The 119,121-nt window shown below is 41.2% G+C and overlaps 2 protein-coding genes and 3 long non-coding RNA genes across 8 annotated transcripts; 2 read left to right on the forward strand and 3 right to left on the reverse strand.

Moving 5' to 3' along the window:
* Positions 1–2,046: 2,046 nt before the first annotated feature.
* Positions 2,047–54,891, reverse strand: GARS1 (glycyl-tRNA synthetase 1). The gene is made up of 17 exons (XM_055590480.1): positions 54,618–54,891; positions 38,781–38,882; positions 37,806–37,908; positions 36,638–36,779; positions 35,104–35,192; positions 34,617–34,693; positions 28,940–29,085; positions 26,385–26,534; positions 22,156–22,318; positions 20,556–20,720; positions 14,667–14,775; positions 13,737–13,881; positions 9,410–9,495; positions 7,412–7,521; positions 4,684–4,777; positions 3,936–4,126; positions 2,047–2,359 (listed from the first exon to the last, which is right to left on the reverse strand). The coding sequence occupies exons 1-17, from the start codon at positions 54,837–54,839 to the stop codon at positions 2,234–2,236; spliced, it is 2,220 nt and encodes a 739-aa protein (XP_055446455.1). The 5' UTR covers positions 54,840–54,891; the 3' UTR covers positions 2,047–2,233.
* Positions 54,892–71,100: 16,209 nt separating this feature from the next.
* LOC129659257 (uncharacterized) lies at positions 71,101–73,303 on the reverse strand. Its single transcript, XR_008717914.1, has 2 exons — positions 73,192–73,303; positions 71,101–72,516 (listed from the first exon to the last, which is right to left on the reverse strand). It is a non-coding gene; the product is annotated as an uncharacterized LOC129659257 (long non-coding RNA).
* An 843-nt stretch (positions 73,304–74,146) lies between these two features.
* LOC129659256 (uncharacterized) lies at positions 74,147–75,568 on the forward strand. The gene is made up of 2 exons (XR_008717913.1): positions 74,147–74,275; positions 74,851–75,568. It is a non-coding gene; the product is annotated as an uncharacterized LOC129659256 (long non-coding RNA).
* Positions 74,265–79,284, reverse strand: LOC129659255 (uncharacterized). 2 transcript variants are annotated; one of them, XR_008717912.1, is made up of 3 exons: positions 78,674–79,238; positions 76,265–76,399; positions 74,265–74,747 (listed from the first exon to the last, which is right to left on the reverse strand). It is a non-coding gene; the product is annotated as an uncharacterized LOC129659255 (long non-coding RNA). The 2 variants fall into 2 exon arrangements; XR_008717911.1 differs by lacking the exons at positions 74,265–74,747; positions 76,265–76,399 and adding an exon at positions 76,840–77,827 and having other exon boundaries at positions 78,674–79,284.
* A 462-nt stretch (positions 79,285–79,746) lies between these two features.
* On the forward strand, positions 79,747–114,522 carry GGCT (gamma-glutamylcyclotransferase). 3 transcript variants are annotated; one of them, XM_055590482.1, is made up of 7 exons: positions 79,784–79,956; positions 103,058–103,159; positions 104,120–104,430; positions 105,178–105,342; positions 111,609–111,754; positions 112,640–112,775; positions 113,871–114,522. In XM_055590482.1, the coding sequence occupies exons 4-7, from the start codon at positions 105,202–105,204 to the stop codon at positions 114,012–114,014; spliced, it is 567 nt and encodes a 188-aa protein (XP_055446457.1). In that variant the 5' UTR covers positions 79,784–79,956; positions 103,058–103,159; positions 104,120–104,430; positions 105,178–105,201; the 3' UTR covers positions 114,015–114,522. The 3 variants fall into 3 exon arrangements, with proteins under 3 accessions (XP_055446456.1, XP_055446457.1, XP_055446458.1); XM_055590483.1 differs by lacking the exons at positions 104,120–104,430; positions 105,178–105,342 and having other exon boundaries at positions 79,794–79,956; positions 103,058–103,154; XM_055590481.1 differs by lacking the exons at positions 103,058–103,159; positions 104,120–104,430; positions 105,178–105,342 and having other exon boundaries at positions 79,747–79,956.
* Positions 114,523–119,121: the final 4,599 nt, after the last annotated feature.

The raw sequence follows: 119,121 nt of genomic DNA on the forward strand, positions 1-119,121 counted from the left end.
TTTGAACATCTGACATCTCTAGTACCATCTCATCTGACTAGTAGGATCATTTATTTATATGACTTCACAATGAATTCTGGAGCACTCTATATTCAGTATTTTACTATTATGAGCCATTAAGCAGTATTAAGGTTCTGGACTCCTGCAGAACTCAGGCACCAACCACCTCTCTAGACACAACTCCTACTTGTCTGAACGTCCTGAATTCAACCTAAGTTTTCAAGAAACAACTGTTTTCTTAATGTACATTCCATGGGAATCAGTTAAGACTCTTCCTATTTTTGAGAAGAATGGAGAACGCGTGTGACTTCTGGGACAGTGCTACTTAGCCAGCTCCCAAGATAGCCCACAGTTTGATACAAATGCATAAATAATAATGGGCTGCATAGCACATCAAGCCAGAAAGTCCCTGGCTTACACACTGGACTTGAACAGAAGAGAGGAGTTGTGCACACTCAACTCTTTGGTGTGTAGAGCCTCTTTATAAAACAGCTCTTCCCCTGCTTGCTTAGAAGCAAGCATGACAGACAGAACCATTGGCTATTGACCCAGCTTCCCCACGCAGTTAATCAATCACTTTACAGGCAGTAGGGGCTCTTTGGGGAGAAATCATGCATTGCACGTAGAGGAAAGACCAGAGAAAGCAGGGCTTGTGGAATTCATATCCACCATCTAACATGACAAATGTGTTTGCCAATGAAAAGTGAAGAGAGCTTTGGTTCCAATCCTTTTATGATCCAAAGTAGATAAATCTACATGTTTAATATATTTTTCCTATTAAGGAGCTCTTAACAACTCCTGAGGTTGTGGTGATTGACTAGGGAGGTGCTCACTGTGAAAAGTTAGATAATGTTAAGTAGTAAAGACAACTGCCCCCTTATACCTCTGTCCCAGCCCCAATGTGAGAATGCTAGAATATACACCAAGTTAAGAGCTATATTATAAGGGGTGAAAAAAATCCTTAAAAAATAAAAACTCAAGTTTATTTAAAAGCTAGTTTCTTCTAATAATGAACACTTTAAAAAGCATAGGTCAGAGGAGAAATAAGCATCAGTGAAATGATTTCTTCCCCAGAGGTTTGTTCAAAATCAAGACTCATGCAAAGTCTATTTACTGACTACCTACTGTGTATAGCACTGTGGTAGGCACCACTGGAGAAGAGATAAAGATGACAGAATCCCAGTGGGATTCTTCAATTTCTCTTCATTCTCATGACAAGGAAAACATTCTGGATACGGCACCTCCCCTTCCCCTTTACTGTCTGAGAGGACGATGGGATGCTAGACAGTCTTAACACAGCAAATAAAGAGCTGGTCAAACTCACACATCCTTGAATTTTTTCCTAACAAATGAACACATGTGTTCTGACTCTATACAAAAACATCATAGCAGTGAAGTCCCTCAAAAGCTGAGCCAAAAACTACTAGGCTAAAATCAAAGACACTGTGACAGTTGAGAAGTGCTAAGTCAAGACACAGCAGATGGGGTTCCTCTAGCATCAGGAGTTCAGCAATTTCCAGGGCTATCTGGGAAGCCAAGTACAAGCATGCCTCAGAATTAAAAGACAGCTGTGTTGTTGCACCCCACCTGGACACTCGAGAGAGCAGTGTCATCAGGATACTGGGGTTAGCAGCCCTGACCCCCACCCCAGCAAGCGTCTTCCTTCTCCTCCACTGCTTCTGCAGCCTCCTCCACACCGCAGCACCTCCCAGAAGTCAGTCCCCCTACTCAGACTGCTGCCTCTTCAGCACAATGCATCACCTCAGAAAAGGAGAACAGAAAAGGCAAATCCATAGAGACAGAAAACAGGTAAGTGGGTGCTTGGGGCTGGAATGCACATGAGATTTCTTTTAGGAGCGATGGAAATCTTCTAAAATCGGATGGTGGTGGCAGTTGACAACTCTATAAATACACTAAACGTCATCAGTTTGTTCAGGTGAGTTTTACAGTTTTATGACCAAAGTTAAGTTTAAGGTATATTCACTGTTTCACATTAAGTCAGGAGTGTCTACCCAAGTTAGGAAAAATTGCAGAAACATGAGCATGTAGGTTACAAGTCTGTTCAGAATTCCTTCAACTTTAATTGTGGGAGTAAGATCAGGCAGCCACTGAGGATAAAATGTAGTCCTGGGAAGGAACTGAGATGCCTTTTTTTTTTTTTTTTTTGTAAAGTGGACATGTTAAGAGTTATTCTTTTATTAGAGCAAATGGTTAAAAGTTGCCAAAACTGTTCTCATTCTTCGATTGCCTCTTTTTTCCCAGTTTCTTGACCTTCGAAGACAGGATATCTGGCCTCCACATCCGCCCACATGATGCTGCCATTGGCCAGATCACGGACAACACTGGGCAGTTCAGAGACCTGGGGTAAAAGAAAAGAGAAGTTCCAGAATCAACCAACTGGATTAGGCTGTCAAAAAAAAGAGGATTCACCCTGAACTCAGGAAACGACAGTCGAGTCCGTCAGTGATAGGATCCCTCCAAAAACTGGTCCCTACAGTGTTTCTAACTGACTCCCATCGAAGCCTCTTTACCTAGTTATGCTTACCTCCCTCCCAGGCTGGGGTCCTGCTCTTCCTCCAGCCCAGAAGCCCTGCCAGCTCCCTTGGGTACCCCAATTCCCCACAGAGCCTTTTCTAGTCATTCCAAGCCTTCAGGCTACCTGAAGTTACTTCATTTGTATTAAATTCAACTCTTAGAACCACGGTCAGTCAAGTAACAGGAGTGAAGGGAGTCAGGAAACTGGAGAGGCCCTAAGGAAGGGGCCAGCTGTTCAACAGCCAGAACCAACGGTGGCCACCACACAGCAGGGGTCCTCAAACCTGAGTGACCAACCATAGGAATCATCTGGGAGACTTGCTTCTTTTTTTAAAGATTTTTTTTTTTTTTTTTTTTTTGATGTGGACCATTTTTGATGTTTTTATTGAATTTGTTATAATGTCATTTCTGTTTTCTGTTTTTGGCATTTTGGCCGTGACATATGTGGGATCTTGGCTTTCTAACCAGGGATCAAACCTGCACCCCTGCATTGGAAGCACAGGGTCTTCACCACTGGGCTGCCAGGCAAGTCCCTGGGGGGCTTGTTAAAACAGTTCTGCCCGCCCTCTCTCCTTCTCCAAACCCCAGCTCCATCCCAGTTTCTGACTTAGCAGGTCTGAGGTGGAGATTTCCCTTCTCTAAGTTCCCACGTGACGCAGATGCTGCTGGTCCAGGGGCCACACTCTGAGAACCCCTGCCTGACAGGAATACAGGTTCAGAGTACTCAGATCTGGTATTGTAAAAAGATGAGCCAGAAATCTGTGACCTCTAAGGTAGACTGAAAATTCCCTTGGGAAAAAAGCAGCCTTTCACTCCTGTTTTCCCTATTACAAACTCTTAGTAACAAGCGGAGCAAATGAAAGGCACTCTAAATACAAACTTGTTCAACATAAACTGGTTAGGCAGCTGTCAAAGTGGTCACTCTTCTTTCCCTCCTGAAATTTTCCCATCTCCATGGTTCCCTTCCCATCAAGTAAAATTACTGAAATATTATTCACCGTTTTGCATTGATTAGCATGAAGAAGTTTATACATACTCGTGTGTACACTTATATGGAAATATGAAAATAAAACTGTCTAAGCCCCCAAAGCCTGCCAATAAAACTATGGCAACAACCACTTGCGATCATATTTCTCGCTCAAATAAACAATCATAAATGCAAACTGTCAGAGAATGAGCCCAGAGTAATACAAATGGCTGTAAAATATTAGAGCAGTGTTAATGAATATTTTCATAATTAAGCCTAGGGGATTTGGGAAATCTATGCTCTGTCTGATACAAATTTACGACTAAAATGAAAAAGACAAAAACAAGAAAGGAAGCATAAACACAACAAAATCCATCTCAAGTCGGAAGGAACCGGTTTTTAAGACTACAAATGCCAAAGTGAAGGCAACCACCTCTGCTCTGATCTGCCGCATGGAGTCTCGGTCCCGCAAAGTGGCCGTGTGAGGGGTCTTGTTCACTGTATCAAAGTCAATGGTTATGCCGAAAGCCACACCAATCTCATCAGTCCTGGCGTAGCGTCTTCCGATGGATCCTGAGGAATCGTCTACTTTGTGAGAGATGCCGTGCCTGGTCAAGGCCTCCGCTATCCAAAATAAATTCAATAAATTAAAAATGTCATATGTGCTCAGGAAACTTATAACAGGAGGGAACATAAAAGAGCAAGAAGTTGCAGCTGCAAGAGACAGAAACATTCCCAAAGTTTAAACCCTTGCTGGAGCCCAAACCCTTACCCATCCCTGCATCTCATTCGGCTGTAGGGTCACGAGCAGCCAAGGTGAGGAGACTGGTGTGGCCCCAAGCAGCTCAGTGGATGCCTCCCATCTCTCAACTCTGAAATGTGTGGGCCACACCAGACAGCCACAAAGATCCCTTTCAGTGCTGTGAGTCCAGTGGCTGCAGATCCGCAGGGTTGTCACCCTCCACTGGGTGTCCCCTGATGAACTGACCGGCAGGGTCAGCAGGAGAAGCAATGTGCAATCTGACTCTTGGGTTCTATCCCAACTCATTCAAATGCTAGGAGAAAACATCCCGAGCAAGCATACTCTTTATTCAATACTTGTTTTTTTTTAAGAGACATTTCCTAAAATTCAGTCTGCTTGATAGTATTCCCATGGAGATTAACCAACTGGATTTACTTACATAATTCCTTGACAAATGGCATGAACTCCTGGTTCTGGCTCAATGGAAGGACGGAACATTTGAATGGAGCTACTACGGCAGGGAAACTGAAGAACTAGATGATTTAAAAAGACATCCAAATGCATTAGTGTATAAAGATCTAAACATTAGCGTCCGAATTTCACTATCAAAATACCGGAAAACGGGATGTGAAAAAGCAGTGTGATAAAACAGACAGCGGGATAACCAGAACTAGAATCACAAAGATCTGGTTTTCAGCTCAGAATCTGGACCAACTCAGTGAACTCTACCTCTCTGGACCGTCGCTTCTCCATCTAAAGTAGGTCTCTGCTGTCTGCTCTGCCTACTTTGCAGGTCAATCATAAAAATATTAAATGATGTAAAGCATTTTGAAAACTGCCATCTAAGATGGTAATTATTTGGTACTACTTAAAAGCCTTACTTCTTTCTGTGGAGATCCCTATGAACCTCCCCCGACATCATCAAAAAAGTAGTGTCAACAGACAAAATTCCATTCTGTCCTTTCAGAGATTCAGCGTAGTTGAAGGATGTCTGAGTCTTAGTGACTAAGTAAAACATAACAGTTTAATTAGCTTACAAATGCATGTCCCAAATAAATAGTAGGAAGAAAACAAACAAAAAACCCAAAATTAGGTTCTGTACACCCAGAGAAAAATAGAGCCCTCCTAACCTGCTCCTGAAACAGATTTCAGAGTTACTGAGAAATAAAAGAAAGCAAAAATATTTGGCAGAAGGCAAACAATTCTACCATTTTGGATTGGAAATGAGAGCTGAAGATAGTTCTTAAATAGGATCTGTACAAAAGTTTCACTTGAAAGCAAGAAGATGGGACTCAGAATGAATAAGTCCCATAAAAATAATGAATGACACGAGGTCCAGTTTGGCCCCCCAAAATCCTAATTAATCTTAAAATGTCAAGCAAGGATGAATATTCCACTGTAAGTAAACCCTGGACTGCACCAATATGGCACATGAATTGTGGAACACTCCTAACTCCACTCCTCTCCTCCTCTTGTGATAATTCCATTTAATGTGAGAGAGAAGTGGGGAACTGACTTTATAGAAAAATGGGGTTTTTTTTTGTTATCTAACCAGCAATGCTTTTATACCAAATTTATACGAAAATGGATTGAGGGACTATGTGCTAATAATTTAGAAACATTTTTGGCTTCTTACAGCCTAATCAAATTCCTCTTCATGATGAAATCTTTATGTAATTCATAAAACACTATAACTTATTCTTGCCTAGCCTTTAAGGAATTTCTATTACAACTTTAGTTTTATCACTATAGAGTCAAAAGAATAGCTGAAAGCTTTTTTTAAAAAAGTTTTCATTAGAAAAATAACCAGGACAAACTTGGCCTCTAAAAAAGGGCACATTCAATAAAGTATGATGTCATTCCTCAGGAAGAACCATCCCTTATGTCGGTATCTCTGGGGTCCAGGCTTAGGTTCCTGCTATCTGTTAATGAATGAAAAGCCACTCCTTAAATGTCAGGAAATGAAGATGTGACTTTAGGGCACAGAAGAAAAGAGTAGCTTTATTAGCTGTACATTATCAACAGTTATGTCAAACTTTTAAAAATACTGGTGCCAAGAACTCATCAGTTCAGTTCAATTCAGTTGCTTAGTTGTGTCTGACTCTTTGCAACCCCACGGACTGCAGCACACCAGGCTTCCCTGTCCATCACCAATGCCCGGAGCTTGCTCAAAAGTCATGTCCATCAAGTCAGTGATGCCATCCAACCAAGAACTAGTAGTTCATCTTTAAGGCTAAATGCCCTAGGATAAACTACACAGTTGATGTCCAGCATTGTGTACACACTCAACTTTAGCTAGTCACACAGGTAAGAATGCTTCTTTCAGTTAATTCGACCTGTACAACCTTTCCTCTCTATTCTTGTTCTGAGTGATCTTCCTGGAAACCTGTAGTTATACATCAAAGGAGTATAATTTCCACAACCAGAGGTTAGGTGAGAAAGGTGAAATAAGCCATAATGAAGAGCTATGTAGAAGACATGGAGCAGTAATTTAAAAGCACTGGAACCAAAAGAAAACTTGAGGGATGAAGACTTCTTAAAAACATGCAGCGTTAGCTAGGTTTGAATGCTGGAAAAGCCTACATGTCACATACTTCTGCTCAATTTATCACCTGTCAATCTCCCACAATGGAATCATCTGGGTTTCTTATAAACACACATACACACACAAAACTAGATCCTGGGGTCTCAGACCTAGTGAATCTGTATCTCTGGACTAAAACCTAGGAATTTACATCTTTATCCTCAAAATACCTCAGACAATTTCATGCAGTTTGAGAAGGTTCCTTTTAATGCTTTACCAAAGTATAAATACAGTTTTTAAGTTTGTCCAAATTCTATAAATCATCGCCTCCTTCCCAATTTTCTAAAAACACAAGTATATCCAGAAAGGAGCACTCCTTCCACTGATGCAATACAGACAGCTCTCCCAAAGTAATATGTTGTCTCAGAACTCAGAAGCAACTAAAACAATGGCATCTGGAATAACCTACACATTCTAAAGCACAAATGAGATAAGGAAGTGCTTTGCTTTGTAAACAGTTAAGCAAAGGTGTTAATATTCCAGCAAATAATAACTGATTGTTTCAGAGCTGTCTTAACAGCACTCAGGAACTGTCATTCTCTGACACTGTAAGACAACAAACAGTACACTGTACACAACTCACCGTTCTCTGCTCATCTCCCTCGCGGACTTGGAATGTGTGTTCAAATACCGTATACATGATCCTGCCCAGGCCAAAAGACGGTTCAATTACACTTGGAATAACTTCTTCCACTGCAAGAGAAACAGAAATTCAGTAAGACTCTCTGAAACCCCACATGATACACTGTGGGTCCTCTCTAACAAATTCTAACTGGCCCTAAAAATATCTCTATTCTAGATGGATTGTGATTGACCCTGTACAGCAGGACAAAAAAATCAGAACACTCCTGAAAACTATTTCCTAGTAGAAAACATGATGCCTTTAAAGAGAAAACTGGAGAGGAAAACTTCTTTTTTTTTTTTTTTTTACCAAATTTAATTGTTTATATACTATAAAAAATAAAACAAGATACCAGTGTATTCCTTCACCAAGTTGGTAAGCTATGAGCAATGCCTTCTCCCTCACCTATGCAGAAAGCATTGAAACTCTAGAGCTTCTGTAAGACTTTGCTAGAATTAAAAATCCACCACCACAGCTGGCAAATTTAATGAAAACAACTCCTGCGTACAAGTATCATGTGATTTGTGCTTTACTTTTTCTCTTACTATCTGGATGAGAACTCCCTAAGAGTCAGGTTACTGCTATTGTATTTCCAAGATTCTGGGGTCAGGAGTCCGTTAGAGAAGAGTTTGCTCAGGTACCAGCAGTCAAAGACCAGGGAATCCACAGCTCTTCCTATGGGTGCAGTTATACTTGTGGTATACATAGGAATTGTCTTCATTTTTATTTATTATTCAGAAAGGAACCACGGCTAAGCACTATCCACATCTAACTAAACTGATCCTCACCTTGAGAGCTTGTTTCAAGACAAATGAGAGATAACTGAATCTTTAAAGATAACTGGAACCAAAAACTCACACACGAGAGTAACATTTGAGAAATGACCAAGGCATTTTCTGCCCATCCTTTGGTGGCATCTGAGCAATGGTGAGTTCAGTTCAGTTGCTCAGTCATGTCCAACTCTTTGCGACCCCATGAAGTGCAGCACGTCAGGCCTCCCTGTCCATCACCAACTCCCGGAGTTCACCCAAACTCATGTCCATCGAGTCCGTGATGCTATCCAGCCATCGCATCCTCTGTCGTCCCCTTCTCCTCCTGCCCCCAATCCCTCCCAGCATCAGAGTCTTTTCCAATGAGTCAACTATTCTCATGAGGTGGCCAAAGTACTGATGTTTCAGCTTTAGCATCATTCCTTCCAAGCAATGGTGAAGGACAGCTCTAAGCCAGCTGCCAGGATGTGGCTAAAAGGCCTCAGAGCATGAAGAAGGGCTCCCCTGCTCTCTCCTATCACTGCTCTGGCTGCTTTTACAGATCCATGCAGCCTAGCAACGATGAGGCAGGCCAAAAACAAATGGAAAAGGAGGCCCGCTCACTCCACAGGCAGTAGTGTCTCAAATACCCACTACCCTCAGTTTCCAGGAGCGTCAATTCAACCAAGAATCCTTCATACCTTCTCCAAAATACTCACTTACCAACTCACAGAATTTGTCCTACCAAAAAATAATCTCATTGGCTTTTAAAAAGCATGAACGACCACTAACCTAAATGACTTTTAATAAGTTAATCTGCCAGAAAAGACAGTGTAGATAAGTTCTCTCTTTTGCTTAAAAAATAAAAGAATTTTTCCTTAAAGTGAGAGAAAAAAAAAAAAAAGATGCTTTTAATCAAAGAGATACTCTTCATATGTGCCTCGGTCACAGAACATATAAAGATGGCATTATAAGTTATTTTTAAGTATGAATACAATTATGCTTTTTTTTCTTTTTTAAAAAACAAGATAATGTCTTGTTATATGAATATAATGTCATATTCATCAAATTTAGGGCTGTAACATCAAGGATTCATTTTCTTCTTCAAATTTTCCATAAAATAGTTATGCTATGAAACTTAAAAAAAAAAATGCCATTAAGGAGTAATGATTTTTGTCTGCTTGTTCCTTAATTATTTTTACAAATTTACCATGTAGTGTTTTCTGGAATCTCTTCACATTGACCATATCTTTTGTCAACTGAAATGTCTTTCCTTCAGTTTCAACAGTAAATTCCCTACAATGAAACAAAGCACATATTAGTGAAAACACATATGCCCATGCCTTAATTTAAAGGAGTTTTACAGATTGCTAAACCTCTTTTCATTTTAAGTGTAATACAACTTGGTCAACAATCCAGATATAACAACTGAAGTCAAATTTAAATTTTTCATAAGGAATACCAAATTAAGTATTATTCTAACAGCACCAAACAGTATTTTGGGAGGCACCCAAATATGTGGCTAGTCTTATAAAATTCCACAAGTGACTTAGTGACCAACTCCTTGATTTTGAGATCAAGATAAAATCAAAGAAAATTTCTTTAAAAACTCAGTTATAGAATAATTACATTTGTCAGAAACGGGTCTGCTGGCAAAAAGACCACTGTTCTCATTACTGTCCTAACAAATGTAAAAATGACCAACTTGTCATCTTACAGAAAGAATTTTTAAAACTCCTACACTTTTTCCAAACTAAATTTTTATACTTATGCTGATGAAGATCAGCTTAAAAGAAGTTTAAAGATTCTGCTTGATATGTCAGATATGTCAATATAAAATACTGCTGCTGCTGCTGCTAAGTCGCTTCAGTCGTGTCCGACTCTGTGCGACCCCATAGACGGCAGCCCACCAGGCTCCCCCGTCCCTGGGATTCTCCACGCAAGAACACTGGAGTGGGTATACTATCCCGCCCAAATCACTGAGTGCTTCATGTTTATATCCTGAGATATGCCCATTCCATTTCAGGTTATAATAATTCACCTTTATAAAGCACTTCATGTAATATAATACCTGTATTTTAGCTTATGAGGTATTTCATTGCATTATGATCAATTCAGATGTGTCTGGTCTCACGAGCAGCTTGGTGCTGAGAAAAGAGAGCCCTCATGTGGTTGTCCTTGGAGCTGTATGGCTGGTACATGGTACACTGCATTCTGCTCGTTTCTAGCACTGATAATCTCATGCATCATAAGAATGATTTTCATTGATTTCTTCCATTTTTACTATTCTGGAGTTTGTGCATGCATGCATTAAAAGACTCCACATAGACAGTATCATGTACATGTTCTCTGTGAGCACAGTCTAAGTGCAGGGTATGTAACAGTTATAAAAAAGCTTATGGACTTTGTGGGAGAGGGAGAGGGTGGGAAGATTTGGGAGAATGGCATTGAAACATGTAAAATATCATGTATGAAATGAGTTGCCAGTCCAAAAAAAAAAAAAGCTGAATAATTTTCCATTGTATGAATATATCACATCCCCTGTATCCATTCATATGCTGATAAACATTTAGGTTGGTTCCAAAAAAAAAAAAAAAAAAAAGCTGAAATTAGCAAGGAGATAGTTATTATTTGAGAATAATTTTTAAAAGCTGTCTTGTTGGTATATAAATCTGTTAGTAACCTATGTTAACTTTAATGGGATATGACGTTATTCTAGCATAAACAGACATTAATTCTAGGAGACCAGAAATGTTTTAAAATTTTCCTATTGAAATAGATAATTTTATCTTCCACTTCTAAGTGTTCGTCTTGCAATAGCTGACAAATACACACACACATGCACCCACTGTGGCCCCAGAAGTTCCCCTGGGTGCCTTCTCTTTCGATCCCCTCCATTCTCACTCAACCATTGAAGTGCTCTCTACTACTCTAAACCAGGTTTGTCTTTCCTAGAGTCTGGCATATAATCTTTTGTGTAAAGCTTCTTTCACTTAGCCTAATGTCTATGACAAGGTCTGGCAAACTTTCTGTATAGGGCTTTCTGTATATTATGAAATATTCAGTTACAAAATGTTCAAGGTTTGCAGACCATAAGCAGACTCCCATACTACATTTTTTTTTAAAACAACCCTTTGAAAATGCCAAGTCGTTCTTTGCATTGTGATATAAAAAATACGAAAGATGCTCCAAATGTACTCAAAAGTATATACTCCAGTTATTAGGTATTCTACAAACAAGTGGGTTGATAAATAGTGTTTATACCTTCAAATTCCTACCAATTCCTTTTTGTCTACCAATCACCGAGAGGGGTATAAAAATCTCTAACTGTAACTGTGAATTTGTCTAATTTTCTTTTCAGTTCTGTCAAGTTTGCTTTACATATCTTGAGGTGATTTTTAGTGGCATACATGGCTACAAGTGACGTATGTTCTTGATGAATTGATGATCCCTTTATCATTATGAAATACAACCTGATAATTTTTCTTGTTCTTAAGTTTCCTTTGATGTAAATAAGGCACTTCACCTTCTTGATTAATGTTTGTATGGGAAATATTTTTAAAATTCTTTTCCCTTTAAACTTAAATTTGAGGCATACCTTGCTTTCTTGTGCTTCACAAGAAGCACAAGCTTTGCATTTTTTGGCAAATTGAAGGTTTGTGGCCACCCAGCGTTTGCACGTCTATCAGCGCTACTTCTCCAACAGCATTTGCTCACTTCATGTCTCTGAGTCACATTTTGGTGACTTTCGCAATATTTCAAACTTTTTCATTATTATTATACTTGTTATAGTGATCTATAGTCAGTAAAAGACTTTGATGTTACTAAAGATTTCCACTTGCTGAAGGCTCAGATAGTGGTTAGCATTTTTCTGCAATGAAATATTTCTAAACTAAAGTACATACACTGTTGTTAAAAATATAATGCTATTGCACACTTAACAGAGTACATTATAGTGTAAACATAACTTTTACATGCACTGCGAAACCAAAAAAATTTGTGTCACTCACTTTATTGTGACAAATTTATTGCAGTGGTCTGGAACCAAACCCACAATACCTCTGAAGTATGTCTGTATTAAAATTACAGTTGATTTCCTGTAAACAATATTTAACTGGGTCTCGAATTTTTTAACCAGTCTGACATGGCTATTAATTTGAGTGTTTCGATCATTATATTTAAAATAACTATCAGTACTGTTGAGTTGAAATCTACCATTTCCTGAGTTGTTTTCTATTCGTCTCATCTGTTCTTTGTTCATTTTCCTTCTCCTATCTTTTTCTAGAGCAGTTTTTATTATTCTATTTTAGCGCCCTTATTGGTTTCTTAGTTACATCCCTTTGGTTTCTCTGTGTCTTATCCAGGCAATTGGTCTAAAGTTGACTACATGTCCCTTTTTATTAAACTTAGTATATGTAACATGTGCACCTTACAGAAGTATACATATTCTTACATATTCCCAACTCTTGGCTCCCATCCTTTGGGTTACTGATGATACAAATGCTATTTCTACACATCACAAATTTCACAGTACACTTAATATTTTTCTCTAAACAACCCATTATCTTTTAAAGAAATTCAGAGATGTCATTTTAAATCAATGAAAGAAAATGTCACTCATATCACCCACATAGCCATCATTTCTAGAGCTCTTAGTTTCTTTGGGTAGATCTAAATTTCCACACTTCTGCCTGAAGAACTCCTTTAACATTTCTTGTAGTGTAACTCTGGCTTACAATGTATCCTCTAAGTTTTCTGTCTGAAAATATTATCTCTTCTTTTTCCTCAAGTATTTTTTCTGAAAAGACATTTTCGGTGGGTATAGGCTCTTGTCTGTAAGAACCTGAGAAGATTTCATTCTACTGTATCATGGCTATGTACACACAATTACATTTGTGATATCACCTCTATCTAGATGTTCCATTTGGTTTTTTAAAATATGTACATTTCCATTTCCCACCTCATATGTTCATGTTTTCTCTCATGACCTTGAGCACATAAATACTGTTTTAACATCCTTCTGTATTATTTCCATGATGCTCGCCACTTCTGGGTATTTCTTTTGATTGATTTTTCTCCTTATTTTGGGTCTTTTCATGGTTTTTCATATGGCTACAGATTTTTTTATTGTTTGCCAGACATAGTAAATTCTACACTGTTTAGTGCTGAATTTTGTTGAATTCCTTTAAAGATTCTTTTCTATGGTTTTTCATTTATACTTAAAACAATTATGCTGAGGACTCCAAAACTCAAAAAATGGGTACTGATTTGAGAGAGAGATGTAGTTTCTAATCACCATGGATAAGTCTCCTCCTTTAAGAAAGTTACTGGGAGGAAAAAAGATCTCTGTAGTCCATTTCAAGTCTGTTTCCAGGTCACAACACCAAAACTCAACGAACAGTCCCTTAAAAGTAGCCAAGAGATGGTACTCACTTGCAAAAGTTTCTAAAGAAACTAATGTCCTCCTAATTTTCAAAACATGGCAAAGGGAACAGAGCTGAGTGGAGCCCACGTTGGAGCACACACCTTACACTTACCCTTTTTCATTCAGTAGTTTCTCCATTTCTGTGATATAACACTCATCACAAATGGCAAGGTACTCCATCACCAGCTTTGCATCCTTCTTGTACGCCTTACCAATTGCTCCCTTATTAGGTTCAAACTGAACAACATTGACTGTTTTGTATGAAGGGGTTAAGGAATACAAAGCTACAGAACTGCCCCAGCACTTCAAGAAATGATCCTGAGGACAAGCCTTCATTGACTTAAAACAACTACCAGTTCCCTACTGGTATCCAAGATCCTCTTTATGCTGATTTCAAGTGCAAGACGAAACAACTACTCAGAAAATCATTCAGATAAACCCCACTCAAGATAAGTAAACATCATCAAAAAAGACTTTTTCAAAGTTACAATGAGATAAAGGGACATTATCTAATCAGCAATATAACCCAATACATAGCATAATTAACTCTGATAACAACTCATTCATTTCTTTATGTCTCAGCACAATAGGATCTACTTCTTGTCACCACTCTGGCCCTTAGATGAACTCACAATGTCATTGTCTGGTGAAGGAAGGAAATTTCTCCTTTGCTGATCTACAGATCAAATGAGATAAATTATTTCATCATAAAAGGGCATTCATCTTTTAATAGAGAAAACATTCACTGAGCACCCTTTATCTAAAGAGCATGTATGCAGATGCACGTGTTGGAAATGGCTGAGAAAAACTGGTCAACATCCTGAAAGATGCAGAGCATTTTTCTCTCAAGGACCAAACACTGAGTGGACACATGTTAGACTACAGGTAAAGAGAACAAGAAAGGAACGGTGAGACGCATAAAATGATTGGCTTAAATAAAGTGCCAAAACATCTCAGTTTATCCACAGAACAAGGTACAGTCTTGAACTTATCCATTTTCAAGATGTTTACTCCTGAGTTGCAGAAATGATCAGAAAGGATATAGGCTCTTTCAAAGGTTTCTCGGCTACGAGTGGGACTTTGGTGGCCCTCGCATGACAAGACAGGTCATAACAGGAACGGTCAGCACATCCAACAATCTCGATCCAGCCCTGAGAAGACATAATAAACATCTGCAACTCACACAAGGTTCATTCACAAATGCATGCAGATTATACATACTCATGAATAATTCAATTACAGAATCTCTACTCAACTTTTACAAATGCTTGAAATGGGTACAGTTTTATACATCAAGTAGTAGCAATCTTATAAATATAATCCACACATGTACACAAAGTAGTCTTTTTATTTTCTGGACAGAATTATTTTGCCATATTGTGAATGTGGGGTAAACTAGTATTTGCTGGGATTTAGCTATGGAAATAAAATGTGAACCTAGACAAAACTTGTAGATCTCTATCAAATTTTTGACCAGAAGTCAAAATGAATCTGGTAGAAACCACCAGCACAGCACTCTGTTCCATAAAATGCTTTAGCACTGATGGAATTTGGCATCCACAAGGGGTCACCGATGCAATGGACATGAACTTGGGCAAACTTTGGGAGATGGTGAGGGACAAGGAGGCCTGGTGTGCTACAGTCCACGGGATCACAAAGAGCTGGACACGACTGGGAGACCAAACAACAAGAGCAACAACAAGGGGTCTTAGAACCAATGCCCCATGGATTCCAAAGGATGACTGTAATGGTTCCCTCCTGCCCATACAACTGTATTCTTAAAACTTGGGCTCAAATCAAAGAATTTACACGTACAAAGTCATTACTCTCTGTGCACTTTTAAGAACTGCCAAAGAGAAGGGCATGGCTAGTTCAGAAGAGCTCTACACTAGCAAGTAAATCAGTCCTGGCCAGAAGCGGACCTCCCGAATTCCACAGGACACACAACAGCACACTCCCAGATTCTTCCTGTTGCTGCTCACGTGGAGGACCCAGGGGTCAACCAAGCTCCCTTTTGTGAGTCAGCACAGAACATATGCACACACAAATCTAAACGCGGTGCTCACCTCAAAAAAAGTTTGTGGAGAAGGAAAACAATTTTCATAACCTTTTAAAAGCACCGAAGACAGTCAAGAGGAGGAAGAGTTTTACCAGTCTTTACCACGGAAAACAACAGTCAAGGGTGAGAGACCCAATTAGCCCCTTGAAAATCTCTTGTGGGTTCAGAGACCAACACAGGTGACAAAAAATAAGGTCAATAATAGCTCCAGGCAGGAAGGTGAGGATTCACCAAAGGGACTGGTAGTCTGGGAGGAGGAGACACTACAGCAGACATCATGGCATTACAGTAGAAGAGCAGCAGAAACAAGAACATGCTATTAGGGTGCTGTGGTGATGGTCACTCTGAACATAAGTGACAAAGATACGAAAGTAACACATGGGGGGAAATCCATTGGGAGTTAAGTTACATCACAGCATGCCCTGCACCTGCAGTCTAGCTTATAACTCTTCACTGGAAGATATTTATGAGAAATTATAAGGAAAATAATACATCATGTATACATTTATCTGAATCATTAAAAAGGAAAGAAAAAGAAATATAACGAGACTACACTGGAGGAGGAAATGAACAGAGTGCTAATGCATCACATCAGCCTTGAAGGATAAACAGAATGGACACATGCCAAAATCAGGACTCAGAGATCAAGAAAAAACCTAAGAACTAAGAGGAATGTCAGCATGCCGGCCTAACAATGATGGTGATACCAAAGTCACACTTGATTTTTGTATATTAGAAAGGCATTATTAAACTGGAACACAAATACATTAAATGTCATCTGTTTCCTCTTCTTTTTAATCTGTTAATTTAAGTAGGTAAACTCTGTGTAAGTACTGACCATATGGAAAGATCAAAGAAGAAATCATACAAATGTAAACTTAGCTCAGAGAGGACAGACAGACAAAGAGGACAGAGGAACTTTATCTATTTTGTTACTTTATTGTTTTATTGGCCTTTTCCCTCTAAAAAGTTTTTGAAAAACTGTAATAGACTCAACAATACAGCCAGTCCTCTGTATCTGTGGTTTCTACATCTGCAGATTCAACTGTGAATCAAAAGTATTTAGAAAAAAATTTTCAGAAAGTTCCAAAAACTTAAACTTTGCTGCAAACCTGGCAACTATTTGCAAAGCATTTATAATATGTTTGGTATCATAAGTAACCTAGCTAATTTAAAGTGTATGGGAGGATGTGCATAGGGTCTACGTAGATACTAAGCCTTTTTATGTAAGAGACTTGAGCATCCCAGGATTTTGGTGTCGGTGGGGCTTCTGGAACAAAACCCCAGCAGCCACTGAGGGATGACTGCATTCTCTTTGTACGAATTATCTACTGCTCTCAAATCTTGGCATCAGATGATTGTACTAAACACACATCTCAGCTGGCCACAAATGTGGGCATTTGTGCTCAATCCAGTTTCCTACCCAACAAAAGAAAACTCAATAAAGAACAGGTACTGTTTAGATCACAGAATAAAACTTAATAACAGCATTACTATCACAGCAGTGGAAGGTTCCATTTCTTGTTAATTCTCAAGTCACTTTTCAAAAGCACAATCTAAAGTGTTTTCAAAGACTCTTAAGAACCTGTTATTTGAGTAAGAACCAAAGAGGTAAAAGGCTTATTAGTTCAACAGATGTCTAGTTAGTCCTTCTCATAAATACTTATTTTTGCCTTTGATCCAGAGTTTGGGAAAATTCAACCATCACACCTAATAAGCTTTCCAAGCACATGTTACTGCATGGGGTGTTTCAAACAAAGAGGCAAAAATAAAACTCATATAAGCTCAGAAACCCCAGCACATAAAAACAACAAAACAGGAATTAAGGGGAAAAAAAAAAGCTAAAAACATGTAACTTGATCATCTGAGTCACTAAAGATGCCAACTAGTATATCTATGTTCTTAAACATATACTTACTCATTATCATTTACTAAAGATACTGATGAAGATATTTATGTACTAAATGGTGAAACTACAAAAATATGCCTGAGAATGGTAGACAACAATTTTGAGATCATGGTGACCCCTTAGGAGGGAGAAGAAAAGGTTAGAGCATTAACTGTATCAGTAACTTTTTTATTTAAAAAAATACAATATGAAGCACACAAAAAGAAAATATTCAAGTCTCTAAAGGAGTTTCCCCCTCTCCTTTAAAGTTTATTACTTCAGAGCTTTTGGTCTTGTTTAGTCCAGTCTTCTTATGATCTTACACAAAATGTGAGGCCTAAGCTCAAAGCTAGGTCCACATTTTCTTTTTAATTTTTTCTTTAATTCTTTTAAATTTAGGTATAATTGACATATACAATGATATTAGTTTCAGGTATATAATGTAACAATTTGATATTTGTATATATTGCTAAATGATCACCGCAATAAGTCTAGGTAACACCCACCACCTCACACAGTTATAATCGTGTGTGTGTGTGTGTGATGAGACCTTTTACAATCTACTCTCTAAGCAATCTTCAAATACACAATACAGTATTATTAACTGTAGTCACCATGCGGTACATTCCATCCTCAGGACTTCTCAGACCCACATTTTCTGACTTCCCTTCCTTGAGGGTTTGGCCACAGCTCACAGTGACACTCAGAAAGGATGAGCAGGAGTGCAGTAGGGTTTATGAAAGCAGTGTAGCAGGGGTTAAGGGCAGGGGCGGGAAGTCAGACAGCCCTGCCTCACATCCCCGCTCCACCACTCCCTTGCTGAGACTTGGGCAAATCAACTAACGTCTCAGCACTTCAGTCTCCTAAGAAATAGAACCAATGAATGGAATTATTGTGAGGATTACATACGCTGGTACACTTAGAATGGTATATAGCCCTTAACAATTACAAATACCGAATGAACAAACAAATGAAATGCCATTCAGGCAGGATTCAGAATCTAAATTGAAAACAGCAAGAATTTGGGTCTGGTTTAGCTTGAAATCTTCTCACACAAAACACTTTATTGGTTTAACTTGAAAATAAAAAGAGATTTCAGAATATCTAGTACATATAAAGAAACTAATGATCACCTATAATCCAAAACTAATTACCACTATCATTTAAGCAAACATATGTCAAGTAAGTTTGTGAAGAAAGTTAACATAACAAGAAAAACCTAACAGATTCTTTCCTAATTCAATAAAGTTAAAAGTATACGTTAAAAACAATATCAATAATAGTCACTACAGATATATGCATATATCATTATGCATATACACACATGTATTTTTAGAACATTTTATTTATTTTTTAATTAGTGAGAAATTGCTTTATAATTTTGTGTTGGTTTCTACCGTACCTCATAGTTTTGATTTGCATTTCTCTAATAGTGAGCGATGCTGAGCATCTTTTCAAGTGTTTATTGGCTATCTGTCACTTGTGTATATGTTTTTAAAGCATATAAAATTAATTTGAATGGAGGTTGACAAATCAAGGTTCATGGAACTAAGAATAGTTTTTATGTTTTTAAAGCGTTGTTAAAAGAAGAAAAAACAAAAAACAGAAGAGAGCCACAGAGATCCACAAAGCCTAAATGTTTACTGTGGAAAATGTTTATTGAGCCCTGATTGAGAAAACAGACATGGAACGCTCTTGGGGAGCACACAGTTGGAAGTTTCACATTTTATATAACACACTTAAAGAATTATTTTTCACTTTCCGTTTTACAAAAAAAGGTTGTCATTTTTTAAATGACTTTTTTTTAACTGGAGGATAACTACTTTACAATGCTGTGTTAGTTCCTGCTGTACAACAATGTGAATCAGCCGTAAATATATATATATATCCCCTCCCTCGTGAGCCTCCCTCCCACTGCCCTCGCCCCACCCCTCTAGGACATCACAGAGCATCCAGCTGAGCTCCTTGTGCTATACAGCAGCTTCCCACTAGCTGTCTATTTTACACACGGCAGTGTAGATACGTTAATGCTACTCTCTCTCTGTTTGTTCCGCCTGCTCCTTCCTACCCTGTGCCCACATGTCTGTTCTCTACATCTGCAGCTCTATTCCTGCTCTGCAAATAGATGCATCAGTACCATTAAAAAATTTTTTTTACTTAAAAAAAAAAAAAAAGAATCTATTTTTTCAAAGAAAGGCACTTTTAAAAGTTTTACTTTTTAAGAGAAACCAAGGGCATGTGAGAATCAAGGACCCTGAGTTAAGTCTCTGTTGGATGAGAAGTCTCTCCAATATCAAATAAAGGAAATGCAGAAGACTCTGGGGCCCGCTTCTCGTGGCTGCTGCCCTGTTCCCACTGCTACCAATGCTAAAGCACCTCCTATATCCAAATGCCTTTCAATCCTAAACTTCAGTACTAATGTTCATGTCTGGGGGTGTGGGGGTGGGAAGGAACAGTGAAGAGGTAACCTGGAGGTCTTCTCTGAATTATTATTAAATACACAGAATTTGAGAAAAGGTAGTTCCTAAACAAGAGATCAGAATCTCCTAGTCTATCCCCCAAATCTACCAAACAGCTCTCCAAATGAAGAGCACTATGGGCTTCTTTACTCAGCCTGGCCACCACTTCCAGTATCTGCTGGGGTCCCTGTCAGGAAGGTGGCCACTCCATCTTAGCTGCGTTCAGGCATGTTACCAATCACACTGCCTACACCAGCAAAGGACACGCCAGGAACACACTGTCACCAGCCTTCTCTCTCTCTCTGTAAAAGCCATCCATATCTACAAAGGGATCCTGGGACATAAGGGTAGCCCCCTCTTATGACACCAGAGTGGGGCAACTACTTTTTCCATTTTGCTTAGGAAGAGATCTCTTTCCTTTTTGTTCCACTCTGACAAGAAGCACACAAAAGGCAACTTTGATATCCATGCTTCTAAGTTAACAATGTGAAAATCACATGGTTAGAGCCACTGCATTCTACTTACATAGGATGTTTTGGATTCAGCATCCCAACAGTCACAGGCATAATGGGCCATCTCATTCTCCATGTGCTGTCGGAAGCGGAGCTTCTCTGGAGAGACTCCAACCTTCACGAGGTAGAGGTAGATGCGGCCAATGAAATAGCCCAACACTGAGTTGTTAATCACACCCTAAAATAAATGAATAAACAAACTCATAGGTAAGTAGGCAAGCAACATGCAAACAAGCACAGAAGAATAAAAAAACCTACAAACATTAAGGCTTTTGAAGGCCAAGATACCATTTTCCATTGAGTTATTTATCATCTACTGAAAAATCTTTGAAACACAAAGCAAGCTAATTTATACAGCTTTCATAATGATCTGAAATACCCAAAAATGTGATTAAGGCTATTTTCAAAAGTTTAACTGTCAAGCTAACAAGCAGATAATAATGAATGATGTCATTCAAAATCTTTCCACCATACTCATTGGGTCAGCAAAAATTCAGCCTATTACCTCATACCTTCTAAATCTACAGTACTGAAAATGACATTCACAACAATGACCCTAAGGAATGGCATATATTCCTTCTGAATTAACAAAAGTCGTAAGACATGCTGAGGGGACTTTAATGTATTCTTATCCACTGAAATTTGCAAACCCCATATAGTATAAATCCCCTTACAACTTTAGTACAGAAGGGTTTTAGAAACTGTCTAGCCCCATCTCCTACCACCTGCAGGGCCCTTCTCTGCAAAAGGGCTGACAAATTATCACTCAGCCTCCACCTGAATATTTTCAGACAGGAAGCTCATCGTTCCCAGGGCAATTCATTCCATTATTAGGCAGCAACTACTGTTACCAAGTTTTTACTCACTCATTTCTCTAGGCAAATAATCATAGGGAAATTCTATTATATGCAAGCCCTTATCCCAATTGTTATGGGTAATACAGAAGAGTTTAAAATAGAAAGGGCTTGCTTCCTGTGAGTCAAAATGTCTCCCCAAAAGCAGTCCATATTGTTAAAAGTCAGATTGATGGGGGACTTCCCTGGTAGTCCAGTGGTTAAGAATCTGCCTGCCAATGCAGGGGACACGCGTTTGATCCTTAGGCTGGGAAGACTCCAGCTATCGTGGGGCAACTAAGCTGGTGCGCCACAACTACTGAGTCCGAGCTGTACGGCCTACAAGCTGCAACTACCGAGCCCTCACACCCCAACTACGCAAGCCTAAGACCCTAGAGCCGTGCTCCACAGCTAGAGAAGCCACCACAGTGAGAAGCCCACACCGCAACTAGAGAAAGTCTGCATGCAGCAATGAAGACGAGTATGGCCAAAAAAAAAAAAACTGATGCAGTACAATTCAAACCAACAAATTTTTTCCACATGCCCTGCTAAATCTTTTTCCATGTTAGTCCCAGTGGCCCACACATTGGCACGTTCAGGTAATTCCCTCCCACTATAATAATAGTGTGTAATAAATACAGGAAAAAAAAAAAACAACCCACATACTGTATCAAAATAAAGTGACTGTCAAAATATTTTATCATCCAGTACACAGAATCTGCTGAGTGCTGAACTCCAGGAAGAAGTATGCTCTAAATTAAGTTATCTATGAAATCTTACCTGTTCAACAGCATCTCCCAGGCGCATTTTCCGAGCAGACTGTCCGCTGACCTGGGCTTTCGCTGAATACAAATAAAGGTAGAGGTCTGCCACATTCTGGAACTTGGGATGGTCTTTCTCACTGGGATCTACAAAATGCTCAATTTCTGCCATTGTGAATTCTCTGAAAGCAAAAGTATAAAGGATAAAAGTGGCACACTTAAAAAAAAAATAAACAAAGCCTTTATTTAAACTTCATTTTACACTAACACAGAATGATATGGAAAATAGTTGTTAAAGAACAGATTGATAGTTTTTTTTTAATTAGGAAAACCTGGGAACTTCCCTGGTGATCCAGTGGTTAAGACTTTGCTTTTCAATGCAGGGATGTGGGTTCACTCCCTGGTTGGGAGTGATCTTGATCCCACACGCCTCCTGGCCGAAAAACCAGAACATAAAACAGAAACAATAACGTAACAAATGCAATAAAGGCTTTAAAAATAGTCCACATCAAAAAACAATCTTTAAAAAATAAAATTAAGAGAATCTGAGCAAATGTCAGACACACACAAAAAATGAGATACTGAATAGTGCCTTCCAAATAAAATGATTTTCTTTAAAGCACTGGTAAGTCTTTACTAATGCACACTAAATGAAGTGCCTGATATTTACTTTTCAAAGAATGGGAATTAAAAGTGAATTTAGCTTTTATAATAGTCTGATTTCTTCCTTTTTATTGCTCTGAACAAGTAAATGACTGATAATGGCACCATACAGCTGGTGTCTTTAGAGTAACAGCTTCCTAAATGATGTGTTATTCAAGGCAGAGGACACGGCATGAATTGAACAAGCTAACATCAAGCGAACTGCATAATGATGAGATAAATATGCACATAGTAATGGTTTCCGAAAAAGATTTCCCTGAATGGCAATTTAGTAGCTATTGGGGGGGAATGTTTTAAGTTAATTTTATGAGTCAAAATCAAATCTCTCTTCTTTAAAACACACACACACAATTTACTAGGGCACTTCCATGATTATCTCAGATGTTTTACAAGTAATGAAAAATTGCTTAAATGGGTCCTAAAAATACATGAAATGCATTGCAGAAGAGCTTTGATTTTTTTTTTTTACTTTTACTTTTTAATGTCATCTCTTATTCAGTCCAGCAGCACCTATATCTTAATTGCCTTTCTAAAGCTATCAAATATCTTCTGCGAGCACAGAAATGAGAGACAGACAGAGAAGCTTGATGTCTGTCCTCACAAAGCTTCCAACCAGGACAGCAGCAAGAGAACACTTAAAATGAAGGGCAGATCAAAATAAGGACCCTGCCCAGAATCCCCAAATAATCAGCTGCCAGTCTTTCCATCTGTTCTGTCAATTAATCCAAGCTCACAGACAGGAGATGGAAATCAACACAAACACTGACTGTATCAGCTGTCTCTTGTCTTTGAGTTCAGAGACTCTACCTGTAACTGTGGAGACAAAATAGTCATCAGACTAGAAGACAGAGCCAGACAATCAAAATGAAATTTAATTAAAAAAAATTTCATATGAACAACTGATACTCCCCACCTAAACCAAAGGATCATAGCTATACAAAGACTTACCACCTGCCATCTCTAGGTTAAGAAGAAGCTGTAACATTAAACAAGCCGTAGCCCTGCTGCTGCTGCTGCCGCCAAGTCACTTCAGTCATGTCAGACTCTGTGCGACCCCAGAGACGGCAGCCCACCAGGCTCCCCCGTCCCTGGGATTCTCCAGGCAAGAACACTGGAGTGGGTTGCCATTTCCTTCTCCAATGCAGGAATGTGAAAAGTGAAAGTCAAGTCGCTCAGTCGTGTCCGACTCTTAGCGACCCCATGGACTGCAGCCTACCAGGCTCCTCCGTCCATGGGATTTTCCAGGCAAGAGTACTGGAGTGGGTTGCCATTGCCTTCTCTGGTCCTAGCCCTGCTAAGTCGCTTCAGTTGTGTCTGACTCTGTGCGACCCCATAGACGGAAGCCCACCAGGCTCCCCCGTCCTTGGGATTCTCCAGGCAAGAACACTGGAGTGGGTTGCCATTTCCTTCTCCAATGCATGAAAGTGAAAAGTGAAAGTGAAGTCACTCAGTCGTGTCCGACTCTTAGCGACCCCATGGACTGCAGCCTACCGGCTCCTCCATCCATGGGATTTTCCAGGCAAGAGTACTGGAGTGGGGTGCCATTGCCTTCTCTGGGTCCTAGCCCTACCATGGAATAAAAACCATGGAGATACTGACTTGTGAAGGATGAATGGATTTCCACCCAGGATCCTGCAGAGGCACATGACAAAATCAACCAAAATCCAGAAAACCAGGGAATAAAATGGCAGGAAGCCCCATTGGACTTTCCTCCATTAACTCCTGGGACCGTTTCTCTACTCTAAACTGCTTTGCCTGTTTATCACTTTTTATTCCACAGGTTCCAAGTTTTGCCTTACTTCATGGTCCTTAATAATCATCCAACGGTTACTCTCTTTGATGTAAATCCTCTCCAAAACACTGGCTTTAGACAAGCTCAGTCTCAGACAGCTTACTCAGTATTCTGAAAGCATGCTTGCAGACACTTCCTTTTCCAAAAGCAAAAGGAAAAAAGACATGAAGAAACCCAGAGATTGAGAAATAAGACAAATTCAAGTCTGACAAGTTTTTCAATGTTACAATACCCAGTTAAAATTTAGGACTACTTTTCATTTTGCAGCAAGGCTCAGCGGGTCCTCCCCATTCTACCTAAGTTGTACAAGCTCCTTCCTCATGAACTCTCCCTTTTCTAGACCATTCAGCTGAAGGGACTACAGGCCTGAAGATAAAGTCTGGTGAGAACATAGGAGCGTCTCCTCAGAGGGTGTCACCAGGACTCACAAGATTAGGCAGGGGCTTTGCACGCTCTGATAGTTATAGGCAGGATATGCTATGCCTGATGCTTGTAATTCCAGCAAGTTAAGAACTGTAGTTCAGTTGGTAAAGAATCAGCCTGCAATGCAGGAGATCCCAGTTCGATTCCTGGGTTAGGAAGATCCCTTAGAGGAGGGCATGGCAACCCACTCCAGTATTCTTGCCTGGAGTATCCCCACAGAGGAGCCTGGCGGGCTACACTCCATGGGATCACAAAGAGTCGGACACGACTGAGAGACTAAGCACAGCATGACAAGAAAAGAACAGCTGCTGGGGCTGTGGAAAATACTTCGGAGTCTAAGACAGTGAAGTTTACCAATATAGCCCATTTTTATATGAAATTTATTACCTTAAAATATCAGTAAGAAAATGTATAGAAATTGCAAAAAACCTAAGTCATAAATAGCTAACTCATAATGAGAAAAACATAACTCAGCAGTGCCAAGATGCCTTCCTGCACATTCCTGGATACATCTGACAAAAGGAGGTTATTAGAATAGAGACAAGAGACTGTCTGAACTAGAGTAGACAGAAGCAAGCTTGCTAGCTGGACTTTCTGTCATAAAGTTGCCCCAAATACATGGAGGGATACCAACTGGCTACTGAAACACCCTCACCCCAACACCAGTAACACTGTCTGTCCTGGATGCCTAGGATGGCCCTCCTGCCATAACCCTCACCTCCTTCTTCCTCACCCTACTCTCATCTCCACCACCACTTCCAGGAAATGCCTGCGTCAACAATCAAGATCTTACCATCCTCAAAACAGAACATGAACAAGGGGAAAAGATCATTTTGCAGCAGATGTGAAACGTCAGCTATTCACCCTTTCCGTTCAAACCACACAGTCACTCAAAGCTGCCCATCATCCCAGAGACTACAACTGAAGGTAACAAACATAAAACAAACTTTTTTGGAGGATAAAAATAAAGATATAATCATGTAAGAAAGGACTTCCCTGGTGGTACAGTGGATAAAAATCTGCCTGCCAATGCAGGGGACACGGGTTTGATCCCTGGTCCGGGAAGATTCCAAGCGGCGGGGAACAACTAAGCCTGGGCGCTACGGCGACTAAGCATGCACCGTAGAGCCGGTGCTCTGCCACAGGAGAAGCCGCCCCAGTGAGAAGTCCCTGCACCGCAACAAAGAGCAGCCCCTGCTTGCTGCAACTCGAGAAAGCCCGTGAGCAGCAACGAAGACCCAGTGCAACCAAAAATAAATTAAACAATGATGTAAGAAAAAAGAAAGCTGTTTCAAATCAGCAAGCCTTTGTTTCCATTTCAATGCAAAAGTCACTCACTAATTTCACCAGCAGAACACCATGGGTGGTACCTGACTCTGATCAGTCCAGATCGAGGGGAGATCTCATTTCTGAAAGAATTTCCAATCTGGGCAGCAGCAAAAGGCAACTTTCCTTGGTTGAATTCCAAAAGCCGTTTGAAATTCAGGAAAATCCCCTGTGCAGTTTCTGGTCTCAAATATCTATAAATTTAAACAAATCAGTCTGTTACAAAGGAAGAAATCATGTTTCCCAATAAATCTGAAATTCTAGATACAATTCCTAAAAGTCCTAAATATACTATTTCACACAAAGCTGTATGGGCCCTAAAAATGTTTTAGAAATAGATATTTTCTATTCTCACACAGGTAACAGAGAAGGGATCAGGTGACCGGTATGGAAACACCACTGTTAGAAATGTCATATTATTTCATCACTCCAGTGAATCAAAGATGACTTCTCTCATGACGTCTCTAAAACTTCAGATAGTCTTCGGATATTCTCCTGATTCTCACTTACTTTGGAGGCAGATGACAATTTTAGATCCTTTTAAAAATAAAGTTAAGCATCCCTCTGCTGTTAACCCACATCAAAGCATAACTGTGGAACTATTAATAAAAAAAAAGCCAGTACAGGCTGACAATTAACATCAGAACTCACTCAACAAAACCCTTACACCACGGCAGGCAATTTTCAAGGCTTTTCATATCATTTCCTTCTTTGTACCCAGAGACACAAAGAAACAGGGAAATCCAGAATGATCAAATCTTTGTAGTATTTTGTACTTTCAGCCCAAGGCTGCTTCTGATTTTCTCCACATTTTAAAAAGACACAGTCACTCAAATATACCATTATAGCCATTGCTTTCTTTTCAATTTCACAGAAAATATTCTGTGCAAAATATCACATAAGAGAGCAGTCTCAAGAAGCTACTTCAAAAGAAACGTTTTGTGGAAAAAAATTTTAAAACAAAAAATAAAATTTTACCTTCTTCTCATTCTAATATACCAATTCTTTTTATTTTTTGGTTTTTATCCAAATATAAGCATAGTTACAGTTACTCTGCATATTTATTAAGTAGAATGTACTAAATTATGAATTCTTTCTTTTATGCTTTTCCATTTTATAAAAAACAGTAAAATTTTCTTATTAACAGTTGTATTCTACTAAAATAAACTACTGTAATTTATTAAGCAGTCCTCAAATTACTGGATGAAAAGGTTATTTTTACTTTCAATTTATATACTCTTTTTTGGGGGGGGGCAAAGTAGTCACATTTATTTTCACATCCATAATAAAATCCCACTATGTTATTGCTTAAAGACACAGAGCAAGAATTAGATGTTACAAATCACTTTCAGAGCACAGGTTATCTTGAATTATCTTTTAAAATCCTCTTTTAAAGCAGGAATAGTTAAGGACATATTAAAACTAGCTGTTTTTTATTTTTTCACCAAGAACTTTACTGAACAGCATTTTCGCTGTTTTGTTCCACTATCTTCTATCATTAATTAATACACTCTTGATAAGTATACCTTCCTTTCCTTTTGAATTCTTTCCTTAGATAAATTCATAGCAGTGGGAAAGCAGGTCAGAGGTCATGGCCCATTTTATGACTCTGTATTAACAAAATGAAAGGCTCATCCTTTGCCTCTTTCCACAAAATATCCTGAATCAGCCCACTGTCTTACTCCAATAATACACTGTTACAGTTCATTTTTGTTATTCTTTACTCTCTACTCCAGGAAACATGACCTAGCTTTATCTAGCAAAACCTATCCTGTCTTACCCTACAATGAGACCATGAGAAAAATATCCGAGGCTACGAAATGGAATACTTTGACTAAGTTTGCTAACAATGAACAAAGACTCTGGACATATAAATTCTGGATCATACTGCAAACTGTTACAGGTTTTCTACTCTTATCTGCAAAAACCACCTTTTAATGAATCAACAAGCTAAACGTATCCTGTCCAACAGGGTAGGCCACTAGTCACATGTCTAGTGATTAAGACTCTTTTTCCGCCACAGGAGCCACAGGTTCCATTGCTGGTCGGGGAACTAAGATCCCACATGCCATGTGGCATGGCCAAAAAATAAATAAATAAGTTTAGAAGTTCAGTTCCCCAGAAGCACTAGCCCCATTTCAAATGCTCAACGGCCACATGGTAGTGGTTAGTGGCTACCATATTGGACAGGAACAGCTTATAGACTATTTCCACCACTGCAGAAAGCCCCATTGGGCAGTGTGACCTACACTAAATGGTTTCTAAAGTCTCCCTCAACAAGTTCAATAGGCTTCAAAATCATTCTTCAACTCTCTCTCCTGCCCTATGCAGTAATAACTGTAAGAAGTGATGATTACAGACTTCTGTATTTATGCCCTCCCCCAAATGACAATATACACTAAAAAAAAGAAAAAAATTATACTCAGAAAGAATTAGAAGAAATAAAATTTTAGAATATATCTATCATTACTTCTTCTTAATATATTTGTTTGTACTTCCTACTCATTTTTCAAACATTTTCCTTCATGGTTGATATTAATATTTACCTTTTATTACAAGTAGTTATAATAATATTACATAAACAATAAGTGATACATACCCAGGCATGTTTCCTCCAGGTCCAATGAAGGTCTTAAACATTAAGTTAAAAGGCACTGGAGGGGAAAGATCATTTCCAGTAGTGGGAGATTTTACATTATAGTTTACAAAAAGATCTGCAAGTTCTTGCTGTCCATAGTTATCAAGCTAAAGAATACATCAAGAAAATGATTAGTGTAAGAGACTGAGAAAAAATAAGGCATAACAATAAAATATTATATATAAAACCCCACCCACCATTAAAATTCACCCAAAATAAAAATATCAGATTAACCTAATCTTCAAGATATCTATATTAAAACCATACCCAATTTACATAGCTTACATTCACCAACAGAGAAATAGAGTGTCTTTGTAGGACTGACCTAAAAACGTGTACCATTTCACAATGAAAGATAAGGCAAAATATCTCTTGTTCAATTATAATAGTTATCATGCAAAAAACTTTACACAATGAATTTTACTACTCTGTATACTTAAGAGTCAGGTGCACTTCCCTGTCTATTAATTAAATATCCATGTAACTTTCCTCTCCCATTAGACATTATGCTGCTAAGCTGCTAAGTCACTTCAGTCGTGTCTGACTCTGTGCAACCCCATAGACGGCAGCCCACCAGGCTCCCCCGTCACTGGGATTCTCCAGGCAAGAACACTGGGGTGGGTTGCCATTTCCTTCTCCAATGTATGAAAGTGAAAAGGGAAAGTGAAGTCGCTCAGTCGTGTCCGATCCTCAGCAACCCCATGGACTGCAGCCTTCCAGGCTCCTCCATCCATGGGATTTTCCAGGCAAGAGTACTGGAGTGGGGTGTCATTGCCTTCTCCGTTAGACATTATGGGAGAAGCTTGAACGCAGAAGCTGTGTCTTATTCACTTCTGCATTTCCCAGTGCACTGCACATCCTATACATTGATGATCAATGCCAAACCCTCTAAAATGATATACGATCTCCAATTCAAAAACCTCGAATGACTATGACAAACCATCTAATAGTAAAGAATATTTAAAACTTAAAAAACATCTAATAAAAATAATTAGATAAATCAACTAATGATTTATGGCCATTCAGGATCAGAAAATACTGGGTAAATTGCCCAACTCCACCATGGATGGGTTGTGTGATTCAGGATCAAGTTCCTCCCTAACCTCTCTGAGCCTGTTTGCTTATCTGTAAAATGGGGAGAACAGACTCTACCTCGTTTCTTAGCCACAGAGAGTGAATCAATACCTTTTAGATAAACTATTAATATCATGCTTCATAAAGCTGAGAAGGAATCACAAGCATTAACAGATGCAGAAAATGCTATTATATGCTGAAGCAACAGATGGGCCTCTGCCCAGGAAATCCTTTGGGGCCATTTCAGTATCAGGCCACTTCCATGGGTTTCTAACACTTCACTGAAGATTAAATTGACAAGAACACAGAACTGACCCTTGAACAACACGTGTAACTTACAGCCAGCCCTGTCTATCCACAGTTATTCTGTATCTGCATATTCAACCACCTAAAAACTGTGTAGTACTGTAGAATTTACTACTGAAACACATCACAGTGTACATGGACTCGCAAAGTTCAAACCATGCTGTTCAAGGGTTGACTGTGTGTGTGTATGAGATATCACACATATATGATATGGCAATCAAAATCAAAATCCAAACTGTTTTTCTGGAACATGTACCTGATGAAACAGAAAGTCAGTGCTCAAACTATAAATTCTGACTTAACAAAACAACTACTTCCTGTTTCAGACAATTTATTTGGAAATGAACGAAGCTGTTAAGATCAAAGACACATACACACAAAATCCCTAATAAATCTAAAATCCTGAATGTGAAAGAGAATAATTTAGGTGTAATCTGAGGTGCTTTTCATGTCTTCTTTCTAGTAAGGGTCATGTCTTTGGAAAAGGAAGGAAATGAGAAATGAGGGTGTGGCTGTTAACAGTATCAAAGTACAAGAATTCATTTTCTAAGCCATAAGCAACAACGTGGAAGAAATGAGTTTCAAAAAAGGAATAAAAATACTTCATATGGCCCAAAATAAATTGGCAGATGAATCAATAGCCAGATTAAGAAGTTTTTCAATTTAAATGACGAAGGAGAAAATTTCTCAGCTAATGCTGGGAAAGCCAGATGCTGCAGAGGAAAATCAGTAGGTTTAAAAAACTCAAGGCAACAGTGGAGAAGTGTCCAGCAATTTCCATCAGGAAAGCAGTGTTAGGGAGTCCTCAGTTTAGTCGCTCAGTCATGTCCGACTCTTTGCGATCCCATGGACTACAGCACGCCAGGCTTCCCTGTAAATCACCAACTCCCGGACCTTACTCAAACTTATGTCCATCAAGTCACTGATGCCATCCAGCCATCTCATCTTCTGTCATCCTCTTCTCTTCCCGCCTTCAGTCCTTCCCAGCATCAGGGTCTTTTCTAGTGAGTCAGTTCTTTGCATCAGGTGGCCAAAGTATCCGGAGTTTCAGCTTCACCATCAGTCCTTCCAATGAATATTCACGACTGGATTCCAACATTCCAATATTCCAATGAATATTCACGACTACGATTGACTGGTTGGATTTCCTTGCAGTCCAAGGGACTCTGAAGAGTCTACTCCAACACCACAGTTCAAAAGCATCAATTCTTTGGCGCTCAGCTTTCTTTACAGTCCAGCTCTCAAATCCATACATGCCTACTGGAAAAACCATAGTTTTGACTAGATGGACCTTTGTTGGCAACATAATGTCTCTGCCTTTTAATATGCTGTCTAGGTTGCTCATAGCTTTTCTTCCAAGGAACAAGCATCTTTTAATTTCAAGGTTGCAGTCACCATCTTCAGTGATTTTGGAGCTCAAGAAAACAAAGTCTGTCACTGTTTTCACTGTTTGCCCATCTATTTGCCATGAAGTGATTTCACCAGATGCCATGATCATAGTTTTCTGAATGTTGAGCTTTAAGCCAACTTTTTCACTCTCCTCTTTCACTTTCATCAAGAGGCTCTTTAGTTCTTCTTCACTTTCTGCCATAAAGGTGGTGTCATCTGCATGTCTGAGGTTATTGATTATTTCTCTCGGCAATCCTGATTCCAGTTTGTGCCTCATCCACCCCAGCATTTGGCATGATGTACTCTGCATATAAGTTAAATAAGCAGGGTGACAATATACAGCCTTCATTCATGTATTCCTTTTCTGATTTGCAACCAGTCTGTTGTTCCATGTCCAGTTCTAACTGTGCTTCTTGATCTGCATACAGGTTTCTCAGGAGGCAGGTCAGGTGGTCTGGTATTCCCACCCCTTATAATTTTCCAGAGTTTGTTGTGGTCCACACAGTCAAAGACTTTGGCATAGTCAATAAAGCAGAAGTAGATGTTTTTCTAGAACTCTCTTGCTTTTTTGATGATCCAGTGGATGTTGGCAATTTGATCTCTGGTTCCTCTGCCTTTTCGAAAACCAGCTTGAACATCTGGAAGTTCATGGTTCACATACTGTTGAGGCCTGGCTTGAAGAATTTTGAGCATTACTTTACTAGCGTGTGAGATGAGTGCAATTGTGTGGTAGTTTGAACATTCTTTGGCATTGCCTTTCTTTGGGATTGGAATGAAAACTGACCTTTTCCAGTCCTGTGGCCACTGCTGAGTTTTCCAAACTTGCTGGCATACTGAGGGCAGCACTCTCAGAGCATCATCTTTTAGGATATGAAATAGTTCAACTGGAATTCCAACACCTCCACTAGCTTTGTTCGTAGTGATGCTTCCTAAGGCCCACTTGACTTCGCATTCCAGGTTGTCTGGCTCTAGGTGAGTGGTCACGCCACTGTGGTTATCTGGGTCATGAAGATCTTTTTTGTACAGTTCTTCTGTGTATTCTTGCCACCTCTTCTTAATATCTTCTGCTTCTGTTAGGTCCATACCATTTCTGTCCTTTATTGTGCCCATCTTTGCATGAAATGTTCCCTTGGTATCTGATTTTCTTGAAGAGATCTCTGCTGCTGCTGCTAAGTCACTTCAGTCGTGTCTGACTCTGTGCAACGCTATGGACAGCAGCCCACCAGGCTCCTCTGTCCATGGGATTCTCTAGGCAAGAATACTGGAGTGGGTTGCCATTTTCTTCTCTAGAAGAGATCTGTAGTCTTTTCCATTCTATTATTTTCCTCTATTTCTTTGCACTGATCACTGAGGAAGGTTTTCTTATCTTTCCTTGCTATTCTTTGGAATTCTGCATTCAAATGGGTATATCTTTCCTTTTCTCCTTTGCCTTTTGCTTCTCTTCTTTTCTCAGCTATTTGTCAGGCCTCCTCAGGCAACCATTTTCCCTTTTTGCATTTCATTTTCTTGGGTATGGTCTTGATCCCTGTCTCCTGTAGTGTCACGAATCTCCGTCATCAGGCACTCTGTCTATCAGATCTAATCCCTTGAATCTATTTGTCACTTCCACTGTATAATCATAATGGATTTGATTTAGGTCATACCTGAATGGTCTAGTGGTTTTCCCTACTTTCTTCAATTTAAGTTTGAATTTGGCAATAAGGAGTTCATGATCTGAGCCACAGTCAGCTCCCAATCTTGTTTTTGCTGACTGTAAAGAGCTCCTCCATCTTTGGCTGCAAAGAATATATCAATCTGATTTCAGTATTGGCCATCTGGTGATGTCCATGTGTAGTCTTCTCTATGTTGCAAGAGGGTGTTTGCTATGAGCAGTGCGTTCTCTTGGCAAAACTCTGTTAGCCTTTGCTCTGCTTCATTTTGTACTCCAAGGCCAAATTTGCGTATTACTCCAGGTATCTCTTGACTTCCTACTTTTGCATTTCAGTCCCCTATAATGAAAAGGACATCTTTTTCGGGTGCTGCTTCTACACTCAGCCTTACTTATTCATACACAAGGTAAAGAAAATCTTATTTCTTGGATGAAAAAAAAAAAAAAGCATTGGTTGTTTTTTTTTTCCTCATCCAAGGAAGTAAATAAAATTTAAGAGATGAGCTGTGGTGGATTTCATGATCAAACACGGTGCTGGAGAAATACTTTGCTTAAAAGGATAAATGACGTGAGAAATCAGCAACATTCACATACAGGCATGTGATCCTCCTGGGGCAAAGGTGTGCAGTATTCATCAATTTTTAAAGCAGTTTGTGGCCCCCCAAAAAGGGTAAGAACTACTTCTGATATAGAAAGTATTTCTGCATTTGGCTAAAAGTCAGAATAGATGATCTCAACGCCTTCCCTAAAACTTGTCAACTTAAATACAAAACTAAAGGTCTACAGGAAAAGCAGGGGCCTGCTCCATCAGGTTCTAAGAACAGCACATAGTCATGGACAGTCCAATCAGAAGTAGATCAAGTGGCTGATGAGACAGCCTCACACAGATGTCTGCCCCAAATCTCCACACTGAACACTACCCATCCTAGACATTGTCCTGATTTTTGCTATTAAATCCAGAAAACTGGTTCCTGAGGAGAGAAAACTAATTTCATTTCTATTTACACTGACTTGCTAGTTTGGCAGAAATAAAGGGTTAACTATAAAACACTAACAGAGAAAATAAAAATGCAAAAACAGATGATATGAAGGACAGAAGGTAAGCTCTCCTTCTTTACTATTGTGACCAGGTCAGCACAACATGGAATTCAAGTCATCAAATGCTGAAAAGAAAGATAGCACCTACCTGAGTTATCATGATAACGTCTCTCAAGTACTTACCTGGGCCAAGACACTTTCCATCTCTGATTTCTTCTCAGCAGAACACTTCTTATCAGACATCAATTTCTGTAAATGAGCTGCAAGAATAGTGTTGTACATGTCAATTGTAATCAATGAGAAAAAAGGACAATGTACTTTTGAGTTCAACATTGGGCAAGTGAAAAAATGAACCCAAGGATAATGTTCTTAATTTATATGAATCCTACGGCTGATTTTACAGAGACAGTCATGATACTCTCTTGATTCTTTCGGTGACTTAGAATTTCTAATTATCTGTATATATGTGTGTGTGTGTGTGTGTGTGTATATATATTTCTTTTTTTTCAATAAGGGACTTGTTCTATATACTAAGATCTGTGCACTTTATTCTTTGTATATTATGTCCCAAGAAAAAAAATGTAAAAACTTAAGAGAAATGTTTAATCCAAACCCTTTGCTTTGATCAATCCTACTTGAAAAGATGTTTACCTGAGATGAAAAGCCATACCTTTCAATAGATGGTCAGCACGGAAACACTCTCCATTTTTTAAATCTTTCACCATGAAGTCAGCAAATTTGTCTACATGGCCAGAAGTCCTAAGTTAATACCAAGTCAATTAGTCATTTCCATACAGCTTAACTCATAAATTTTACCTTTTAAGACAATCTGCCATCTATATATTTATCCATAGCTTACATCTGTGTCTGACAGATTAAAGCTCCCTTATCTATTATGGAATATCCCATGGTAGATAAAAATGTATGCCAAAGAAAATTCTTCCTTAATCTATTTCTACCTGCTCCCCAAGTTCTCCCTTCCCTTATGAAAAAAAATATTAACTAGATTATACTTTTTCACAAATTGTCAAGGTCTGTGCTACTTTTCAGTATCAGTTACTCCATGCCTATCCCATTATTATTAGTGATCCAAGCAAAAGCCAAAGCCATGGGGAATTTGACTAGCCAAGAATTTGCGAGAACTCAAATAGACACTGAACCTTAAAGAAAGAGTTTTCTGCCACTGAAACCTGTAGGGACACTGGTATTATCACTATGTGGCTCCTATTAGTGGAGCAAGTAGCTAAGAATAGGTTGTCTTGATCTTTTAGATCTATCATTAAGAACTCAACTTATTTTAATTGCCTGCATTATTGAGAGAGAGCCTGAAGTATAGAAAAGGCTCCGCTGGTGACTCAGATGGTAAAGAGTCTGCCTGCAATGCTAGAGACCTGAGTTCAATCACTGGGCTGGGAAGATCCCATGAAGAAGGGAATGGCTACTCACTCCAGTATTCTTACCTGGAGAATTCCATGGATAGAGGAGCCTGGCAGGCTACAGTCCATAGGGTTGCAAAGAGTCAGACATGACTGAGAGACTAACACTTTCACTTTAAAGTTTATAAATAGCAAAAATTAGCTCTTTAACAGGCAATATTAAATGAAATGATGAAAAATAGTAACAATTCCTCTTTCAGTTTCATATCCTGAAATGAAATCCTGACCTGCTTTCAACAATGTTGGTAGGAAGAATCTAAATTTCTGCATTGAAATGTCAATACAAATAGCAGTATTTAATTTAAAATATGTACATAGCTTTGCCTAGAACTTCTATGAATTTATACTAAAGAAATCACCAGGATATACAAAAAATTAATCTATTAGGATGTTCAGTGCCATCAAAACTCAGAAACTAAAACTTAAGCGCCTATACTAATGCACCAGCTAAGTAAATTATGCCACATCTGTAACAGAGAATACTATTCTGTCATTAAAAATACTCTTGAAGCTTATTGACATAATGTTCACCTATATTAGGTGAAAGAAAGCACTGTGCTACTACTAAACGCCACACTATGCTACTCCTAAACTTAAAAAAAAAAAAGGATAAATACCACATTTTAAATTGGCTATCTGTTGGCAATGAGTATATATTTTGTTTTTATTTTTCAGATTTTCACAATGAACATGGGCAATTTTTTTTAATCAAAAAGTTACTTAAGTATATAAATTAAAGAATTTCAGCCTCCAAAGTAGAAATCTTACTTTAAAACTGGCTCAGGGGTAAGCATGGTACAATCAATCTCCAGGATCTGTTCCTCTTGGATAAAATGCTGCCTCCAGGTCTGAATAATATTGTTTTTTAAAGCACATCCAACTGGGCCAAAATCATAAAGACCACTAACACCTGCAAAATGAGAGGAAAATGTACTCTACCTTATCCCTCTGAACAAATCAAAGTAAGAAGATATCAGAAACCTGAAAGGCTCACATATTCCAAAAAAATGTATTCAAGCCAACACTTCAAATCTCCCAATACTAAAGAGTCTTATTTCCAACTAGCTGACAGATGTTTAAACTGAAAACCTCTTATTCCATTTACTATTTCTGCATGTGAAGGTTGAAATTTCAAGAAGGATTAGAAAAACCTAAAAACAAAAAGAAGTTCCTCCTTATGGAAGAAACAAAATGAAAAAGCAGATTATAGTTTTCTGCCATAGAAATGAGAAAATAACTGGCTGCTTCAGTGGAATAACAATGATGCCCAAGACCCCGTTCTCCAATTTATTCTTGGTATTTGGGCTACTATTTAAACCTCAAGAAATAAAACATTTAGAGATCTGCTCAGACTAAAAATCAAATCAAGTTTCAGTGGCAAAGTATTGAAAGTTTAATACTGTTGCAATAATCTCCGTTACTTATGAAAAAATATCAGTGAATTCTATTTGTCTATATAAATTCATGTAGTGTTCAAAGGGATGTAGAAATTTATCTGCATAGCTAAGAAGAATGTTTTCACCTGGCAGTTGCCATAATGAATACTATTGGAACTAGGGTTTATCACTGCCCTGTGGGGAACGGCACAGTGCAGCTGGCCAGTGCTACAAAGGGCCCTCTACTATTCCCAAGTCTCCACTGGGGTTTTAAGAAGAGTCTGATATGTACATGGATACATCAAACACTTAGTATCTGCCTACCCCTCCAATTCCCTAAGTCCTAATGGAAAAAAAGCCATCTTCAAGAATAAGGAGGGTAGAAGGAAATAAGAACTGGTATCATACCAAATGAGTGACTAAATAAATAAATGCAAGATATCTATCCTCTGGTTTGCATGACCTGATACAACGAGATATCAGTTGGCAGGTTGTACTTTTCATTTAAGAACCATATTAAGGCCACTAACAACACATTTTTTCTTTCATTAATCCCCTACCTCCATAAATAGCAAAAGCTTGATCATAGAAAAACCTCCTCTTCAGGGTATCTTCCATTTTTGCTCTGTCTACAACATCATCTTTGGGCTGTAATGCTAGCTCCTGTAAGAGATTTTTAAAGAGAAAATATGTGATTGAAGGAGTGAGTGGGAATTTCAGTTTACACACCTAAATTTACTTTATTCCTCAGAATTCAATATAAAATTTATCAGACAAGATTTTCATACCCTTAAAACAATAGAAACCTTAGGGGTTTTTCCCTCTGAGTTACACAAAAAATACCTTTACTTAATTATTTAGGAAAATGTATGCCTATTCCCAAGATTATAAAACTAAGCTTACTTAGATGTAGATACTGATAAGCAGTATCTAAATTTTAGAGGATCACTGTAGTGAAATAGTGACTTAAAACTCCAAATGAGGAATTCTCTGGCTTCCCAGTGGTTAGGACTGGACGCTTTCACTGCTGGGGCTGAATTCAACCCCTGGCTGGGGAACTAAGATGTCACAAGCTGCGCAGCTTGGCCAAAAAAAGAAAAAACTCCAAACGATTTCAGTTTAGTGATATGAGATAATTTGAAAGGTTTGCGATCAGGTATCAGATGAATAAAACTTTTCCTTAAAAGAAAAGATTTTAAAACAGCATAACCATTATTTGTAAATATAAAAGAATTCATCAAGAAGAACACAATTGCCTTCCAGGGAAATTAATGGAACACAACCAGTTTAGGGTTTTTGTCTGGTGGGAGAAGGAGTAGGTTAGGGGAGGAATGTGTTGTAGAAAAGCTGACATTTTGAATTACACATTGAAAGGAAGGAGTCTACCAAGTAGAGAAGGAGGAGAGGGCATTCTGGATAATCAGAGATAGAGCAACTTTTAGATTTTTTTCTAGGTCTCTCCCCCTCACAGAGACTAAGTAAAGATGAGCAATTCTATAGCTACTTACGTTCCTTTCCGAGGATCCAAGACTCACCTTTGCTTCCAGAATCCTCTTCCGGGCTTTGAGCTCAGCTACTGCCTTATCTACATCTACTTGGGGTGCTTTATCTTCTTTGAGTTTTCGTACAAGATCTCCCTAGCCAACAAAGAGAATCGGTAGTCATGATTGGTTTCAGAAGTAAAGTTAGAAATGTGCTTTTCAGCACGTCTTTTAAACAGTATCTGTGTGAGAATGAGGAAATTCAAAGGTTTATTATGTGAAAGGTCATTATGAATACTGTAGGTCTCTGCCCTCAGCATGTATAATCTAAATATATAGACAGGTACATAAATAACTACACTTGCAGAGCGATTATTACTGGTTTGTTTTCTTTGTGGGAAGGAGATGCACAGAGGGGAGAAAAGCACTGATCAAAAAGTAAAAACCCTGGTGGTGTCTACTGGGTAAGAATCTGCCTTGCAATTCAGGGGGATGGGGGTTTGATCCCTGGTCGGAGAACTAAGATCCCATATGCCGCAGGAGAACTAAGATCCCATATGCCGCAGGGCAACTAAGACCACGGGCTACAATTAGGCAGCATGCACTCTGCAACTAGAGAAAGCCTGCTCCCTGCAACAGAGATCCAGCACAGCCACACATACACACACAAAAAAGTAAAGAGCAAGATAAGCACTGAGAACTCAGAAGAACCAATGAATAGACTGTTTTAGTTTTCTGCTTACTTCTCTGCCCATTTGTTCTCAGTCACTTACCTTCCTCTGCCCTTTACTATTGCATTTTTTTCCTTGCTAACTTCTTTAGACTACTTTATTCACTTCCAACAACCTACCACCTGTACATTGATTTTCTTACAGTAATGTGGTAGAATAAGTAATCTGAGAGAACAAACAAAACGTTACCACATGGTCTGGGAAATTTCAAGATGAGAAATTAACAGGTATCAAATTAATAGAGCCCTGGGGGGCCCATCAGAAGCAATTGCTGTCTAAAGTAGACCTTCCATAGGCCTTTCAGGATTTTCAGTTTAAGGTTACGAAAATAATAAGCACTCAGCTCAAAATTTTAAAATCCATGAGGAAGAGAGCCACCATGAGTGAGACTCGGCAGAAACAACAAATAACAAAATTAGATCCTTTAAAAGTATTCGAATGACCAAACATACTTTTTAAATGCTCAAGATGTTTAAAGTAAAATAAAAAGAGGAATCAAAAACATGAGTAAAGAATAAGAGACTATCAAAAACAATCAGGGGACTTGAAAAAGAACCACATAGAACATTGGGAAATAAATCACTGAAATTAAAAACCCACTGGACAGTTTAAACAGCAGATCAGACAGCTGAAGAGAGAATTAGTGACTTAGAAAAGAAATTATCCCTGGATAATTTTCTTTCCATGGAATGGAACAGAAAGACGAAGTTGAAAATACGATAATCATACTCAGAGAAGGGAATGGAAATGGGATACATGTTCTCCTTATTCCCCTCTTGTCAGGAAGCATTTAACAGGAGGCTTCCTGTGTGCTGTTCTGCATCTGTCATGAATCCTCTGTGCCTTATTAATTCCTGAATATGCAGGAATTAAGTGGAGTAGGAAACTACTCCCGGGGGCTGAGGAATGCATGCATTGCCTTCCTTAGTTTTCCATACGGTGATAAGTAACTATTTACGACCCTCTTCCTTTTTATGAACCATATGGTAAAAGTGATTATTTACAACCCTCTCTCTTTCATATCAATGACCTCATGTTTCCTTGACAACTTGTAAGTTTTGATTTATCTCTGCTGAAAATAGCTACCTTGTAAGACAGTATAAATACCCACACAATGTTGAATAAAACACCTTTGCTCCATCAGAGCTTGAGGCCCCGTGTCTTTCTTTTTTTCCTTCTCTCTCTCTCTCAGGCTAATTCTCTGGAGCTCAGAAACCCGTCATGCTCATTCTCCTGCCCAGGCTTCTAAGACCCTCTTGAGAAGGCGCACTGTGCATTCACCCCCTCGAGAGGGCGCCAGGTGCCTGTTGAACTCCTTTAATGGACTGGAACCTGGTGGTCCGGAGTCGACGATAAGCAAGTAAAGGAGAGAAAAAGAGGCTGATATTCCTTGGTTTACGCAGAAAACCAATAAAGTCCCTGACACAGGGCTTGCTCTGTTCATGAAGGCCTCAGGCGCCCTCTTGATGGGGTGAAGGCGTAGAGCGCCTTTTCAAGAGGGTCTTAGAAGCCCAGGCAGGAAAGTGAACCCAGAGGGCCTCTGCGCTCCAGAGAATTAGCCTGAAAGAGAGAGAGAGAGAGAGAGAGAGAGAGAGAGAGAGAGAGAGAGAGAAGACACAGGGACCAAAGCTCTGATGGAGCAAAGGTGTTTTAACCAATATGGTGTGGGCATATCTACTGTCTTACAAGGTAGTTATTCTCAGCAAAGATAAAGATTAAAATTCCAGACTTACAAAAAACATAGGTGATTCATATTAAAGACAGAGAGAGAGTTGTAAACAATCACTTTTACCGTATGGTTCATAAGAAGGAAGAGGGTACTTATCACTTTATTGAAAAACTAACAAGGAAATGTTGGATTCCTCAGCCCCGGGAGAGGCTTGCCTCTCCTCTTAATTCCTGAATATTCAGGACTCCTGACAGATCCAAAACAGCACTCAGGAAGCTCCTGTTAAATGCTTCCTGATAGGTGCCTTCGTGAGCGACACAAGCCCTGTATCAAGGACTTTATTGGTTTTCTGCATAAACCAAGGAATATCAGCCTCTTACTCTCTTTTACTTTCTTATCGTCAACTCCAGACCACCAGGTTCCGGTCCATTAAAGAACCTCAACAAGTGGTGCCCGAACAGGAGCCTGGTACACTTGGTAGCTTCGGATGGAGTGACCCCAAGGGCCCATTGAGGCCAGTAAATACTAAGAAATGGGTAATATGGCTGGAAAGCTCCATCACTTTTCTACTTTACTTCAGCACTTATTTCAAGTTCAGGGACTTTCAGTTTCGCGTCAGCGAATAGAGGCTTGCCTTCAGACAGTGGTTGAATGTAACCCTTAGTTCCCTGATGAAGGTAGTTTTGAATTAGAACAACATAAAATATTTCAGAATTTTCCTACAAGCCCTGCCCCGGTTGCTCCAAGTGCTCCTCCCCTGCCAGCGGGTACAAATCCTGAAGTCTCTCCCTTGCTAGAACCTAATGATTCTGGCAACGACTCCCCTAAGACACCTTTTGACATTAAAACCAACAACACCTTTCTGAATAACAATAACCTACCTACTCACTCTCCTTCACATCAGAGGCTCTCTGAATTGCTGGCTTTACAATCACAGGTTTCTGAAGCCGATGGTTTCTCCGCCTTTCCAGTTTTTAGAAATCCTCACGCTCAAGGGCAAATAATACCTCATTATGAGGGTATTAACCTTTTTCACATGCAACAAATTAAAAAAAGCTATAACTATGTACAGCTCACATTCACCTTTTACTAAACCACTTCTAAATTCTATAACGTCCTCTATTGGAGATTTTATTCCCCATGATTGGTAAACTTTAATAACAGCTTTCCTTAAACCAGGAGAAATTCAAATTATGATGTCATCTCAGATTTTATGACAATTTAAAAAGGGGGATAAAATTGCTCAATTACTTCTTTTACCTTACATTTCTATTAAGTCCTCTAATAATATACAGACAGGCGGATTCGGCAGTACAGATCAAAAACAGTCCTTTTGGACATCATTAGTATCTGAATTTGCCTGACCAACTATAAATATCAAAATTAATGGTAAAAGATTTTCTGGTCTCCTTGACACTGGGTCTGATATTACTATTATTTCCAAACATTTATGGCCCAAATCCTGGCCTGTACAAAAAATTTCTTGTCAAATTGCAGAGATTTCTCAAACCAAAGTACAAGAGGTTTATCAGAGTACTCAAATTTATCCATGTGAGAGACCAGAAGGCCAATCTGCAACACTAGGACCTTATGTGATAGATGCACCCCTTAACCTAATAGGAAGGGACTTACTTATGCGATGGCAAACTCAGATATACATTCCACATTTTTCCTCGAGGCCACTGCTCATTTAACAAACAATACAATTATTAAAATAACTTGGAAGAATGATGAGCCCATTTGGACAGAGCAGTGGCCCTCACAAAAGAGAAATTACAGGCAGCTAAGGAACTTTCAGATACACAACTAGAATTAAAGCATATTGAGGAATCTTGTTCTCCTTGGAACTCTCCTATTCTCATTATTAAAAAAAAAAAAAAAAAAAATCTAACAAATGGCATCTCCTCAGTTCAGTTTAGTTCAGTCGCTCAGTCGTGTCCGACTCTTTGTGACCCAATGAATCGCAGCACGCCAGGCCTCCCTTTCCATCACCAACTCCCAGAGTTCACTCAAACTCACGTCCATTGAGTCAGTGATGCCATCCAGCCATCTCATCCTCTGTCGTCCCCTTTTCCTCCTGCCCCCAATACCTCCCAGCATCAGAGTCTTTTCCAATGAGTCAACTCTTCGCATGAGGTGGCCAAAGTACTGGAGCTTCAGCTTTAGCATCATTCCCTCCAAAGAACACCTAGGGCTGATCTCCTTCAGAATGGACTGGTTGGATCTCCTTGCAGTCCAAGGGACTCTCAGGAGTCTTTTCCAACACCACAGTTCAAAAGCATCAATTCTTCAGCATCTCCTAACAGACCTTAAAAAAGTTAATGCATCTATGAAACCTATGGGTGCATTACAACCAGGAATCCCATCACCTACCACTATTCCTTAAAATTGGCATATTATTATTACTGATTTACAAGATTGCTTTTTTAACATACCTTTACACCCTTTAGACCAAGAGAGATTTGCTTTCTCTCTCCCTTATCCTAATCATACTGGACCCCATAAACGGTACCAATGGACTGTACTGCCACAAGGGATGATGAATTCTCCCACCATGTGTCAGTACTACGTAGCCAAAGCCCTTGAGCCTGTGAGAAAGCAATTTCCTAACTTTCTTGTTATTCACTATATGGATGATATATTGTTTTTGGCTCCATCTATCTTAGAAACTCAACACATGTTTGATATAGCTCAACTATGCTTAAAAAACTCTGGATTAATCATTGTCCCTCAAAAAATTCAAACCTCTACACCTTACCATTACTTGGGGTTTGTTGTTAATAGACAACGTATTACTCCCCAACTAACTCAGATCTGTACTGATAAATGATCAACCTTAAATGATTTTCAAAAGCTCTTAGGTGATATAAATTGGATTAGACATTCTTTAGACATTGCTAATTATCAACTGAATAACCTATTTAATACTTTAAAAGGAGATCCTTTTTTAAATAGCCCTCGTTCACTTTCTCAAGAGGCACGAGAGGAACTCTATTTGGTGCAAAATAAATTACAAGAACAATTTCCTACTCATATCAAACTAAATTTACCTCTAGAATTATTTGTACTCCTCTCTCTTCTTTCTCCCACAGGACTTCTTGCCCAACAAGAACACCCAGTAGAATGGATCTACACCCGTTTTAGGGGAATAAAGTCACTTACACCCTACCTTAATTTAATTGCTCTAATCATTATCAATGGAAGAAATAGAACTAAAACTCTAATTGGCTCTGATCCTCATAAAATTGTAATATCTATCAATAAATCTCAATTTGAGAACACATTACAAACGTCTACCAATTTCCAAATAGCTTTTCTGGAATATTTTGGAGAAATTACATTTCATTATCCTTGTGGTAAGCTGTGGAATTTCTTCAAAAATACTGAATTTATTATTTCTCACATTACCAGCTCACAGCCTATACCATAGGCTGAGGTTTTTTTTATATAGATGGGACTAAAAATGCCAAAGCTTCAGTCTGGTCTCTTAAGGAATATAAAGTCTTTTATACTAAATTTCATTCTGCTCAACAAAATAAATTATATGCTCTTATTCAAGTTATTTGCCTACATCCTTTCCCCATTAATATAGTCTGACTCTATATATTCAGTTTTTGTATTGAAAAACATAGAAACCTCCATGATAAACTCCAATCTACCTATTATTTAACAACTCTTTTTCGAACTACAATCTGTTTTTAGAAACCGCAATTCTCCCATTTATATTACACACATTCGAGCACATTCTTTACTTCCCGGACCCAAGACTTATGGTAATGAGCAAGCTGATAAACTGGTTTCCTTTGCTACTCCAGATGTTTCTTGACTTCCTACTTTTGCATTCCAGTCCTCTATAATGAAAAGGACATCTTTTTTGAGTGTTAGTTCTAAAAGGTCTTGTAGGTCTTCATAGAACCGTTCAGCTTCTTCAGCGTTACTGGTTGGGGAATAGACTTGGATTACTGTGTGATACTGAATGGTTTGCCTTGGAAATGAACAGTGATCATTCTGTCATTTTTGAGATTGCATCCAAGTACTGCATTTCGGATTCTTTTGTTGACCTTGATGGCTACTCCATTTCTTCTGAGGGATTCCTGCCCGCAGTAGTAGATATAATGGTCATCTGAGTTAAATTCACCCATTCCAGTCCATTTTAGTTCACTGATTCCTAAAATGTCAACATTCACTCTTGCCATCTCTTGTTTGACCACTTCAAACTTGCCTTGATTCATGGACCTGACATTCCAGGTTCCTATGCAATATTGCTCTTTATAGCATCGGACCTTGCTTCTATCACTGGTCACATCCACAGCTGGGTATTGTTTTTGCTTTGGAAAACTTAGCAGTGGCCACAGGACTGGAAAAGGTCAGTTTTCATTCCAATCCCAAAGAAAGGCAATGCCAAAGAATGCTCAAACTACTGCACAATTGCACTCATCTCACATGCTAGTAAATGCTCAAAATTCTCCAAGCCAGGCTTCAGCAATATGTGAACTGTGAACTTCCTGATGTTCAAGCTGGTTTTAGAAAAGGCAGAGGAACCAGAGATCAAATTGCCAACATCCGCTGGATCATGGAAAAAGCAAAAGAGTTCCAGAAAAACATCTATTTCTGCTTTATTGACTATGCCAAAGCCTTTGACTGTGTGGATCACAATAAACTGTGGAAAATTCTGAAAGAGATGGGAATACCAGACCTCCTGACCTGCCTCTTGAGAAATGTGTATGCAGGTCAGGAAGCAAGTCAGAACTGGACATGGAACAACAGACTGGTTCCAAATAGGAAAAGGCTGTATATTGTCATCCTGCTTATTTAATTTATATGCAGAGTACATCATGAGAAATGCTGGACTGGAAGAAACACAAGCTGGAATCAAGATTGCTGGGAGAAATATCAATAACCTCAGATATGCAGATGACACCACCCTTATGGCAGAAAGTGAAGAGGAACTAAAAAGCCTCTTGATGAAAGTGAAAGTGGAGAGTGAAAAAGTTGGCTTAAAGCTCAACATTCAGAAAACAAAGATCATGGCATCCGGTCCCATCACTTCATGGGAAATAGATGGGGAAACAGAGGAAACAGTGTCAGACTTTATTTTTTTGGGCTCCAAAATCACTGCAGATGGTGACTGCAGCCATGAAATTAAAAGACGCTTACACCTTGGAAGGAAAGTTAGGACCAACCTAGATAGCATATTCAAAAGCAGAGACATTACTTTGCTAACAAAGGTCCATCTAGTCAAGGCTATGGTTTTTCCTGCGGTCATGTATGGATGTGAGAGTTGGACTGTGAAGAAGGCTGAGCGCCGAAGAATTGATGCTTTTGAACTGTGGTATTGGAGAAGACTCTTGAGAGTCCCTTGGACTGCAAGGAGATCCAACCAGTCCATTCTAAAGGAGATCAGCCCTGGGTGTTCTTTGGAAGGAATGATGCTAAAGCTGAAACTCCAGTACTTTGGCCACCTCATGCGAAGAGTTGACTCGCTGGAAAAGACTCTGATGCTGAGAGGGATTACGGGCAGGAGGAGAAGGGGACGACAGAGGATGAGATGGCTGGATGGCATCACTGACTCGATGGACATGAGTCTGAGTGAACTCCGGGAGTTGGTGATGGACAGGAGGCCTGGCGTGTTGCGATACATGGGGTCACAAAGAGTCAGACGCGACTAAACTGAACTTGCTACTCCAGAAGAACAGCATGCTCTGTTGCATAACAATGCTGGCTCCCTACACCACCTATGGAATATCCCATACTGCCAGGCCAAAGAAATTATTAGTAATTGCTCTACTTGTAGACCCCTACCTCTTGGACCCATCACACAAGGTATTAATCCTTGCAGTCTGCAACCTAACGAACTATGGCAAATGGATATAACTCATTGCCCTGAACTTTCTCCATCTTCTTTCTTGCATGTCTGTATCGACACTAATTTTCCTTTTATTTGGGCCACGCCTCGTCGCGGTGAGGCTACAAAACACGTTATAACTCACTTATTAACTTGTTTTGCTGTAATGGGAACTCCTAGTTCTATAAAAACACAATGGCCCTGCCTATATTTCTAAACACTTTAAACAAGTTTTACAATCTTTTTCTATTAAACATATTACAGGTATTCCTTATAATCCACAGGCACAAGGCATAGTCGAACGAGCACATCACACAGTAAAGTTACAAATAAAAAAATTTAAAAAGGGGGAATACACAGGAACACTACTTATCTAAAGTAAATAAATAAAAAATAAAAAAAATAAAGTCTTCCTTATCTAAAGCAGACTTTACTAGATTCCAACATATTTTCTAAACCTATAACTATTGTTAATACAGCTTTATTTGTTTTAAATTTTTTAACTTACCACAGGGAGATATTTTAACGAGGGCAGAAAAGCATTTCAAGGAATTGAAGGACGCTTCTCTTCCTCTGCCCATCTGGTACCAAGACGGGTTAATGAAACAATGGAAATCAGGGAAACTAATCTTACAGGGAAAGGGGTATGCTTGTATTTCCCCAGATGGGTCCAACAAACTCACATGGCTTCCTCTTCAGAAGATTCGACTCAAGGGGGCCCCCGGCCTTCAAAATGGAGAGGGAACAACAAAAACCCCAGGAGGAAGAAATTCCAATATGGGCCATGGCGGCTCTAAAGATATCCTGGAAACACCACCCTCGGTGGCATCACCCTTATGATCTCCCCACTTGGGGACAAATAAAACCCTTATTAATCAAGCTAAAAATCTAGTTTCTCAACAGAGAATGCTTCAGAGTCCTGAATACGTTCTCCTGAGAATGCTCAGTCTCCTGACCTGTGCCTCCCCTGCGCGAACCGGATTAACTAATCAGACTTAACTGGGCTTACTTACTCAACCCCCCTTTATTGCATGTCATAAAATGGACGGAGAAAAGAGGGATCCTGTCAATGACTCCACCCATATGCCCCCTCCCTGGGGAGGAGGGAAAACTAATTAACATTTCTTTAGGCTATATAGTCCTTCCCTTGTGACCTGGGGCCAGGAAAATTATGCATCAACGTCAGCCAACAAACTTGGGCTTTCGTCCTGCCTCCAAAAGAAAACTTTTGGACATTGCTTGGATTATTTACTGCTCTTTCTTTGTCTGTGAACCACGTTTATACTACTGAGACTTTAGGGAAAGAGTTAGGGAAAGAACAAAGAACATTATGCAAAGGGTTTACTTATAAGAACTTTACATATACTCCTGTTCGTTGAGACAAATGTCAAGCCAAATCAGGAAAATTAATGTTTGTGGCTAATTATACAATTGTTGATTGGGGACCCCATGGTATGTGGTTTTCTAACTGCTCAGAAGAGGTTAACAGCACGGTGTGTGACTATGTTAGGCAAGTGACATGGAAGGTCACCGACACTACAATGGAGCATTACCACGACAAAGGACTTCTTGGGTGGCTTGACAGTGGATCAGCCCCACCTCGTCCTAGGATGGTCCTCGATAAACAGAGCGGGCCTGAACAATGGGACACTTGGAAACTTGCTGCGAGCACCGAAGAACTAGGAACTTGGACTGGACTTTTCACAGGGACCAGTCGTGGTCTTAGTAACTATTTCTTTCGCTATAATCAATCATACAGGCCTGTGTCCCACTTCCTTTTGTTATAGCCATAGGAAATTCACAATAAGACTTTACATTCTGTAACTTGTATTAATTGCAAACTATATACTTGTCTTAACTCCTCTATCTCTTTAAGAAATGGTTCCCTTTTGATTCTTCGATCTTGAGGTAATTTGTGGTTACCAGTAAATCTCCAACGACCTTGGGAAGAAGGTCCCATGGCTGGACTTGCTTCCAGATTACTTCAATTTTGTGTCACTCCTGTTCATTTTAATCACAGTGCCTATAACTGGAAACAAATCAAATTTCATTTACAAAATATACATGATAATGCCTCTCTGAATGTACAATTACTGCAAAAGGAAATCTTTGAAACTTTTTCTAAACATCTCCCCTCCTCCACTAATTTGGAAACTTTAGCTGAACAACTAGCCAATCAATTATCTGGGCTAGACCCACGAAGATGGCTTCAAAGTATTACCCACAGCATCGGGTCTGGAACTGTAACTTTGGTTACTGTCTTGATAATTATATTTGTTGTTTATCATTGCCTTTCTATAAGGTTGGTTCATGCTAAACAACAGAGAAGGCAATGGCACCCCACTCCAGTACTCTTGTCTGGAAAATCCCATGGACAGAGGAGCCTGGTGGGCTGCAGTCCATGGGGTCGCTAAGAGTCGGACACGACTGAGTGACTTCACTTTCACTCTTCACTTTCATGCATTGGAGAAGGAAATGGCAACCCACTCCAGTGTTCTTGCCTGGAGAATCCCAGGGATGGGGGAGCCTGGTGGGCTGCCGTGGGCTGTGGGCTGCACAGAGTTGGACACAACTGAAGCGACTTAGCAGCAGCAGCAGCAGCATCTGCTTACTTCAGTACAACTTCCAGTGGAGTCATACCCCCAAACTTACGTACTGAAATACATATTATTATAAATTACTTTTTATTTGTATTACATTTAGAGCACTATGTGTACATATGGAGAAGGAAATGACAACCCACTCCAGTGTTCTTGCCTGGAGAATCCCAGGGACAGGGGAGCCTGGTGGGCTGCCATCTACGGGGTCGCACAGAGTCGGACACGACTGAAGTGACTTAGTAGTAGTAGCAGTGTACATATAGTTTTCCTATGAAATATTATATTTCTGAGGCATGAATTTCATTACAGGGTAGTAATGAATTTCAAAATATGTGGTATAAAAAGGGACACTGAGTCTGATATTGTTGAGAGTCACTGAGTTGGTTCTTCTTTTCATTCTCTTATTACATACAAATAGGTCTGGTCTGTTATTATACTAACTGTTTTTATTATCTTGACCTCTCTAGCTAAAGCAATATCCTCAGTCACCTTCTAATTTTAACTTCTTTATTAACACACACAATACCTGAAATCACCCCATCAATGGATTGGCTTATTTATTTACATGCATTTTATTTGTCCCTGCCATTATACAGCAGGCTCTTTTAAGACAGGAACCCTAGAATGTCAGTTCTGGCACTCAAATATTTCTTGCCTGCTATCACAACCTAAACCTAGCACCATCCCAAGCACTTAACACTTGGTAAATATCTACTGGTTTGGTCTTTATACATTCAGTGGTTCTTTTCCCCTACTCTACCTGTCAGAACACTTATCTCGTAAAGGTTCACTAACAGTGCTTTTTGATGGGTATAAGAACCTATGAGAGTCTGTGTTCTGAAAAGAGGGTGGCAAGCAGTTCTTTTGAACGTCTAAAAGAAGTAAACAGTTCTTCTGAATACCTACCTTTGTGCGTCAAGTGCTGGCACTCCCATGTTTTCTTTTGGAGCTTTTCAAAGCACTGGGCAAGCAAGTGCTTGGTAAAGGTAAGAAGAACTTAAAATTAATTTTCCTGAACCATTTTTTTCTGTTTTTTAAAGTTCAGGCATAGAATGAGGCACACATACATTCCAGGAGAGGCTCACTATCAACAGAAGCAGTAGAAGAGTCAGGAATCCTACGCTGAGTTAATCATCTCTAAAAATCTCAGTCAATTAAGAAAATATTTGACCTATGGGGTGGGATGAGGAGGGAGATGGGAGGGAGATTCAAAAGGGAGGGGATATATGTATACTTATGGCTGGTTCATGTTGAGGTTTGACAGAAAACCACAAAATTCTGTAAAGCAATTATCCTTCAATTAAAAAATAAACAAACTTTTTTTAAAAAAGAAAATAATCGTTTACTCTGAATAATGGAATAATTAAAACCATGATTTATAATGATCTAATTCTGAAAACAAAAGTTGCAGTTGATCTAAACATGGAAAGAAAGTATTTACAGATTCCTAATTTCTAATTATTTTCTCTCCTCTTTCTTCACCAGACTATTGTGTGTGTGTGTGTGTGTGTGTGTGTGTGCTGAATGAAATCAATGTGAAATATCAATATTTCTAAGTTACCTTTAAGATATATCAGCTAGAAACTTAATTTCTGCATAAATTCTTACCATAAAGACATAGATTAGAACTAAAAGTCTGTGTTTATAAAATGAAATAATTATAGGTGAGAAATCATTCCAACAGACCTTTTTCATTCATCCTTCATACATATCATGGTACATATTCAGTAGGCCAAGAAAAACAAGAAAACATCTTTTAACGATGTTTTAACTTTCTACCTATGGACCTAGAGGGTTCTTGTTAAGATTAATAAACTAATTTCAGATTCCCAAGTGTTTTACAACTATTGACAAAAACTTCATAAATGTATCATTTGTCCTTTATGGATTAAGCAAGAGCTTTAATGGGCACTCTTAGTTCAGAAAATCAAAGCAGAGAAAAATCCAGGGCTCTAACATTTCCCAAGACTGACTTTATTGGCCACAAATACTATCAGTTGCTTTTCTGAAGTGACAGTCTTACTTCACTCATTTTACAGAAAATCAATGAATGCCAAAACCCAAGACTGAATAACACTGTTTGTCAGGCATTTTAGCATGTTTCATTCTTGCAACTCAATCCTAAGTGCTTTTCCTCAATCAACATACATGAGTATGCCTTATGCATACTTCCTATTTTGTCACACAGAATATTAAAAAGATGTATACACAAAGGTCTGAATTTAACAAAATTAGTAATTTTTACTGCTTTTTCAAGGACACTCTAAAGCAAAACTGAGACAGGATTTGTTTGTTTGTTTTCAAAGTGAGAATATAAAGGCTCAGTGTCCCTTACTTGGTAAGTGCTACAGGCCAGCAGTTTTACTCACCATGCTTTGCACCATCGGTGCACAAGTCCACAGAGTGAACGATGTCAATAACATCTTAGTTTTATCATGAAAATGGTTCTGACCCTGGAGACCTCCAAGGGTTTGCAGACCATACTCTGAGAACCCCTGCCCTAGAGCCACTTTCCAAACAAGACACTCCAGGATATGTTTATCAGCATGGTGGTGGTTGTGGTGCCAATGTATCAAAACGTTTTTCAAATATAAAAGACTGTTCTTTATTCCGAGTTATGGCCTGTCCTTTCTTAGGTATTAAAATATATTTTCTTTTATGAAATAAAAGGAGAAACCAGATGGTAGTTTCTTGATTGCACTGCTTTGTTTTTTTTAAATGCCCTTATTTGGCAAAATGGGGCTTCCCTGGTAGCTCAGTGGTAAAGAATCCGCCTGCAATGCAGGAGACCCGAGTTTGATCCCTGGGTCAGGAAGATCTCCTAGAGAAGGAAATGGCAACCCACTCCAGTATTCTGGCCTGGGAAATCCTATGGACAGAGGAACCTGGTGGTGGGCTACAGTTCATGGGGTCACAAAAGAGTATGACACGACTTGATAACTAAACAACAACAAATCTGGCAAAATAAAGTCTGGCCACTGTATGCTAATTTCCAATTTGTTTTTAGCTCAATGCCCTAGGGTGTCCTTCATCAAACAATTAACAGTTTTCTAGATGCTCTGAGGCCCTTTTACAAGCTCCAAAACTAAATTCTTCAGGAAATAACTAAGAATATGCCATGGTGAAACACATTTCAGCCAATCAACAAACCAATTCTGTAAAAAAACAGCAGCATTCACATGGCATAGCAGATTGGCAAATTTATACGAACTAGCTATTTATCCAAAACACATGCCACTAACAAAACCCGTTATTAAGCACCTTACAAATCCCACTCCAAGGATGCCTTCAATTGCACAAACTTAACAGTGGAAATTGTATCTCACTTCTTCGAAAGCAAAAAAAAAAGGTTAACCAGATAATCTTTAAATTCCCTTCCAGTTGACCCTGAAAGCAGTGCAATTCGAAGTCCCAGGTAGTTAACTGATTTATGTGTGGTCCTGAAAAATTAGGAAAAGAAGACACAAACTGACATAGACTAACTTACACATTCGGAAAATAGCTTGAAGCGCCAAATATCTAGCAATCAAGCCAACACAAACAATACACAAGACAGTAATAATAGCGGAAGGCTATTCCCCCATCGAAGTGTACTTCAGTTAACTAGTTCCAGAGTCTTGCTACAGATGGATAATGTGCACTGCAGTTCCAGCGTAACGTGGCAGAGGGAGGGGCTTGGGTGTGCGTTTTCCCAAATTAGATGTATTCTCCCTTCTAAAGTGAAGGATATGAAGAAAGAGGGGGGAGAAAAAAGTTGAGAGAGAAAAGACAAAGGAATCACACTTAATTGTATTTAAGGAGGGTGTGTGGAGGAAGATGGAGAATATGCATTCATAAAGCTCTGATACCAAGAAAAAAGAATAAATTAAGCCCACAGTAAAATTAAATAGGATAGAATCAATCAGGCTCAAACTAGAGAGAAGTAGATAAAGTGGCAGAATTTGCCGAATTTTCTGCAGCACTGCCCCAATGAATTATTTCCGAGAGAGGGATCCACCCTCCGTAGCCAAGGCAAGTTATTGCATCAGGCGCCGGTGCTGGAGAAACTCGTTCGGTGCTTCCTACTAGGTCATCTACTCTTGGGGTTCTATTCCGAGCTTCTGGTTCTACCTGACTGGATGTGAGAATACCCTGTCCTCTCTAAATTCTGATGTCTATGCAGTGCCCTAGGAAAAGGAGGCCTGGATTAAACCACCAAGCTCTCCAGCCCATGAAACCTCCCTCCCTTCCGCAAAATCAAATTTCAAAATGTTCCATATGAAGGATGGCTGCCTTCACCGAGTAACTCAGGAACATTTAAGCTTCTCACGTTTACGATCTGAAAGCTCACTCGTTTCAAGTGGTCTTTTCGGAACCCAGAAAATGACAGGAGCGAAGGATGATGAACTCACATTATTAGAGGAGAGACAGAAAGTTCAAAACCTCCCCTTATCCAGGTTTCAACTATTTTACTTTCTCAGCGGACCATTCGGCTAACTAAGCACCGAATGATGTCAAGGAAGAAACACTATTTAAAGCATCTCGAAGATTAAAAAAAGAGAGGCGGTAAGAAGAGAGAACCCGCAGCTTCTTCGGCTCGTAACTGACCAGGGAGGAATTAGGAATCTCGCCACCCAGGAAGCACAAAGAACATAGCAGGGACAGGAAATCTAAAATTGAGGTTATTGAGCTAGAACAGGGTGGAGAAGCTAAGGGTTACAGATCCCGGCGTCATCGGAGAGGGAAGAGGCAAGGCGATAACAAGGACTGGGAAAGGAGAACAGATCGCGAGAGAAGAGACGCAGGATGTCGAGGGATCCGCGGGAGTCACCCAAGGAGAGGGGAGGAGAGGGATCCACCGGAGGGAAGGTGGCCGGCGCACGCGGGGACTTGAGTCCAAAGTGAAGGAGGCGAGGAAGATGCCTGGAAACCAAGGGCTTCCAGAGAATGAAAGAGACGGGTAATCGATGAGGTGGACCGGTGCCCGGGAAAGAGAGAGAAGATGAGAAGGAGGGGACCAGGAGGGAGGAGAGCCGGGGCTGAGTGCAAAGCGCAGAATGCCGGTACCTGCTGGCGCACGGCTAGTCTGAGAGGTGCCAGCACCTCCTCAGCCCCGGCGCCGTCCATGCTGCTCCGGGAGGCGGCGGCGGGGAACCAGGTCGGGACGCGGGCGGGCTTGCTGATGGGCCGGCAGGGCAGGAGCGGAGGCCGGGCCGGGAGACCGGGCGGCGGCGACGGCAGCAGAGCGGCGCGGGCAGCTCTAAGCAGCGCCGGACGCAGAGAGGGCATGAGCCGGCGGCGCTGGGAGGTCTGGAGGGGGCGGCGGCGGAAGCGGCGCGCGCGGCCGGGCCGGGAGCATGATGAAATCGCAGCGTAAACGCCGCGGCGCGCGCAGCCGCACACTCCCCACCCCGCGACGCGGCGCCGGGTCGCCACCGGCCGATTCGACACAAAACCCCGGAAGGACCCGGAATCATTCAGAGCCCCGAAAGGGCTTGAGCCGCCTTGGGCGCACAAGAGGGCTGTGGGGTCCCAGGTAGACCCCCGGCAAACAGATTTGCACAGTGCGTTAGTGGACATTTAAGGACTCAGCCCTGTCCGAGACACGCGGACTGAAACTCACGAGGACCTTCAGAGCACAGGCTTGTACAGGGACACTGACGCTCTGGCCGACCCACGGGAGTACACACTTCTGTTTCTGTTCTTTCGCCCCCTGGTTCTTAAAGGGTCATGTCCGACTCTGCGACCCCGTGGACTGTAGCCCGCCAGGCTCCTCTGCCCATGGGATTATTCAGGCAAGAATACTTGAGTGGGTTGCCATTTCCCCCTCCAGGAGATCTTCCCCACCCAGGCATGAAACCCGAGTCTCCTGCATTGGCAGGCGGATTCTCTACCACTGAGTTACCTGGGTAGACTCAAAACAGATAGAGACTTAGTGTTGCCCAAGCTCGGATGATCCTCAGATAAGGAAACAGATCAAGAGAAGTGAATGATCTGTTCATCTTCACCCATCCATGCCTTGCCAATGTCAAGACAAAAGGTGAAGAAAGGGAGAAGAAGAATGATGGACTTATTTGAAGAAAATCAGTGCTGACCATCCTTTGCTGGGCGAACAAGATTTGAATCAGCAATGAGGAAAGGCAAGAGGGAGTGGAGAGGAGCATCCAAGTACCTCGGCTTCCCTCTGCTTGGCCCTGCCTCAGCTGACCTGACTCATGGTTAGGCCGCAGATGATGGACCCTCTGGAAGTGGCTTCTTCGCTCCCTCCTGCCGCAAGGGCAGGTTGGCTGAAAAAGCTGGATTCTGTTTCCGCAGAGAGAATAGAAAAATAAAGAATGTGTTAATTTTAGAAATAGCATTACACACACCCACTAGAATGCCTAAAATGGAAATGATGAAAAATGCTAGGAGATGCTCAGGGACACTCCCACACAGCTGAGGGGAATGTGGATTGGTACAGACTTTGGAGGACGGCTTTGACAGTATCTCCTGAAACCAACGGTACACACCTTAGTCCAAAGTGGAGGAGGTGAGGAAGATGCCTGGAAATCAAGTCTTCCAGGGAATGAAAGGGGTCATGGGCAAAGAGGACCCGTGCCCAGGAGTGTACAAGAGTACACAGGCTCAACAGACTGAAGTCACCTTTCCCAGAACTGTGAAAACTTCATAGTACTTCTCTTCCTCTTTCAGTTTGTGGTTCTAGAGAAGTACACACAACTTAGCATAAGCAGAGCAGGTACAGAATGTTAAATAATGTGTATTCTTAAAACATTTATTTCAAGATTTAATTTTGGGGGATAGAATATATACTTTTATTGAAGTATAATTAATTTACAATGTTGTGTTAGTTTCAAGTGTATAGCAAAATGATTCAGTTATACATTCATACATATATATATATATTTTTCAGATTCTTTTCTATTACTGGTTATTACAAGATACTGAGTATAGTTCCCGGGGCTATACAGTAGGTCTTTGTAGTATGACTGTTTTATACACAGAGAATATATTTAAGTTTGTTAAGCTGATGTGAAACTTAAATATTAGGCACCTGCTAGATGAGACTTCATTTAGTACAAGCTTTGATATTTATTAATTATAATTTTTATTTGGCTTTATTTTAATAGGTAATTTTATATTTTTAATTGAAGTATAGTTGATATACAATAGTGTATAAGTTTCAGGTGTACAAGATAGTGATTCACAATTTTTAAGGGAGTGAGAGAGGGTGAGCTGGTTGGATGGCATCATCGACTCAATGGATGTGAGTCTGAGCAAACTCCAGGAAATAGTGAAAGACAGGGAAGCCTGGCATGCTGCAGTCCATGGAGTTGTGAAGAGTTGGACACAACTGAGCAACTGAACAACAGCAACAGCACTCCACTTAGAGCTTTTTTATAAAATATTGGTTATATTCTCTGTGTTGTACAATATATCCTTATAGCTTATTTTATACATAATAGTTCATACTCTTAATCCCTTGCCCTTATATTGCCTCTTTATCCTTCTCTCTCCCTACAGGTAACCACTAGTTTGTATTTTATTTGTTGTTGTTCCTTCACTAAGTCTTGTCCAATTCATTGTGGCTTCCCTGTCCTTCACTATCTCCCAGACTTTGTTTAAATTCATGTTCATTGAGTCGGTGATACTATCTAACCATCTCATCCTCTGCCGCCCCCTTCTCCTTTTGCCTTCAATCTTTCCCAACATTGGAGTCTTTGCCAATAGGTCAACTTTTTGCATCAGGTGGACAAAGTATTGGAGCTTCAGCTTTAGCCCATCAGTCCTTGCATTGAACATTCAGTGTCGATTTCCTTTAGGATTGACTGGTTTGATCTCCTTGCAACCCAAGGGACTCTCAAGAGTCTTCCAGCACTACAATTCAAAAGCATCAATTCTTTGGCACTCAGCTTTCTTTATGGTCCAACTCTCACATCCGTACATGAGCCTGTTTCTTTTTTGTTATAGTCACTAGTTTGTTTTATTTTTTAGATACGACATATAAGTGGTATCATACAGTATTTCTCTTTGACTTATTTCACTTAGCATAATATCCTCCAAGTCTATCCATGTTGCTGCAAATGCAAAGTTTCATTCCTTTTTATGGCTGAGTAGTATTCCAATGTACCACATCTTCTTTTTATCCATTCATCTGTTGATGGACACTTGGGTTGCTTCAGTATTTTGGCAATTGTAGATAATGCTTCGGTGAACATTGGGGTGCAGGTATTTTTTTCAAGTTTGTCTTTTTGGTTTTTCTTCAAGTATATATGCAGGAGTGGAATCATATTGTAGTTCTAGTCTTAGTTTTTTTTTTTTGAGAAAACTCCATACTGTTTTTCACAGTGGCTGCATCACTTTAAATTCCTACCAACAATGTATGAGGGTTCTGTTTTCTTCACATCCTAGCCAACATTTGTTATTTGTATTCTTTTTGATGATAGCCACTTTGACAGGTGTGAGGTGATATCTCATTGATAGGTTTTGATTTGCATTTCTCTGATGATTAGCAGTGTTGAGCATCTTTTCATGTGCCTGTTGACCATCTGCATTTCCTCTTTGAAAAAATTTCTGTTCAGTTATTCTGCCCATTTTTTAATCAGTTTTTTTTTATGTTGACTTCTATGAGTTGTTTATATATTTTGTATATGCACCCTTTGTCAGTTATATCATTTGCAAATATTTTCTCCCATTCAGTAAGTTGCCTTTTTTTGGTCAGTGGTTTCATTTGTTATGCAAAAGCTTTTAAGTTTACTTATGTCCCATTAGTTTATTTTTGCTTTTATTAGGAAACAGATCCAAAAAAAAAAAAAACATGGCTATGAATTGTGTCAGAATGTTCTGCCTGTATTTTCCTCAAGGAGTTTTGTGGTTTCTGGTCTTACATTTAGGTCTTCAATACATTTTAATTTAAGTTTGTATAGGGTGTGGGAGAATGTTCTAATTTCATTCTTTTATTAATACATGTAGCTGTCCACTTTTCCCAACACCACTTAATGAAGAGATTGTCTTTTCCCTGTTGTATATGCTTGCTTCCGTTGTCATGGATTCATTGACCACAGCACGTGGGTTTATATCTGTGCTCTCTGTTCTGTTGCACTGAGCTCTCGGTCTGTTTTTGTGCCAGTATCATGCTGTTTTAATTAGCTTTATAGTGTGGTCTAGAGTAAGGGAGGGTGATTCCTCCAGCTCTGTTCATTTCTCTCAAAATCATTTTGGTTATTTGGGATCTTTTGTGTTTCCATATATATTTTAGAATTATTTGTATTTTTAAATTTTTTATTTCAAATTTTGATATTTATTAAGCATAGTTTTTGGCTTTATTTTAATAGGTAATTTTGAATTTATCTTAAAAATTTTAAATATGAAAAGCAATTTAAAATTTTAGATATAGTCTTATTTAGATTTTTATTAAACCATGTTTAAACTCTACACTTTGGATACAATTATACATTTTAAAAATTCTTTCGATCAATAGTGTTGCATCCATGTTCATGTGAGGATAGTCTTACCACTGTTCTCCAAATCTGTCCTTTCCTCTCTCCAGTTCATCCTCCCTACTTCTGCCTCGTGATTATTTCTAAAAGGCAAAGCTGTGCTTCATGCACCTCTGCTCAGGATACTTCAGTAGGTCCCCAAAGACCTTAGCAGAAATTCCCAAGTGGTTTTCCTTAGGCATCTTAACCACTGGACCACCAGGGAAGTCTCCTCTCCAGCTTTTTGATGACTAGTACCAATGGCCAATGAAGAGATGAGTCCTACTACCATAAGCCAAGTGAGTGAGCCACCTACGAAGCAAGTCCTCCGGCCCCACTCCAGCCTTCAGCTGACTGCAGCCCCAACCAATGTCTTGACTCCAACCTAATGGAAGACCCTAATCCAGGACCACCCAGCTAAATAGCTCTCAAATGTCTCACCTACAGAAACTGTGAGGTAATAAATGTTGTTTTTTAAGGTGATAGATTTTAGGGTCATTTGTTATACAAAAACAGATAACTAATATAGGGTTCTTCCCTGAATCGACCGTGAATCTGTTGTCTTGAGAAGTGCGTGGCCAATCTGTTGGCTTTTAAAGGACCTTTGTGAAGCTTTAACAGTGAGAGTGTCGCAGCAGTGACTCCAGTGTCCTCCCTGAATCTCCTTACTATAGAAGAGCTGGGCACTTATCAAAGAGTCATTCAGTAAACATTTAACCCCTGAGAAGCAGAGGACGCCAAGGCTTGATTTTCATGGGTCTTCTGCACTTAGGTGCCAGCAGCAATAGTGGGAACTAAAGCAGGGAGGTGCCCTGAAACAGATTCTAAATGTAGGAGGAGTGAACACAGGCTATGATCCAGCTGGGTTGGCTTCCTTAATTCTCTCTCACTGGCTCTTCTCTGGCTCCTGCGTGCATGTGTGTGTGCTAAGTCTCTTTAGTTGTGTCCAACTCTTTGTGACCCCACACTGTAGCCCACCAGGCTCCTCTGTCCATGGGATTCTCCAGGCAAGAATACTGGAGGGGACTGGGTTGCCTTACCCTCTTCCAGAGCATCTTCCTGACCCAGGGATCAAACCCACGTCTCCTGCATCTCCTATATTGCAGGCGAATTCTTGACCACTAGCACCACCTGGGAAGCCCTTTCTGGCTTCTGAGTCATTAATAAAGTTCTGTCTCAACCTCCAGCCTGCCCAAGCAGAGATTTGTTTCAGCCTCTGTCCTCCAAAAACTAGGAGGCAAGTCCTGAGTGATAATATCTTTGGCTTCTTCAGAGTCATTTATCACCAGATTAATTTCTGTTATGAGTTTACTGGTGTGGAAGCATCAGGAGGAAAGAGAGCTGCTGCCCTTTCCTTCCCTCTTTGAGTCCTTGCCATAGTTAAGGGAAGATTTTATCTTTCAACACTGTTAACATAGGAGTGATGGGGGAAGATGCCTACCCAGGGGCTTGGAACATGAGGAGCAGAAGTGGCTAGAATTTTCTCTGAGACAGGGAACCTGTCAGAGATTCAGGGTCTGTGAGTTCTGTCTGTTCACAGAGAACAAGGTCTGTGAATCTCAAGAAATGGAGACCAGCAACTGGTCTCCCAAACACCATCCTGGTCACAGTGCCAGCGTCTTGGTGAGACATGCTTATGCAGCACCCCTAGGAAGGCTGGATGCAAGCCCTGGGACTCCTAGTCTTTGAAACGATTCCTGTGTTCCAGCTTGGCACTCAAGTGACCAAACTGCTGGCCTTCGAGGGACTTCTGAAGACTTGCTCGGTGAATGTCACAGCAGAAAGAGGTCATCCCCACCCCCAAATCTTGCATGCTGCTTAAAAGCCCTGACACCTGTCATGTAGTCAGTCAGTGACATTTACAAAGTGCCTACTAGATGCCAGACATTGTTCCTAGACACTGGATGGACAGCAATGAACAGACTTCCTGTTCACAAGGACCTTATGTTCTTTGGGACTAGACTGGCAAGATAAAAATGAGCTGACTAGCAAATAGTTTCAGACAGTGATAAAGACTCTAAAAATAATAAAGTGGAGAAATTATATGAAATATGACTTGGGGTAAGGGTGGTGTTTAGATAGGTGGTTGGGCCTCTCTGAGGGGGTGACATTTGAAGGATATAAAGATGACAAGGAATTAGCCATGAGAAGACCTGGGGTAATAGCATGTGCAAACGCCCTGAGGTAGGAACCTACTTGGCCTGTGTAAAGAACAGTAAGAAAACCCATGTATCTGGAATGTTGTGAGTGAAGAGAGAAGTATGAAATAATATCAGAGAGGTAAACAGAGACCAGATCATATAGATCTTGTTGGCCATGTAAAAATAAATCATTTATTTTCAGTGCAGTGGGAAGTCACTGAAGCATTTGAAGCAGAGGAGTAAATGGTCCGATGTGTCTTTTACTGTCTGGCTGTGTGTGGAGATTGAGCTAGAATGAGACAAGAGTGGAGGTGGAGAGACCAGTTAGAGGTAGTTACCTGTAGCTGCCTGTTCGATTGCCTGGATCAGAATAGTAATAGTGGTGATAAAGAGGATGGGGCTTTTCAAGTTTCTATTGGAGTATAATTGATTTAGTGTGTTAGTTGCAGGTGTACAGCAAAGTGAATCAGTTATATATAAACCTATATCCTCTCTTTTTTAGAGAAAAGGGGATTGGATTTAGGAACTATTCTAAAGGCAGAGCAAATCAGACATGCTATAGATAGTTGTGTTGGAGGACAAAGGAGAATCAGGAAAAGCAAATAATAAAAATGGACTTGTAAGCCAGTGGGTATATTTCCTGGTGTGGGGGAAAAAAAATGGGAGAGGTGCATGGTTCCTGCATCAGAGGACAGGGATCCAAAACAGAGGCCATAGATTAGACCTATGGATGAATATGGTGATTAAGGACCGGAGAAGGAGGTGGAGAAAGTGAGAGGCAGGCAAAGCTTATGGGTAAGGGACTGCCCTTTTGTTGGTTTTTCTGTGAAGGAGTAGGTAAAGTCATTTGTTGAATGTGAAGAGGAGGGTTGCAGGGCTGTAACGAGGAGGGTGGAGAAGGTTTGTAAAAGCCCTTGTGAAGAAAAGGAGAGTAACCCTGTTGGGGCGGGCAGGGGCTTCTCCAGTGGCTCCGCGTTAAAGAATCCGCCTGCAATGCAGCCGGCGCAGAAGGCACAGATTCGATCTCTGGTTCAGGAAGACTTCCTGGAGGAGGGCATAGCAACCCACTCCAGTATTCTTGCCTGGAAAATCCCTTGGACAGAGGAGCCTGATGGGCTACATGGGGTGGCAAAGAGTCAGACTTGACTAAAGCGACTTAGCACGCACGCACACACCACCCCGGCTAAAATATGTTGAAATCCTAGCCCCTGCTACCTCTATATGAAATCTGCAGGTTCTGAGATTACCCAGAGCGTCTTTTGTTCAGACAAGTCTTGTCTGTCTTCACCAACTGGGTTAAGTGACCCCAAAGAGAGCTGGAGTCAGAATACGAGGAAGTAGTCTGCATCCCTCCAGGATGCAGACGTCAAGACTAGGATGAAGCGCTCAAGGGTTTTATTGGGGGGAGCACCTATGTGAAAGGAAAGATGGAGGAAGCGAGGGAAGCCGGGAGAACCACCAGACCACAGGGAACTCTGACCCCACGGGGAGGAGAGAGGGAGAGACAGCCGAGTGAAGCATCCTAGCCTGCCCTGTAGTCTAAGGAAGGTTCAGCAAAGCCCCTGGGAGTTCAGGAACAAAGTTGATAGCAGAGGAGTCCCCTCTACTCAAAGGAACCAGCTGCCTTAGTGCATCAGCTGCGCTCAGTCAGTGGCAGGGAGCGGCCTGTAGGGGGCGTGCTTTGGCACAGACTTAAGGATTTCAAAGAGCAGCAGCTGTGGTAGGAAGTCTGCCAGGTGTATTCTTGTATCGCCACGCCTCCCATCAGATCACCATCTAATCCCGGTCTGGACTTTTTTTTTTCTCGTCCTTTCCAGGTCCTTTGAGTTCTAGCTAATCGAACATGACTAAAATTTGTTGTACATCACTTCCCAGCCTATGTACCATCTTCTATGCCTTTCCCTTTTCTGCTGGTTGGGTCTCAATGTCCATGTGTTAAGGATGGCAGAGGCTGGTCCCTTCGCGACTATGGGGAACAGAGCCCCTCCCTGACTCCTTTCTGATAAGCTCTATGATCTGTTGACACCAGCAAAAAGTGAGTTTCCATTGCATTTGAGGTATGATACGTTCTGGTATTTGCTACAGGAGTGGACTTGGGCAAACTTCAGGAGATGGTGAGGGACAGGGAGGCCTGGCATGCTGCAGTCCTTGGGGTCAAAAAGAGTCAGACATGACTGGATGACTGAACAACAACAGCAAACTTGCTCTAACTACTGTACTACCACTGGGTCACAAGTGGGAAAGATGGTCAGGTTATCTGAGACAGAGGAGAAGGAGAGGGAGGGTAAGAAGAGCATTTGATTTACAAAAGTTCTCTGTCCATGACTTCTTAGGAGTGTGGAGTTAGGCTACACACAGGCTGGTGGGGAATCATCCCGAGTGAGTGGACTGACTGGTGGTCCTGGCTGTCTTCCCAGGGTCAGGGTCTGTTTAGCTTTCTGATGCCTCTGCTTCTTTACGTTCTCCTTCTCTGGCCATTTGTTGTCCAAGCTCAGCCGTGTGCAGACTTCCCAGGAGCCCCACCCTGGCTTTCTTCCAGTGCACACCCCCAGGATCCTAAGAGATGCTTCCCAGACCTTAGTGTAGGAGTAAGGCAGCGCACGTCCGGTCTCTGTGGGACCTGAGACAAGGCCTTTCCCCTCTCTGGCCTCAGTCTCCCCACTGAATAACGGGGGAACTGGCCCTGCTAACCTCTAGCCCCTGACTGTTTTTACTATGGGTTTGTGAACCTGCGACTTAGGGAAACACATGCTGAGAAATGGAAGGAGAGCAGACTTCCCTCTGTCCAGCAGAGGGGAGCATCTCCCCACAAACCAACAGCTCCGCAGAGCAAGGGCTGTGACAGGCGTGTGGAGCCCGGGCCTCCTGGGGCATTCGTGCAGGAAGTAGCCTCTGAGCAGGGTTCTGAGCACCAGGAACACTGCCCCAAGAACGTGACCATAGGGAAGCCCTCAAGCCCCTTCTCAGCTCTTCCCTAAGGCAGTCTGACCCTCCATACCTGTCCTGTAGAGAGTTGGTCAGTCAGTACATACATATCAGTGGAACTCTGGCTTTGCCAGTTAGGTGGTGAGGAGGAAGCTTATGCAAGCTGGGAAGACAGGACAGCAAAACCAGACAGATAAGCACAAGGCTCACCCAAGCTAGCTGTACCCCTAGGCTGACATGTCTCTGGCTGGACGGGACCTCAGACTCCCAGTTATGGTTTGAGTTGTGTCTCTCAAAAAAGATAAGATCACCTTCCACTGTGACCTCATTTGGAAATAGGGTCAGTGAAGATATAACTAAGTTATTATTATAACTTGTAAATTGAGTTTGTCCTGGTGTATGTCGGCCCTTAATCCCATGTGACTGGTGTCCTTGTAAGTAGGGGGTAATACAGGGGAAACATGGCCATGGGAGACAGAGGCAGAGATTAGAGTCGTGCTGCCAAAAGCCGAGGAACACCTGAGGCTGCTAGAAGCTGGAAGGATCCTTTCTCGGAAGCTTCAGAGGGAGCACAGCCCTGCTGGTACTTTGATCTTGGACTTCCAACCTCCAGAACTGTGAGATGATGAATTTCTATGAAGCCACCTAGTTTGGGGTACTTTATTATGGCAGTCCCAGCAAGCTAATACCTCCAGCACTGCCCCCCCCGCCCCCACCTCCCTGGGCAGAAGGGCTGCGTCCACTCAGTCCCACCTCTGCAGCAGACTTTGCTCTGTATGCATAGTGCTTGCTATTGCTGCCATTGGTTTTAACTTTGATTTTGTGTGCCATTGGCTCGACTGCTCCTACACGTGACTCACCTGGCACCTGTGGGCATTTGAGCTGTGTCCCTGTTCCACACATCCCTGGTGCCTAGGAGGAGGAACCCCTCAGCTGCCCCCCAAACTCCTCTCAGCAGGGGCTGTTCTTTCCCTCCTCCGGCTTCCTGTCCACACGGGGCAACTCTGACCCAGATAATGTTTTTATGTTGAAAAAGTCTGCCTACCTACAGCTTCTGCCCACCTGTCCTTGCTCTGTATTAGGGCCACCAAGAACCCTCTGCCCTTAGACATTTATGCATAGGACCTTATCCCCTTAAGAGCTGTCTGGTCCCAAGTCCCTCAGAACATCCTCATTGCTGTGTTTTCCTGACGGTCACCTTACCTGGACTAGCTCCAGTTCTCTTTGTGGTTAGGGGCCAAGACTAGACACGATATACCTGGTGTGTGTTCTAACAGAGTCAAGAGGGCAGGAGCATCACCTCCTTTGTTCTGAACTCAATATCTTTGATGATGCAGACTGAGACCACCTGAATGGCTGTGACCATGGCAACTCCAGGAGAGAGATGAGAGATGGTGAATTCTTTGGTCACTGAGAACATTTCCACAGGTACAAGAGTTTAGTATGAGGATGATAAACTGCCTGCTGGAGGAAAAAAGGTGGTATCCATCTGGGTGCTCAAGACAGAATTCTTTTTTTAATTGAAGTATAGTTGATTTACAATACTACTAATATGTTAGTTTCAGGTATACAGCAAAGTAATTCAGTTATATTCTTTTTTCAGGTTCTTTCATCTCCCCCATCATGCCCCTCATCTCCTTAGTCCTTCCCACCTGGCTTATGCCTTATACCAGGAGGGTTCTTGGATACAGGCAAGATCCCATTCAGGCTAACCCAAATGACTGGACATCTACTTGAGATACAACAGGGAGTCAGTGGGAGCCTGGGAACCAGGTTCAAGAATGTGCAGACTTGAAAGAGGTCTGAATGGCCAAGAAGCAGAGAATATTAGCTAGAAATTGCTTCTGGATGCAAGTAACAGAGACATGAAAAACAGGCATAACAACACAGTGCTCTGTATTTCTCTCATCTGAAAAGAAGCCCAAAGGTAAGAAGACCAGGGCAGGTGTAAGGCTTAAGGATGTTGCGGCTGAGTTCTTTGAGTTTCTGTTGGCTTTTCCAGGGCTGGCTCAAGATGGCTAGTGAAGTGCCAATCAATAGGCTCACCTCTTGGACAGGAAGGGTGCAGAAGAAGCACCAGGACACGGGCCAGCATAGCTGTCTCCCTCTTCAGGAATTGGTACTCAATCACTTTTGCTAACATCCCATTGGCCAGCACTGGGTCATACAGTGTGATGTTTAACTTTATGTGTCACCTTGGCTAGGCCACAGTGTCCAGATATCTAGGCAAACACAAGTGTTCCTGGAAGGAATTTTTAGATGAGATTAACATTTAAATCTGTAGACTTTGAGTAAAGTAAATCTCCATCATGTGGGTGGGCCTCATCCAAACAGAAAAAGGCCCTTAGGAGAAGACTGAGGTCCTCCAAGGATCCAGCCCACAGGCTAGGGTCTGGAACCCCTGTCTTAGGGTGGCAGCAGGCAAGGAGGTAGAAAGGACATTGAAGGGGGAGAGAAAAAACTGGCATGAGAACTAAGGGAACACTGGCAAAAGGTGAGCCCTTTAAATCTGCCGAGGACAGAAAGAAGGCAATTCTTCAATATTCCTCAACAGTTTACCTACCTGGGAGAAAAGGGCAGAAAGGTTTCTGCGTAGCTGGAAGTGTGTCTTGGCCATCTCAGGGTTAGCACGGCATCCACGCTCCTGGAGTCTGCAGACCCTGCTGGCCGGCTGCAGACTCCAGGAGCTGTAGTCAACTCACTGTGATTTGTCCCCTTTGAAAACAGCAGGTGTACAAATGGCTCTCTCAGCTCCAAGGCAACCAGATCACATTCTCCTCTCACAGGGGGATCACGAGCGCACCCCTGCAGTCACTGATCCATTTGTGTGCCCTGAGCTCCTTTCAAGGCCAGACCCTGGGCTTGGAACACAAAAATGGATAAACCCAAGTCCCTGTTTCCAAGGAGTCCACAGGCTGGAGAAGGAGACAAATCCGAGGAGTCAACAGAGTGACGGTAAGTGGTTGACCAAGGAAAGAATACACCAAGTACCTCCTCTTTGGGATCAAGAAGCTGACTTGCTGGGCTTCTCTGAAGAGCCTTGCTTGGGCTGAATTGGACAGAATCAGTCAGACTTGGTCCAAAGGATGAGCTGGTGAAGCTTGAGAGCCACAGCACCTTTGAGGAACAGCAAGCATGGCCCGGGGGCTTCCCTGGTAGCTCTGTCAATAAAGAATCCACCTGCAATACGGGAGACCTGGGTTCGATCCCTGAGTTGGGAAGATCCCCTGAAGGAGGGCCTGGCAACCCACTCCAATATTCTTGCCTGGATAATCCCTATGGACAGAGGAGCCTGGCAGGCTACAGTCTATGGAGTTGCAAAGAGTCGGACATGACTGAGCAACTAAGCACATAAGCGTGGCCTGAGCCCAGGGCCCTCCAGGGTCTTGGAGATGGACAGGAAGAGACCCAGGGTATTAATCCAGAGCTCTGTACCCACATTGTTCTCACCGGGGTCCACCACCAACCAGTGCTCCATCCAGGGGCCTTTTTCCAGCCTATTTTTGAGCCCTTCCCTTCTCTCTCTTTAAAAAAATGTATTTAATTATTCTTTGGCCATGCTGCTTGGCTTGCAGTTTCTTAGTTCCCCAACCAAGGATTGAACTTAGGCCCACAGCAGTGAAAGCCCTGAGTCCTAACCACTGGACTGCCAAGGAGGTCCCACCCTGCCCCCCTACCCCCCGAAAAGATCCTGTGTTGATATCATGATGATCACAACAGCAGAATGCCACCAGCTCCTGAGACTTCCTCCCCTGTCTGGCTGCCCTAACTCACTGTTCTTATTGACTTCCTCATTTCCTTAAATTCTAACTTCCTTTTCCAGCTGTCCCACCTCTAAGTGAATCAGAAACTTCCTCCTTTCTCATTTCCATCTCTAGTTCTCTTTGCACATTGGTCTCAGTTCCTCCTACTACAAGATAAGCCCCCTGTAGTGTCTGGAAATGTGGCTGCAGGAACTCTAGAGAAGCAATCCATGGGGATTCCCACATTCACCCATCCGTCCTGCAGAAGGAGGTTGGGGCGTGTTATTGCCCTGGAGCTCATCGCTGTTACTAGCACAGTGAGGGCAATATGATTTATGATGGGAGAAATGAGGGGCCATGAGTGGCCCCATCAAAGTTATACTGAGAGAAAGCCAGTTCCCAAAGGCAGGTGTGTTGGTCAGGGTCACAGTCAGGAGATAGGAACTACATAATATGAACAAGGATAGTTTAATATAATTATTAACTAATAACAGAGAGTTAACCACTAAAGGGTAAAGAACTCTAAAGAATATGCTGCTGCTGCTGCCAAGTCACTTCAGTCGTGTCCGACTCTGTGCAACCCCATAGACGGCAGCCCACCAGGCTCCCCTGTCCCTGGGATTCTCCAGGAAAGAACACTGGAGTGGGTTGCCATTTCCTTCTCCAATGCATGAAAGTGAAAAGTGAAAGTGAAGTTGCTCAGTTGTGTCCGACTCTTAGCAACCCCATGGACTGCAGCCCACCAGGCTCCTCCGTCCACAGGATTTTCTAGGCAAGAGTACTGGAGTGGGGTGCCATTGCCTTCTCTGCTAAAGAATATAGAAGGAGATAAATGGATAAACACAATGTAGTATATACATACAATGGAATATGATTCTGCCAAAGAAAGGGAGGAAATTCTGATACAGGCTGGATGACTTAAACTGCAAACATTTACTTTCTCACAGTTCTGCAGGCAGGAGGTTCATGATCAAGGTAACAAAGATTTGGTCTCATGTGAGAGTCCTCTTCCTGGCTTGTAGCCAGCTTCCTCCTCACTGCATCCTCACCTGGCATCCTCTGTGTGCGTACTCACCCCTGCATCTCCCTCTGCTTATAAAGTCACCAATCCTGTTGGATCAGGGGCCCACCCTTATGACTTTATTTAACTTTAATTCCCTCCCTAAGGGCCATATTTCCAGAGACAGTCCCACTGAGGAGGTTACGGATAGGTCAGCCCAACAGTGACCAAGGCATGGAGAAGACACAGGTAAAGTTAGAAATTTTGGGAAAATTCACTCTGAGGAGGCTTTGCCAATGCTGGGTACTACCAGATGCCTGCCAATGGGAGGGAGCAGGAGTAGTCCATGGGATACCCTGACTCTGCGCCTTCATTGGGTGATTGTATGGCTGTTAGCATATCAGACTCCATCTTGGGAACTTACCATTTCTCCTGTCCTTCTGCTGACCCTACCTCAGGCTTTGCTGTGCAGTAAATCACTTCTCTGTCATCAAGGGCTTTGTAGTTCATAGATACTATTTAATAATCATTGGGATCAGGTGGCCTCTAAACTGTTAGTCCCCAAACAATGATGAAAACTTCACTGATGTATTACCAGCACCCATGAGCCCAGTTAGCATTCAGCAATCTTGACTTAGGAGTTCATGTCCTATTTCCAGGCACATACCTCTAGATCTTAGGCTAGCCATAAAATTGTCCCTGTGGCCCCTCAGTGGTGTGGAATGCAGCTGCAAATGCTTCTGGATTGCTGACCACCTGATCTGGATCCCACCCTGTGAGTAAGTGACCCTGTAATAAACTGATCCTTGACCATATAGAGCTGCCTGTCTCATTGTTTTGTCTCAAGATGCTTCTCGGTTCAATGGTCACTTTTCATTCCCTTGGTCCTTCGACAGTGGTCTTTGCATTTTCGACTTGAGACGGTCTGGAAAGCTGAATATGAGACACGACTTAGTTTTGGAGCCGTAAGGGCCCAACCAGTGTCAGCCATGCAGCTGCTGTATTCCTAGACTTGGGGAGGAAGAAATGGCCCTCTGCCTTCCTAGGTTCTTCTGGCTGGTGTAGGAGTTAAATTGACATGAGACTGATCATCAGGAGAAAATCAAACAAAATTTTAATATCATGTATACATGGGACAGGGCTTCCCAGGTGGTGCTAGTGGTAAAGAACCCACCTGCCAATGCAGGAGACGTAGGAGACGAGGGTTCAATCCCTGGGTTGGGAAGATCCCCTGGAGGAGGCCATGGGAACCCACTTCAGTATTCTTGTCTGGAGAGTCCCCATGGACAGAGGAGCCTGGCGGGCTATGGTTCATAGGGTCGCAAAGAATCGAACGCAACGGAAGCAACTAAGCACGCATGCGCGCATCCATGCGCGAGGCCCAGGATAACTAACTGTCCAAAGCGAATAAAACCCGCACCTTAAATACTACTGTTAGCTGAAGACAAAAGACGATGTTGGGGGTATTGGTTTGGGACCTCAAAGGGGAGGAAGGCAATTCACATGGAGATGAAAAAGCAACTATCTTGTAAAGGAATGTTTGCTGGGCTGACAGCGCGACAATGGGATGCTTAGTGGACTCTGCTCTCTGCTGAGTTCCCCCAGCACACCTGGCTCACATTCTTTGCAGGTGTCACTGGTGAAGGCTGTATTCCAGGAACAGAGCCTCTATCTAAATTCTTTCAGGCAGTTAAGCAGAAGAGCAAAGTCTCTTCCTGAGTCTTTTGGGCCTTGATTGTTTTCAGCTCAAAATAATCCGTGTGCCCAAGAGATATTTGGGGGAGGCAAGTTTGCTGCCCTACATCGGTGTCTAGAATAGTGCCTGCTACATCATAGGTGCTTAATAAATTAATTAACAAACATCAGGTGTCTTTGCCCATCTAGTTCTCTTAAACTCATTTGTTTCCATTTCATTTTGCTGACTTTTTTTTGTTATTCCTGCCCTCTGTGTCCTTAACAATAGTTTCAGCAGTGTTTTTTCTTCCTTGGGCTAATTTCTATTTTCTTTTCCCACTTTTTTTCTGAGCTCATGTTTCACCTCCAGATGCTTCACCATCCTTCCCCTGTACTCTGTCTTCTTAGAGCCAACCATCTCATTGTTGTTTAAAATGCCTGGCACTTGTTTGGTTCCAGCCCTTGTATGCTCTAAGACAGTGTTTCTGTTGAGGAGTCTGCATTTGCTATTTGCTTTTCTTCTCCCTTTTCTCTGCCCGGAGAGACCCTTTGCAGCTTCCTTTCTGATGACTCACCTTTGAACGAGTGGAGTTTTTCCCAGCTCTTTACTAAATCATTGGAGGGGAAGGGTCAGGGCAGTGTTTCCTGTTAGCTAGAACAGGAAACCCTTAGGACCCAGGGTTTTAGATGTGAGCTTGATCGGCCTTTAGTTCTCAGCTCAGACATGTCAGGGCAAGTTTGACAATCCAGAGATGCTTGGCCTCTGCCAAGGAGACCTGCATGATTTGGCTTTCTTTCACTTATTTATTCTTTTGTTGTCCTCATGCCAATTTAGTTAGTTCAATGGCTCAGTCATGTCCGACTCTGCGACCCCATGGACTGCAGCATGGCTGGCCTCCCTGTCCATCGCCAACTCCCAGAGTTTACTCAAACTCATGCCCAATGAGTCAGTGATGCCATCCAACCATCTCATCCTCTGTCATCGTCCCCTTCTCCTCCTGCCTTCAATCTTTCCCAGCATCAGGGTCTTTTCAAATGAGTCAGCTCTTCGCATCAGGTGGCCAAAGGATTGGAGTTTCAGCTTCAGCATCAGTCCTTCTAATAAATATTCAGGACTGATTTCCTTTAGGATGGACTGGTTGGATCTCCTTGCAGTCCAAGGGACTCTCAAGAGTCTTCTCTAATGCCACAGTTCAAAAGCATCAATTCTTTGGCGCTCAGCTTTCTTTATAGTCCAACTCTCACATGACTACTGGAAAAACCATAGCTTTGACTAGAGGGACTTTTGTTGGCAGAATAATATCTCTGCTTTTTAATATGCTGTCTAGGTTGGTCATAACTTTTCTTCTAGAGAGGATGTTTATGTCCTAGTGCCTGGGGGCAGAGACACAGGGGTGGAAAAACAATGTCTGCAGTTCAGCCTCCCAAGGACCAGGCCTGAGCCATCTGCAGAGAGGAGCTGCAGGTGGCAGAAGACAGGGCTCTTCTGCTTCAGGGGCCAGATGCCCAAGTGCGAAGGCAGAGAGGGCAAGAGCTTCTCCCCACTCCTGCCAGGATCGGGAGCTCAGGTACGGGGGCCAAAGAGAACACAGCCAGGCTTTGGCATCACTTCAACTGAAATCTTAGGTTGCAAGGGACACCATCTTGACCAATGCGTGTGAGCACCCAGATTCCCTTTCTCCCTCCATTTTCCATGTGGTCCTGATGCAGCCGTCAATGACAGGACTACCATTGCCACGTCTGGCCACATCTCACCACCCCTCGCCACCTCCACCTGGGCCCTGGACCAAAGTCTGACTTAGAATATTTTAAGACCCAGTTAGCAGTCTCAGTGTTTGGACATCTTAATCGAAGGAGCATCTAGTGTAGATGGAAGGGTCAAAGGAGGGATTGCATATTGAGACTCTGCAGAAATGGGGGCTGCTGTAGAGTTTCCATGTCTCACAGGATCACTGCCTCAGGTGGCTTAGCAGTAATTATTTTTTCTTCTTGTCAGATTCAAATTCCCTGGAAAGAGAGAATCCAAGGTTTATCAATAATGTGAGGAAAGAACTAAAATGTATCAGCTGCCAAGGGTTGATGTCATCTATTTTGCTTTTGCTTCTTTAAAAGAAATGCTAGCCCAGTATTGTGCCCAAGCCTGTCCTTTCTAGAGACAGCCCCACAGTTCCACTCATGCAAAATGAAGATCAAAGGAAGCAAAGGATAGTGACTGCCAAGCTTTATCCTCCATAGCCCTACACCCTCTACTCCAGATAAAAGCAAACCACCCTCTTCACCATGGGTTCCAAGTTAAAAATAGGATACATTTATCGAAAAGTCTATTTCCTTTTAAAATCTTTTTGTGAAATCTAGGTTACCCCGGCACTTGTGTCTTTGTTTAGCTACTAAAAAGATTGATCTCAACTCAAACCCCACTCATATCTCCTCCTGGTAGGAGTTGTGCGGAGCTCAGGTGAAAGGCTTTCCGAAAACTCACCTGAAACCAGCTCAACAGTCTAAGAGGAATTCTCATGGGAAGGATTTGAAGACGATTCAATTAAATTTATAAAAAGATTCTAAATTGGACCCAAGCAAGGGAAAAAAAATCATAGAAAAAGAAAAGACATTCAGTCACACTGAGAAACTAAAATCAGAAGCAATTATCACCGAGATTTTGTTCAAGAAATGAATATTGACTACCTGCTGTTGTTCTTGTTTACTCGATGAGTCATGTCCAACTCTTTTGCGACCCCACGGTCTGTAGCACCAGGCTCCTCTGTCCAAGGTTTCTCCAGGCAAGGATACTGGAGTGGGTTGCCATTTCATTCTCCAGAGGATCTTCCTGACCCAGGGATCAAACCCTGGTCTCCTGCATTGGCAGGCTCTTTACCACTGGGCCACCTGGGAAGTCCATATTGACTACCTGCTGCTGCTAAGTCACTTCAGTCGTGTCTGACTCTGTGCAACCCCAGAGACGGCAGCCCACCAGGCTCCGCCATCCCTGGGATCCTCCAGGCAAGAACACTGGAGTGGGTTGCCATTTCCTTCTCCAATGCATGAAAGTGAAAAGTGAAAGTGAAGTCACTCAGTTATGTCCAACTCTTCGCAACCCCATGGACTGCAGCCTACCAGGCTCCTCCATCCATGGGATTTTCCAGGCAAGAGTACTGGAGTGGGGTGCCATCGCCTTCTCCGATATTGACTACCTACTGGGTTTCAAATGATATATAGATATCAAAATAGATAAGACATAAGCCTAGCCCTCCAGAGCTGATTGAGCAGTGGAAAAAAATACTTCAATATTTCAATGGAATCACCAGCAACTTGTGTCAACAATCTATTATATTCTAATTGTCTTTTTCCTGATCATAAAAGCAATGCATACCTAGTGAAAAGTATTTGGGAAACATAAAAATTGCTCTGATCTTGCCACTAGAAGTAATCCTTGTTAACAGTTTGTATATTTTCCTGTAGGTATATATGGTTATATCAGGGCTTCCCTGGTGGCTGACACAGTGAATAATCTGCCTGCAATGCAGGAGACCTGGGTTTGATTCCCTGGGTCGGGAAGATCCCCTGGAAGAGGGAATGGCAACCCAGTATTGTTGCTTGGAGACTTCCATGGGCAGAGAAGCCTGGCGGGGTCGAAAGAGTCGGACGCGACTGAGTGACTGACAGTTTCACTTCCTTTCACTATGGTTATAAGTGCCAACATTGATCAGCCCATTCCATGTGCCAGGGACTATGCTAGACCCTCAGTTAATCTGCACATCAAACTGATGAGGTGAGTATCATCATTGTGCCCATCTTACAGATGAGGGAATGGAGGTTTCAAGATCAGTCTGCTCAAAATCTCATACTTAGGGATGGGAAGAGGTAGAAGTCATCTGATATCTGTCTTTTGCCCAAGCCTTCAGCCAGTCCAGGGACTGGAAAAACCCAGCAGCAAAGATTTCATCATGAGAGGGTCAAGCCCTGTGGCTGTGACTCAGATTTGGCTTTGGGGGACTAAAGGTTTGACTCCTATGGAAAGACAGGGGATGAGAAACTTATATCCTCTAAAAACAAACACAAAACAAAGCTTGTTCTTTGGGGGAGTTCTTTAAACGTAATACAAAGGGGAGAAAAGAATTCTTCGTGGTAATCTGAAAGGCTCTGGGAATTGATGGCTGTGCCTAGGGCTCTAGTGCTGCCACCTGGTGGAGAAGATGGTGTAGGACACAGCGTTCAACAAAACCAGCCCTGAAAGACAGTTCCTGGGATGGGGAAGAAATATTTAATATTTAGAGACAAATTTGCAAGAAATGGGAAGTCGTTTTTTAAAATATGTATTTTTATTTATTTATTTGGCTGTTCCAGGAGTGTTGCAGCACTCAGGAGCTTCGATTTTCCTTGCGGCATGTGAACTCTTAGCCGTGACATGAGGGATCTTACTTCCACAACCAGGGACTGAACCCATGCCCTCTGCAGTGGAAGCTCGGAGTCTTAACCACTGAATCATCAGAGAAGTCCCTTTAAATAAAGGGTTTGATTTACACAACTTTGCCCGAGGAATCCCACTACCCAGACACGGGTCAGACAGACTTTTAAGTCTTTTCCACCTTGAGACCTGCAGCCGTAACTGAAGGTCATCTGAGGCTGTGTGAGAGGGCCCAGGGCATCAATACGGAGTCCCCACGTTCTGAGCCCGACTCTGCTCAGAAAAGCTTGGTGTCTTTAGGTGCTTAATTCCCCTGACCCTCTTTTTTTTTTTTTTTTTTAACTTGAATTGGGAAAACCTAAAGATGAGAGTCCATTCTGTGTCCCATTGTCCTTGCATGGCCCAACAAACATTTATTTACCAAACATTTTCTTTTGCATCTTCATATGAAGTTCCTTCCTTCTTTCTGAAGTGCTGAACCACTGCCCCTAAGTCTTCTTTTGTCTTTAACCAAAGGCGGTATTTAAGGTGAAGGTTTTAGCCATTAAGGAGAGTTAGTTTTCCTGAGTCTCTCCCATGTGTATGTTGGGGAGGGGGAAATTTCCTACTTACCCCTGTTGAGTTCTTGTGGCTGGAATAATAATAAAATTGATCCAAGACAGATTAATAGGAGAAACAAACTTAAGTTCATTCACACAGAGGTTCATGGAAATGGGACCTACTGCTAAGTCAGTCTCATAAGAGTCTCATGTCCGACTCTGTGCGACCCCATAGACGGCAGCCCACCAGGCTCCCCTGTCCCTGGGATTCTCCAGGCAAGAACACTGGAGTGGGTTGCCATTTCCTTCTCCAATGCATGAAAGTGAAAAGTGAAAGTGAAGTCGCTCAGTCATGTCTGACTCTTAGCAACCCCGTGGACTGCAGCCTACCAGGCTCCTCCGTCCATGGGATTTTCCAGGCAAGAGTACTGGAGTGGGGTGCCATTGCCTTCTCCGAAATGGGACCTAAGAAGTAGCCAAAGCAGGCAGCTTTTATACGTCTTAGACAAAGGAACCGTAAGCTTGTGAGGAAGTGGCAGGAAAAGAAACCAGTTTGGGGTGCCCAATTAGTGAAGAACTGAAACAGAATGTGGGTTTGAGGTAGTAAATGAAAGAAGGAACACGGTTTGTTTACAGAGGCTTCTTGGCTCTGAATTCCCCTTCTCTGGGGATAAGGGCAACCTTCTACCTGCAGAGGCTTCCCTGGTGGTGCAGTGGTAAAGAACCTGCCTGTCAATACAGGAGACACGGGTTCAGTCCTGGGTCAGGAAGATCCCCTGGAGGAGGAAATGGAAACCCACTCCAATATTCTTACCTGGAGAATCCCGTGGACAAAGGAGCCTGGCGGGCTACAGTCCCTGGCGTGGCAAAGAGTCCGACACGACTGAGCATCTGAGAACACACTACCTCCAGATGCAGGGAGGGCACCTTTCACAGGGATATTGATTTCCTGCTTTCAGGGAGACAGAAAGGAGGGTCACAGTGTCCCTCTTGCTATGGCTGTTAAGAAACTTTAATTCAAAATAATCAGTATGCTATTGCTGCATATGTTGGGGTAACCTTCTCTGAGCCTCAACATACAGATGCTACTAAGCTTTTGCTTGATTTTCTCCTGCTAATGTCACATGTCAATTTAATTCTTAGACCATCCAGAAAAACCTAGAGAATAGAAGACAGTTTCTTCTTCCCTGACAAGGGCAACAGCACAAAGAACTTGATTTCTCTGCCTTATAAATTCATTGGTTTCTTTAATAATATACTAAATTTGCAAATTAAAACCACAGTGATATATAACTATACACTTCCAAGAATGGCTAAAATTAGGACAGCTGATAATATAAAGTATTAATGAGAGTGTGGAGCAACTAGAATAAGCAGATATTGCTGGTGGGAGTGTAAGTTGGTACAATCATTTTTGAAAATCAGCAGCATCTTTTATGTCTACCCTATGACCCAGCAGTTCCATTCCTGTGTATCTTCTTAAAAGAAATGAGTGTCATGTTCACCAAAAATTGCATTGGAAAATGTTCATAGCAGCTTTATATATAATAGCCCCCAATCTGTCAACACCCCAAATTGTGACATATTTGTAAATGAAATTCCACACAGCAGTAAATAATACAAACTCCTTCTTCGTTCACTAACATGGCTGACTCTCACAGATGTAATATACAGCATGAGAAGCCAGACCCAAAAGAGCACAGAGGGTATGATTTCATTGACATGGAGTTCAAGAATAACCAAAATTAATCTCTAGTGAAAGAAAACAAAATAGTGGCTGCCCTTGTGGGGGCGAGGGGAGTTGACTGGGTGGGGTACAGAGAGCATCTTGAGGTGATGGAAATTCTGGTATCTTCTGAGTGGAGGCTACACAGGTGTATACATATGTAAAAGCGTATCCACCTGCATAAAGTTCTATGCACTGTGTGTAATTTATTAATCCGCAAAAAAAGTAAAAAGAAAATCACGTCTGAAATCCATCGGGCCACCAGGTAGTGATGACTCCGTGTCCAGGAAACATCAGGCACGGTGTGCTCTGGTACTCTGCCTTGCCTGTAGTGCTCTGCCCAGGGGGCCTCCAGGCGCTGCTCAGGGTGGAGCTGGGTGTGGCAGCCACCGCAGCAGGCCAACCAGGGGCCAGGACCAGGGATAGAGACACACCAGCTGCCCTCTGCTGGCTGACCTTGCGACTGCAGTTTTGGGGACAGCAAGAAGAGAACAGTCACAAGCCCCAGAGAGAACAAAGGTCGGGGGAGAGGTTGGGCTGGAGTCGCTGTCTCACAACATGCTTGGCTCTTGACAGTTTTCCTGATCCCGGTCTAGTAGTTGTAGTCTTAGAGCATCTACTCATGGCCTTCAGTGATTTTTGAAACCTTGTCTAAATGAGAACAACTGTATCAGTTGGTGGAGAAGGCAATAGCACCCCACTCCAGTACTCTTGCCTGGAAAATCCCATGGGCAGAGGAGCCTGGTAGGCTGCAGTCCATGGGGTCGAGAACAGTAGGACACGACTGAGCGACTTCACTTTCACTTTTCACTTTCATGCATTGGGGGAGGAAATGGCAACCCACTCCAGCGTTCTTGCCTGGAGAATCCCAGGGACGGGGGAGCCTGGTGAGCTGCCGTCTATGGGGTCACACAGAGTCAGACACGACTGAAGCGACTTAGCAGCAGCAGCAGTATCAGTTGGGATTTAGCAGGAAAGGGCGATTCGCTCAGACAAGGTAATGAAGGAGAGTTTAATGGAAGGACCACTTATACAGATGTGAGCAGGTTCAGGGATGGCCCCCCCCCCTCCATCTGGATCCCAACCAGGTGTCCCCTTTTCTCTAAGCTCTTGCCCCAGCCTTCTTCCTGCTCCATCCCAGTCCAGGTGGCCCAATTTTAGTCCTTCTAGGGAGCTTTGCCGGAGAAGACAATGGCAACCCACTCCAGTATTCTTGCCTGGAAAATCCCATGGACGGAGGAGCCTGGTAGGCTGCAGTCCATGGGGTCGCTAAGAGTCAGAAACGACTGAGCGACTTCCCTTTCACTTTTCACTTTCATGCATTGGAGAAAGAAATGGCAACCCACTCCAGTGTTCTTGCCTGGAAAATCCCAGGGACAGGGGAGCCTGGTGGGCTGCCGTCTATGGGGTCGCACAGAGTCTGACACGACTGAAGCGACTTAACAGTAGCAGGGAGCTCTGCCAGTGGTTCTCAATCCCAGCTAGCAATAAACTCACCTGGGGAAGCTTTAAAGTACCTCATTGCCTGGGTTCTGCCCTCAGAAGTTCTAATTTAATGGGTCTTGGGTAGGGCCTGGGCATTGTGCCATTTAAAAGCTGTCAGGTGACTCTTAACAGGCCCAGATCAATTATTTCAGACTCTCAGGTGCATAGGACCTGGGCACAGGTGCTTTAGCAAATTTCCCCAGTGCAGCCAGAGCCAAGAGGCTCTGTTCTGTTTTCTTTCAAAATCTATTGTTTGGTATAAACTTGGAGATCTGTTCTTCTCTGTTTTCCATTAAGGTGTTATTTCAGAAGTAAAACAATATAATACATTTACAAACTTAAGATTGCTTATTTTCACCCTAATAACCCTGAGGTACTCTGGCCAGAGTCAAGAACAAAGGAATAAAGAAAATAGCATCCATATTCATAATAGCATTATTCACAATAGCCAAAAAGATGAAACGACCCAAGTGTCCACTGACAGATGAGTGGATAAACAAAATACTTAGAATGAACTATTTTTCAGCCTTAAATTCTGACACATGCTACAACCTGGGTGAACCTTGAAGAGTGGTTCACTTATGCTGGTTGAAATAAGCCAGTCTCAAAAAAGACATACTGTATGACTCCACTTATATGCAGTACTTAGAACAGTCAAAATCACAGGGACAGAAAGTAGAAGAGTACTGACTATACTTCAGTAAAACAGATTTTAAAAAAAGAAAGGCGGTTGCTAGGAGCTGCGGGAGGGGGAATGGGGGGTTATTTAACCCTGGGATACAGGGTTTCAGTTTTGCAAGATGAAAAGAGTTCTAGGCATTGGTTGCACAACAACCTGGATGTATTTAACACCACTGAACTGTATACTCAACATGGTGAAAATGGAAATTTTATGTATATTTTACCACATTTAAAATTAATGTAAAGCAGAAATACCTAGTTGGTTTAAGCTGTATGTTCATGTTCATACACAAGTTTGACAAGAAAAACTCCCCCTCCTCTTTCTCACATGCCCACCCCTGTGGATTGTTCTGGAGGCAGGGAGAAAAAATTTTATCAACTCCCTTTCTTCATAATCCAGACAGATAGGAAGACACAGCTGAGCCTAAGGATACAAACTAGAAATGAAAAACAACTGTGCAAGCTCCTTCTGGTTCTGTGTTTCTTTAGGGAGGACGCCCAGAGCAAGGGGCTTGGCTTCTGGGAAGGAAGCCAGCAGGATATCACTGTGGATAAGACCAGAGGCAGGCTGGACTGTGGAGGAGGGCAGAGTGGACAGGAAACTTCTCTGCGAGGTAAGATAGAAGAGGACATTCTTTTCCAATCCTGCTGCTTTAGGAAAATGTTCTTTTTCCTCAACACAAGTCCCCAGTGTACTGTCTCTGAGCATTGTTTATCACGCAAAGCTGTGGGTTTCCCATCCAAGAGTCACCCTCAGGGCCTGGGAGATCATAGGGAAGGGAGCGGGGAGCTGTGACCTCACCTTGCCCTGGGTGGGGGGCCAGTGCCAACCCCGGGCGCCTCTGTTGGAGCTCCTTGGTAATATAATTCTAAACCAAATGTATACCTGGGGAAAGGGAGTCCTGTGGATTATCATGCTCCACTGAGCTGTTCAGGGTGAAGGAACAGATACCAGGCAAGACCAGTCTGTGTGTGCTTGCCTGCACAGCTTAGGGAGGCGATGAGGATGGTTACATTTGAGAAACCCTAAGTGAGGCTAAGCATGAGAGAACACTTATAAAGCCCACTTTGGGCTTTCCTCATGTCTCAGATGGTAAAGAATCTACCTGCAATGCTGGAGACCTGGGTTCAATCCCTGGGTCAGGAATATCCCCTAGAGGAGGGAAGGGCAACCCACTCCAGTATTCTTGCCTGGATAATTCCATGGACAGAGGAGCCTGGCGGGCTGCAGTCCATGGAGTCGCAAAGAACCAACACAACTGAGCCACTTTCACTTTCCACTTTGATTCTGAGAACAATATTGAGCATCTGGCTTATAAAACCTTTTTCTACTGTGGAAATAGAGTCCAACCAATTGAGACCAAGCAAAGGCTATTTATTTAGGGATTGCAACAGCAAAGGAGTCTGCCAACATTTCTGGGGTTTAGCAGACACTCAAAGGCAGGCAGAGAAGTGGGAAAGCTTTGTAGTAGACAGAGAGGAAGGCTCCAGGTGTGCCTGATTGGAGACTGTTGGCATGGAAGCCACAGGCAGGCTAGCCACAGCACAGCCTCCTGCTCCATCGGTCAGGGGAGCATATTTGCTTTCTCCAGTTGGCCCCAAGTTGGGAGTGGTAGCAAAAATTAGAGAGGCTATCAGATGAGAGTAAAGTTCTGGTCATTTGAGTCCAATTATTACAGGAGTTATTGTTGCATTTCTTGGACTAGTTGTTAGAGATAGAAGTCTGCCTTCAAATAAGTCTGACTTGAAGATAATAGGTTGGCTTCCTGGACAGGTTGTTGAGGACTGTGGGTCAGAATTCTGTTTTTATATTTGGTCTGGCTATGGTCCATTTTGGAGAAGGAAATGGCAACCCACTCCAGTGTTCTTGCCTGGAGAATCCCAGGGACGGGGGAGCCTGGTGGGCTGCCGTCTCTGGGGTCGCACAGAGTCGGACACGACTGAAGCGACTTAGCAGCAGCAGCAGCATGGTCCATTTATATATCCAATCTCTCACTCAGATCAGATCAGATCAGTCACTCAGTCGTGTCCGACTCTTTGCGACCCCATGAATCGCAGCACTCCAGGCCTCCCTGTCCATCACCAACTCCCAGAGTTCACCCAGACTCACGTCCATTGAGTCAGTGATGCCATCCAGCCATCTCATCCTCTGTCGTCCCCTTCTCCTCTTGCCCCCAATCCCTCCCAGCATCCGAGTCTTTTCCAATGAGTCAACTCTTCGCATGAGGTGGCCAAAGTATTGGAGTTTCAGCTTTAGCATCAGTCCTTCCAAAGAAATCCCAGGGCTGATCTCCTTCAGAATGGACTGGTTGGATCTCTCTGCAGTCCAAGGGACTCTCAAGAGTCTTCTCCAACACCACAGTTCAAAAGCATCAATTCTTCGGTGCTCAGCCTTCTTCACAGTCCAACTCTCACATCCATACATGACCACAGGAAAAACCATAGCCTTGACTAGACGGACCTTTGTTGGCAAGGCAACGTCTCTGCTTTTCAATATGCTATCTAGGTTGGTCATAACTTTCCTTCCAAGGAGTAAGCGTCTTTTAATTTCACGGCTGCAGTCACCATCTGCAGTGATTTTGGAGCCCCCCAAAATAAAGTCTGACACTGTTTCCTCTATTTCCCATGAAGTGATGGGACAAGATGCCATGATCTTCGTTTTCTGAATGTTGAGCTTTAAGCCAACTTTTTCACTCTCTACTTTCACCTTCATCAAGAGGCTTTTGAGTTCCTCTTCACTTTCTGCCATAAGGGTGGTGTCACCTGCATATCTGAGGTTATTGATATTTCTCCGGCAATCTTGATTCCAGCTTGTGCTTCTTCCAGTCCAGCGTTTCTCATGATGTACTCTGCATATAAGTTAAATAAACAGGGTGACAGTATACAGCCTTGATGTACTCCTTTTCCTATTTGGAACCAGTCTGTTGTTCCATGTCCAGTTCTAACTGTTGCTTCCTGACCTGCATACAAATTTCTCAAGAGGCAGGTCAGGTGGTCTGGTATTCCCATCTCTTTCAGAATTTTCCACAGTTTATTGTGATCCACACAGTCAAAGGCTTTGGCATAGTCAATAAAGCAGAAATAGATGTTTTTCTGGAACTCTCTTGCTTTTTCCATGATCCAGCAGATGTTGGCAATTTGATCTGTTTCCTCTGCCTTTTCTAAAACCAGCTTGAACATCACTGAACTGTAAAGAAAAACAAATACTGCCTGCCATTCCATTTCTAACAGAATCAAGCCATCAGCCACTGCAGTTGCCCACTGACAGGGCACCTGAGGGGAATTCAGGATGGATGAAAACAGGAAGCATTCTGTGCTTTGGATATACTGGTCCCTTAGGAGATGTAGAAGACACAGGAAAGGCTGGTTCGATCTCTGGGTCAGGAAGATACCCTGGATGAGGAAATGGCAACCCACTCCAGTATTGTTGCCTGGAAAATTCCATGGATAGACTAGCCTGGCAGGCTGCAGCCCTTGGAGTCACAAAGAGTTGGACACAGCTAAGCACACATGTGTATGTTTTTCCCAGCGCCCCCCCCCACTGCCCCCCAAATTCATATATAGCCTGATTCCTCCTTCTTCCAACAAGTTGCTCAGAGCTCAGTAAAGTTCCCAAAGAAAACTTCACACAGAACTTTTATGCCATGGCTTATTTCAGTCAACAAAACCTTGGAGTGTCTCTGACTGATAGTCTAGTAGTGGAGCGGGGAGCTGCAGAAGGGAAGCTTTCTCTGCTTCTCCCTCTCCTCAGGCCAATGTAGCTATAGCAATATCAGATCAAGGCAGGGACAGTGGTCCAGGGGTTCCAGGATTGACCACTACCAAGGTTGAAAGCTTTGGGGACAGTGGGGGAAGCTCCTGCTGCAGTGTGGACAGACCGGAATCAACTGCCCTTTCCCAGATACAGAAGTGGAAGGTCGCCTTGACAACAGAACGGAGCATGCCACGTCCATTGTCTGTATAAGTGGAGGGAGTTCCCAGAGAGCGAACCCCTTTTGCTAAAATCCCTCATACCCTTGACTTTTTGCTTCAGAAACAGTTTGCTGCTGCAAGTTATTGAGATCTGTCAACATTTTCTTGGATCAAATTTGTAAACAGCTCCTCCCCTTTCCTACTATCACCTGGCCTCCACCGCTAACTGTGGAAATCTTTATAGAGTTGTCTCTGGGACTCATTTTCCCTCACCTGACCGCCATAATATTTGGTTCATAATTCTCCTACAGATTTTGGCTTGCTCTGCAGTTTATGATATTCATATTTACTTCTCTTAACCTCTGCCAGACTATAATCTGTCTTTTGTTTTTAAATAACCTGCAGTGTTAGTATAGGCGCTGAAAGAATACTCTGATCAGTGTCCTAGTGCTGGATGACATGTTGATTCACCAAATACTTGTTGAGAAGGTTCTTGAAGCCAAATCAGAAGACAGACACAGGAGGGTTTGAAGACAAAGCAAAAACTGCCACTGGCCTCAGGGTGGGAGCAAAAAGTCAGATAATTACCATACAGTGTGGTAAATGCTGAGTAATGGAGTGGAAAAGTATGTATGAAGTGTTTTGAAACACAAATAAGGAAGTGATTTGCTTTGAGCAAATCAGGGGAGGCTTCATGGAAGAGTTGATATCGGAAGGCTGAGGGGAGGTTTTCCTTGCAGAGAAGGAGAGAGCATCCAAGTAGAGGGAGCTGTGATAGAAAGAGGAGGAACTCAGGTGAGGGCATCCAGGGAAGGGCAGGTGGGACTGGACCACTGGTGGAGATGTGGCTTCATAGGGGCCAGATCATGATGGGCCTTGCATGCCATTTTTAAAGGCATTTGTATTTAATTCTACTGGTAACGTGGGGTTCATCCAGGCTGTTAAAGGGATGGCAAACATCTGTGTTCTATTATGATAAGTTTGGCATTGAGTAGCAGATGGATGGGGGCACCCAGTTAACAGGCTGCAGATGATAAGGGCCTGAACTAGAATAAGAAATAACTGAAAATCCCTTCTGCTCCTCTGGGCAAACTGTTCTCTTTGTGTGTGTGTGTGTGTGTGTGTGTGTGCATGCGTGCATGTGAAGTTGTTTCAGTCGTGTCCGACTCTTTGTGACCCTATGGACTATAGCCCAGTAGGCTCCTCTGTCCATGGGATTCTCTATGCAAGAATACTGGAGTGGTTTGCCATTCCCTTCTCCAGGGGATCTTCCCTGCTCAGGGATTGAACCCTTGTCTTTTACGTCTCCTGCATTGGCAGGCAGGTTCTTTATGGCTAGCACCACCTGGGAAGCATTCTCCTTGGTACTTTTTAGGCAATTAACTTGCCCAAAGGCAGAATCCAAGGCTCACTGTTTCATATACTGTGTGATTTTTGCTTTCTCCTACTCTGTGGATTTTCTTTGCACTTTCTTGATGATGCTCTTTGAAGCGCAAAAGTTTTTAATTTTGATGAAGTTCAGTTTATCTGTTTTTTTTCTTTTTCACATGTGTTTTTGAAGTCACACTTTAGTAGGTTTTGCCTAACCCAAGGTGATGAACTCACCGCTGTGTTTCTAAGAATTGCACTGTGTTAACTCTTACATTTCGGTCTATGACTATTTCGAGGTGATTTTTTTATATGATATGAGAAGAGTTCAACTTTACTCTTTTGCCTGTCAATACCTAGTTGTCCCAGCACCATTTGTTGAAAAGCCTGTTCTTTCCCCTACTGAATTACCTTTGCTGAAAATCAATTGACTATAAATACAAGGGTTTGTTTCTAGACTCTCAGTTTATCTGTGTTTTTCTTTATGCCAGGACCACACTGTCTTGCCGCTTTGTAGTAACTTCTGAAATCAGAAGACATGAGTCTCTCAATTGTGTTCTTTTTCAAATTTATTTGGGTCCTCACACCAGCATCCCAGAAGTCCCTTCAGGCAGCTTTTTTTTTTGATTTGTTAATTACTAGAGATTAACTAGCCACAGGAATTTGTTATTTGTGAACACCATAGGTTATATCTAACTCAGACACATCTGCTATCAAATGGTTGGGGGGGAATGTTGGCAAAGAAAAAATTGAAACTTTTTTATGATTTAACGAACTAGTTGCATAGCAATTGTGTAAACGTGTCTAATCATGTGTTTTGGGAATGCAGATGGAATAACAATGATTGCTTCTGGCTTATCTTTTAGCTTCATGACATCCCAAGACATTGAAAGAGTTCTAAGTACAAGACTCTTCTCCATTCGCTAGCAAAAGAAATAGGGAAGTTCCATGGAATAATATGTAAATACAATGAGCAACATCAAGACATGAGGGAAAGCTTTGTGACCCAACAACGAGGTGTTAAATAAACTTGAAAGATGAACCCCTAGCTCAACTTACAAAGGGACTGAACAAGTATGAGAAAATAGCATATCATAAAGTAGAAATTCAGCTCTATCTCCCACTATAATTATCTAGCTTTCCTGAAAGTTTGATAAGATTTTTTTCATTGTATGGGTATGTCAACATTAATTTTGTGTTGACTTGGAGGGTGTTTTGGAATGAGATTAATATTTAAGTCTGGATTTGTAGAAAACAAATGTACAGCTACCAAGAGCGAAAGGCGGGGTAGGATGGACTGAGAGATTGGAATTGGCATATATACACTATTATGTATAAAACAGGTAACTAATGAGAATCCACTGTGCAGCACAGGGAACTCTACTCAACACTGTCGTGACCTAAATGGGAAGGAGATCCAAGGACTGGATACATGCACACATGTGGCTGATGCTCTTTGCTGGGCACGACATTGTAGAACAACTACACTCCAATTACAAAAATTAAGTCTGGATTGCCCACCATAACATGGGTGGGCCCCATTCAATCAGTTGAAGACCCCAGTAGACCAAAAGACTGGCCTCCCTATGCATAAGGGAGTTTGCCAGCAAACTGTCCTCAGACTTCATCTAGCAGCAACGCTCTTAGGTCTCCAGGTGCTGTCCCATGCCAGAGGTTTGCACTTGTAACCTCCACAACTGTGAGAAGTTGCAAGTGCCAATTCCTTATAGTGAATCTGTCAGTGTATGTCCACATCCTATTGTTTCTGTTTCTCTGGAGAACGCTGATGAATCTAAGGCATAAATAGCTTCTAAACAAATGGACTGGTGTATCTTTGCCCACCTCCAGAGAGAATTTCTAAACTGCATTTTGAAAGTAAACGAGCTTTGATTTTGACTTAGAGAAGCTGATACTCTTTAATATTAATAGAAGAGAATTCAAGAAAAGTAAAAGGTTTAATTCCATTCACTTTGTATCAACTGGTTTGACAATTTTGATTTTAAAGCAATAATGTTTTCTCTGTTTTTAAGAGGGTAAAAAAGACCTGGATTTATTTATAGAAATCCTTATTAATCTGGACTCTCTATATCTTTTACTAGTCTTGTTCCTTAGATAAGCTTACATTAGAAATAATTTTTAAAATAATTTTTATTTGAACCAGGTCTTCGTTGCCGTGTGTGGGGGCTTTCTCGAGTTGCAGCGAGCGAGGTCTGCTCTCTAGTTGCAATGCACTGGCTGCTGCTTCTGGTGGCTTCTCTCGTTGCAGAGCACAGGCTCCAGGGCACACTGGCTTCAGTAGCTAGCTGCAGCTCTCGGGTTCTAGAGTACAAGCTCAATGAATGTGGCACGTGGGATTAGTTGTTCTGTGGCATGTGGAATCTTCCCAGACCAGGGACTGAAGCTGTGTGCTCTGCATTGGCAGGTGAATTCTTATCCACTGTGCCGCCAGGGAAGTCCTGTAATCATTTAATACTATAAAAGTATAAGAAATTTGTATGTCCAACTACACTGAGTTATATCTGTTAAAAAATATTTGCTGTTAAAGAATTTCAGAAGATGTTAAAGACTACTTAGAATTAGTTACTCCACTTCCATTGACTATATCAATTTTATAATATCATCTATCTGAAAATCTTTTTGATATCAGCAGTGACTGTTATTATTCCCTACCATCAACCTAAATCATAATATTGAGAGCCTAAGCTGGCTTTGAGAACTTGGACTAATTGAGTTGATGAATAAATAATCTTTGGATGCCCAATTTCTTGGCAGAGCAAAACTCAAAAGTAAGAGAATATAAAACAAACAAGATAGGGAATAAAAGCAGGAAAGTTACTCTGGGAAGTGGTTAATGTTTGCCAAGTTTGTTGCACTTGTAAACGACATACCCTGTAGGAGGAAATGGCAACCCACTCTAGTGTTCTTGCCTGACACGCAAGTGTAAGTTATTAATTAAAAGGAAGTATGGAAGCGGAAGCAGAAATTGCATGTGCACATGCAGGCTTAGTTGCTCAGTCGTGTCTGACTCTTTGTGACCCCATGGACTGCAACCCACCAGGCTCCTCTGTCCAGGGAATTTTCCAGGCAAGAATACTGGAGCAGTTTGCCATTTCCTACTCCAAGGGATCTTGCCAATCCAGGGATTGAACCCACGTCTCCTATGTCTCCTGCATTGGTAGGCAGATTCTTTACCACTGAGCCACCTGGGAAGCCCACAAAGCTGTAATTTGGGGTTATTACCATAGGTGTGGTATAGAAGATTTTGTAGTAGATTACCCAATAAAGCCTAACATAAAAATGATGAGTCACCACTGTCTGGGAGGAAGAGATTTTCTTCCCTCCTTCTAGGTTCTTCTGGTTGGTTTAAGAATTAAATTGACATGAGACAGATTAAGGAGACAATCAAACAAAAGTTTAATAACATGTATACACGGGAGTGCTCAGGAAAACTGAATAACTTTCTTAAATGACTGAAACCCTCACAGTAAATACCACCTTTAGCTAAAGACAAAAGAGGATGTTGGGGTTGTGGTTTCTGACCTCAAAGGAGAAGAAGGCAGTTCACCTGAAGATGGAAAAGCAAGTGTTTGGTAAACAAATGTTTGCTGGGCCACACAGAGACAATGGGACACAGAGAGACTTTAACAAGCAGACGTTGCCAGGTTCCTCCCTGTCTATACACCTAGTTCACTCTATGGTTCACCTGCTTCACACTGTAGTTACCTGTGATGACAGTCTCTTTCCTGGAACAGGTCCTCTGTCTACATTCTTTAGGAAGTTAGGGAGCCTCTCAAAGGTTCTTCATGAATCTTTTGGATCTTGATTGTGTTCAGTTTAAAACATGCCAAAGATATTTTGGGGTCCTATACCACCACATTATCTACACCACTATCTGAGGGGTGTCTGGGGAAGAGGAGCTGACGACAGTAAAGTAAAGCCAGTGGAAGGGAAAGAGGAGAGCTTGCTCACAGGGATGTCTGACTTGAGAGTGGGGAGTTTCCAGGATAAGGCAATGAAATTAAAAAGGAGCAAGAAAATTTATCCTATCACATATTAAGTGCCATTGCTTTAAGACATCGAGATTTCAGACGTATTACATTGTGTGTCTTAGAATTGATGAAATAAGCAAAATGCGGGCTGAAGAGGAAGCACTGGATTTGGAAATTAGGAAGTCATTGATTACTCCATTTTACTAAGTAAGTGCAGGCCTGGATAGTTGTGAGTTGGAGAAAATCGGAGTGAGGAAGTGTTTGCTGACCACTACTTTACAAATGGGCATATGTGATAAAGCTTGAATGAAGCAGGACACAAAGGAAGGTAATTTTTATATGAGGAAGAATTGAGCCTCTTCGAGAAGTAAGAAGCAGCTGATGGAGAGGCAGAGATCAAAAGTCCACATGGAGCAGTATCAAGTAGATTAGTGGAGAACAGCACAACTATGCAGCCAGTCAGAGCTGGGCTTAAGTAGCCACTTTCCTACCTACGAGTGATCTGACACTGGACATCTCGATTAAACCTTCTGAACCCTGGTCTACTTGTTTGTAAAAGCAGGGTAATCATTCCCCTTCTTCGTGGAGTTGTATATTTTATATTAAGTGAGATTATTCATTTAATGAAGTGTTTGACACTTCAGCCTAGACATAGTAAATGCTCAATAAACAGGACCTACTATTAAGAAGTTAATAAAGAACATAGTTGAGGGACTTCCCTGGTGGTTCAGTGGTTAAGACTCTGTGCTCTCAATGCATGGAGGGCCCAGGTTCAAGTCCCTAGATGGGAAACTAGATCCTGCATGCTGCAACTAAGACCCAGCACAGCCAAAATAAAAAGACAAAAAAAAAATTTTTTTAAGAAAAGAAAGAACACGATCAGTTAGTGAAATGCAGGTGGGAAAGTATGGAATCAAGTTTATAGGTGGAGGACTTAGCCCTGAAAAGGAAGAGGGCTCTCTCTCTGGAATTTCTAAAAGATGCTCATAAATTCATTGATTCCCCTTCCTTCAAAAAATGGAGTCTAATTAGCCTCCCCTTGAGTGTAGGTGGTACTTGGTGTATCACCTCTAATAGAATGTAGTGGGAGTGATGACGTGAAACCTTGAGAGTAAATTGTAAGAGGTGATGTGACGTCCATACTTGTTCTTTGGATTGCTCAATCTGGGGAATGTCATTTGCTATTTCATGAGAATATGAAAGCATTTCAGTATAGAGGCCCATGTGGTAAGGGATTCCGGCCTTCTGCCAAGGGCCAGGTGAATGATCCATCTTGGAAATTGGTCTTCTAGCCCCAGTCAAGCTTTCACGAGTAAAGCCCAAGCTGACATCTTGCCTGCAACTTCATGGAAGACCCTGAGCCAGGCTCTCCCAGTTAAGCTACTTCAAAATTCCCATTTCATGGGAACTGTGAGAAACATTCTTTTAAACTGTTAAATTTGGGGATAATTTGTTCTACAGCAAATGAACACATTCTCTTCCTCTGAGACAAGGAAAGTGGAGAATGATAGGTGAAGACTTGCATAATATGGAAAGGAGAAATGTAGATGTCTGATGGTCTCTATTTTCTCTCAAGGTTAAAATATGAAACATGTCATTTGCTGACCATAAGTTAGCCTCAGGAGACTGGTAAGGGATTGAAAGAACCAGGCAGAAAATAGGCAAGGGAATTGACCAGGAACTCAAGATTAATAATTTTCTTTCTTGTCTCTCTGCCTTCATGCCAAAACTGACCACAGAAATCACACTTGCTCTTGGGACTGGATCAGCCTCCATTCACCAAGCCTTCACCTCAAGTGTGAAATTTGTCCAAGGCATCACAGCCTGTCTGAACTAGCCCGGGAGACTATCTGCCTGCCTGGGCAAACTGCTGATGAGTGAGTTCAGGGCTGAGGATGGCTCAGGCTTACCTTGGAAACATACTCCCTGCAGTCCAAAATGATTTTCAACAACTATATGGAATCTAGCACACTATTTACAGAGAGAGAGAATAGCGGAGGGAAATACTGTAAGAGAAAAAAAAAAACAGGACTTAGGGATTCTGCAAAAAGCATATCACAGTAACGGGAAAACCCTACAGTCTTTTAAATATCTCATTTGTATTATTTTTTAGTCTTTGGTCCATTTTCCCTTCACCCCATCCTTTCTTGTTATTAGCATGGGACCCCTGGCAGTTTTCCTGATTTAGCCAGCTATCTTTATTTCAGAACAGGGTGGAGCTTCAGCACATAGAAGAGACCAGGCTAGGACTGCCATCTCCCAGTTATACCACCTTATAGCTCTGGTCTTTTTAAACCCTAAAGGCCCACCAGGAATTGAACCACTGTGCTTCTAGCAGAATGACAGTTCCTGCTCTCCTTAGGAAGTTATCCTCTCTCTGTGCTGATTCTGCCTGTAAATTGGGAAACTTAATTAAAACTGGTACCTTTTCTACATTACACAATAGAATCAATTCATTCATTTATCCTTAGTTAACTCGGTTATTCAATCATTCAGCACCTCATTACTGAGTAGTCAGGGATGGGACAGCACATCCTAAGTGCTGGGAATGAAAAGACGAATACTATGGTCTTGAAAGTGTTAGTTGCTCGGTTGAATCCGACTCTTTGTGACTCCATGGACTGTAGCCCCCACCAGCTCCTCTGTCCATGGAATTCTCCAGGCAAGCATACTGGAGTGGGCAGTCATTCTCTTCTCCAGGGGATCTTCCCAACCAGAGACTGAACCCAGGTCTCCTACATTACAGGCATATTCTTTACCATCTGAGCCTGCTGGCACATAGTATCATTCAATAAATTTGTGTTCAACGAGTTATAGTTCCTACTCTCTGTGGGCATCCTAGGCTAGTAAGGGAGGAAGTATATTAACAAATAATTAAAATGGTTTTAGTGCAACAGTAAAAACATAAATCCAGAATTATAGAGGGTTGTATCTACCTGGAGGTTAGGGATGGTTTGATAAAGCAAGTAACATTTGTTTGATTTTAAAGAACAAATAAGAGTTTTCCAGGAAAGAAGAGTAGGAAAAGTCTTTTTCAGGTAGCCCCAAACTCACAGGTCTTATTTTTAGCAGGAATCTTTTCACTCTAATCTAATTCTAATTTGCTAATGTAAATATCAACCAATATTTTGCTGGGTTTCAGTCTTTTGAGTTTATTTTTTATTTTGTTCCTTAGGCAGTGATAGTTTGGCAAAATTAGATGCAAAATAATTGTACAAAGGAGATTATTTTTAAGAGAGTGGATGAAATGAATTAATGGGAAAAACATATATTTTAAGTTTCTTCCTCGGAGATATCTTAGTTTCGTATAGTTTCTAAGATAGATGGAAGACTGCTGCTGCTGCTAAGTCGCTTCAGTCGTGTCCGACTCTGTGTGGCCCAATGGACTGCAGCCCACCAGGCTCCCCAGTCCCTTGGATTCTCCAGGCAAGAACACTGGAGTGGGTTGCCATTTCCTTCTCCAATGCATGAAAGTGAAAAGTGAAAGTGAAGACGCTCAGTCGTGTCTGACTCTTCGCGACCCCATGGACTACAGCCTACCAGGCTCCTCTGTCCATGGGATTTTCCAGGCAAGAGTACTGGAGTGGGGTGCCATTGCCTTCTCCGAGATGGAAGACAGTCTTCCTAAAAATGGTCTTACAATTACCTCTAAACTTTCCTCTCTGACACCTGGCTGAGAACGCAGCAAACATGCCTTGTTCTGTGCTAAACCAGTGGTTACTGCTATTTGCCCACTTTGGAGCCCCTCAGGAGCCCATCCGACAATACACACCAGATTGGCAGAAGGACTTGGAACCACCAAATATAATAATCGAATGTCATCATCAATTCATTAGTGATTACATGTATTGAGAAAAATTTTGATTACCTGACAGCATGGAAAAATCACAGTACACCAGGGAGGAGAACTTGCTAAGCCAACAGATCACTTCCACATTGGAATTTAGAAAGAACCCTTAATCTGCTGCCAAAAACATGAATCAATACTGACACTTAGTAAAACATTTTAATGACTAAGCACAAACATTTTGTTTCAAGAAGCTACTGGCCTAACAGCACCTGCCGCTGTTACCAGTGCTAATTAATTTCCATGAAGTTGTCTAACCTGTTCTATCAAGACTTTAAACTGCTTTGACAATCTTAAAGGGATGAAGAAGGAGCAAAGTCAGTTGGGAGGGAAGTAGAGCCAAATCCTTTTCTACTTTTAATTGAGAATTCTGTATTCTATCACACCTGCACTCAGCCTTGAATGAAATTCTTATTTTCAACAGCTTGCAGCCATTACTGCATTTAATAGAGGTTGGTGGTTGATAAGTATTTTTATACATAACTGCAGTTTCAAGCTGATAATCAGGTGTTTAATCAGCAAAGCCATGAAACATTTTGATGAGTCAGTCCCATGAGAAAAGGTTATCGCCTGCAGAGCAAGGCAGGGGTAAACCAGACCAGTACGAAGATTTAGAGTCTTCCCTTGCTAGCTAACATACTGTTACCGAACCCAGGTCCAGCAGCTTGCCACTCAAAAGCCATTAAAGAGGCCAGGTTTGTGGAAAGGAAAGTTTGCTTTGTTTTGGAAGCAGGCAACCAAGGTTGAGGTGGGTGGGAAGGTGGATGCTTGTCCAAAGGCCGACTCCCTCAACCCCTCCCATTGACAATCAGGGGGCAAGAACTTTTACAGACGAGGACGCTCTATGCAGAGTCAGCACAGTTCAGTTCTGACAGTCATCTTGAAGTTGGTCATCGGTGGTCTGACCAGCATCATCTTGATTGTTTTAGGTACAGTTAATCTTCAGCTCCAGGGTCAGTTTGTGCCCATTTTCTTGAAGCCAGTTCTTAGAATTGTGGCAGTTTATGTCATGGCTACAGTCTGTTTATCATGTTAACTTCTTCGACCTGGTGGGGGTTTCAGTATCTATAAGATCAACTCACGGGATAATGGCTCAGATTACTATCTACAGTCCTTGAGACGGAACTAAAGGTCCTTGACTATGCTTAATGACATTATTATTAATTGGTCTCCTTTGACTATTTTCTGTTTGTATCTGCATTTTCTCACTTTTCTGATTAAACTTATTCTTTGGCTAAAGTTTTCCACAGACAAAAGGCTGGTAGAAGGGATGGGGGTCTGTGCAAGGATCATAGCGTCCTGCTGTTTCAACATCACTACTTCAATCTTCTGTATAATCTATGATTTTATTTAATATGACTTTTCAAGAATTGAACAATCATCCTAACCAAATCAGACTACTAACACAGAACAGCATTTCCCACAGCCAGTACTATGCTTTCCACTTTAGAAGGGTTCTGGGACCGAGATACTTTGGGAAAGTCAGGAGCTCACAAGGTTTCTTTACTACATGTGTCCCCACATTTCTCTGTGTGGTAGCAGACATCATGGACATTGAGGAAGAGACCTAGAATATAGTGGTTTCTGGCTCATTTGACCACGGATGCTCTTTTTGAATGGAAGACCATCTTATGGGGGTCAATGTCTAACAGAGCAATACTTTGGGAAGTGTTCCTGTTCAAATATGATTGTTATTCTTGAACACTCCATATTGTTAATAGAGCACCAGACATGCTAAGAAGGATACTCCAGGGAAGGGGCAGCATATTAGTAATGACAGACTCCCTTTCTACAGCTTCCACTGACTACCGACTAGGGACAAAGCCCTAGTCCCTTCTGGCACCAGCCTTTTCAGAAGAGAAAGGGTCTCGTATTCCTTGGGTGCAATACCTATGGGAACGGGAGTGATGTGTTAGGGAGACACGTCAAATCCTTTAAACTCCTCATTCCTACTTTAAATCAAAGGAACCTGATGTCCAAATTACCTACCAACATTCTGCAGTTACCTCTTACAACCTTTAATCAGAAACCCTTGGAAATAAAGGTTTTTTTGTTTGTTTTTCTGCTTGTTTCTATTGAGGTGAAATTCACATAACATAAAATTAACCATTTCAAAATGAACATTTCAGTGACATGTAATACATCTACAATGTTGTGCAACTACCACCTCTTTCTAGTTCCAAGACAGTTCCAAATAAAACCTCATACCCATTAAGTTATTCCCCATTTCTTCCCACCCCCCAGCCTCACTCAGTAATCACCAATCAGCTTTCTGTTTCTGATTGAGGGCTTCCCTGATAGCTCAGTTGATAAAGAATCCACCTGCAATGCAGGAGACCCTGGTTCAAATCCTGGATTGGGAAGATCTGCTGGAGAAAGGATAGGCTACCTACTCCAGTATTCTTGGGCTTCCCTTGTGGCTCAGCTGGTAAAGAATCGTCCTGCAATACAGGAGACCTGGGTTTGATCCCTGGGTTGGGAAGATCCCCTGGAGAAGGGAAAGGCTACCCACTCCAGTATTCTGGCCTGAAGAATTCCATGAAATGTATAGTCCATGGGGTTGCAAAAGATCGGACATGACTGAGCGACTTTCACTTTCACCTGGCTATTTCACATAAATGGGATCATATAATATGTGACACTTTATGTCTGGCTTCTTTGAATTAACATAATCTTTTAAAACTTTACCCACATTATGGCACGCGGATATAGTATTTACATCATTTCTTTTTATATCTGAAGGATTTCCTACAGTAGGGATACACCATCATGTGCTTATTCTTGATGGACTTGGGGTTGTTTCTACCTTTTGATCATTGTAACCCGTACTGCTATGAGCATTCATGTAGAAGTATTTGAGGGACTGTTTTCGATTCATTTGGCTATGTGCATTGGAGTGGAATTGTGGGGTCATGGAAACAAAATTTCGCCACTCCAATTCTGTGGCACCCCAAGGTAAATCAAAAAGTTCATATGATTAGCTTGAGACATAGTTTTTAGGGCACTGGGAAAAGATGTATATAAAATGCACTACCCACAGGAAGCTTCGAGAATGACTTACTGAAGCAAGTTTCTTCTCTATACACAAAACATACCTATTTCTCCCATGAATACCGTTTGTTTTCAGTGAGCCATTTGAGTTTCTGTTACTCAGCTGTATAGAGCATCTGTTGTCTTCTCAGCCAATAAGCGTTCAACAAAGACAATAAGTAGAGATGCCTTTTGGTAGCTCTATTATTGGGATGTGTTGTACCCATGTGAGAGCGGAAATAATAAAGAAGAAAAAAGGTTGACACCAGCACTAGATCAGCTCTTCTGGAAAGATTTTGAAATATCCAGACTTGTGCTATAGTCAAGTAAACCAGCTTCACTTGCATATAGGTCTCTGAGAAAAGTTAAGTGTCAATTAGATATTGTTGAATAGACTGAAAACATGAAATCCAAGAACATTAATTGAGCAGAGAACCCAAGCATAGTTCTCATTTTCCAAAAACATTTCCAAACTCATAAACTAGGCCTCATTTCAAAGTCAGTCTTCTTATAGGGATGTTAAGAAAATATTGGCTCTCACCTAATTACTATGCATGATATTAAGAATTTGCTAAGTTTAAATTCATTTTAGGAAGAAAAGAATGAGGTCTATCACCAAGGGAAATGTTGGGATTTTCATTTAAGTAAATCTACATTCTAAAATGTTATTACTTATGTTACTCCTATTATTAACAATAAAAACATGCAGCAAATTATTTTTTTTTATTTTAATTTCAGATTAACTTAAGGTATTACAAAAACAGGAACATATAAGCCAAGAAAATGAATATATTATGATGCAGTTTGTCAAACTTTAACAGTAGTCAATCTTGAGAACGGTTCCTCCGGATCTAATACACTTATGGTAAATGACATGGAGATACTGCTGTATTTCCAGGTATTTCTAGTATTTCCAGATACTGCTGTATTTCCAGGACCTTCTGAAAGTGATTTAAAGTTGGCGGTGATATCTAACAGGTCATTGAACTAGAGCATACATGTGACCTTTTTCGGAGCCAGATTTTGGAAATATTCTGGTTCTTGTGTCCACTGACATCTCAAAGAACAAGGAGGGAACATCGAGATAGGCACATGAGATTCTGCAGCTTTGAGGCCTGAAGAATGAGATCATATCCTTCCACAGAGTGAGGCTGATTTGATCTGACCTACTTATCTGATTGATGTGTTGAGAGGCAGACCTACTTGGATATGTATTTGCTTCATCAATTTTCTCTTTAGGCAGTTTCTTTAGTCCTCACCCTCTTTTTATCTGTGTGGCATGAGACCTTGAGATACTGACCTAAAATTTCATAAAATGTGAATTCAATAATATATGTAATTTTAAATAATAAAAGAAATACCAAAATCAGGCTCAAACATAAAAAAAATGTAAAAGAATACACAATGAAAAGATGAAAGTTTTTTGTTCAACTTGCTCCCCTTCCAATGCCATTTTTCTTCCCACAGGCAAACACTGTTAACAGTTTGGTGAATGCCTTATAAAAGCATACAGTAATAGATAAAACTAGACATAGAAATCAAAAGAGACCATTTTCCCAAGCACTAAATAATAAACTTTATTGTAACTACTTTTCAGGATTAATCTCAAAATAAGAATACAGATTATCAAATTATTGAGAAATTACTGCCTGCTGGGGTTTTATGGTCCTTTCCACCCCAAAAACATTTTGGAGTTAACATATTCTGACATACTTCTTGGTCATGTGCCAGATCATAAGCTCCTAGCACGGAGACATAAATACCACCACAATTAATAAAATTTACATAGGATCTTATATGTTAAAGCATTAGTATACATTTTAAAATCTTAACTCAGAGCTGAAATGCCTCTCAGTAAATCAAGGAAAGCTGGAAACAAATCAGAGAGAAAAAAAGATTGGGGAGCCTGTGTAAAGGGTAGAGGAGATTTTGACTCTGGTTCAATTAACCAGCAAGTATTTACTATTCATTTCTGCTGTGGTAAGCCCTGTAGGTATACAGAAATATAAAGTGTGGTCCCTGCCTCCAGTGGGTTTACTATCACCTGAGAAATCAGACCAGCCAGACAGAATGGAATCAGATAAAAAATCTTGCACAAGAACTTGAACTTGATAAGAGTAATAAACAGCAGGCAGCCTCTGAAGTCTACACAAAGGAGTAATACAATTAAAAAAATTAAAAGACTATGTCTTCAGTCCCTTTCATGCCTTCATTTCCCTTCCATAATTACTGCCCCAGTTCATGTTTTCATGACTGGCTATTGCAGTGAACTTATATCCAGCACTCAGCCATCTCCCCATCCTATTCCCTCCCAATCCATCCTACACATAGCTACAAGATTGAGTTTCCAAAGGTGCAGAAGAGCCTAGCCTCACTGGCTCAACTTGCTCATCCACTTTGAATACCATCCTGCTAATCAGTTTTAGTGTTGTTATTTAAAAAAAAAACAACAAAAAAAAAAAACAAAAAACACTTGAAGGCAAAACATTTGCACATTGTGGCAAGTTTGAAGAGGCAAGTTTAAAAAGGCAGAGTGTCTGCTGAGGAAGTGCAGCTGGATGCTTCAGTTCAGTCACTAAGTTGTGTCCTAGGCAAGGCCATTCAGGCCAGTAGAACTTCAGTGAGACAGACAGAGGGTCTGGGTCTCATGAAGCTGTCTCTTAGCTTGGTGGGCTGAGAAATTCTGTCTTGGCTCAGGGAGAAGATTCTCACAACCAGACTCAAGAGAGATCGATGTACACATCAGAAAGCCAATTTGTTGACATACAATGAGAACAGTAACAGATAAACCAGATATCTGTGTTCATTGATCAAGCATTTTCTTCCACTAGGAAAATAAAAGCCACACGAGAAGGCTTCAAGGGTGAGTTTAGCATGTTTGAGGAAGATCACGGGGGTCAGCTGGTTAGAGTGGAAAGATCAAGAGGAGGAGTGGTAGAAGATGAGATAGAGAGGTAGGCAACGGTCAGCTTGTGTAGCACCTTGAAGACCATGATAAGGAGTCTGGATTTTATTCTAAGAAGTCAAATGCTATTGGGGTGTTTTAGGCAGGCATATGATGTGACTTCCCTGGTGGCTCAGACAGTAAAGCATCTGCCTACAATGAGGGAGACCCAGGTTCGATCCCTGGGTCGGGAAGATCCCCTGGAGAAGGAAATGGCAACCCACTCCAGTATTCTTGCCTGGAAAATCCCATGGACGGAGGAGCCTGGTTGGCTACTGTCCATGGGGTCCCAAAGAGTTGGACATGACTGAGTGACTTCACTATCTACTATCTATGATGTGACTTATTTTTGATAGGATGATTCTGGATGCTGAGTGGAGAATCAATTCCAAAAGAATAAAACTGACCATTAAGGGACAAGTAAGGAAGCTATTCCAGAAGTTTGGCAAGAGCAGATGGTGGCTTTGGACTAGGGTAGTGGTGGTAAAGGTAGAAAGGACTGATTTGTGTGTGTGTGTTTTATGGCAGAGAGGATTAGAGTGCTGAGGGATTAGAGGTGTGATTCCATGCCCACCAGCTTTGCAATTGAAATTTGTCTTTTTAGTAGATTTTCCTTCTGGAGAAAGAAGTACTGATCTGGGAACCAAGGATCTGGTTTTCCTGCTAATTCCAGTTTTCTACCCTGAGGATATGAACTTGAGCCTGAAATGGTTAGGTTACTCTGTGGGTGCCAAGGCTGTAGATTGTAACATTCTTGAGCTGGTCTCAGGTAATCTCACCTTCCTTGTTCTCCAAACCAGTCTGGTAATGAAGTAAACAATTCTTATTAAATGCATATAGTTTATATGGAAAGCAGCATATTTAATTCCGTAATGATATTTTAGAGTATATCTTGAAGACTTCTATCTCCTTGGAGACCTAAAAGTATTTTGCTCTGCTGGTATTATTTTAAATAAATATGTATTACTGACCTGAAGTATAAAGAAATCATTATTTTTTTAAACAGAAGAAAAATCAAACAAAAGTTTAATAACAGGTATACAAGGAAGAAGCCCAGGAAAACTAAGTAACTGAGAGAAATTATTATTAATTATATGTGGTCCTAGGTTACACCGGAAGTATAAAATAAATATGAACCTCCAACAATTACAAAGATGTGGAATAATCAGTTATGGGGAAAGAATTCTAATTCACTGCCTAAAACCCAATGAGTTCCCTTTGACTGATCTCTGCTCTCCTTCGAAACCTGTATCGAATCAGTCAGGAGGATCGGTTACTACTGGCTTTGTTTCTGTCTTCCTCTGCAGTCCCACGCTCCCCAGCCTCGCCCTGTGGCCATCATCACAGACCTGTATCACTGCAACAGCTTCCTGGCTGGTTTCCCGGACTCTGATTTTCTGGGAGGGGGGTGGGGTAACGGTGCGAATCACGTGGGACAGCACAGAAGTGGGTTTGGGGAGTAGTGAGTAGTTCAATTTCAAGAGAGCAATGGATTTATAGCAGGAAATGGGAGACAAGTCTGGAAGGAGATTAGCACAGTTGAGAAGGTCTTGGATTTGCGCTCAAAGTTCAGATGATTTGGTGGTCATAGGGGAGATTTTTTTTTTTTAACTTTTGAGCCAGTGAGGTGGGAAAACAATTCTATTTTCGTTTTTAGTTTAAGATATTAGATTTTTTAAAATATGCTTTACCTTTACTGTATTTAGTAAATATTACAAAATACAAGAATTTTGCTTTAACACTAGAGCCCATAGTCAGTCGGACAGTCATCATCTGCCTCATGAGATGCGAGGTACCCTGGGGGAGGGGCGGAGTGCTTTCCTGAGGAGGGGTTGACAGTGGTCCTAGCCCTCCTTCATTCACTTTCTGTGTCTGGTGATTTACTGTAATTTGCTTGGCTAAGTGGATTTCCAGAGAGCTAATTAATTATCACAAAGAAAATTTCTGCCTAGAACTAGCCTGAAGCTCTTACTAAAATTGCAAGCACAAGAAAAGAGTAAAGAAAGGCACTGAGCCGACATTTCTGACTTCTGGCACAAGCTCTTCATTCTGGACCTAACGATATAAAAATAATAATGATCTAATAAGATCTGACAAGATTAGCTAGAAAATGGAAATTTGCAGGACTATTTGAAATATGGATTTTTATCCACTATCTATAATTTTGTCCCATATGTATGTTTTACATTGATATGAGAGTTAAAATAGTTACTTGTAAATTTTATATTTTATATATATTATATATATATATATATATATATATATATATATATGCTTAGTCGCTCAGTTGTGTCTGACTCTTTGCGACCCCATGGATGGTAACCCGCCAGGCATCTCTGTCCATGGGGATTCTCCAGGCAAAAATACTGGAGTGGGTTGCCATGCACTCCTCTATGGGATCTTCCCAACCCATGGATCAAACCCAGCTCTCCCACATTGCAGGCAGATTCTTTACCATCTGAGCCACCAGGGAAGCCTATCATATATATAGCTTTATATATATTATTATATATAGTATATGTGCTCAAAAGTCTTAATGATACAATCAAAAACTCAAAGTCCACTGGATTAAAAGATGGCATTTGGAAGAAATCTGTCCTCATTTTCTTTATTATCAAGTAATTGAATACTAGTACTACTATTTCATAATATTCTTATAGATATGATAGATATTATACTTGAATAATAACCAGTTATATTTAGACCATGAGGGCTTTACAATTTGAGAAATTTGGGAAGGAATACTAAGTAATGACTCCAGAATCAGATTGCTTAGTCCCTTCAGTCATTGCTTCCTGGGGCAAGTTATTTAACCGACCACACCTCAGTTTCCTTGACTATAAAATGAGACATAGTAGTAATTTCTGCATAGGGCCCTTTTCAGGATTAAGTGAGCTAATAGATGTAAAAGTTTAAACTGGCATACAAGAAGCACTCAGTGAATGTTAACTAATATTAATCAGGCTTTTGTTAAATTTGGGGTTTTTAAAGTGTGCTTTGCTTTTTAAAAAAGTTTTTTAAAAATTACATTTTTTACTTTAAAAAATTATTTTAAAGTTTTTAATGAAGTATGGTTGATTTACAATGCTGGGTTAGTTTCAGGTGTACAGCAAAGTGATTCAGTCACTGATTCTTTTTTAGATTCTTGTAGGTTACTATAAAATATTGAGTATAGTTCTCTGTGCTATACAGTGTCTTCTTGTTGGTTATCTATTTTGGTTAAATCTGAGGGGCTTCCCTGGCAGTCCAGGGATTAAGATTCTGTGCTTCTAATGCAGGAGGCACAGTTTCCATCCCTGGGTGGAGAGCTAAGATCCCTTGTGCTGCACAGCCACAAAATAAATAAATAAACTGGAGAAAACAAACCCCCCTTGCTACCTACTGCCTCTTGTTGGCCAACAGGGGTCAGTACATGGCAACCTACATGGGGAAGCTAAATAAAATGCTTCAGTGGGGAAAGAAAAGATTTTCAGTGTCTGAGGAAATATCCATGTTTAACTTCAGAAAATTTTCACAAACTGGTGTTATGAAAAATCAGTCACGATAAAATTAAGCACTTAGAAGTATAGAAAGAGAAAAGAAGTTAAAATACTTTAAAAAATAATTAAATAATAAATATATTTCAAATATTTAAAAGCAGTTTAAAATGCAGAAGGATGTTTTAAATGGTAGTACTCTGCAGCAGAGACCTTGGAAATTTATGGTGCAGTAGAGCACTATCTTGCCAAGAAAAGCAACTTTCTTATTGAAATGACCAAGTACGTATGTCAAGTTCTGCTGCCTTAATGTTTGGGGTGGGGGCAGGAGAGAGTATGGACCTTCCTATTTGCAGATTATATAACAATAAAGTTTATTATTGAATGCTCACTATGTCAAGTGCTTTACTTACATCACCATTTTTTTCAACTTTTTAACATGAAAATATTCAAATATATAGAAAATAATAAAATAAGCATCCATATACACACAGTTTAATGTTTAACAGTTTCCACATTTTAATTTTTCTGAATTATTTTAAATACAGATAGCAAACGTTTTACTCCTAAATACACCAATATATCATCTAAAAAGAGAAGTTTTTCTAAATAAACACAATGCCATTGTACGCATGCATGCTCAGTTGTGGTGACTCTTTTCGACCCTACTGACTATAGCCTGCAAGGCTCCTCTGTTCATGGGATTTTTCCAGGCAAAAATACTGGAGTGGATTGCCATTTCCTCCTCCTGGGGGATCTTTCCCACACAGGGATTGAACCTGTGTCTCCTGCGTTTCCTGCATTGGCAGGCAGATTCTTTACCACTGAGCCACCTGGGAAGCCCACAGTACTGTTAAAAAACAAAACAAAACAAACAACAAAACTGTCTAGTATCATCTAATGCTTTAGTCTCTATTCAGATTCTCCAATTGTCACAAAATATCTTTTATACCAAAACCAAGGACAAGCCATTGTATTATGTTTCTTAGGCTTCTTTTTATCTAAAACAGCCCTCCCTCAGTATTGCCTCTCTCCTTTTTTCTTTTTTTAAAGGCACTGAGTTAATTTAAGAGACTGAGACATTTGTTCTACAGGATGTCTCACCACTTGTTTTGGATTTTTTCTGATTGTTGGCTTCTATCCTTGTAGTTCCTGCTTGATTACTCTGAAGTTAAAGATTTTTGGAAACAGTGCTTCACAAATGATGCTGATGCTTCATATTGTATCACATCGGGAGATGCATAATGTAAGGTTGGTCTAATTTTAGTGATGATAAAATTGACCTAGGTTAAGGTGGGAAGGAACCGGATTTCTCCACTGTCTTTATGGATTTCCCCTGATAACTGGCACATAATCCCTGGCTCTATGTGAATATCCTGTTCCCTATCGCACTTTTACCTGTTGGTCTCATGATCCTGGTATGAATTAATCGTTTCATTAGGGACTGCAAAATGGTGAATTTCTAATTCTATCCTTCATTTTACATTATTTAGCTGGTATACTTTTGTAAAGGGAACTGTTTCCTCACCAACTGGGGCCATTTGGTTACCCTGAAATACATCTGCAACTAGAAAAGCAGGCTAAATGTTTATTTTCTTAGATTACCAGTTTTCAGAGTAAAGTTGGTGTAAAAGTCACTACCAGTAGTATGGCAGACAAAGTTTTTTAAAGTTTTTTTTCTTTTTTTAGATTTGTTTACTCTCATGGGGAAATTAATTTTATGTTTGACATTTTAAATCAACTGCAGTTATTTGTGATGCTTAAATCATTCTAACTTTGGCCAGTGGGCATTCCTTCAAGTTGGCTTCTGTGTCCTTTTCAGAGAACTTCATTTTTTAATACCTCCTGATTTTCTGTCACAAGATGTTCTGAGTGCTCCTCTTAACCCGGCATCAGCCAATTCTCCAAGGAACCCTGGTACCTTTTAGTGGAAAAGTGGTATTTAAAAATCAAAACCTGGGTGCCAAGGATAGTCATTACTTCAAGGCTCTGAGTTTATTATTATTTTTCATTTCAAAGTTTACAATATAGAGTTTTTATGTCATTGTTACTATACCTCTTTACATGTTTACATTGTTACTATACCTCTTTTACCCCGATAACATTAACAAAATTACTTTTAATATTTATATCAACCCTATGAGATATAGGATCATATCTTACGTTTATAACTTGTTATCATAATTTATGTTACAATCTCTATTTTAAAAGGAGACACCAGAGACAAGAGGTGTCCGAGGTTCAGTTCATTCAGTCGTGTCCGACTCTTTGCGACCCCAAGGTCTGCAGCATGCAGTCCTGTCCATCACCAACTCCCCGAGCCTGCTCAAACTCATGTCCATCGTTACACGTCCAGTAAACAGCACATCCAAGTAAACAGCAAGTAAACGTTACACGTGCGAGATTACACGTCCAGTAAACAGCAGCGTCGGGCTTTGAGGCCCTCATGTAACTTCCATCAGGGAAGGAAGACCCTGACTCTCAGATGAGCTTTCCCAGGAGGCCAAGGATCCTTAGAAAAGGTAATCAGGTAGATAATCAGGGATGCTGTTCAAACTCGCGCGTCAGATTCTTTGCGACCCCATGAACTGCAGCACACCAGGCTTCCCTGTCCTTCACTATCTCCCCGGGTTTGCTCTAGTGCGAGGTCTTATCCACTAAGCCCGCTGATCAGGGCTAGGGTGCAGGAACCAGCGAGTGGTGTGAACAGACCCTCTCCTCATTCCTCCAAACCCAAAGGGCGGGACCGGGCGAGCTGCCGGCAGATGGACCGTTGGGTACATGGTCCGAGACGCTGTTTCACTTTAAATGGATCCCAAAGCTCCCTAAAGAGTACACACTGTCAGAGAACCACGCATGCATTACCCAAATTGGAGAAAATCCGGCTGGGACCTGTGAGCTGCTAGAGCTCAGCAGAGGACCCGCCCCCCGCATAGAGCCCCGCCCACCCGCCAATCAGAGGGAGTATTGAACAGGGGGTGGGACAAATTAGGAGCAGGTCCAATGAGGAATCAGCCCCTGGTCGCCTCAGGACCGAATATTACAAAGTCCAAGCTGCTAGCCTAGAGGAGGCGGTGGGTTAGCCAATCAGAGCGAGTAACTCACAGCGTTGGGTACTGGCAGCCAGTCAGAAGAGTGCTCGCAGGTGGCCCCAGCTTCCCGCCTTTCCCCTAACCTCTAAATCGGGGGCCCGGTGGTTCCTGGTTAAGTTCTTCGGCCACGGAGCTGTATTTCTCGTCCTCTCTTTACGCTTGTACTACGGATCCCAGGCCTGTGCAGGCGTCTGGTGGGACATGGCGAACTTGGGCTGCGAGGCCCTCCGGAGTCAGGATGGGGAGAGTTTTCTCTACTTTGCCTATGGCAGCAACCTGCTGACGGAGCGGATCCACCTCCGAAACCCCTCCGCCGTGTTCTACAGCGTAGCCCGCTTGCAGGTCAGTGCTCTCCGCCTGGCCCCCGAGATGTCCTCTGCCCTCTCTGCAGACAAAGGGGGCAGGATTTTGAGAACTTACTTTCTCAGGGCCGCTTGTCGTCAGCATTGGTCTGGGAATGCAGCTCTCTCTGCTCAAAGTACATCAGGGTTCCCTGCACGACCCTTCCCCCACGGGTCCCTCTCGCCCTCTCTCAGCCTTCTGCTTGATCCTGGCTGTGCTGTGCTACTCTGGCTCCTGTGCCTCCCAGGCTGCCCTGAGCTCGCCCTCCTGACGTTCCCACCAGCTGCTAATTCTGCCCAGCTCCCGATGCCTCTCCCTTGGCCACTGACTTAGGGACATCATCACAGAATCCACTCGGTTGGTCCCTCTGAGAAGTCTTCTCTGACCCAAGCCAAGGAATCAGTTGCTTTCTGTTCTACCTTTGCTCCAGGACTTGTCACCTAGTTTTGTAAAAATCCGTTTACCAACCTTTTGCTCTCGACCTGAGGGGTCCTGCAAGCTGGGGCTATGTCTCATTCATAGTAAGGGCTGTGCTCACTTAAGTCTAATGGCTGGGTGAACCTTCACTTGCCTTGGTAAGAATCATAGCTCTTAGTACATTTATTCATTTAGTTCATATTCTTCCAGCACTTACCTGGCGATACAAAGATGACTGAGTAAAGCTAGCTGCTTTCAGGACCTCCTGATCTGTGGGAGAGACAGGCAAACAAATTACCTACAGAGCCTTTTGACATTGTTGGACCAGACAGACATGGTCTCTGCTATCATTGGTCGGGTTCTTAGTTGCAAGCAACAGAAGTAGCTGATTTAAGCAGAAAAAGAATGTGTTGAAAGGCTGTTGAACAGCTCACAGAATGACCAGGAAGGTAGGACCACAGAACTGACAAAACAGGCAGGCATAGAAGGGAAGCTATAAAATAGCCAGTATCGCAGATGGAAACAGCCCGGGAGGCCACTGTTGACTCACCCTTGAGCTTGGTAAACACGGACATTGTATCATGCATCACCCATTCTGGACCCTGCCTCTACTGTCACTGTACCTGGAAGCTCCTGAAACCCAAATACAGTTCCCACCCCCAGAGTGGAGTTTCTGCTCCCCTGTGTCACTGACTTCTAATTCAAAACCCTAGGTGGGTGTCCTAGGCTAAATCTTGGCCATATGCCCATGCCCTGACTCCAAGCAAAGCTAGGAGAACCAGTCTCTGGCATTTGAAACTTCAAAAACAGGAGTTGGGCTCTGAGCACTATCTACCCATCAAACTCATACGATAGGGAATTCCCCAAACATGGTAAAAAAAACTTAGATGTTTATAGTTGGGATGCAGCAAAGAACTAGCTAACAAATGATTATTCAGTCACAGGTATGGTCAGTCTTAAAAGGAGATGAATCGTACCTTGCTCTCAGTTTTGCTCTGAACCTAAAACTGCTCTGAAAAGAGTGGGGGAAAAATTGTTTTAAGGAAGCATTGAAGGTGCTATGGGAGTATGTGACTTAGGGATCTGACCTAACTGGGATGTTCAGTAAAGCCATACCTGAAAATGTGACTTAAGCTGAAATCTGAATGACTGGCGAGGGGAGAAGCAAATGGAACAGCAGGGACAAAAGATTTCAGGAGAGAAAACAGCTGGGTCTTCTAGCTAGTGTGGCTAGAATTTAATGTGTAAGGAGGATGTGGCATGAAGCGTAGAGAGGCAGGGAAGGGCCACATGTTACAGGACCCCAGAGCCAATGAAGACTTGGATCTTTATCTTGAGAGCAACAGTGAGAATACCTCTGCCAAATTTAAGCAAACGAAATATCAGGTTTACATCTTTGAAAGCTTATTCTGGTTGCTGTGGAAAGTGCTTTGGAGGGGTAGGGGCAACCTACCAACAGGGCTTTTGGAAGTGGATGTGGGAGTGCAGTTAGAAAGCTTTTGTAGCGGTCACTTACTGAAGCTAATGGTACCTTGGAGTGGTAGCCAGGACAGGTAGATGGTTTTTGGGGGTGTTGAGGAGAGAACACTGTTAGGCTTTGGTGATTGATTGTGAAATGAAGAGTAGATAATGGTTTTTGATGCAACAGAGTGGATGATAGTGATATTTGTTAAAGAGAAAAAAAAAAAGAGGATCCGTTTGGGAGGGAACATCAAGCTCAGTTTGGGCATACAGTTGGCCCTTAAACAATGCCAGGGTTAGTGGTTGCCACCCTTTGCTGAGCCAAAAATCAGAGAACTGCTATCTCTGCCTCAAAAACAGAGGAATGTATAAATGACTCACCCAAGGGCAGGAAGTTGAAGAGGTTTGGATAGAATCAGGACTTGGACCCTAGCTCCTTAGACACATATTCTCTATTTCAGTCTCTAATCGAACACAAACTTTCCCCCATACTTCATTACTTTGATGATCTGAAAATTGAAAAAAATTCACAGATAAGTAGACCTGTGCAGTTCAAACCCATGTTGTTCAAGGGTCAGCTGTACTGAGTTTGAGATGCTTGTTGTATACCCAAGTGAGCAGAAAAATATTAGTGAACATTAATGAAGTACTTGGGCTTCCCTGGTAGCTCAGCTGGTAAAGAATCTGCCTGCAATGCAGGGGACTGCAGTTCGATTCCTGGGTGGGGAAGATCCCCTTGAGACAGATTAGGCTATCCACTCCAGTATTCTCGGGCTTCCCTGGTGGCTCAGTCAGTAAAGAATCTGTCTGCAGTGCAGGAGACCTGGGTTCGATCCCTGGGTTGGGAAGATCCCCTGGAGGAGGACATGGCAAGCCACTCTAGTATTCTTGCCTGTGAAATCCTAGACAGAGAAGCCTGGTGGGCTGCAATCCATGGGGTTGCAAAGAGTCAGACACGACTGAGCAACTAAGCACAACACAGCACATGAAGTACTTACTATGTTCTAAGCACTTTCAAAGTCAAGAGAGAGACCTGAGCTGGATAAAAGACAGTTGGAATACTGGATGGTATTTGAAGCCATTGGAGGGTATGATTTTGTCTTGAGCAAACTGCTGAGAAAAGGGCCTAAACTGAGACTTTTAGAAACTCCAACATTTAAAAACTAGATAGTGGAGGAGGAGTTGGTAAAGCGAATTGAGATCAAGAAACAGCTGAAAGGAAAGGAGGCAGATCAAGACAGTGTGGATAACTATGTCAGAAACATCTGAGAAGTGGAGCAAGATGAGGAATGAAAATTGTCTGTGGGATTTAAAAGTATATCAGTTCAGTTCAGTTCAGTCACTCAGTCGTGACCGACTCTTTTCAACTCCATGGACTGCAGCACACCAGGCCTCCCTGTCCATCACCAACTTCCGGAGCTTACTCAAACTCATGTCCATTGAGTGGGTGATACCATCCAACCATCTCATCCTCTGTTGTCCCCTTCTCCTCCCACCTTCAATCTTTCCCAGTATCAGGGTCTTTTCAAATGAGTCAGTTCTTTGCATCAGGTGGCCAAAGTATTGATGTTCAGCTTCAACATCAGTCCTTCCAATGACATTCAGGACTGATTTCCATTAGGATGGACTGGTTGGATCTCCTTGCTGTCCAAGGACTCTCAAGAGTCTTCCCCAACACCACATTTCAAAAGCATCAATTCTTTGGTGCTCAGCTTTCTTTCTAGTCCAACTCTCACATCCATAGATGACTACTGGAAAAACCATAGCCTGACTAGACAGACCTTTGTTGGCAAAGTAATGGCTCTGCTTTTGAATATGCTGTCAGAGTTGACTCACTGGAAAAGACCCTGATGTGCTAGGAGGTATTGGGGGCAGGAGGAGAAGGGGACGACAGAGGATGAGATGGCTGGATGGCATCACCGACTCGATGGACATGAGTTTGAGTGAACTCCGAGAGTTGGTGATGGACAGGGAGGCCTGGCATGCTGCAATTCATGGAGTCACAAAGAGTTGGACACGACTGAGTGACTGAACTGAACTGAACTAGGTTGGTCATAACTTTTTTTCCAAGAAGTAAGCGTCTTTTAATTTTCATGGCTGCAGTCACCATCTGCAGTAATTTTGGAGTCCCCCAAAATAAAGTCAGCCACCGTTCCCACTGTTTCCCCATCCATTTGCCATGAAGTGATGGGACCAGATGCTATGATCTTCATTTTCTGAATGTTAAGCTTTAAGCCAACTTTTTCACTGTCTTCTTTTAGTTTCATCAAGAGGCTCTTTAGTTCTTCTTCCCTTTCTATAAGGGTGGTGTCATCTGTATATCTGAGGTTATTGATATTTCTCCCGGCAATCTTGATTCCAGCTTGTGCTTCATCCAGCCTAGTGTTTCTCATGATGTACTCTGCATATAAGTTAAATAAGCAAAAAAAAAAAAAAAAAAGTTAAATAAGCAGGGTGACAATATACAGCCTTGATGTACACCTTTCCTGATTTGGAACCAGTCTGTTGTTCTATATCTAGTTCTAACAGTTGCTTCCTGACTTGCATACAGATTTCTCAAGAGGCAGGTCAGGTGGTCTGATATTCCCATCTCTTTAAGAATTTTCCATAGTTTGTGGTAATTCACACAAAGACTTTGGCATAATCAATAAAGCAGAAATAGATGTTTTTCTGGAACTCTCTTGCTTTTTTGATAATCCAGTGGATGTTGGCAATTTGATCTCTGGTTCCTCTGCCTTTTCTAAAACCAGCTTGAACATCTGGAGTTCACGGTTCACGTGCTGTTGAAGCCATGCTTGGAGAATTTTGAGCATTATTTTACTAGTGTGTGAGATGAGTACAATTGTCTGGTAGTTTGAACATTCTTTGGCATTGCCTTTCTTTGGGATTGGAATGAAAACTGACCTTTTCCAGTTCTGTGGCCACTGCTGAGTTTCCCAAATTTGCTGGCATATTGAGTGCAGCACTTTCACAGCATCATCTTTCAGGATTTGGAATAGCTCAACTGGAGTTCTGTCACCTGCACTAGCTTTGTTCATAGTGATGCTTCCTAAGGGCCACTTGATTTCTCATTCCAGGATGTCTGGCTCTAGGTGAGTGATCACACCATTGTGATTATCTGGGTCATGAAGATCTTTTTTGTATAGACAGGTCCTAGTGTGGTTGTATCTTTTATCAGATCTCCTGATGTCTTGCCAAGGATACCTGGTGTTAGAACATCTAATATACCAATCAAAGGTACTGGTCACTCAAACCAACCTTTTTAATGAAATTCTAAAGGTTTTTAAGAAAATAAAGGTAACAGATAAAATATAAACTTTAGATTTATTATCTAATCCAACTTTTTTTTTATCATTAGGAAACTAAACTCTGAAAAAATGGAAAGAAATCTTCCTAAACAGCTGAGTAAAGATTCTTAATCTCCCTCATTCTGTCCTTTGATTGCTCATCTCTGTGAGGGAAGAAACTAACAGCTTGAAACCTTGACTCCATTACTTTAGTTGTGAGACCTTAGGCAAGTTGCTTAATCTTTTTGAGCCACCGTTCTTCTTTCTGTTAAATGTGTATAAAAAGTTGTTGATAGGATTTTGAAAAGTCCGTATGAAGCCCATAGCAGTGTACAGAACCCAGTAGTTGTTAGCTGCTCTTATGATTATTATAGATATGTTAATATAATTCATGAATATTAAAATTTATAAGTATACAAATCACCCTCAAATGACAGCTCCCTTAGGGCAAAAAAATATGCTAATAGGATACTCTTAACATACATGAAAGTAGAAATAATGTTATAACCCTTATGCAGCCATCACCCAGCTTCAACAATTTGTATGGTATGATTATTGTTGTTTAGTTGCTGAGTTGTATCTGATTCTTTTGCAACCACCAGACTCCTCTGTCCATGGGATTTCCCAGGCAAGAATACTGGAGTGGGTTGCCATTTCCTTCTCTAGGGAATCTTTGTGAGACCCAGGGATCAAACCCTCATCTCCTGTGTTGCAGGCAGATTCTTTACCACTGAGCCACCAGGGAAGCCCACACTATGATTGCCTCTAAGTTAAAATTTATGTGTAAGTAAGTGGATTGGGAAGCAGTTTTCAAAAATAAGGATAGCTGTGTTAAGGCATCAGGATTATGGGATTTATTGTCCCCCTTAACCTCTTATTTATGGTAAGATACATGTACATATTCAGTATACAGTTTATTTTTAAGAAAAATATAGTCCTTGAAATCTGGGTCCTTGGTTGTTTATCTTTGTGTTTTTTATAGAAGGAACTCAAAACTTATGTTTTAATCACATGGTGTTGAAGGTAAATCTGCTTTTATTTTGAAAACGGAAATTTTGGTTCATGTGGATATTGATCATATCACTTTGGTTTCCTTTGTAGGATTTTAAACTTGACTTTGGCAATCCCCAAGGCAAAACAAGTGAAACTTGGCATGGAGGTATAGCCACCATTTTTGAAAGTCCTGGCGATGAAGTATGGGGAGTAGTATGGAAAATGAACAAAAGCAATTTAAGTTCTCTGGATAAGTAGGTGGCTTCTAATTATAAATTAAATCATTACTAATTTAGAAGGTGGATCATATGCAAGAATGTGTGTGTATATATATGGACATATTCTTTACATTTGAGAGTTAACCTAAAAGGTATAATGTTCATTTCCTAAAAAGAAAAGCCTAGAAGGGTTACACACTCTAAGATTTGGGGAGACTTTTGTAATCTCTTCTATGATTGATGGAAGTACTTATTTTCTATTTGTTTTTTTAATAAAAATATCTTTGTAGTTTCATATTGTGAGAAAGCATGAAGATTTTTGTAATTATTACATACTTTTACTGATTTCAAAAACAACTCAGTTTTTATAACAGTCAGATTTTTAAAAAAATCTTTAAGGTAGCTGTTGAATCAGTAAAAAAGTGATAATAACTTGTAAAAACTTCAAAACATATTAGAAATGCTTTGATGCTTTTTAGAACTCAAGAGTTGTGTGGCAGAGCATTTAATACAAAGAAAGTTGACAGAAAAGAGTAGGATTTGAGAAGAGCAAACATCTGACATGCTTACCATTTTACTTCACTTGCAAACAGGAATGAGCTGTCCTGTCTACTTTTGCAAGATGGATATTCTCTTGTCAGAACACATAGTCCAGTTTTCGTAGATAGAGAGCAATGTTTCAGGGTTATAAAGCTTGCAATAACTAAAGATCTGTTAGAAGTATACCCAGTAATAGTAAGTCTCCAGCTTTCTAATTGAAATGCTAAGCTTACTTTTGATGTGGTGGTATTTGTAGTATGTTCTACTCTATCCCCAAATACATAGAGAACACATACATCCATAAATAGTTAAAATTTTTAATCTAGTAAACTAACTTGGCTGAGTCAACGTATGATTAAAATGTGGCTGTTCTGATTCCAGGCAAGAAGGGGTTAAAAGTGGAATGTATGTCCCAATAGAAGTTACTGTTTCAACTCAAGAAGGAAAAGCAATAACCTGTCGAAGTTATCAGATGACAAATTATGAGAGTGTTCCCCCATCACCCCAGTATAAAAAGGTATCCTTTTTAACTTACAAAGACTTTTGGTGATTCCTTGTTAATTTTCACAGAGTTAAATGACAGAGTATCTTATTTTTAAAAGACTTTGTGTTTTAAATTCTGTATGAACAATTCATTTCAATCAATATGTTTTTAATACGAAAATGATAGTTATTTACTGAATAAACGTTCCAATTTATTTGCAATGATAGAACTATGTCCCTAAAACTTTGTTTATTAAAAAAAAGCTCTCAGAAATGTACTTGAGTCATAATCCTAGACATATTTTTCTTTGAAAACATGTATGGTGTATTTTTTGTAGTTATTCTATACCTATGCTTTTTAATCATTTTTTTTCTTCTCCACAAAATAGTATTTCATAAACCCCAAGATTCATTTTTACAGGACAAAGATATATTTCCTACTGTTGAAATGTTTTACATTTCTAGATGGAGGGATAAGTCATGCCCCTTTCAAAATCAGGGACACCTTTCCAGCATGCATGCACAGGAAAAGAATTAAGGATAGAGAGGCTGACATCCCTCTTCAGAAACCCAGACTTAGGTACTTATTGGCAGGTCCAATCAGGACATGATACTTGGAGAAGGTGACCCAGTTCCTGGGCCTAATCTGGAATTTTCTAGAATGGAGCCTAGAGGAATTAGCCTGGTGTGGATCTGGGGAGTACCATTGAATACACTTGCTGTTTACTCCCCCATGTGTAATTCAGAGGTAGAGTAGACTCCAGGATTCAACTAAAAACTGCTCCCTATAAACTTTAAATTTCTTTGAAGAATGGTGTTTGTTTCTTAAAAAATTTTGTTCGTTTCATGCAAATTCTATACAATGTTTTATATTAAAAATATTTTAAACCATAGTATTGAGTACAGTTGCTATCACATAGGGATGGATTGTGTGGCTATGAAAACTCCCTGTACATTCATGCTCATCATGGGAGGAATGACTCTTCATTTTGTTCTACAATTGTTTATTCTAGAGTTATCTGAAAGCTAATATTTCATACTTTGATACTACAAATAAAGCTGTGGTATACTAAACTAAATTATGTTCCTAACTAAAAGAGGGTTTTGTTGTTGTTTAACCATTTTCTAGGTCATTTGCATGGGTGCAAAAGAGAATGGTTTGCCACTGGAGTACCAAAAGAAGTTAAATTCAATAGAACCAAATGACTACAAAGGAAAGGTCTCAGAAGAAATTGAAGACATTATCAAAAAGGGGGAAGCAAAGACTCATTAGAACTTAATGGAATATATCTACATATATTTTCTCTATATGCTAATACCTTTTTAACATTTCGAACGGGGATCTGGGATGTATCTCTGTAATATATTTCAACAGTGTTCTGGAGGGTTATTTCACTTGGGTGCTTCCTTGTTTTCAGACTGTAAAAAGACCGAGATAGGAGTTAGACAGTTGAAAGGGGGGCTGTGAGAGGTGTTGGAATGCATGACAGTTAGGTGTGAGTACTCTGTGAACCCTTAAAGTTATTTTATTGAGTTTATCTGGAGTGTATTTTTGCTCTGTGACTGAAGATAAATTTGCAACTTAATGATGGTGCTGGTAAATCACTCTGCTCTGGGATTTTTTTAAATCAGCTTAATAAGAGCAAGCAAACTGAAGAGACAGTTGAGTATAAAATTTTAAAATTATTTTAAAACTATTTAAAATTTTTTTAATTATTTTAAAATTTAAAAGATGGCATAATGTTCTTAGAGGAATAAATGTATTTGTGGTTTAACCTGTATTCTCTGCAAAAATACTACATTTCATTTATGAGAAAGACTCACATTATCACACATACTGGGTCTGGTCTTGGCCATATCCAGTCTATACTAAAGGATTATTGCACAGACTCTGGAACCAGTATATTAGGGATTGGCTGTCAGTTCCACCACTTTCTACCTGGGAAACTTTGGGTTATTTGACTCAACTTCCTCAACTTCCCTGCCTGCAGACTGAGGACAGCCCAAATATCTATGTCTTAGGATCATTCTGAGGGGTATATGTATAAGCTTGGAACACAGCCTGGCATATAGTAAGTATTAGTAATCATTATTCTTATTTAAGGATGAAGTTTGTACTGACCCATTTTTAGAACAGGATTTTAAAGTAGAAGAGTCAAGATCATGAGGGAAAAATATTTCTTGGAAGCTAAAATTTGATTTCTTGGCTTATTAAGAAATGGTCACCTTCTTAGATTTATCTACTGAAAAAATGGAAGAAAGTCATGAATAAAACAACACTAGTTATCACACAATCTCTCATGTCTCTGTGGAATCCAGTGAGCTGGACTTTCAAAATAGGTTATTAGAATGAAAGAGAAGAAACCCCAGGAGCATAAAGTAAAGATTTGGTTTTTACTCTTGGGAAGAAGGCCCAAAGAACTTTTCAGCTACAACTGCAATTCTGTAGTGAGGCTTCACTATCTCTCAGAGTGGAGGACAAATTGAAGATTTTCCTTATTTTCTTTCAAGCCCAGAAATGCTTTTCAAAGACTATGTTGGCGATAGTGTCACCAGGAGCTGGTGTAATTTGAGAGGGCCAAAATCACTGATGAAAATTCCTACATATGACATTTGCCAGTACTACCTTGAAAACAACTAGAAAGATAAAATGAGCTGAAAGGCTAGACAGTAATGGAATGTATAATATATGTAATGTTATTAACAACTATAAAAGGTGAAAAGTAAAGTGAAGTAAGGTTTTTACACTTCATTTGAACAGGTAAAATGACACCAGTAGACTAAAAAATTATGTATGTATAATATTTATTATATAGAAGTATGTTACCTATGGGACTTCCTTGGTGGTTCAGATGCTAAAGCATCTGCCTACAATGCAGGAGACCCAGGTTCGATCCCTGGGTCAGGAAGATCTCCTGGAGAAGGAAATGGCAACCTACTCCAGTATTCTTGCCTGGAAAATCCCATGGACGGTGGAACCTGATAGGCTACAGTCCATTGGTCACAAAGAGTCGGACACAACTGAGCGACTTCACTTTCACTTTCATGTTACCTACTTAAAAAGTATACAAAGAGCTACACTTAAAAACATCACAGGTAAATAAAAACAGAATTCTAAAAAATGTTCAGGTAACCAACAGGAAGAGAGGAAAAAGAAAATAGGAAATGAAAGAACAGAAAACAAATAATAAAATGGCACATTTATACCCTAACATATCAATAAGTATATTCAATGAAATGATCTCAAGACACCAAGTAACAATTGGTGGAGCGGATTAAAAGCAAATAATATTCTTCTATATGTTTACAACAACTTGTTCATCCATCCATCCATTGATGGACATTTGGACTGTTTTCACCTTTTCACTATTGTGAATAGTGCTGCTAGGAACATGTGTATGCATATATATTTTTAAGTACCTAGGAATAGAATTGATGGGGTCATATGGTAATTCTAGGTTTAAGTTTTTGAGGCATGACCAACCTGTTTCTCACATTGGCTGAAAAATTTTACATTCTTACCAATGATGTATATAATTTTTTAAAGGAAATACTTAAGTGAAAATTTAACCAAACGTTTTAAGACTTGTATACTGAAAACTACAAAACACTGATGAAAGATATCAAAGATCTAAATAAAGGGAGAGGTATACTATGTTCATAGTTTGGAAGGCTCAACATAATAAAGATCTCAGTTCTCTCCAACATAGGTTTACCACAATTTCTATCAAAATCCCTTCAAGATTTTTTTTCTAAAATGTATATGGAAAGGCAAAGGAATCAGAATAGGTAAAGCAACTTCAAAAAAGCAGAATAAAATGGGAGGACTCAATTGGCCCAATTTCAAGATTGTGTGGTACTGGCAGAGGGATAAACATACAGATCAATGAAACAGAATGGACAATCCAGAAATACACACGTACAAGGTACACAAGTAATTTAACGGAGGAAAGACAGCCCTTCAACAATTAAGCCCTTCAACAAAGAAAGATAGCCCTTCTCCCTTGGAGAAGGAAATGGCAACCCACTCCAGTATTCCTGCCTGGAGAACTCCATGGACAGAGGAGGCTCCATGGGGTCGCAAGAGTCAGACACAACTTACTGACTAATCCACCACCACCATCAACAATGATGCTGGAGCAAAAATAATAGGCAAAAATAATAATTACAATAAAGTTAACTGAAGTCTCATTCAAAAATTAACTCAAATGCCTGACATAAAACTATAACCTTTTGGGGGGAAATTTTCTTTGACATCTAGGAATTTGCAAACAGAGTTCTTAGACTGAATACCAAAAGCATGATCCATACAAGGAAAAATGGATAAAACTAGTGTACATCAAAATTTAAAATGTTTGCTCTGTGAAAGATCCTATTAAGAGAATGAAAATACAAGCTTGAAGTGAGAAAATATTGACAAACCACATATCTAACAAAGGGTTAGTATCTACAATATATAAAGAACTTTTGAAATTCAACAATAAAAAAGCAAATAGTTCAACTAATAAATGAGACATGAAGAGACATTTCACGCAAGCGGAGACATAGATGGCAAATATGCACATGAAAAGATGTAGATCATCACTAGCAAATTAAAACCATAATGATAGACCATTAAACTCCACATGTATAGAACGGCTAAGAGAAAACATGACAGTACCCAATGCTGTGAGGATGTGATGCACCTAGATGACTTGCACACTGCTGATGGGACTGCAAAACGGTCCAGCCACTGTGGAAGACAGTGTGCAGTTTCTTAATAAACTAAACATGCAACTATCATATGACCCAACAGTTGCACGCCTGGGTATTTATCCCAGGGAAATGGAAACTTACGTTCACATATAAACCTGTAGATTAATGTCTATAGCGATTTTATTCATAACAGCTAAAAACTGGAAATAATCCAAATGTCTTTCTACATGTGAATGATTAAGCTGTGGTATCTTTGTGGTAATACCATGAAATACTACTCAGTAATAAAGAGAACCACTGATACATGTGATGCCCTAGGTGAAGCTCCAGAGACTTAGGCTGAGTGAACAAAACCAGTCCTCAAACAAAATCTCAATACATACTGTGTGCTTCCATTTATGTAACATTCTTGAAATGACATAGTACAGAAATGGGGAACAGGTTAGATGTTGTCAGGGTTTTAAAGAGGAGGTGGTGTGGTGTAATGGCAATGTGGGGGCTCATTGCAGTGGTGGAAATGTTCTGTATTTTGACTGTATCATTCAGGGTCTGCAAGATGACCATGAAGGGAAATTGGGTTAAAGGTGTAAGGGTCTCTGCATTATCTCTTACAGCTGCATGTGGATTTACAGTTCAGTTCAGTTGCTCAGTCGTGTCTGACTCTGCAACCCTGTGGACTGCAGCATGCCAGGCCTCCCTGTCAATTTTACATTCTTACCAACAATGTATATAATTTTTTAAAGGAAATACTTAAGTGCAAATTTAACCAAATGTGTTAAGACTTGTACTGAAAACAACAAAACACTGATGAAAGATATCAAAGATCTAAATAAATAAATAGAGAGGTATACTATATTCATAGTTTGGAAGGCTCAACATAAAGATCCAACTCCCGGAGCTTGCTCAAACTCATGTCCATTGACTCGGTGATGCCATCCAATCATCTCATCCTCTGTCATCCCCTTTTCTTGCCTTCAATCTTTCCCATCAGCATCAGCGTCTTTTCCAGTGAGTCAGTTCTTCGCATCAGGTGGTCAAAGTATTGGAGCTTCAGCATCAGTCTGAATATTCCAATGAATATTCAGGACTGATTTCCTTTATGATTGACTGGTTTGATCTCCTTGCAGTCCAAGGGATTCTCAAGAGTCTTCTCCAACACCACAGTTCAAAAGCATCAATTCTTCAGCACTCAGCTTTCTTTATGGTCCAACCCTCACATCCATATATGACCACTGGAAAAACCATAGCTTTGACTAGGACTTCCCTGGTGGCTCAGATGGCAAAGTGTCTGCCTACCATGTGGGAGACCTGGACTCAATCCCTGGGTCAGGAAGATCTCCTGGAGAAGTAAATGGCAACCCACTCCAGTATTCTTGCCTGGAATATCCCATGGACGGAGGAACCTGGCAGGCTGCAGTCCATGGGGTTGCAAAGAGTCGGACAGGACTGAGTGACTTCATTTTCACTTGACTAGATGGACCTTTGTTGGCAAAGTAACGTCTCTGCTTTTTAATATGCTGTCTAGATTGGTCAGAGAAGGCAATGGCACCCCACTCTAGTACTCTTGCCTGGAAAATCCCATGGACGGAGGAGCCTGGTAGGCTGCAGTCCATGGGGTCGCTAAGAGTCGGACACGACTGAGCAACTTCACTTTCACTTTTCACTTTCATGCATTGGAGAAGGAA

The sequence above is a fragment of the Bubalus kerabau genome, chromosome 8 (assembly GCF_029407905.1).
Source record: "Bubalus kerabau isolate K-KA32 ecotype Philippines breed swamp buffalo chromosome 8, PCC_UOA_SB_1v2, whole genome shotgun sequence".
Classification (NCBI taxonomy): Eukaryota; Metazoa; Chordata; class Mammalia; order Artiodactyla; family Bovidae; genus Bubalus; species Bubalus kerabau.

What these genes read in the sequence shown, in the direction of transcription:
- GARS1 (XM_055590480.1), bottom strand. Translation starts at nt 54,839, where the DNA reads ATGCCCTCTCTGCGTCCGGCGCTGCTTAGAGCTGCCCGCGCCGCTCTG. An exon ending in CTGAATCCAAAACATCCTAT is followed by an intron (nt 14,776 to 20,555) that starts GTAAGTAGAATG and finishes ATGTCTTCTCAG; the next exon opens with GGCTGGATCGAGATTGTTGG. An exon ending in GCCATTTGTCAAGGAATTAT is followed by an intron (nt 4,127 to 4,683) that starts GTAAGTAAATCC and finishes TATTTTGGATAG; the next exon opens with CGGAGGCCTTGACCAGGCAC.
- GGCT (XM_055590481.1), top strand. Translation starts at nt 79,786, where the DNA reads ATGAAAAACAACTGTGCAAGCTCCTTCTGGTTCTGTGTTTCTTTAGGG. An exon ending in ACAGGAAACTTCTCTGCGAG is followed by an intron (nt 79,957 to 111,608) that starts GTAAGATAGAAG and finishes TTTCCTTTGTAG; the next exon opens with GATTTTAAACTTGACTTTGG. An exon ending in AATTTAAGTTCTCTGGATAA is followed by an intron (nt 111,755 to 112,639) that starts GTAGGTGGCTTC and finishes TTCTGATTCCAG; the next exon opens with GCAAGAAGGGGTTAAAAGTG.